The sequence below is a fragment of the Nerophis lumbriciformis genome, linkage group LG15 (assembly GCF_033978685.3).
Source record: "Nerophis lumbriciformis linkage group LG15, RoL_Nlum_v2.1, whole genome shotgun sequence".
Lineage (NCBI taxonomy): Eukaryota > Metazoa > Chordata > Actinopteri > Syngnathiformes > Syngnathidae > Nerophis > Nerophis lumbriciformis.
This window is the reverse complement of record NC_084562.2, coordinates 6,025,001-6,161,757: the sequence shown is the minus strand read 5'-3', so window position 1 is coordinate 6,161,757 and position 136,757 is coordinate 6,025,001. Positions and strand designations below refer to the sequence as shown.

General features: G+C 38.9%; 5 protein-coding genes across 6 annotated transcripts in view; 3 read left to right on the top strand and 2 right to left on the bottom strand.

The window, feature by feature from the left end:
* Nucleotides 1-15,201: 15,201 nt before the first annotated feature.
* On the bottom strand, nt 15,202-33,041 carry LOC133616220 (transmembrane protein 208-like). The gene is made up of 6 exons (XM_061975387.2): nt 32,838-33,041; nt 24,328-24,423; nt 24,149-24,208; nt 23,916-24,052; nt 16,297-16,381; nt 15,202-16,199 (listed from the first exon to the last, which is right to left on the bottom strand). The coding sequence occupies exons 1-6, from the start codon at nt 32,841-32,843 to the stop codon at nt 16,062-16,064; spliced, it is 522 nt and encodes a 173-aa protein (XP_061831371.1). The 5' UTR covers nt 32,844-33,041; the 3' UTR covers nt 15,202-16,061.
* Nucleotides 33,042-41,110: 8,069 nt separating this feature from the next.
* On the top strand, nt 41,111-51,803 carry LOC133616221 (zinc transporter ZIP1-like). The gene is made up of 4 exons (XM_061975388.1): nt 41,111-41,339; nt 43,487-43,617; nt 44,719-45,021; nt 50,220-51,803. The coding sequence occupies exons 1-4, from the start codon at nt 41,225-41,227 to the stop codon at nt 50,571-50,573; spliced, it is 903 nt and encodes a 300-aa protein (XP_061831372.1). The 5' UTR covers nt 41,111-41,224; the 3' UTR covers nt 50,574-51,803.
* An 8,333-nt stretch (nt 51,804-60,136) lies between these two features.
* On the top strand, nt 60,137-81,254 carry LOC133615987 (retinaldehyde-binding protein 1-like). The gene is made up of 8 exons (XM_061974939.1): nt 60,137-60,189; nt 60,371-60,405; nt 67,110-67,238; nt 67,302-67,506; nt 74,779-74,957; nt 80,394-80,552; nt 80,636-80,746; nt 80,806-81,254. The coding sequence occupies exons 2-8, from the start codon at nt 60,397-60,399 to the stop codon at nt 80,950-80,952; spliced, it is 939 nt and encodes a 312-aa protein (XP_061830923.1). The 5' UTR covers nt 60,137-60,189; nt 60,371-60,396; the 3' UTR covers nt 80,953-81,254.
* A 10,849-nt stretch (nt 81,255-92,103) lies between these two features.
* LOC133615983 (monoacylglycerol lipase ABHD2) lies at nt 92,104-110,187 on the bottom strand. The gene is made up of 11 exons (XM_061974931.1): nt 109,988-110,187; nt 106,512-106,595; nt 105,444-105,659; nt 103,217-103,392; nt 101,321-101,488; nt 100,984-101,167; nt 100,506-100,598; nt 99,577-99,678; nt 98,038-98,107; nt 97,867-97,951; nt 92,104-92,625 (listed from the first exon to the last, which is right to left on the bottom strand). The coding sequence occupies exons 3-11, from the start codon at nt 105,650-105,652 to the stop codon at nt 92,417-92,419; spliced, it is 1,296 nt and encodes a 431-aa protein (XP_061830915.1). The 5' UTR covers nt 105,653-105,659; nt 106,512-106,595; nt 109,988-110,187; the 3' UTR covers nt 92,104-92,416.
* Nucleotides 110,188-118,854: 8,667 nt separating this feature from the next.
* Nucleotides 118,855-136,757, top strand: part of LOC133615984 (lactadherin-like) — a 34,514-nt gene continuing 16,611 nt past the window's right edge. For both annotated transcript variants that reach the window (XM_061974933.2, XM_061974932.2), the window contains exons 1-4: nt 118,855-119,015; nt 130,321-130,446; nt 130,536-130,667; nt 136,249-136,362. In XM_061974933.2, the coding sequence (XP_061830917.1) occupies nt 118,955-119,015; nt 130,321-130,446; nt 130,536-130,667; nt 136,249-136,362 (433 nt within the window). In that variant the 5' untranslated portion in view covers nt 118,855-118,954. The remainder of the gene's footprint in view (nt 119,016-130,320; nt 130,447-130,535; nt 130,668-136,248; nt 136,363-136,757) is intronic.

The following is a 136,757-nucleotide window of genomic DNA, read 5'->3' as shown; positions in this document are numbered from 1 at the left end:
CGTTCGATAAGAAAAGAACCGATTCCATGGACTCGTATACCTTTTTGGGAACCGGTTCCCGTTATCGAGGCCACTATAGTAAAGAAAAAGAGTTGGTTCTTTATTCGAATCCCTGGGAACGAATCACGTCCCACAAGAAATGCCCTGTGGAACATCACAGGAAATGACGTAGCTCAGTCTAATGACTGAGCTACGTCATTCCCTGTGATGTCACACAAGCAGCAAAAATAATGGACCGGAAAAAACGCCTCAAGGCATGGCTATTTACCTATAGTAAACACAGAGACAGGTTGTTTTTGTGTTACTGTATATATTTGTTTTTCTGAAAAATCCCACTTAATATACTTTGGGTAACAACAGTCAATATTTTTATTTTTTATTTTTTTAGGGGGTTGACAGTCAATATTTATTTATTTATTATTTATTCATGTTTCTTATAAAATAAAAGTGAGCTTTTGTTAAACCAAATATTGTGTTTTTTTCCATATACTGGATTCGATAAGAGAATCGATAAGGAATCGGTTCGATAAGAGGATTCGATAATGGGCTCGAACTCGATAATTTCTTATCAAACATCATCCCTACTTATATGACACAATCCAAACAACCTTCCCTAATGATGTTGAAAAAATATATGCAATTAACCTAAAGGTCAACACACACGGTCACACATAACACAACCTGCTCACTGAGCATTGTGGATATCATGAAAAATGTCTAAACAGCATAAAAAAGCAAGCACAACATAACCAGACAATCTGACCAGGAATGTAGACGGGGTGGTTGGCCTATCTCTGGTAGCAGGCTGCACTTTTTGCCAGACACGGCGAGCGCGGCGGAGGTGGGCTGCAACAGAGGGCATGGGGGATTCCAGCTCCTGGAATGGGAAAGCGGAAGGAGGTTGGAATCCGTACCCTGCGTGGAAAGGTGATACGTCCGTGGCGGAACATACCAAACGTTGTGGGTGTATTAGACCCAAGGGAAGTGTGCAGACCAAGAGGCGCGGCGCTGATGGCAAATTCATCAAATTGCCGCCTTCAAATCCTGGTTGACCCACTTTCTCTAGCAGTGGCGGGCCGTGCGTTTCTCACCTAGGCCTTCAGTGATGTCCTACTTAGTCCGACTTCACCTCTCAAAATACCGTAATTTATGTCACCACATGGACATACTATACAGAAACCCACTTGCACACTACTGTCTATTGAAGCTCCTCAACGTTGTACAAAAGGGTCTATTTTTCCGTGCATTTAACATTCAATAAACCCTCTCAGCAATTAAAACATATCTTATGAGGTACTGTCAAAATCAAAAGAACTGTACAAAACAAATTAAACATGAAAAAATTAAGAAATAAAATATTTGAACTCACAATTTGTAGAACCCATTCGACGCCGTATAAGCCAGTGGTACTGCTCGTAGTCGGTAGTTGGTCGTAGTCTGTTGATTCGTGTGAAAGTCGCGGGCAAACCATTTCACCGCCGGGATAGCTTACGGTGTCGGTCGACCTCGTCTCACAAGATGTAGTTTCTCTTAAAAACCTCTAAAGGCCTTAGTGGCCACATGTGTGGACAGCACCATTTAGCTCTTATTTCCAAAATTGTGTACACTACTGAATTGGGGTCTTATGCCGCTTATGTGGACACTTATACTGCCATCTGGTGGTGTCAGAAGAGTATAACATACAATGGAATTTGGAAAAAAAAAGTGTAAAAATAAAAATGTGCATGTCATTACACATGAAGTACACATTTGTGTACTTATGGACTAAGTGCATCATATCAAAAGATGATTTTTAGTTTTTATTCTAATTAGGGTCCAATAAGCCCAAATAACAAAGAGAAATAAAAAAGCATGTAAACAAACAGCTTGGGCCTTAAGAGGTTAAAGGCCTACTGAAATGCGATTTTCTTATTTAAACGGGGATAGCAGGTCTATTCTATGTGTCATACTTGATCATTTTGCGATATTGCCATATTTTTGCTGAAAGGATTTAGTAGAGAACATCGACGATAAAGTTTGCAATTTTTGGTCGCTGATAAAAAAGCCTTGCCTGTACCGGAAGTAGCAGACAATATGCGCGTGACGTCACCGGTTGTGGAGCTCCTCACATCTTCACATTGTTTACAATCATGGTCACCAGCAGCGACAGCGATTCGGACCGAGAAAGCGACGATTTCCCCATTATTTTGAGCGAGGATGGAAGATTTGTGGATGAGGAAAGTGAGAGTGAAGGACTAGAGGGCAGTGGGAGCGATTCAGATAGGGAAGATGCTGTGAGAGGCGGGTGGGACCTGATATTCAGCTGGGAATGACTAAAACAGTAAATAAACACAAGACATATATATACTCTATTAGCCACAACACAACCAGGCTTATATTTAATATGCCACAAATGAATCCCGCATAACAAACACCTCCCCCCTCCCGTCCATATAACCCGCCAATACAACTCAAACACCTGCACAACACACTCAATCCCACAGCCCAAAGTACCGTTCACATCCCCAAAGTTCATACAGCACATATATTTTCCCAAAGTCCCCAAAGTTACGTACGTGACATACACATAGCGGCACGCACGTACGGGCAAGCGATCAAATGTTTGGAAGCCGCCGCTGCATGCGTACTCACGGTACCGCGTCTGCGTATCCAATTCAAAGTCCTCCTGGTAAGAGTCTCTGTTGTCCCAGTTCTCCACAGGCCAATGGTAAAGCTTGACTGTCATCTTCCGGGAATGTAAACAATGAAACACCGGCTGTGTTATCCGGCACAACAGTCAGGGGGTGCATTCTACGGCGGGGGTGCGTTATCCGGCACAACACCTGCCGCAATACACCGCTTCCCACCTACAGCTTTCTTCTTTGCTGTCTCCATTGTTCATTGAACAAATTGCAAAAGATTCACCAACACAGATGTCCAGAATACTGTGGAATTTTGCGATGAAAACAGACGACTTAATAGCTGGCCACCATGATGTCCCAAAATGTCCTCTACAATCCGTGACGTCACGCGCAGACGTCATCATACCGAGACGTTTTCAGCAGGATATTTCGCGCGGAATTTAAAATTGCATGTGTTGCAATGTTAAGATTTCATCATTGATATATAAACTATCAGACTGCGTGGTCGGTAGTAGTGGGTTTCAGTAGGCCTTTAAGTATCCTTCTTGAAAATGGCCTTGCAAATATATATCTGCCACCTAATCAACATGTTGCTCTCCTTCTTTGTGAGTACCGGTGAGTTTTTTGTGGCTTTCTATGGCTCGTATGGCTCCGGTGCCATTTCCTGTTTTCGCAACTTGTGATTGGATACTCACTTGCTTCCACATGTTTGAGGAAAACTCTGTCCCTCTGTTAGAAACCAGGTTGGACATATACAGTATATGCCAAGTTCTTATGGTTTGTGTACGCCTTAAAAGGGTGAGTGGCGTCCGCCAGCCAGTGCTTCCATTCCTATAAGGCCAATAAGACAGCCAAGGAGCTCCCGGTTGCCGACGTCGTAGTTCGCCTCTGCCGGAATCAGCCGACGAACGAAGAACGTGCATGGGTGCAGCATCTAGTTTCAGGTGGACCTCTAGGGAAAGCACGGCCCCAACACCGGTGTTGAAAGCATCTACCGTGACAAAAAAGGTAGAGAGGGGTCAAAGTGCGCAAAAACAGTCAAAAGGGGACTTAAGCTAACGGAAAGCATGAGTGGCCTAAGCAGAGGTTTGGCAATCTTAATGAATTCGCAGAAAATGAGCAAAACCTGAAGACAGCTTCCTTGTATGAGTAGGCCATTCTACTATAGCCTGAATTATCCTCAGAAACCTGAGGTGAGGCTACAGCAATTCTCTCCTTTCCTCTTAATATGCATCCAAGCTTACCCTCGGATCCTGCAATTCTTCACCAACTGGGTAGGAAGGCGTGTATTCGTTTTTGTTTGCCAGCATGCCACTAATATATACATTTATTATACACCTGGGGTCTGTTCTACAAACCCCGTTTCCATATGAGTTGGGAAATTGTGTTAGATGTAAATATAAACAGAATACAATGATTTGCAAATCAGTTTCAACCCATATTCAGTTGAATATGCTACAAAGACAACATATTTGATGTTCAAACTGATAAACAGTTTTTTTTTGTTGCAAATAATCATTAACTTTAGAATTTGATGCCAGCAACACGTGACAAAGAAGTTGGGAAAGGTGGCAATAAATACTGATAAAGTTGAGAAATGCTCATCAAACACTTATGTGGAACATCCCACAGGTGTGCAGGCAAATTGGGAACAGGTGGGTGCCATGGTTGGGTATTAAAGTAGATTCCATGAAATGCTCAGTCATTCACAAACACGAATGGGGCGAGGGTCACCACTTTGTCAACAAATGCGTGAGCAAATTGTTGAACAGTTTAAGAAAAACCTTTCTCAACCAGCTATTGCAAGGAATTTAGGGATTTCACCATCTACGGTCCGTAATATCATCAAAGGGTTCAGAGAATCTGGAGAAATCACTGCACGTAAGCAGCTAAGCCCGTGACCTTCAATCCCTCAGGCTGTACTGCATCAACAAGCGACATCAGTGTGTAAAGGATATCACCACATGGGCTCAGGAACACTTCAGAAACCCACTGTCAGTAACTACAGTTGGTCGCTACATCTGTAAGTGCAAGTTAAAACTCAAGGCGAAAACCGTTTATCAACAACACCCAGAAACGCCGTCGGCTTCGCTGGGCCTGAGGTCATCTAAGATGGACTGATACAAAGTGGAAAAGTCTTTTGTGGTCTGACGAGTCCACATTTCAAATTGTTTTTGGAAACTGTGGACGTTGTGTCCTCCGGACCAAAGAGGAAAAGAACCATCCGGATTGTTATAGGCGCAAAGTTGAAAAGCCAGCATCTGTGATGGTATGGGGGTGTATTAGTGGCCAATACATGGGTAACTTACACATCTGTGAAGGCGCCATTAATGCTGAAAGGTACATACAGGTTTTGGAGCAACATATGTTGCCATCCAAGCAACGTTACCATGGACGCCCCTGCTTATTTTAGCCAGACAATGCCAAGCCACGTGTTACATCAACGTGGCTTCATAGTAAAAGAGTGCGGGTACTAGACTGGCCTGCCTGTAGTCAAGACCTGTCTCCCATTGAAAATGTGTGGCACATTATGAAGCCTAAAATACCACAACGGAGACCCCCGGACTGTTGAACAACTTAAGCTGTACATCAAGCAAGAATGGGAAAGAATTCCACCTGAGAAGCTTAAAAATGTGTCTCCTCAGTTCCCAAACGTTTACTGAGTGTTGTTAAAAAGAAAGGCCATGTAACACAGTGGTGAACATGCCCTTTCCCAACTACTTTGGCACGTGTTGCAGCCATGAAATTCTAAGTTAATGATTATTTGCAAAAAAAAATTAAGTTCATGAGTTTGAACATCAAATATCTTGTCTTTGTAGTGCATTTAATTGAATATGGGTTGAAAAGGATTTGCAAATCATTGTATTCCGTTTATATTTACATCTAGCACAATTTCCCAACTCATATGGAAACGGGGTTTGTAGATGTCATCAGTGTTTGAACCTGACACATGGGAAGCTAAGGAAAAAGCTAACGAGAAAGCTAAGCATAGAACCAGGAATCAAAGAGTATACCAACGTAACTTCTTCCATAGCGCAAACAAGACAGCCAGACTGAGTGTGGTGAAAAGCAGGAATAAATGGCTCTCTGATTAGTGCCTGGGAGCAGGTGAGCATCCCGAACACTAATCAGAGGCAGGTGAAGATAATCAGCACCCATGGCAACCAAGAAAACACAAACCTCGGGGTGCTGAAACAGAACTAAGGGAGTCTTTAACTAAACAAAACATGACACGGACATATGTTATTCAAATAATTAAAGTTATTCAATGTAATAATTATCCATTATGTTATTATGTGTCTGTTGCATAAGCATGACACAATAATACATGTATACATATTTGCCCAATGTGTTGGGTTGTCCGTTTCCTCGAGCCAGTTGCTTGTTTCTCCCGCGAGACCTCGCAGGACATGCCCGTGTGCTCCGTGAGCGTCAAAACAAGGTGGAAGCGGAGCAGAGCTGATGAACTTGAAGGAGCCAACACCCACACACTTGCCAAACACACTCTCAGCTCTTGTTTACACAGTGGGGGCTAAACGGTGAAGGGAACACTCTCTGCATTGCTCGTAATTGCTTGTGATTCTCTCTCACCACTTCAAAAGACCAGGGTCAAAGGTCGAATGCCCCACCAGTACCCCTAAATGTCCCCCAAGTTCCTGTTATGTCTGGCAATGGAGAATGTGGGGGTCACTTTCTGGTAGGCAAGAACAAGCTCATATTTTGAGGGTCTTGCATGAACATGCAATGGAATTCATGTTCAACTACTTACTCTTTTTTTTTACATTTTTCTAAAAATTTTAAATTTTTATTTATCTAATTAATAATATACAGTACAGGCCAAAAGTTTGGACACACCTTCTCCCCATTCAATGCGTTTTCTTTATTTTCATGACTATTTACATTGTAGATTGTCACTGAAGGCATCCAAACTATGAATGAACGAACACATGTGGAGTTATGTACTTAACAAAAAAAGCTGAAATAACAAGAGATGTCCGATAATGGCTTTTTTGCCGATATCCGATATCAACCGATACCGATATATACATACAGTCGTGGAATTTACACATTATTATGCCTAATTTTGTTGTGATGCCCCGATGGATGCATTAAACAATATAACAATGTTTTCCAAAATAAATCAACTCAAGTTATGGAAAAAAGTGCCAACATGGCACTGCCATATTTATTATTGAAGTCACAAAGTGCATTATTTTTTTTAACATGCCTCAAAACAGCAGCTTGGAATTTGGGACATGCTCTCCCTGAGAGAGCATGAGGAGGTTGAGGCGGGTGGGGTTGGGGGGGGAGGCGGGGTTTTAGGGTGGGTAGGAGGTGGCGGGGGGTGTATATTGTAGCGTCCCGGAAGAGTTAGTGCTGCAAGGGGTTCTGGGTATTTGTTCTGTTGTGTTTATGTTGTGTTACGGTGCGGATGTTCTCCCGAAATGTGTTTTGTCATTCTTGTTTGGTGTGGGTTGACAGTGTGGCGCATATTTGTAACATTGTTAAAGTTGTTTATACGGCCACCCTCAGTGTTATGTACGGTACTTAACAAAAAAAAGGTGAAATAAATGAAAACATGTTTTATATTCTAGTTTCTTCAAAATAGCCACCCTTTGCTCTGATTACTTTTTCGCACACTCTTGGCATTCTCTCGATGAGCTTCAAGAGGCAGTCGCCTGAAATGGTTTTCACTTCACAGGTGTGCTTGAAGAGGTGGTTGAAAAGGAATTCATCAAAATTAAAAGATGGTTTGATGTAAATTGATTATTAAACTAGTACCGTATTTTTCGGATTATAAGTCATAGTCTTTTTCATAGTTTGGCCGGGGGTGCGACTTATACTCAGGAGCGACTTATGTGTGAAATGATTAACACATTACCGTAGAATATCAAATAATATTATTTATCTCATTCACGTAAGAGACTAGGCGTATATCAGCAATCGTCACACACACACGTCAACCAATAAAAATTTGGCGGGGGCAGGTCATGGCAGAAGTGCATTGTGAAAAAAAAGATGCTACTTGCTACTACTTCCGTACCTATGAAAATTGATCATTTCAACATTGGTGGTAACTTATAAAAACTGAGAAAGGCTGAACAAAAATGGCACCGAAAAGGAAATCATATACTGCAGGTTACAAGCTGGAAGTAGTGAAATATGCAACAGAAAACAGCAATCGAGCAGCAGAAAGAAAAAAATGCGACTTATACTCCAGTGCGACTTATATATGCTTTTTTCCTTCTTTATCATGCATTTTCGGTCGGTGTGATTTATACTCCGGAGCGACTTATAATCCGAAAAATACGGTAAAAGGAAAATTATGATTTGTTTTGCAGTAGTAGGAAAAGTGTGGATGACTCATATGTCGAAGGAGTTGAGATTCAAAGAACACAAGAGATCAAGTTTTTGGGTGTTATGATTGATGAACATTTGTCAAGAAAATCACATATAAATGATACAAAGGTTAAGTATCTAAAACAATTGCTATTTTACACAAAGTGAATGAATTTGTAAGTTAAAAAGCTTTGTATATTTTGTATAACACGCTGATTGTTCCATATCTAACATACTGTATTGAAGTGTGTGGTAGTGCCTGTAAAACATATTTAAAGGCCTACTGAAATGCGATTTTCTTATTTAAACGGGGATAGCAGGTCCATTCTATGTGTCATACTTGATCATTTCGCGATATTGCCATATTTTTGCTGTAAGGATTTAGTAGAGAACATCGACGATAAAGTTTGCAACTTTTGGTCGCTGATAAAAAAGCCTTACCTGTACCGGAAGTAGCAGACGATATGTGCGTGACGTCACAGGTTGTGGAGCTCCTCACATCTGCACATTGTTTACAATCATTGCCACCAGCAGCGAGAGCGATTCTGACCGAAAAAGCGACGATTTTCCCATTAATTTGAGCGAGGATGAAAGATTTGTGGATGAGGAAAGTGAGAGTGAAGGACTAGAGGGCAGTGGGAGCGATTCAGATAGGGAAGATGCTGTGAGAGGCGGGTGGGACCTGATATTCAGCTGGAACACAAGACATATATATACTCTATTAGCCACAACACAACCAGGCTTATATTTAATATGCCACAAATTAATCCTGCATAACAAACACCTCCCCCCTCCCGTCCATATAACCCGCCAATACAACTCAAACACCTGCACAACACACTCAATCCCACAGCCCAAAGTACCGTTCACCTCCCCAAAGTTCATACAGCACATATATTTCCCCAAAGTCCCAAAAGTTACGTACGTGACATGCACATAGCGGCACGCACGTACGGGCAAGCGATCAAATGTTTGGAAGCCGCAGCTGCATGCGTACTCACGGTACCGCGTCTGCGCATCAGACTCAAAGTCCTCCTGGTAAGAGTCTCTGTTGTCCCAGTTCTCCACAGGCCAATGGTAAAGCTTGACTGTCATCTTCCGGGAATGTAAACAATGAAACACCGGCTGTGTTTGTGTTGCTGCAGTCGGGCGCAATACACCGCTTCCCACCTACAGCTTTCTTCTTTGCTGTCTCCATTGTTCATTGAACAAATTGCAAAAGATTCACCAACACAGATGTCCAGAATACTGTGGAATTTTGCGATGAAAACAGACGACTTAATAGCTGGCCACCATGCTGTCCCAAAATGTCCTCTACAATCCGTGACGTCACGCGCAGGCGTCATCATACCGAGACGTTTTCAGCAGGATATTTCGCGCAAAATTTAAAATTGCCCTTTAGTAAGCTATTGGCATGTGTTGCAATGTTAAGATTACATCATTGATATATAAACTATCAGACTGCGTGGTCGGTAGTAGTGGGTTTCAGTAGGCCTTTAAATCCAATCTTCCTTTTGCAGAAAAGAGCGGTAAGAATCATAAGTAGAAATGCCTCCAAGGAACCCACAAACCCAATATTCAAACAGTTAAACTTATTAAAATGTCATGAACTGGCAGAGTTTAATATAATAAAAAATCATGTACAAAGCACATGCAACAATTATACCAAAAAACATTCAAAACAGATTTGTAAAAAGAGAAAGTACCATATTTTTCGGAGTATAAGTCGCACCGGCCGAAAATGCATAATAAAGAAGGAAAAAAACATATATAAGTCGCACTGGAGTATAAGTCGCATTTTTTGGGGAGATTTATTTGATAAAAGCCAACACCAAGAATAGACATTTGAAAGGCAATTTAAAATAAATAAAGAATAGTGAACAACAGGCTGAATAATCGACGTTATATGACGCATAAATAACCAACTGAGAACGTGCCTGGTATGTTAACGTAACATATTATGGTAAGAGTCATTCAAATAACTATAACATATAGAACATGCTATACGTTTACCAAACAATCTGTCACTCCTAATCGCTAAATCCCATGAAATCTTATACGTCTAGTCTCTTACGTGAATGAGCTAAATAATATTATTTGATATTTTACGCTGATGTGTTAATAATTTCACACATAAGTCGCTCCTGAGTATAAGTCGCACCCCCGGCCAAACTATGAAAAAAACTGCGACTTATAGTCCAAAAAATACGGTAATCATAATCTGAAAGGAACTGAGATCTTTAATAAATCGAGATTTAGAACACGGATAAAATAAATAAGTATTTCAAATCAGAGGTGTTAGTTTATGGAACAAACTTGACAGTAGAATAAAACAATCTAAATCTCTTCCTGTATTAAAAAATGTACAAATCATGATGATGAAAACATATGACGGAGTAGAATTATTTCTTCATTATTGGTTTAGATCTTGTAAAAATAAAAATATGGCTTTGTAGTCGCCAACATTGAAAGTCAATTGTTGTATTTTTGAAACTAGGGAGCAGATAATATAAGTGTTTAACTTCTTTCTGCTCCTTTTCATTCATATTTTACGTATGTTATGTTGATTGATTTTTATTTCATTCCTTGGATTTTTTTATGAATGAAATGAATGATCTAACTGAACTAAATATATTGTAAGAACAATATTGCACTGCAATACATAAAATAAATAAATACAACTTAATTTAATACATAATTCAGGCCAAAAATAATTTAAATATGCTACATTTTTGTTTTTAAAAATACAATTTGTAACACTTATTGGTTCATTATTATGTGACAACATTACTATGCTTTGACTGGAAATACTGGGCAAAAGTATCCAGTGATGACATGTTGTATCAATACATGTAAGGATCTTTGCATTTAATTCAAGGCTTAGACCAGTGGTTCTTAACCTTGTTGGAGGTACCGAACCCCACCAGTTTCATATGCGCATTCACCGAACCCTTCTTAAGTGAAAAATAAAATAATTTTTTTTTTTTTTTTTCAAATTCAAGAAAAAGTTATATGTTTTTTTTTTTTTACTGGTGCACAAAATGAACCGCGCATGAACATCACCTTGTTCAAAGAACAAAACCAACACAGTGCATGAACTCACAACAAATTACACACATTACCATGAATGGATTAACGTGGACCCCGACTTAAACAAGTTGAAAAACTTATTCGGGTGTTACCATTTAGTGGTCAATTGTACGGAATATGTACTTCACTGTGTAATCAGTGTATATAAAAGAACAATGACGTACACCAAAACAAAGCAAAAACAATGACAACACCGTAATATAATCAAACCCATGGATGTTGTGCACCGTACCAGTACCACCCCCAGTAACCCCACCCCATGTCCTCCCCATTTAGACAGCTCAGTAGGGGTACCCCAAGGATTAACCTTGGGCCCTTTGCTATTCAGTGTAAGTATTAAAGAAAATGGTTGAAGCATGATTGGGTGTGTTGTCACAAGTTCTGTCTCCATATTTTGTACATCTATTGGACTGTTGTCTTTCTGCTGGTGCTCTTATTTTGAAGGTGTTTTCCCCCACCATCTTTATTTTATATTTGATCTGTAAATGTGTTTTTAACCCACTTTGCCTTGGCTCTGGGACAATTAGCTTTGAGCATTAGCTGGTCAGTGCAATATACATACATACTGTGCAATGTTTCTATCAAATAAACTACAAATAACATAGAGGCTTGTCACCCTTCACATTGCAGACCAGAAGGCAAATGCTTGGCTAGAAGACTAAAATAAATATTCAAATAAACAATAACACTACTAATAGTAATATTTTTCTCTTTTATGCTTTAAGTTGCAAGCAAAAATTTAAAAATTACAAGCATCTCTGCCATTAGTTGGCGTAGCAAATGTCAGGGCAGTGAGACGACCAAAACATTTGGTCTTAATCGCTGGCATTAGCTTATAGCTCCAGATGGACATAACTTTGTTTTCCAACCATGGGAAGTAAGAAAGTGAGTGTGAAGGACAGTGCTGAGAATTAGAAGTGTGTGATATTTATGGAATAAAAAAATAACAACTCAAAAATATGGCCGAGCATGGAGCAGATTTGGCGAAGCAATTCACCAAAATTCTACACCATCCTGGAGCAGAATGAGTCTAACGCCAGCCAAGAATGTTAAAATAATATCTAACCAGCAGACATTTATTCATGAAAATATGGAAAAGCTGCTGATGGTGTGTTTGACCAAACACAGCTGAAAGGAAATACTCTACTTTATTATACGACTTAATAAAACGACTTTCGCCCTAATACTACATTCTATTGTATTGTTTATACCAGGGGTCACCAACCTTTTTGAAACCAAGAGCTACTTCTTGCGTACTGATTAATGCGAAGGGCTACCAGTTTGATACACACTTAAATAAATTCCCAGAAATAGCCAATTTGCTCAATTTACCTTTAACTCTGTTATTATTAATAATTAATGACATTTATCTTTGTGGAAACACTGATCATCTTAATGATTTCTCACAATAAATATATATAGAAACAGATAAATATCAATATGCAACACTTTATTTTTTATATTTTCTTTAAGTGCACATTTTTCAAATTGAACATTTTCAAATGATCACTTCTAAGACAGTCTTGTGAAATCACAATATCCCATTTTAACTAGCTAGCCACTAACATTTTTTGACAAATCATGAATTACTTTGCACCATGTTTGTACAAATAATAACTCATGTAAAATACAAAAGTCAACTCTCAAATTTTTAAATAAATCATGTCACACTTTGAACTGGACACCAAATCTGTTATGTTTCTTTGTCAGTTAGTGAAGACCAAGACCAACTTGCTAGTAAATAAATACAATAAAAAAAAATAGAGGCAGCTCACTGGTAAGTGCTGCTATTTGAGCTATTTTTAGAACAGGCCAGCGGGCTACTCATCCGGTCCTTACGGGCTACCTGGTGCCCGCGGGCACCGCGTTGGTGACCCCTGGTTTATACAGTATGTATTGTCTTAAATGCTGTTTTTATTTTGTACCGAGGATGTCGTTGTGGCTTGTGCAGCCCTTTGAGACACTTGTGATTTAGGGCTATATAAATAAAGATTGATTGATTGATTGATATTTTTACAAGGCATGTTTCATGTAAACATTGTTTTTAAATACATTTCAATGGGATATGTTGATTTGAAATACAAGTGTTTTGAGTTAAGAGTTATGTCACAGAACCAATTAAGCTGTATATTGTTCTAGGATACATAATCACATCCTCACCCTTAACCCAATATGCAGTTAATGAATACATTTGTGCATTATAGGATTCAAGTGTCAGTATCTAGAGTATTATTTGCAGTTTTTCACCATTCTTGGGGGTTGAATAACCTTTATACAGAGTATACCAGGGGCTAATAAAAATGTTGGTGTTGCACTGCACAAAATGGAAAGTGGTTGAAATAGCATGGACTATACTTGTTATTAAAGATACAAAGGGAAATACTTTTTTTTTTTTTTTTTTTTTACAAAACCACTTTGTTCATTTATGAGGGGGTGAGGTGACGTGCGAGTGAGCGACCCCAGTGCTAAATTACACCCAAACCTGCTCCCTCTCAAAGCCCACATGTGGGATTGGCCATGACAATTTGGGTTACTTTGCTTACAACCCTATAATAGAGACAGCACAGGACCTCACGGAAAAGTACGACCTCAGCTAAAATTAGCTTTTTGAATAGACTGTGTGCAATATGTTAACTAGTTTTGTTGCTTATATTTGTTTTTCTGCCCTCGGTATTACAGTTATGACTCCTCCAAACCAAGTGGAAAGATTGCAACAGGAGGTAGTAGTTGGTGGGAGTTGAGTAAGTACAGATGTAATTACATGACACGTGTAATTATACTGAGGACAGATCAGACCTACCAGCCAACTCCCAGTGGGATGGCCGGATACACTTTATTTATCTTTCAGTAATCTTTCAATGGGAAACGATATGTTACTTTTATATTCCACATACAGTATGCACAAATGCAATGCATCATTTAAATAAGTAGGCAACACTGATCCTTCCTGCTATGTCTTCTTATACTCTGGCAGACCAGGGGCTCCATGTATGATGTACAATACAAGCCAAGTTTGGACACACCTTCTCATTCAATGCATTTTCTTTATTTTCATGACTATTTACATTGTAGATTGTCACTGAAGGCATCAAAACTATGAATGAACACATGTGGAGTTATGTACTTAACAAAAAAAGGTGAAATAACTAAAGATGTCCGATAATGGCTTTTTTGCCGATATCCGATATTGTCCAACTCTTAATTGCTGCATTAACTGCATTAAACAATGTAACAAGGTTTTCCAAAATAAATCAACTCAAGTTATGGAAAAAAATGCCAACATGGTACTGCCATATTTATTATTGAAGTCACAAAGTGCATTATTTTTTTTAATATGGCTCAAAACAGCAGCTTGGAATTTGGGACATGCTCTCCCTGAGAGAGCATGAGGAGGTTGAGGCAGGCGGGGTTGGGGAAGGGGTTTTAGGGTGGGTAGGGGGTGGCGGAGGGTGTATATTGTAGCGTCCCGGAAGAGTTAGTGCTGCAAGGGGTTCTGGGTATTTGTTCTGTTGTGTTTATGTTGTGTTACGGTGCGGATGTTCTCCCGAAATGTGTTTGTCATTCTTGTTTGGTGTGGGTTCACAGTGTGGCGCATATTTGTAACAGTGTTAAAGTTGTTTATATGACAACCCTAACCCTCAGTGTGACCTGTATGGCTGTTGACCAAGTATGCCTTGCATTCACTTGTGTGTGTATTATGTGATTGGGCCGGCACGTAAAGGCAGTGCCTTTAAGGTTTATTGGCGCTCTGTACTTCTCCCTACGTCTGTGTACACAGCAGCGTTTTAAAAAGTCATAAATTTTACTTTTTGAAACCGATACCGATAATTTCCGATATCACATTTTAAAGCATTTATCAGCCGATAATATCGGACATCTCTAGAAATAACTGAAAACATGTTTTATATTCTAGTTTCTTCAAAATAGCCACCCTTTGCCGAGATAGGCTCCAGCACCCCTGCTACCCCGAACGGGACAAGCGGTAGAAAATGGATGGATGCTCTTACTTTTTCGCACACTCTTGGCATTCTCTCGATGAGATTCAAGAGGTAGTCACCTGAAATGGTTTTCACTTCACAGGTGTGCTTGAAGCTCATCGAGAGAATGCCAAGAGTGTGCAAAGCAGTAATCAGAGCAAAGGGTGGCTATTTTGGAAAAAAATAGAATATAAAACATGTTTTTAGTTATTTCACCTTTTTTTGTCAAGTACATAACTCATGTGTTCATTCATAGGTTTGATGCCTTCAGTGACAATCTACAATAGTCATGAAAATAAAGAAAACACATTGAATGAGGAGAAGGTGTGTCCAAACTTTTGGCCTGTACTGTATGTTACGTGACAAGAAAACATTTAGATGAATTAAAGTGTGCTAATCCAAGCAATGTGGAATTGATCGCAGATGTTTGATTGGCTGGCCACGTAATTCTTAGTGAAATTAGCCATGTGCCTGAAATCTGCCCTTAACGCTTAGCAGAGGTGCTTCTTTCTCGTGTTTCGAGCAACAAGAGAGGAGCTGGTGCTGGAGTCAAAGGACAAAACATTGTTAGCCGCAAAATGAACGCCTCGATAAATTAATAGACCTCCTAACACAAAAGTGCGTACACACGTTTAACACATGCGGCCCCAGGTGCTATTTGGTGTGTTAACCCATTGAAATGTGTTTGAGAGGGCAAAACAGGTAGTGTAAAATCTAAATGAATGAATATATGGGAAACACAGAAGAATAGAATAATCTATAATGACAATATGTTTAATTAAAAAAGGATGCAGCATAATATGACTTTTCAATCAGTGTGATCAATATTGGATGGATGTCTTAGTGCAGCACTTAAGTGAAATGGGACACCGTTACCTGAGGTCAAATTTGTCTTAAATCCTAATTTGATAGAATTCTGGAAGAAACAATCATGATTGTGTTAATCCGATAACAAAATGTCTTCTTTGCAATAACGTATTGCCTAGTAACTGGATGGTGTGTATAAAAATACTGCTGCGTCTGCTCTGCACCGTCAGAATCTCTTCATCTGTCGACGCTCTTGTCTTCTCTGCTTCTTCTCGTTCACCTCCTCCGGTGCCGACGGGCTCTCTGCCGAGAACCAGGGGCCCAGGAAGTTCACCCAGAGCAGGTGAAGCGCGCGAAATGGGGCCTGACGTGCAAACACAAGACAAGGTTGTTTTGTTTTTTTTGTTTTTTTAAAGAGAATACACCAAAACACTGGAGCACATTCTGTAGGGCTCTCTTACCAGCAGCCAGAGATACCAAAAATAAGAAGAGATGGAGCTGAGCACTTGGACGATGGCTGTGAGAAGAATAACATCCTTCAGGTGCCTGACGGACAGAAAATAAATTTGAGTGCGAATTAGGGCTGGGCGATATGGCCTTTTATTAATATCTCAATATTTTTAGGCCATGTCACGATACACGATATATATCTCAATATTTTGCCTTAGCCTTGAATTAACACTTATAATCACAGCAGTATGATGATTCTATGTGTCTACATTAAAACTTTCTTGTTCATACTGCATTAATATATGCTCATTTTAAACTTTCATGCAGAGAGGGAAATCACAACTCAGTCAATTGACCAAAAGTGTATTTATGAAACAGTTATTAAGCAGTGGCACAAACATTCATGTCATTTCCAAAACAGGAAGTGCAAGATTGTCAAAGACATTTTAAAACAAGCTATAAGTGCACTTTTGTGCATGATGTCACTAAGTTGACATATCAAAACAACACTAAATTAAAGTGCACTTTTTGTACAGAACGCCACTACAATATTTTAAAACAAATAAAGTGCACTTTTGTGCATGATGTCACTGTCAAAAAAAAAATAGCTGCATAATAGGAAATGAAATAGTGTATGTCCTTCGCTATGTGGTAGGTTACTGCGGACGTTATCTCCTTCTGTTGTTGACTATTTGCTTCATACGGTGTTTATCTGGAAATTGTTGCTTCGGCATTTCGTTGGTGTGGCACCGAACGGAGACGTTGACATGCGGAGTTTCAAGCACTCTTTATTCTCTAGCGGGTGACTTTTCAAATGATGCTACACATTAGCAGTGGTGCTTTTGCCGCATACTTGACATTTTACGGTTGTCTGTTTAACATCTTCCCGCTTGAAGCCAAACCACCGCCAGACATGCTGTTTTTCTTGGGAATTAATTCTTCCTTCATTTGTTACCAGATTCGCACCTTCTCTCTCTCTCTCGTATTACTACCACTCAGCTATTACCACAGCTAACGTTTCCCATGCTGCTACCTGTTGCACGCGCGACAGTATGTAAGAAGGTGCGCTTATTTTATGTCTCTGTGAGAAGGAGAGACAAGAATGAGTGAGAAAAGCCTGTAGTGTAATGCCCGCAGCTAAAAGCAACTGTGTGAGAACATATACTCAAATATCACGATATAGTCATTTTCTATATCACACAGAGGCAAACCCGCGATATATCGATATATCGCCCAGCCCTCGTGCGAATGGTTGTGATTTGCTGTAAATTAAGGACTATAAACCGCTACTTTATTTTCCTACACTTTGAACCCTGCAGCTGATTAAACAATGCGGCTTAAATATGGATTTTTCTTCATTGACGGCCATATTGCAACAAGTAAACAAAAATATTTAAAAAACGCAAGCAAAGACAGTGAAAAGGTGTGTTATTGTTTGTATTATGGTGCCGTCTTTTGAACGAGTTCGCTCACTGCAGGTGCCGCGGTGTCAACGTCTACTGCAGGGGTGTCAAAAGTATTGCCCGTGAAATAGGTTTGCAAAGTACAAAATTGAGCTGGAATTTTGGAATAAAAAAAAAAAAGCTGTTCTAAACGTGTCCACTAGATGTTGCCATAGCAATTATTTGTATCCCCTACTGTGAGAGGGTGCATGATTTCAGAGGGGGCGAAGTTATGTGCCCTATGTCAACACTTTTGGACACTACGTACTTACGCTGATTATTAGTGATAGTATACAAAATTCGGATTGTCACGTTAATGCCTTGATCACAATATGTTGTTGGTAATGAAACCTGTGACATTTCTACCCAAATAATATGTACATTTTGTGTAGTACTTATAACTGGGGACGCATTTTCTGGCACACATAAGTATGCTGAAATAATATGTATCCCCTTCTAACTTCATGTGTGATTAATGAAAGTTTTGTTGTAGATGATGTTGATGTGACTGTACAGAATAAACCACAGGATGTTAGTTCATCAGTTCAGGAAGCCTACTTGGATGAGAGGCGAAACGTCTTCTAAGACAAAAAAAAAAAAACAGTCAAGTTGGGAATGATTAAATGCCCTGAGAATTGAGGAAATTAGAAAATTGGAGAGCCGCCGCCCCATCACCGCCAGCTGCCGTGCAAAGGTGCGGCAAGCAGCCGGCGCCTCATCTTACCGCGGAGTCTCCAGACTCTCCCGTGCGTCTAGCTTATGGTTGATCAAAAGGTTTTCAGCAGCCACATTTTCTGTGAATCTAGTCAATAGTGCTATTTATCCATTCATACAATATATTACTTAATTTGTTTCCACGTCAAACAAATCATCATTTTTAATGTGTGGCGGCTTCAATTTAGCTGTGGCGCTGCACCACGATGAGATGCATAAAGGGGAAACCCTGATGTTTTTATTTTATTTTAGATAGGACCATGTTACAACAGATAGTAACCAGATATTAACAGTAAACTAGCATGTAGATTAATAATAGTTTAATAAAATAATACAATGAGAAATGACACAATATGTTACCTCATACGTAAGCAGCTACATCAGAAGCCTTTATAACTGGTTTTAAAATAGTTTTAGTGAAATGAATTACATTTATATAGCGCTTTTTCTCAAGTGACTCAAAGCGCTTTACATTGTGAAACCCAATATCTAAGTTACATTTAAACCAGTGTGGGTGGCACTGGGAGCAGGTGGGTAACGTGTCTTGCCCAAGGACACAACGGCAGTGACTAGGATGGCGGAAGCGGGGAACGAACCTGCAACCCTCAAGTTGCTGGCACGGCCGCTGTACCAACCGAGCTATACCGCCCCAATCATCATTCATTTATCATCGTTTGGGTACCAAATAATGTATCGTCCATCCATCCATCCATCCATTTTCTGCTCAGTGTTAATTTTGTTGACTGAATATTTTCCCTCTGACTAGAATAGTACGATAACGAATCAAAACAACTGCACATTGACTAAAACTAGAGATGTCCGATAATGGCTTTTTTGCCGATATTGTCCAACTCTTAATTACAGATTCCGATATCAACCGATACCGATATATACAGTCGTGGAATTAACACATTATTATGCCTAATTTTGTTGTGATGCCCCGCTGGATGCATTAAACAATGTAACAAGGTTTTCTAAAATAAATCAACTCAAGTTATGGAAAAAAATGCCAACATGGCACTGCCATATTTATTATTGAAGTCACAAAGTGCATTATTTTTTTTAACATGCCTCAAAACAGCAGCTTGGAATTTGGGACATGAGGAGGTTGAGGTAGGCGGGGTTGGGGGAGGGCAGGGGTAGGGGGGAGCAGGGAAGAGTTAGTGCTGCAAGGGGTTCTGGGTATTTGTTCTGTTGTGTTTATGTTGTGTTACGGTGCGGATGTTCTCCCGAAATGTGTTTTGTCATTCTTGTTTGGTGTGGGTTCACAGTGTGGCGCATATTTGTAACAGTGTTAAAGTTGTTAATACGGCCACCCTCAGTGTGACCTGTATGGCTGTTGACCAAGTATGCATGGCATTCACTTGTGCCTTTAGGGTTTATTGGCGCTGTGTACTTCTCCCTACGTCGTGTACATAGCGGCGTTTTAAAAAGTCATAAATTTGACTTTTTTTTTTAAAACCGATACCGATAATTTCCGATATTACATTTAAAAGCATTTATCGGGCGATAATATCGGCAGTCCGATATTATCGGACATCTCTAACTAAAACAATGAGACAATGAACCATAAGACTATTTTATTCATATATTATTCAACATTTGAAAAAAAAAAAAACTTAATTTCAGCTGAAATAATACCACACAGTAAGGTTAGTGTGAAATGTACTTACTAATATTTTACTTTTCTTCACCTTTATTTACGTAGGAAAGTCCCGTTCAGATTAAGAATCGCTTTTTCAACGGAGTCCTGCACATTAATACACCTGTGTAGGAGCCACTGGGAGCCAGGTGGAGAAGTGTCTTGCCCAAGACACAAGAGCCGTGATTAGGATGGCAGAAGCTGGAATCGAACCCGGAACCCTCAAGTTGCTGGTTCATCCGCGCTACCATTCAAACCACGCCGCCCCAATATATTCATGGAGTGCAGGTCTTGTTGTGAAATTAGTTTTTGAGAGGCTCTGCAATTACTTTAATAAACGTGGTTTCAAGACAACTTCAAATATTCTTTATACTTTATAATTTAGTCGAATACAATTTTGAGGAATTTAGTCGACTAATACTAAACGAAAATAAATCCATTTAGATGACTAAAATATGACTACTACTAAAATACATTTTGGTCAAGATTATGACTAAAACTAAATTAACCATCCTCTACCGCTTGTCCCTCTCGGGGTCGCGGGGGTTGCTGGAGCCTATCCCAGCTGCAGCTAACAATGATAGATGGAAACTAGTAAGCCTTGTGTAAATGCCATCAATGAGCATTGAGTGTGTGTCACTTCCGATACAATACCGATACTGACCTGATCAAATGTCAGCAGGAATCATAAATACTTGTATTATTTAGTAGTGTGGAATGTTAGAAAATGTTTGATCAAGAGAAATGGGGACGGCGTGGCGAAGTTGGTAGAGTGGCCGTGCCAGCAATCGGAGTGTTGCTGGTTACTGGGGTCTAATCCCCACCTTCTACCATCCTAGTCACGTCCGTTGTGTCCTTGGGCAAGACACTTCACCCCTTGCTCCTGATGGCTGCTGCTTAGCGCCTTGCATGGCAGCTCCCACCATCAGTGTGTGAATGGGTGAATGTGGTGATACTGTCAAAGCGCTTTGAGTACCTTGAAGGTAGAAAAGCGCTATACAAGTATAACTCATTTATCATTAATTATAAATGAATCAAACAGAGAACAATAATTATTAAGTGTCTGGAATGAACTTACGCTGTTTTGAAGTTGAAGTGGATTGGTAAAAGTTTTTGGCACCGCTAATGTGAGGTCGCTAATTAACTATGACAAGACCTTCCTATTGGTGAAAAAAAACTCGCCTTCAACCAATCATTTAAAACAATACAGGCCTCTGTTGCTGGCGTAGATTGAAGTAAGGTAAGCAAACACTGCCATCTAGTGGACAAACGATTCATGGCACAATGCCTTTGAAATTCCTCACCAGGCTCAGAGTTCAATGTTGTTGTTGTTGTTATTCATCATGTTTTTAAAGGGTGGTCAAAAATAATATACAATTTGTTGCGTACATAGTAGATTATAGCTGTCGGAGGCCTTGCCTGGGTTTGAAGTTATCCACTACATTTGTCTTTGCGATTTGACAAATGTGTACATAAGCGTCTAAATTTTATATTTTCTTTCTAATTTCTTGAAAGAGTTCATCCTTACATGTTTCTACACAAAACAACCATCAAAACTTTTCCTACTCAGATTTTAAGTGTTGAGGTGATTATAGGCCCAAAGAGTTAATACACTATAACAAAATGAAAAAATAAGTGTACGATCTCAAGTGAGGTTGAACTGAAAAAAGGGACGCAAAACCGAGACAAGATAAACAGTAGTTAAAGGGCACTGACAACGTTTGCACTTATTTCATAGTTCTGGACCTAAAAAGTATGTCTACAAATAAAATTACCCCTAAAATAGACCCAGTGCTGAACAAGTGTCAGCATATTTTAGAACGCCCATTTTTAGCTACAAAATGTTGGTGGTGACGTCACCTATAATTTCATATTGTGTATGTATGTATTTTGGTAGCATCTTCATCCCGAATAACGCTTTCGCATATATTTTTTTAAGGATTATCAAATATGTCAGCAAGATGCATTGTCGCAGGTTGTAGCAATTCAACTAAAGAAGGGGCCAGCCTGCATTTATTTCCATATGATTGGACTCTAGAAAGAGGTTCCGCAGCCTCCGAAGCAGAACCTACAGGTTCTGTAACAGCTTCTTCCCTCAGGCCGTAAGACTCTTGAATGCATCATAATTAAATTATCCCCTCAACTCCCCCCAAAATGGATTAACTCGCTGGAATAAAAAAGACAATATAACATACATCCATAAACGTGGACGCATGTAAAAAAAAAAAGTGCAATATATTTATCTGTACAGTAATCTATTTATTTATATATATTTATTTATTTTATATATATATTATAAATATATTTATTTATTTATATATGCACCTTATTGCTTTTTTATCCTGCACTACCATGAGCTTATGTAACGAAATTTCGTTCTTATCTGTGCTGTAAAGTTCAAATTTGAATGACAATAAAAAGGAAGTCTTAGTCTAAGTCTAAGTCTAATAAGAAAGTGTGGACCTCTCCAGTCAAATTGACTCACGCAAAGTGGGACGGACCAAGCATGAGTGTAATTTGCAGCGAAGCAGAAGGGTTTTGGTTGGAGTTTGCATGAAAAACAATATAAAGATGCAAGCGATCCTTAAAATCAGGAGCACCCTCGAGGAGATAAAGACTGAATCAGAACCTGTAAAAAAAAGAAAGAGCAGAGTCGACGATCTAAAACAAGTAAAAAAAGAGGGTGAGCTGCGAGTATTCTATTGTGCGTCCTCTTCTACTGATGTTTTCCTCATCATTCTTGAGTGGTCTTTTTTTTTGGTCTTTTTTGAAAAGAATATGGAAGAGCAGGGAAGTTCGGAAATGGTGATTATTTTATATTTCCTCATAATGTTAACCATATCAGATTTGATGTCAGCAAAACATGATGAAAATAATAGTTTTACATGCCTTTAGATACACTATGTGGGGAAATGGGCTCCAGTTCTGTAGTTGACATCACACCAAGGCGGGGTGGCATATTGAGTCTGGCGATGGAAAGGGGGCATTCTAAGTACAGTTAGTTATCTACATCACTCAAAAACTAATTGATATATTATTACTCCCAGATTCATTTTTAGGCGCAAAAACGAGATTAAGCGAACGTGGCAGTTAATAATTGTCATGAGAACTCTATGGGTCATTCAAGCCTTGTGCACCCCATGTGTTCCATTTGTGATATGATTGTTCAGTTTGGAAGTTAGCAGTCGGAATCTATTTTATATAGAAAATTGCATTGTGTTTTTGATTCCAACATTGTTAGAATAGTAAATAAAAATTAAGTATACACACTATCTCTTGAAAACTATTTTGGCCCCATTGACCCTCCCATTAAAACTGTTATTTCTTAAGACTGTAGTCCTGATACCATTGTATGCTTTTTCCATGACACCCAAATTAATCTCATTCTTTACGATTGAAAACCAAGAAAATATTGTCTCAATGCTCCCTTTACCCACCAGATGGCACCATAAAACAATGAAGATAATGTTAAGAGCTTTGATGAGCGTAAATGAGTTACACTGCCATTGAACCGCACAAATGCAATTAAATGATATTGGGCCGTTATATATAACATGGCAGATATCTATAAAATACCTGAGTGAAGTCAATAAACTCAACCAAGTCCTGTCTGCTTTATCGCTCATTCTAGCTAAGTAGGCACTGTAAGAATAATATTTTTTGTCTGCTTGTCGACTGTATCCAAATCAATGTTATGAATTATTGACCTATTCAAGGCTGTAATTACCTAACCTCAAATATTGTTATACTGTGCGTGCATACACAACATATTAAAAAGAAGCTTTGATTCATGTGAGCTGCATTCATGATTAATGGAAGTGTCATGACTTACTCTGCCATTCCTTGCTCCATGTTTAAATCTATTCCTCCGTCCAGCAGGCTTCCATCGTCAGCAAACACTGGTTTGGCCATGGCGGACATGGAGCGGTAACTCCCCACATAAACTGCTAGCACTAATGCTAATAAGAGCTGCATGTGGGAAGACAGAACACCTGAGTTATGAAATATTTGTATATTAAGTCATTATGGCTTCAAATCCAAACATTTTTATTAGGTAATACTAACCCATGTCCAAAAAGAAGATGAATTGTAGAAGATCAAAAAGTTTACAACGGCATATATGGCCTGGGAAGAGTTAAACATCCATTGTTAACAGTTTGTAAGTTAAAGTCTTCCGCTAAGCATTTTTCTTGACATTTATATATTTCATTTAAATGACAAGTGGATGAAAGGTGCATTCTTACATTAGCACCGAGGATAACTCTTGTGTAGAACTTTAGGGTCGCCTCGTTCTCCTCGAAAATCTGCTTCTTTCCTTTGGTGCCAACTTTACCTTTGGGCTGCAAGGAGAGGACAAAAAACTTGGAGTGAGGTTTGTAATTTGAAATATGTTGACTAAATAATATGTCTATGTGTAGTGGGATATTTTTAGAGAAGTCAGTGTACATATAGATTCCCTCACTGCCCCCTGAATATCATAAAACAGCAATGTGTTAACAGCCTGTCTACTAGGACTGGACGATTACGGCAACATTAATAATCACGATTATTTTTGATTGATACTGTAATCACGATTAATTACACGATTATTCATTAATTTGAAAATATGAGTATTTTTTGTACCACCAAAACTTAACTTTAAATATAGTTTGAATACATTCTGGACATAGATTAGTAACTAATAAACCCATCCATCCATCCATTTTCTACCGCGTATTCCCTTCGGGGTTGCGGGGGGCCACTACAAGTAAAATAAGAATAATAGCTATAAAAATACATTTAGATAACAATAGTAATATAGAAATACCATAACATTTAGTTTTTCCGTTGTAATTGTTTAAATTTTTTTTTTTTTTTTTTACCTTTTACAATTATTTTACCACCATAGAGTGTGCTTTTTGTGTAAAATAAAATATCATAAAATGTTGATTAAATGCAAAAAGATTCACATTTATTGGGGCAATACATCTTAGGGAAAATTTGGCCCAGTATTTTAGATCAATGCATAATCATTTTATAAATGTATCAATAAGTAACTTAAGTACATTATGCTTGTGCAAGGTACTTTTTTGAAACCTTTATTTTGTTAGCGCCGTCAGACCGCAAATCTTTTCATTCTTGTTTTTGTTTAAAAACTCAGGAATTACATCTCTGGACACATCCAATCAATTTTCTACTGCCTGTCCCTCTCGAAGTCGCAGGGGGCTGACTACCGGTAAATTAAATCAGAGCCAATGAGGGACAAGCGGTAGCAACGTGGACCCCGACTTAAACAAGTTGAAAAACTTATTCGGGTGTTACCATTTAGTGGTCAATTGTACGGAATATGTACTGTACTGTGCAATCTACTAATAAAAGTTTCAATCAATCAATCAATCAATGGATGGATGGACTTTATATTACTTTTGGGGATACTACAAATTTGCAAATCGATCCAATACCAAGTAGTTACAGGAGCAGTATCTGTCACACCAATACTGATACTTAAGATCACACTAAGATCCAAATATTACGCACTAAACTAATCTATAAAATAGTGTGAACTATTAGTGGGCGTGTTGCATGTGAGTTACTAAGACTGTGTGTGCAATTGTAAAGTGGTGCAGACCGCCTTATTTAAATGAGGATTCTGCGTGTAATATATGGGGCATCACCATGGAGATAGTCTCATTTACTGCACATTCATGTTGTCATGCTCTGCCTACCTGAGGCGTTTTGCTATGTTTTCAAACATGCAGGAGACATGTAGCACTTTTCATGGGAATTTTCAGAAGAAATCGTGCAGTGCATCTTGACACCATTTTTAAACTTTGTATTTTTTACCGCTGAAGGTGCATTTGAGAGAAGCTGCACTTACTCCGGTCAATACGCACAAATGCATACTTCAAGAAGGTTGTTTTTTTTCAAATAAGAAAGATTTTAATTATATATATTTTATTTGGAAAAAACGAACGTTATTAAAAATGAATGGTAGAGCAGCTGTGCCAGCAACTTGAGGGTTCCAGGTTCGATTCCAGCTTCTGCCATCCTAATCACAGCTGTTGTGTCTTGGGCAAGACACTAACACATTTAACACTAACCTTACTGTGTGGTATTATTTCAGCTGAAATTAAGTATTTTTTTTCAAATGTTGAATAATATATGAATAAAATGGTCTCACTGTTCATTTTCTACCGCTTGTCCCCCTCGGAGTCGCAAGGGGCTGACTAAATTAAATCAGGGCCAATAAGGGACAAGGATGGATGGAAGGGTGGATAGTAGGAAATCATGTATTCATATTTTTACAGTGCCCTCTTGTTTCGGATTATAATTGCGATAAAAAAATGTATCATTCAATGATCTTGACAATTTTAAGTATCCGTATTGGTGTGACAGATACTGCTCCTATAACTACTTGGTATTGAATCGATACCCAAATTTGTAGTATTATATAGTAATATAAAGTATCCAAACAATAAAAGATGATAGAAACATCAACAGAAAGTAACCAGATATTGACAGCAATCTATCAAGTACCGTATCTTCCAGACCATAGGTTGCACCAGATTATAAAGCGCACTGCTGATGAGCTGGTCTAGTCAGGTCTATTTTCATACAAAAGGCGCACCGGATTATAGACCGCATTAAAGGGGTCATATTATGATTTTTTTTTCTATTTTTAAAACACTTCCTTGAGGTCTACATAACATGTAATGGTGGTTCTTTGGTCAAAATGTTGCATAGATGATGTTTTACAGATCATCTTCAAGCCGCTTTCTGACAGTCTCTTCAGGATGCGCCGTTTTGTGGGCGGTCTCATTTATGTGGCTCACCTTCGGCAGCGTCTTTTCTCCGTCATCTTTATTGTAGCGGTGTAGCGTGCAATGACGGGAGTGGAAGAAGTGTCAAAAGATGGAGCTAACTGTTTTAATGACATTCAGACTTTACTTCAATCAATAACGGAGCAGCATCTCCTCGTCCGTGGCTCACTAGTGCAATAACGCCAAAAATGTGTCCGTCAAAAACCATCCGACCGGAACTCTCTAATAACTAAAGTTCCTTGGGTTATATTAATAATGTAAACTCACTACACCGGTTTGTTTTAGCGCTTTCATGGCGACTTTACTGACATAAGTAAGAAATTTACATTACTTTATATTAGAAATGGCAACAGCGGAGGATGATTGTCCCATAACAAGAAGATAGCGAAAAAGAAGAAGCTTATCGACTACGGCGTCACCACGGACTACAAAGGTGGATGCGCGCAAATTTTCAGGACATATGCAGATCCCAAATACACATCAGCAGGTACCAGAAGGTAAGAAAAGTTGCTTTTGCATAATATTGCGAAACAAAACGCCAGATAATATGTCTTACCTTATACACACACCATAATAATACTTGTATGTTGACGCACAGAACAATCCATCAAGCAGTGTGGCTTCATAGCTTACCAAAGTCGTACTAAAACTTTTTGATCGATTTTTGAGCGCCGTGTGTAATGTTCTATATTTTCAATGGAACATATACAATTTTGGTGCTATTTACTTGAGTCATATTGCAGTCTACACATATCTCTGATGTGTGACTGCATCATATTGCAGTCTACACGTATCTCTTATGTGTGACTGCCATCTACTGGTCACACTTATCAGTACACCATGTACCAAATAAAATAGCTTCGAAGTCGGTAAGCACTACCAAAATGATTCCGCACATTAGGCGCACCGGGTTATAAGGCGCACTGTCGTAATTTGAGAAAATGAAAGGATTTTAAGTGCGCCTTATGGTCAGAAAAATACGGTAGATTAATAATAATAGAACCGGAAATTAAACAATAAGTTACCGCATTCGCCAGCAGCCAAATTAGAAGCCTTTGTTAACTGTTTTTTAAATAATTACATTAGCATTTACATGCCAAATAATATATTGTGCCATCTATTGTAACACAGATTTTAGACCGTATTGGTCATCCCTGATGACAGAGTGTTACCACGTCTTGTGAAAGTATCTTCCTGCTGGCAAATGTTGAGTGAATTCATGGGGAAGAAGAAGAAGAAAACGCCATCTGCTGGATTTGCATTGTGCTTTTATAGAATTCGATCATGCCGAATGCTTATGGTATGGACGTTTGCTACAAGTCTATATTAAGGTATATACTTCAATTACGCTTTATTACTCGTCCTGTGCGTGCAAACAGTCTAATAATGTCATGTTAATAAACCTTGCTCACTAAAACAATTCTAAATTGGAGCAGTATTTTCTTTTTATGTGGCTAAGTTTACCAAAAGAAAAGGATAATACGTCTTACATTATACACACACCATAATAATACTTGCATGTTGAAGAATAGTACAATCCATCAAGCGGTGTGGCTTCATAGCTTACCAAAGTCGTACTAAAACATTTTGATCGATTTTTGAGCGCTGTGTGTAATGTTCTATTTTTTCAATGGAACATATACAATTTGGGTGTTGTTCACTTGAGTCATATTGCAGTCTACACGTATCTCTTATGTGTGACTGCATCATATTGCAGTCTACACGTACCTCTTATGTGTGACTGCCGTCTACTGGTCACACTTATTACATTTTGTATCAAATAAAATAGCTTTGAAGTCGGTAAGCACAACCAAAATTATTCCGTACATTAGGCGCACCGGCTTATAAGGCGCACTGTTGAAATTTGAGAAAATGAAAGGATTTTAAGTGCGCTTTATAGTCCGAAAAATACGGTAGATTATAAATAATTTGGAGTGCGTCTGCCTCACAATACGAAGGTGCTGAGTAGTCTGGGGTTCAATCCCAGGCTCGGGATCTTTCTGTGTGGAGTTTGCATGTTCTCCCCGTGACTGCGTGGGTTCCCTCCGGGTACTCCGGCTTCCTCCCACCTCCAAAAACATGCACCTGGGGATAGGTTGATTGGCAACACTAAATTGGCCCTAGTGTGTGGATGTGAGTGTGAATGTTGTCTGTCTATCTGTGTTGGCCCTGCGATGAGGTGGCGACTTGTCCAGGGTGTACCCCGCCTTCCGCCCGATTGTAGCTGAGATAGGCTCCAGCGCCCCCCCGCGACCCCGAAGGGAATAAGCGGTAGAAAATGGATGGATGGATGGATGGACAATATAATAGAACCGGAAATTAAACAATAAGTTACCACATTAGCCAGCAGCCAAATTAGAAGCCTTTGTTAACGGTGGTTAAATAATTACATTATCATTTACATACCAAATAATATATTGTGCTATCTATTGTAACACAGATTTTAGACCGTATTGGCCATCCTTGATGACAGAGTGTACAATTATGCTTACAAAACGTGCTGTTACTCAACATTACGTCTTGTGAAAGTATCTTCCTGCTGGCAAATGTTGAGTGAATTCATGGAGAAGAAGACGAAGAAGAAAACGCCATCTGCTGGATTTGCATTGTGGTTTTATAGAATTCAACCATGCCGAATGCTTATGGTATGGACGTTTGCTATAAGTCTATATTAAGGTATATACTTCAATTACGCTTTATTACTCGTCCTGTGCGTGAAATCAGTCTAATACTTTCATGTTAATAAACCTTGCTCACTAAAACAATTCTAAATTGGAGCAGTATATTCTTATTATGTGGCTATGTTTACCAAAAGGAAAGAATAATATGTCTTACATTATACACACACCATAATAATACGTGTATGTTGAAGCACAGTACAATCCATCAAGCAGTGCAGCTTCATAGATTACCAAAGTCGTACTAAAACATTTTCATAGATTTTTGAGCGCCGTGTGTAATGTTCTATATTTTCAATGGAACATATACAATTTTAATGTTGTTTACTTGAGTCATATTGCAGTCTACACATACCTCTTATGTGTGACTGCCATCTACTGGTCACACTTATTACACCATGTACCAAATAAAATAGCTTCGAAGTCGGTAAGCACAACCAAAATTATTCCGTGCATTAGGCGCATCGGGCTATAAGGCGCACTGTCGAGTTTTCAGAAAATTAAAGGATTCCATGTGCGCTTTATAGTCCGAAAAATACAGTGGATTAATAATAATTTGGACAATATAAAAGAACCGGAAATTAAACAATAAGTTACCGCATTCGCCCGCAGACAAATTAGAAGCCTTTGTTAACTGTTTTTTAAATAATTACATTATCATTAACATGCCAAATAATATATTGTGCCATCTATTGTAACACAGATTTTAGACCGTATTGGCCATCCCTGATGACAGAGTGTTACCACGTCTTGTGAAAGTATCTTCCTGCTGGCAAATGTTGAGTGAATTCATGGAGAAGAAGAAGAAGAAAACGCCATCTGCTGGATTTGCATTGTACTTTTATAGAATTCGATCATGCCGAATACTTATGGTATGGACGTTTGCTATAAGTCTATATTAAAGGTATATACTTCAATTACGCTTTATTACTCGTCCTGTGCGTGAAAACAGTCTAATACTGTCATGTTAATAAACCTTGCTCACTAAAATAATTCTAAATTGAAGCAGTTTATTCTTATTATGTGGCTAAGTTTACCAAAAGGAAAGAATAAAATGTCTTACCTTATACACACACCATAATAATACTTGTATGTTGAAGCACAGTACAATCCATCAAGCAGTGTAGCTTCATAGATTACCAAAGTCGTACTAAAACATTTTTGAGCGCTGTGTGTAATGTTCTATATTTTCAATGGAACATATACAATATTGGTGTTGTTTATTTAAGACATATTGCAGTCTACACGTACCTCTTATGTGTGACTGCCATTTACTGGTCACACTTATTACACCATGTACCAAATAAAATAGCTTCGAAGTCGGTAAACACAACCAAAATTATTCCGTACATTAGGCGCACCGGGTTATAAGACGCACTGTTGAAATTTGAGAAAATGAAAGGATTTTAAGTGCGCTTTATAGTCCGAAAAATACGGTAGATTAATAATAATTTGGACAATATAATAGAACCGGAAATTAAACAATAAGTTACCACATTAGCCAGCAGCCAAATTAGAAGCCTTTGTTAACTGTTGTTTAATAATTACATTATCATTTACATACCAAATAATCAGTGACGTGCAGTCGGGGGAGGCAGGTGAGGCGGGGCCTCACATGCCATCATGGAAGGAAAAAAAAATGTAAAAAGAAAAAAAATTAATTAAATTGTTATATGTATCCAGTGATTATACTATAAAATTATTTTCCATTTAACTTCACCAGTTTTAGATTATTTTTATTCAAAATCGTTGAATTTTCACATTTGCCGTTCAAATACTGAGAAGAGACTTGCGGTGAGTCACCAGCCAGTTGAGCCTCGCCATGGATTGCGCAATGACGCGGCTAACTGCTGGCCTGCTGTGCAGTGAGACCGTATTGCTATATGAATTATATTATACATTTCCATAGATTAGTTAGCTGCGGTATATAATGTACAGTGTATTTTGTCAACAACTGTATGTGTGTAACGTATTTCTTGTGCTGAGCAATCATAAATCGGCTGCAAAGACGCACTGGCTGAGGCTCGCAGTAATCCCGCCTCCTGGTGGTAGAGGGCGCTAGTGATCCCAGAGATCATTTTTGCGACTACTCGACTGCAGAATAAGTGACAACAAGCAGCAACAGTTAGCAGCGATCGTTTATTTTCTTCTCTTGCCTGAACTTTTAACATGGAGGATTACATATCTAAAATAAAACAGTTTTGTAAACTGGACTTTCAATCGAAGCAGGAGGTAATAATTAAAGGAAGATCTCCATCGAGACAGAGAGACTTTTAAAACTGAAGAAATATAAGGAAGACTTTTATGAACAAGTTATCGATGCTTTTGTTCAAAAGGAGCTGCGCATGGACTTCATTTATAAGTAAAGGTAAGACCATAACGTTTTTTTTATTAAATGTGCTTTTTTGTGTGCTACAGTTTGTATGTGTAAAGTTAAAGTAAAGTTAAAGTACCAATGATTGTCACACACACACGAGGTGTGGTGAAATGTGTCCCCTGCATTTGACCCATCCCCTTGATCACCCCCTGGGAGGTGAGGGGAGCAGTGGGCAGCAGCAGCGCCGCGCCCGGGAATCATTTTTGGTGATTTAACCCCCAATTCCATCCCTTGATGCTGAATGCCCAGCAGGGAAGAATGCTGGTATGAGCTTTTAAACATAACCCGTTAACTGCTGCCAATCAAATGGTGAATAAGATACTCTTTAGGGTTCATATGTTTGTAAATCTGACTGTGATGAAGTCAGTGCCTCACCAGCCATCAACCTCACCGCACGTCACTGCAAATAATATATTGTGCTAGCTATTGTAACACAGATTTTAGACCGTATTGGCCATCCCTGATGACAGAGTGTTACCACGTCTTGTGAAAGTATCTTCCTGCTGGCAAATGTTGAGTGAATTCATGGAGGAGAAGAAGAAGAAAAGGCCATCTGCTGGATTTGCATTGTGCTTTTATAGAATTCGATCATGCCGAATACTTATGGTATGGACGTTTGCTACAAGTCTATATTAAAGGTATATACTTCCATTACGCTTTATTACTCGTCCTGTGCGTGAAAACAGTCTATTACTGTCATGTTAATAAACCTTGCTCACTAAAACAATTCTACATTGGAGCAGTATATTCTTATTATGTGGCTAAGTTTACCAAAAGGAAAGGTATTAAAAAAAAAAAAAAGAAGAAGAGTAATACTCAAATATTAGCTGATTGACAGGTCTAAATGAGGAAAGTCTGCAGTGACGCGTCAAAGTGCAAACATGTGTGTGATATCTCACCGCCATTGGCAGTCAGAGGTCGCTTCCAAAGTGTCTTCTGTGACACTTACAAGACACCTCCGCTTCCTTTGTCTTGTTGTAGCCAAAAAAAAAAATCACAGAAAAGACGCTGCAATATCACTTCTTGTAACACATCAGCATTGAGTGAAGTCTTTGGACAAACATATCCGGCGCATGAAATATACGTCATCACTGTCATGGCCGCATGAAATATACGTCGCGTGATTATGGTCATAGCGCGCTCTGCTGGACATTTTTTTTTTAATCACTATTGTAATAAAACACCACTGCACGTTTACTATCAGCTTGCATTACTTACATGTTTAACGTAAGTAAGAAATGTGAATGATCCACTTGACACTCCTGTGGGGAAACTGTGTTTTGATCAGAAAAATAACAGAAAAATCCGCAGCTTATTCCAAAATGATTGTGTGTCTGTCTCCTATGTAAGTGCGCTCTGGAATAATGTCGTGAATGACATCTGCTGGGTCAAAACGTGGTCTCTTCCCAACAGGTATTTACTTACCAACAAAGTCAAAGAGATATATTTTCAATCAATCAATCAATCAATCAATCAATCAATCAATCAATCAATCAATCAATCAATCAATGTTTATTTATATAGCCCTAAATCACAAATGTCTCAAAGGGCTGCACAAGCCATTACGACATCCTCGGCTCAGATCCCACATCAGGGCAAGGAAAACTCAACCCAATGGGATGACAATGAGAAACTTTGGAGGGGACCGCAGATGTGGGGACCCCCCTCACCCCTGGGCGACCGGTGCAATGGATGTCAAGTGGATCTAGCATAATATTGTGAGAGTCCAGTCCATAGTGGATCTAACATAATAGTGAGAGTCCAGTCCATAGAGGATCCAACATAATAGTGAGAGACCAGTCCATAGTGGATCTAACATAATAGTGAGAGTCCAGTCCATAGTGGATCTAACATAATAGTGAGAGTCCAGTCCATAGTGGCTCTAACATAATAGTGAGAGTCCAGTCCATAGTGGAGCTAACATAATAGTGAGAGTCCAGTCCATAGTGGATCTAACATAATAGTGAGAGTCCAGTCCATAGTGGATCTAACATAATAGTGAGAGTCCAGTCTATAGTGGAGCTAACATAATAGTGAGAGTCCAGTCCATAGTGGATCTAACATAATAGTGAGAGTCCAGTCCATAGTGGAGCTAACATAATAGTGAGAGTCCAGTCCATAGTGGATCTAACATAATAGTGAGAGTCCAGTCCATAGTGGATCTAACATAATAGTGAGAGTCCAGTCTATAGTGGAGCTAACATAATAGTGAGAGTCCAGTCCATAGTGGATCTAACATAATAGTGAGAGTCCAGTCCATAGTGGATCTAACATAATAGTGAGAGTCCAGTCCATAGTGGATCTAACATAATAGTGAGAGTCCAGTCCATAGTGGATCTAACATAATAGTGAGAGTCCAGTCCATAGTGGAGCTAACATAATAGTGAGAGTCCAGTCCATAGTGGATCTAACATAATAGTGAGAGTCCAGTCCATAGTGGATCTAACATAATAGTGAGAGTCCAGTCTATAGTGGAGCTAACATAATAGTGAGAGTCCAGTCCATAGTGGATCTAACATAATAGTGAGAGCCCAGTCCATAGTGGATCTAACATAATAGTGAGAGTCCAGTCCATAGTGGATCTAACATAATAGTGAGAGTCCAGTCTATAGTGGAGCTAACATAATAGTGAGAGTCCAGTCCATAGTGGATCTAACATAATAGTGAGGGTCCAGTCCATAGTGGATCTAACATAATAGTGAGAGTCCAGTCTATAGTGGAGCTAACATAATAGTGAGAGTCCAGTCCATAGTGGATCTAACATAATAGTGAGAGTCCAGTCCATAGTGGATCTAACATAATAGTGAGAGTCCAGTCCATAGTGGAGCTAACATAATAGTGAGAGTCCAGTCCATAGTGGATCTAACATAATAGTGAGAGTCCAGTCCATAGTGGATCTAACATAATAGTGAGAGTCCAGTCCATAGTGGATGTAACATAATAGTGAGAGTCCAGTCCATAGTGGATGTAACATAATAGTGAGAGTCCAGTCCATAGTGGATCTAACATAATAGTGAGAGTCCAGTCCATAGTGGATCCAACATAATAGTGAGAGACCAGTCCATAGTGGATCTAACATAATAGTGAGAGTCCAGTCCATAGTGGATCTAACATAATAGTGAGAGTCCAGTCCATAGTGGCTCTAACATAATAGTGAGAGTCCAGTCCATAGTGGAGCTAACATAATAGTGAGAGTCCAGTCCATAGTGGATCTAACATAATAGTGAGAGTCCAGGCCATAGTGGATCTAACATAATAGTGAGAGTCCAGTCCATAGTGGAGCTAACATAATAGTGAGAGTCCAGTCCATAGTGGAGCTAACATAATAGTGAGAGTCCAGTCCATAGTGGATCTAACATAATAGTGAGAGTCCAGTCCATAGTGGATCTAACATAATAGTGAGAGTCCAGTCCATAGTAGCTCTAACATAATAGTGAGAGTCCAGTCCATAGTGGAGCTAACATAATAGTGAGAGTCCAGTCCATAGTGGATCTAACATAATAGTGAGAGTCCAGTCCATAGTGGATCTAACATAATAGTGAGAGTCCAGTCCATAGTGGATCAAACATAATAGTGAGAGTCCAGTCCATAGTGGATGTAACATAATAGTGAGAGTCCAGTCCATAGTGGATCTAACATAATAGTGAGAGTCCAGTCTATAGTGGAGCTAACATAATAGTGAGAGTCCAGTCCATAGTGGATGTAACATAATAGTGAGAGTCCAGTCCATAGTGGATCTAACATAATAGTGAGAGTCCAGTCTATAGTGGAGCTAACATAATAGTGAGAGTCCAGTCCATAGTGGATCTAACATAATAGTGAGAGTCCAGTCCATAGTGGATCTAACATAATAGTGAGAGTCCAGTCCATAGTGGAGCTAACATAATAGTGAGAGCCCAGTCCATAGTGGATCTAACATAATAGTGAGAGTCCAGTCCATAGTGGATCTAACATAATAGTGAGAGTCCAGTCTATAGTGGAGCTAACATAATAGTGAGAGTCCAGTCCATAGTGGATCTAACATAATAGTGAGAGTCCAGTCCATAGTGGATCTAACATAATAGTGAGAGTCCAGTCCATAGTGGATCTAACATAATAGTGAGAGTCCAGTCCATAGTGGATCTAACATAATAGTGAGAGTCCAGTCCATAGTGGAGCTAACATAATAGTGACAGTCCAGTCCATAGTGGATCTAACATAATAGTGAGAGTCCAGTCCATAGTGGAGCTAACATAATAGTGAGAGTCTAGTCCATAGTGGATCCAACATAATAGTGAGAGTACAGTCCATAGTGGATCTAACATAATAGTGAGAGTCCAGTCCATCTTCTCTCTGGCACTCATCGAGGGTGGACGCTCCCCTTTCCTCTCCCTTATCTCTCCTGCTTGCTTCTTTGTCTTGTCTTAACTTTTTTGTTGCCTCTTTTTGCACTGCTCTCCAAATCAACATTGGAACTATTTAACTGGCCTCAATGAAATTGACAAGATCTTGGGTTTAGGGGAACCTGCTTGTCGTGACGCAGCGGTTGTTGCTGGACACACGACGGACTCTTGGGAGAAGAAGGCGTGCCTGGCGACCCTTTTCTGTCGAAGACGTGAAGATATCTACCTATTCGGAATTATGACAACAGGACATCTGCTGATTGGAGTAAGCGTTGCTCTGGTTTGTCGACAAATTGGAAGTTGCTGGCAGTCTTCAAAGTACCCCAAAGCTGCCACAAATGATTGGAGGATGCGGGAAGAACTGTGGACACTCTTGTGATTTTGGATCACATCGGACTGCCCCGCAGGTTTGAGGACCAGTCATAGACAATTTAGAGTGAAAAGCACATTTTATTTTCACTCGTATACAAAACATTCTAACAGTTTCCCTGGCTTCGAGTCTCTCCCGAAGGACAGTGCGGCGAAGACACAACAAACTCCCTTCTTGTCTCTCATGGACACACACCTGTTGTTGTTGACTTTGGACTAGCGACTGCACGGCATCAAGGCCGCGGAACAGAGACACACTGCAGGCTTACACACAAACATGCATCCACAAATAATTAATGAATAGTATATATATATATATATATATATATATATATATATATATATATATATATATATATATATATATATATATATATATATATATATATATATATATATATATATGTTCAGTGAGCAAGTTGTGTTATGTGTGAGGGTGACCATGTATGTTGACCTTTACGTTTGTTGCATTTTTGACTAGGGAAGGTATTGTGTCATGTGCGTCAGTGGTCCCCAACCTTTTTGTAACTGCGGACCGGTCAACGCTTGAAAATGTGTCCCAAATTTGTCATGAAGAAATACAATCATGTGTGCTTACGGACTGTATCCCTGCAGACTGTATTGATCTATATTGATATATAATGTAGGAACCAGAATATTAATAACAGAAAGAAACAACCCTTTTGTGTGAATGAGTGTGAATGAGTGTAAATGGGGGAGGGAGGTTTTTTGAGTTGGTGCACTAATTGTAAGTGTATCTTGTGTTTTTTATGTTGATTTAAAAAATAAAATAAAATAATAATAATTATTATTATTATTTATTTTTTTCTTGTGCGGCTCGGTACCAATCGATCCACGGACCGGTACCGGGCCACGGCCCGGTGGTTGGGGACCACTGATATACGTAAATGCTGCTCTATTGCGACGAAACAATTTCAAGGGCCTCTGCTCTGATTTACTCACATTCTCCACAAGATGGCAGCAAATATGTAGCATTCAGAAACAAACTGGTAATTAAGTGGGTGCTATGCATTGTTTAACTAATGACATCTGGCAGGTCATAGTTTAGACATCCCTGCTCGAGATTAACTTCAGATCTATTCGTTAATTATACGTTTTTTATTATGTTTTGATTGTTTTGATTGTTTGTTTCTGTTATGCCCTTTTTTGTCAAATAACTTGTGTTTTTTATATGGCAAACGCACAAAACATGCAGCATTTTGCCAAGAAACATTCAAAAGTGCAATTTTTTATGTAAAGTAATCGGAGCCTTGAATAGGTCAATAATACACGACGACGTTGATTTCGATTCATTATTATTTCATGACTAACGACAGCTTTTACATACAAAAACAGCCTGCATGGCAGCTTTGGGGAATTAGTTAAAGTTGCAACTTTTTCTCATTACATTTCACCTGTTCGTTATTATTTTTTTGTTATTATTATCGACCCCGATTGATTGATTGATTGAAACTTTTTAGATTGCACAGTACAGTACATATTCTGTACAATTGACCACTAAATTAGGCTGACCATATTCTGAAATCCCAATAAGAGGACACATATATGTGTGCCAAGGCGGGCAGCACGCCTAGGCCAGGACTAGGCTAAAATTTGCCAATGATACTCGAACTTGCTTTATAAATAATATATTTATCTAAATAAAGCATTTTTTCTCCTCTGTTGACAACACTGTTGGCGCTAGGAATTTTCAAAATGGGGTCCCTCAAATCATAAAAATGGGGTCCCACAGTACATTTTTGGGGTCCCACTTTTTTGTAAGCGTTTTGAAAAAAAATTATAAACGTATGCATTATCCTGTTATATCTCACATTCTATATTGTGTTTTGGAAAAAGGTTGTCATAAATGTTACTTTATTCATTAAAAAAAGAAAAAGAAAAAGAAAACAAATGTGTATACATATGTAAATGTATTCAGTTATAAACATTCATTCACTTTCTTCTTTCCTTCATGGATCTAAACTTTACCGCTGCTGGTAGTTTTTTCTATGGTTTTATTTAATAAGTTGTATGTGTATTTATTTCAGTATAAAAGTGTAAAAAGTGTTTTGCTTCGGTCATGAAATGATGATAATGGTGTGCCAGGGCATACATACATTTTATATTTAACGCTTAAATCTCTGGAGTCTACATCAACTTCAGATCTATCCCTCATTTCAAAATATTTTAGTTTTTTTGTTTGTTTGTTTTCCGCCCTTTTTTGTCAAACAAAACTATGTTTTTAATGGCAAACACACAAAATATGCAAAATCTTCCACCAAAAATATTTTTCTAAGTGGAATATTTGATGTGAAGTAATCAGAACCTTGGATAGGTCAATAATTCATAATAACATTGATTTTGATTCAATATTATGTTTTTAGAAATGACAGTTTGAAAGAAAAAAAACAACTTTGTTTTATTAGTCAACATTGCAACTTTTTCTAAATTACATTTCACCTTTAAGCTTTTTTATTTCACTTTTGTTATGTTTTTGTTTATTTTAATAGTATTTTTAGAATGTGCCGTGGGTCTTTAAAGGCCTACTGAAATGCGATTTTCTTATTTAAACGGGGATAGCAGGTCCATTCTATGTGTCATACTTGATCATTTCGCGATATTGCCATATTTTTGCTGAAAGGATTTAGTAGAGAACATCGACGATAAAGTTCGCAACTTTTGGTCGCTGATAAAAAAAACCTTGCCTGTACCGGAAGTAGCAGACGAGTAGCGTGACGTCACAGGTTCTGGAGCTCCTCACATCTGCACATTGTTTACAATAATGGCCACCAGCAGCGAGAGCGATTCGGACCGAGAAAGCGAAGATTTCCCCATTAATTTGAGCGAGGATGAAAGATTCGTGGATGAGGAAAGTGAGAGTGAAGTACTAGAGGGCAGTGGGAGCGATTCAGATAGGGAAGATGCTGTGAGAGGCGGGTGGGACCTGATATTCAGCTGGGAATGACTAAAACAGCAAATAAACACAAGACATATATATACTCTATTAGCCACAACACAACCAGGCTTATATTTAATATGCCACAAATTAATCCCGCATAACAAACACCTCCCCCCTCCCGTCCATATAACCCGCCAATACAACTCAAACACCTGCACAACACACTCAATCCCACAGCCCAAAGTACCGTTTGTAATGATAGTGTTTGAATAACATAACACAGTTCACCTCCCCAAAGTTCACACAGCACATATATTTCCCCAAAGTCCCCAAAGTGACGTACGTGACATGCACATAGCGGCACGCACGTACGGGCAAGCGATCAAATGTTTGGAAGCCGCAGCTGCATGTGTACTCACGGTACCGTGTCTGCGCATCCAACTCAAAGTCCTCCTGGTAAGAGTCTCTGTTGTCCCAGTTCTCCACAGGCCAATGGTAAAGCTTGACTGTCATCTTCCGGGAATGTAAACAACGAAACACCGGCCGTGTTTGTGTTGCTGCAGTCGGCCGCAATACACCGCTTCCCACCTACAGCTTTCTGCTTTGCTGTCTCCATTGTTCATTGAACAAATTGCAAAAGATTCACCAACACAGATGTCCAGAATACTGTGGAATTTTGCGATGAAAACAGACGACTTAATAGCTGGCCACCATGCTGTCCCAAAATGTCCTCTACAATCCGTGACGTCACGCGCTGACGTCATCATACCGAGACGTTTTCAGCAGGATTTTTCGCGCAAAATTTAAAATTGCACTTTAGTAAACTAATCCGGCCGTATTGGCATGTGTTGCAATGTTAAGATTTCATCATTGATATATAAACTATCAGACTGCGCGGTCGGTAGTAGTGGGTTTCAGTAGGCCTTTAAAACATTAGCTGTGGGCCGCAAATGGCCTCCGGGGCACACTTTTGACACCCCTGCTATAGATAATAAAAAATGTAATCTGATAAATCTATCTATTTACCATGAATTGATTAACGTGGACCCCGACTTAAACAAGTTGAAAAACTTATTCGGGTGTTACCATTTAGTCTAAATGGTAACACCCGAATATGTAAATCAATTCATGGGACAAGCGGTAGAAATTGGATGGATGGATTTTAGAATGTGCCCCCGGGGGGTTAAAAGTCATTTGTCCTAACTTCGACAATCATCCCTATATGTGACACGAACTACATCATGTAATGTTGCTATAAGCGTGCTACACAGATAACTATAAAGCTATGAATACTACGATTATTGACAGCCTTGTAAATACATGTCCATCCATCTATTTTCTACCGCTTGTCCCGTTCGGGGTCGCGTTTTCTTCATAAATACGTCGCTGTCACATTTACTTGTAGTGGATGACGAGGCGGATTTGACTGCCGTAAGATGGCGGCCGAAATGACGTTCCAGAGCTGTGGGCGGAAACAACTTGCTGGTTTCCTCTTTTTTTCTTCCCGGCTACCGTAGCAACAACAAATGGTGTTGCCTGCCGGGCATCTTCATGCTGCCTTACATTCACAACGGACTTAAAAACCGGACAAGTAGGCAGCGAACCTCCCCCTTGACACTCCAGTACTGTTGCCGTTATGGAATACCTACTTCAAGTCAAAGTCGGCGCTTTATTTGGTTTGTTGCTCCTAACTCTCTTCTTCGGATTCATCCCCGCTCGAGTGAAGTGGTTCAGGCGCACAGACGGCACAGGTTGGTGGATTTGTGTGGTTCATTAAAAGTCATTGCGTCTTTAAATTATGACTACAAGTACGCCGATTAAAAGATGATATACATCTAAATTTGCAGTTTTAATTTAGTTGTCGTCCTTGTTAGGTAGGCGCAGGTAAACAAGTGCAACGTTGTGATGCTCGGACTGTGAATGGAGTCTGGTTAGCGGAATAACTCTGCTGGTGAGTCACGTGGTAAACAAACTAGTGACTGCCACTGATTTTATCACCTAGCAACAATTAACTTGTGTTGACAGTGATGACATTACACATTTCTCCTGAATTGATCAAACAGACTCCCTGCCAGTGACTTATACAAAAGTGATTAGATTGGGTTGGGTTTTTTTTCAGTTCCTTTTGTTGTGTTTTTTTTTTAAGTTTGGTCATGCTCAACAAATGAAAAATGATCTTAATTTTTTTCTTGGAAATGTTCAAGTACAGCAGTAAAAATAAGACAAAGCAATGTTGCCCGTAAGAAATATTGTAAAATCCAATTAATATGTTCCAGACACCCAAAATATTAACACAGACATTTTGAAAAGAGGATTTGTAGTTTTTCATGCAAGGACAAATGCCAAATAAATAATAAATGACGTGACATCCATTTGACCTTCAAGAAACAGAGGAATGAGGGGAGTATGGCATCAACGATTAATCGATTATTCGATTAGAAAAAAGCTTCAATTTATATGTTGTTGCCTTTTATTAGTTATTTGCTTGATATCGGCTTTATACTCAAATCTTTGGTATCGCCCACCCCTGGTAGAAATACAAATACAGAAATACATGTTATAGACAGTGTAATGTACAAGTTGACCATGCATGTGCTTGGGTCACATGACAAGCATAAAGGTTCATGTGTTTGAAACATAATGCAACATAAGACTGGAAGCATTGTTAGCTGGGTCCTGTCAGAAGTGGAAGTGAAAGTATCAGTTATCTTTCAGAATGAGGTCATATTGTGGATGTGAGGCATTTTTTTAACTGCTAAAAATTAAGATCATGGAAATAATATACTTTAATAACCTAAGACAGAGTCGCGATCAAAAGTACACTTGTAAAGAACATAATGTCATGGCTGTCTTGAGTTTCCAATACTTTCTACAACTCTTTTTATTTTTGTGATAGAGTGATTGGAGCACATACTTGTTGGTCACAAAAAACATTCATTAAGTTTGGTTCTTTGATGAATTTATTATGGGTCTACTGAAAATGTGACCAAATCTGCTGGGTCAAAAGTATACATACAGCAATGTTAATAATTACTTACATGTCCCTTGGCAAGTTTCACTGCAATAAGGCGCTTTTGGTAGCCATCCACAAGCTTCTGGTTGAATTTTTGACCACTCCTCTTGACAAAATTGGTGCAGTTCAGCTAAATTTGTTGGTTTTCTGACATGGACTTGTTTCTTCAGCATTGTCCACACGTTTAAGTCAGGATTTTGGGAAGGCCATTCTAAAACCTTAATTCTAGCCTGATTTAGCCATTCCTTTACCACTTTTGACGTGTGTTTGGGGTCATTGTCCTGTTGGAACACCCAACTGCGCCCAAGACCCAACCTCCGGGCTGATGATTTTATGTTGTCCTGAAGAATTTGGAGGTAATCCTCCTTTTTCATTGTCCCATTTAAAGTACCAGTTCCATTGGCAGCAAAACAGGCCCAGAGCATAATACTACCACTACCATGCTTGACGGTAGGTTTGGTGTTCCTGGGATTAAAGGCCTCACATTTTTTCCTCCAAACATATTGCTGGGTATTGTGGCCAAACAGCTCAATTTTTGTTTCATCCGACCACAGAACTTTCCTCCAGAAGGTCTTATCTTTGTCCATGTGATGTCAGCCTTATTGCAGTGAAACTTGCCAAGGGACATGCAACCAAATATTAACATTGCTGTATGTATACTTTTGACCCAGCAGATTTGGTCATATTTCCCATAATAAATTCATAAAAGAACCAAACTTTATGAATGTTTTTTGTGACCAACAAGTCCGTGCTCCAATCACTCTATCACAAAAAAATAAGAGTTGTAGAAATTATTGGAAACTCAAGACATCCATGACATTATGTTCTTTAGTGTATGTAAAGTTTTGGGCACGACTGTACATGTATGTCCATTTGAATTTACAGAGACTCACCGCACAGTTTTGAGTCTGGTCAGCTGTTTCGCCGGCGGAGTTTTTCTGGCAGCATGTTTACTGGATATCATTCCGGATTACCTGTCGGACATCAACAGTGTGCTGGATTCTCGCAAATTGGAGGTAAACTTGCACTTTCTTGTTCCCACCTTCCAATATTTGTGATTCCTTTATCTTGTCTAAAGACAAAGTGTTTATAATATAAATTTGGCCGCTCTTGAGGGTAATTTCATAGCATTTTATGTCATAATAAAATCTATAGGAACAAGTGGGAGAACATATATATATATATATGTGTGTGTATATATATATATATATATATATATATATATATATATATATATGTGTATATATATATATATATATATATATATATATATATATATATATGTGTGTGTGTGTATATATATATATATATATATACACACCCATATATATATGTATGTGTATATATATATATATATATATATATATATATATATATATATATATATATATATATATATGTGTGTATATATCTCAGCTGTTTGTAAATGTTGCAGTTTATAAATAAAGGTTTATAAAAAAAATAAAAAAATAAAAATAAAATAAAAAGTAGCCTCTGCGCATGCGCATAGCATAGATCCAACGAATTGATGACTAAATTAATCGCCAACTATTTTTATAATAGATTTTAATCAATTTAATCGATTAGTTGTTGCAGCCCTAATATATATATATATATATATATATATATATGTGTGTGTGTGTTTATGTATAAATATATCTATATATATTGTTAGTGTTTACCATATATTAATTTATTTCTGACTGTCCACCACAGTTAAAAATTTGGACCGCCATAGTTAAATTATCGTTATCTGTTACACCCTTGTTCATGAACACATTATAATGGGATTGTCTGTGAATGCAGCTTGTCCTTTTGTGGTCTCTGTGGGGCCTATTGGAGTCTCTAACAAGAAAGCAATTATTGCTGTTCTCAACCAACAGTAGTCCTTCTAAACCCTTACCCCCCCCTTGAACTTTTTGTTGAAAATGTATTTTTGTTATTAAAGTAAAAAAAAAACTTTTGACCCTGATTTAGTTCCATTTTGCCACCGGTCACCCCCTTTTGTTGCAAGTCTTGGGGTTTCTGTGTCATGACATGTATATATGTGCTTATCGTGGCTATCAAGTTTTTTTCCTGGCCCTTAACTAATCTCATTGTTTGTTTGTGTCACACAGACCAACTTCCCCCTTCCAGAGTTCATAATGGCCGTCGGCTTCTTCACTGTCCTCATATTGGAACGGATGGTTCTGAACTGTCGTGAGGCCAGAGCGACTGCAGACGAGAGGGCCCCCCTCATGCAGGGGGACGGGAGGGGCCACGGCCACACCGCGAGTCCGGATCTGGAGAGCAGTGGCCACCACGTCCACGTCGACTTTCAGGCACACTCGCCTTTTCGCTCCTTCATGCTCTTCCTCTCTTTGTCGCTTCACTCGATTTTCGAGGGGCTCGCTATCGGCCTGCAGAACACAGACTCAAAGGTAAGAAACGAGGCCATTAAAGCGTATCAATGTTACACAGCGTTCTTCTCACACATTCTGTTACTTCCCTTTTACGGTAAAGTCATGCACGCTATTTGCAGGGAGGGGCTTAGCACTTAACATCAAAATTTGCCATTTATAATATGATAGATAAACAACAGGTGTCACATTCTTGGGACCATTTGAAATTCAATGTGCATGCAGCCCTCATGGTGAGTTTCATATCAACTCCTTACATAATTCATTGGACTTTGGAGGCTCCAGTGGTAATAATAGTATGCCTTGCGCCAACCATTCCAGCTAAGGGTGTCAGATTACCACCAAAAGTAACAATATTTTAACTACATAACTAAAAACGACACCACTTCAGCTATTAAACTCTGCCTGTACAAAACAAGAAGTAAAAAAATGCATAATAACACAGTCAAAAGCAGTGTTGGGTTAGTTACTGAAAACCAGTAACTAGTTACAGTTACTAGTTACTTTATTTCAAAAGTAACTCAGTTACTAACTCAGTTACTTAAACCAAAAAGTAATGCGTTACTGTGAAAAGTAACTATTTAGTTACTTATATATATATATATATTTTTTTTAAGGCCCCATTTAATGCCCTTTTAGCCTTCATTTTAGTACTGTTATTGCACTGGAGAATAATACAATCTGTTGATCAACTTGACATGCATTTGCATCACTGAACTCTGCTAAGCAATGTGGTCTACATACAACACACAAAGACAAAGATATGTTTTAAAGGGCCAATTTGTTTCAGACCAGAACAAATTGACAAAACTATTTTAAATAGCTGCAACTTAACATACATAAGTAACAAACAGCAAAATAACAACATAGCTGTAAAACAAGAAAGGCACACACTACATACATAAAGCCTAACCAGGCGTTTTCTCAAGGAATTCTGAAATAAAATCATGTCTGAAGCCCAGAACACTCTACACATTTCCCCACTTAGTTTAGAGAAAAGGAAATATTAGCCTGGCCCACTAGTATCCCTCTTTAGGTTTGTGAACTTTTTAGTCTAAACATTTAGAGTGATGTGATAATCAAACACTCTGAAAGTTTAAAATGAAAGAGTATATAAGAGAATTGACAGAGTGTGTGTACCTTCAGTGTGCAGTGCCTCATTAAAATCCAGCCGCTGTTGGAGGTGGAGGTGAGTGTGTGTCTCTTTACTAGCTTCGTCAAAGCATGTTGTTTTTGTCGCTGTTTCAGCATATTTGAAACTTACATTCAGCTAAAATGTTCTTTTCTTTGTGGTCGATAAAAGAAACGTACTGAAAATATCTCCATTTTAAGAAACTCGGCTTCGGGGTTCGCCATGACGTCTTGATAGTAGACACAGACACGCCCCCTCCCACACACACACACACTCACACACACACTCACACACACACACACACGTACACACAGACAGCGCGCGGCGCGCCTCTTTTTTGTCGCCTCTTCAGCAGCGCTGCAACACTCAGATCTTCTCAGTTTCTAGCCGATACTACATAAAAAATAACGCAAAATAACGCAGTAACGCATCATGTAGTAACGGTAACGGAGTTACTGAAAAAAAAAATAACGCGTTAGATTACTAGTTACCGCCGATAGTAACGGCGTTACAGTAACGCGTTAGTCCCAACACTGGTCAAAAGTGATAATTGTAACGACAGCAAGGCATGGTTGGAAACTCTCACTTTGATAAACTCAAGGACCGACTCGTGTTCGCTTGCTCACTTAAATACCAACATGAAAACAAGAGACCTTAACACATTTCCCCATTAACAAACGACTAACTCCAATCCAAACTTATATAAACACTTTGCTGTTTGAGCAACAAAGCTATTCAGTTGTGCACAATGAACCTACACGTTGTGCTTTCTTGGCAAAGATTAGTCAATCTATACTCAGAGGAATATGACACAGACGGTGGTGTCATGTTTTTTTTAACCACTTTATTTACATAGACAGGGAGCAAAGGTGTCTACAACCGGAAGTTAACTTGTGTGACGTCACATAAACCGGAAATGAAGCCAAGTGAACACTCAATTTATATATATATATATATATATATATATATATATGGGTGTCCCACGATTCGATTCAATATTGATTCTTGGGGTCACGATTCGATTCAAAATAGATTTTTTTCGATTCAACGCGATTCTTAATTCAAAAATGATATTTTCCTGATTCAAAAGGATTCTCTATTCATTCAATACATAGGATTTCAGCAGGATCTACCCCAGTCTGCTGACATGCAAGCAGAGTAGTAGATTTTTGTAAAAAGCTTTCATAATTGTAAAGGACAATGTTTTATCAACTGATTGCAATAATGTAAATTTGTTTTAACTATTAAATGAACCAAAAATATGACTTATTTTATCTTTGTGAAAATATTGGACACAGTGTGTTGTCAAGCTTATGAGATGCGATGCAAGTGTAAGCCACTGTGACACTATTTTATTTTTATTTTCATAAATGTCTAATGATAATGTCAATGAGGGATTTTTAATCACTGCTATGTTGAAATTGTAACTAATATTGATACTGTTGTTGATAATATTCATTTTTGTTTCACTACTTTTGGTTTGTTCTGTGTCGTGTTTGTGTCTCCTCTCAATTGCTCTGTTTATTGCAGTTCTGAGTGTTGCTGGGTCGGGTTTAGTTTTGGAATTGGATTGCATTGTAATGGTATTGCTGTGTATTGTTTTGTTGGATTGATTAATTAAAAAAAAAAAAAAAAAAAAAATTGATTTAAAAAAAAAAGATAATCGATGTGAGAATTGCAATTTTTTCCCCCACACCCCTAATATATAAACTATGTACATGTTAAGAAGTCAAAACAATATTTAATGTTTCTTCTGCCATTAAAGTATATGATGTGTCAATTTATTTGTGATAAAAAAAAAAAACTGGGTTAAAAGATTTCACTTTGTATATATAAGTACATTTTGAGCACATCAAACAGTGATGATAATAACCGTGATCATTTGGGGTGCAATAACTATGATATGAAATTGTAATATCGTTACATCGCTAACATGAATGCAGAATAGCAAATATGCGAGGATTTGTTGTATCTAAAGTTGTGACAAGTGTGTGTGTGTGTGTATACTACCACCACCATGCTTGACAGTAGGATGTTGTTCCTGGGATTAAAGCCCTCACCTTTTCTCCTCCAAACGTATTGCTGGGTATTGTGGCCAAACAGCTCCATTTTTTGTTTCATCTTACATCACATGGACAAAGACAAGACCTTCTGGAGGAAAGTTCTGTGGTGTATATACACACATACAAGCTACATACACGTGATTTTTTTTTTTTTTTTTTTTTTTTAGTGGCATAGATGTTTGAAACCTGTAGAAACCCTGAATATGCACACTCAAGTCATGAGATACTTAGCTGCAGGTCTCAGAAGTTTTCAGAAGAGAGAAATCCTGTGGTCATGAGACTTAAATGTGTGTCATGTGATCACAAGAGCAGTTGTGTGCAGCCCCAACATACAAACCCGGTTTCCATATGAGTTGGGAAATTGTGTTGGATGTAAATATAAACGGAATACAATGATTTGCAAATCCTTTTCAACCCATATTCAATTGAATGCACTACAAAGACAAGATATTTGATGTTCAAACTTATAGTTTTTTTTTGTTTTTTTTTTGCAAATAATAATTAACTTAGAATTTCATGGCTGCAACACGTGCCAAAGTAGTTGGGAAAGGGCATGTTCACCACTGTGTTACATGGCCTTTCCTTTCAACAACACTCAGTAAACGTTTGGGAACTGAGGAAACACATTTTTTAAGGTTCTCAAGTGGAATTCTTTCCCATTCTTGCTTGATGTACAGCTTAAGTTGTTCAACAGTTTGGGGGTCTCCGTTGTGGTATTTTAGGCTTCATATTGCGCCACACATTTTCAATGGGAGACAGGTCTGGACTACAGGCAGGCCAGTCTAGTACCCGCACTCTTTTACTATGAAGCCACGTTGATGTAACACGTGGCTTGGTATTGTCTTGCTGAAATAAGCAGGGACGTGCATGGTAACGTTGCTTGGATGGCAACATATGTTGCTCCAAAATCTGTATGTACCTTTCAGCATTAATGGCGCCTTCACAGATGTGTAAGTTACCCATGTCTTGGGCACTAATACACTCCCATACCATCACAGATGCTGGCTTTTCAACTTTGCGCCTATAACAATCCGGATGGTTCTTTTCCTCTTTGGTCCGGAGGACACGACGTCCATAGTTTCCAAAAACAATTTGAAATGTGGACTCGTCAGACCACAGAACACTTTTCCACTTTGTATAAGTCCATCTTAGATGAGCTCAGGCCCAGCGAAGCCGACGGCGTTTCTGGGTGTTGTTGATAAACGGTTTTCGCCTTGCATAGGAGAGTTTTAACTTGCACTTACAGATGTAGCGACCAACTGTAGTTACTGACAGTGGGTTTCTGAAGTGTTCCTGAGCCCATGTGGTGATATCCTTTACACACTGATGTCGCTTGTTGATGCAGTACAGCCTGAGGGATCGAAGGTCACGGGCTCAGCTGCTTACGTGCAGTGATTTCTCCAGATTCTCTGAACCCTTTGATGATATTACGGACCGTAGATGGTGAAATCCCTAAATTCCTTGCAATAGCTGGTTGAGAAAGGTTTTTCTTAAACTGTTCAACAATTTGCTCACCCATTTGTTGACAAAGTGGTGACCCTCGCCCCATCCTTGTTTGTGAATGACTGAGCATTTCATGGAATCTACTTTTTTACCCAATCATGGCACCCACCTGTTCCCAATTTGCCTGTTCACCTGTGGGATGTTCCAAATAAGTGTTTGATGAGCATTCCTCAACTTTATCAGTATTTATTGCCACCTTTCCCAACTTCTTTGTCACGTGTTGCTGGCTTTAAATTCTAAAGTTAATGATTATTTCATGATTATTTCAGTTTGAACATCAAATATGTTGTCTTTGTAGCATATTCAACTGAATATGGGTTGAAAATGATTTGCAAATCATTGTATTCCGTTTATATTTACATCTAACACAATTTCCCAACTTATATGGAAACGGGGTTTGTACATGGTGTAGCCTCCAGCTACATTTATTGTAAAGTAATGACTAGTCTACTACACAAACATCGTGGATGTTGATGTCATGACCATTAACACTTCATGCTGTCACCTTTACATGCTTTCAGGTGTTGGAAATCTGCATTGCTATCATGGTCCACAAGAGCGTCATCGTGTTCAGCCTGTCAGTCAAGCTGGTCCAGAGCGCCATCCGTCCGCTGTGGTTGGCCGCCTACATCGGCGTGTTTGCCGTCATGTCGCCTTTGGGCATCGCCATCGGCATCAGCGTGATGGAGGCCCAACTGGAGGCCGGGGCACTGATCCAGTGCGTTCTGGAGGGCCTCGCAGCGGGCACGTTCATCTACATCACCTTTCTGGAGATCCTCCCGCACGAGCTCAACTCCCCCGGGAAGCAGCTGCTCAAGGTGCTGTTCATCCTGCTGGGCTTCAGCATCATGGGCGCCCTCACATTTTTAGGCTGAGTCATCATATTTCTACCCCTGGACCCTTTATAAGGGAACACACTTAAGAATGCCTGCTGTTTTAAACATTTTGCTGTAATTTTTAATATATTCGCAAAAACACATGATTTGAAAATATATCTTATTTTAGGAAGATTTTAAAAAGAAGACCTGTCACGTCTTTGACCTTTGACCTGACTAAAACACTGGAGTTAAGCATACATTATATATCATCCAATCAGCATTAAAGACCCCGTGATTGTACTTTTTTTTTTTTTTACCACCCAGACTTTTTATGATGTAGTCTCAAAAGTATGATACGATATACAGGTAAAAATATCATGCAAGGTTTGTTTATACCAGCAATTACATTTATAAGGTGAAACTAATATATGACACAGGCTCATAACATGCAATTCGATATATTTCAAGCCTTTTTTGATAGAAATTTTTATTATTATCACTTACAGCTGATAAAAACCTTGACTTGAACATTTCAGAAAATTTAGGTTTTTAAAAACTGTAAACCATGATCATCAAAATGATTGAAAATGAAGGCTTGATGTATTTCACTTTGTAATGAGTTTATACCACATATTAGTTTCAAATTCTTGAAGCTGAATTGCTGACATGAATGGACTTCTACACAATATTAAAATTTTAGTAGTTTCACCTGTGTATACATATCCATATATACGTATATATGGATTTATATATATTATATATATATATATATATAGTAAAGGCCAAAAGTTTGGACACACCTTCTCATTCAATGCGTTTTCTTTATTTCCATGACTATTTACATTGTAGATTGTCACTGGAGGCATCAATACGATGAATGAACACATGTGGAGTTATGTACTTAACAAAAAAAGGTGAAATAACTGAAAACATTTTATATTCTAGTTTCTTCAAAATAGCCACCCTTTGTTCTGATTACTGCTTCGCACACTTTTGGCATTCTCTCGATGAGCTTCAAGAGGTAGTCACCTGATATGGTTTTCACTTCACAGGTTTCATAGTTTTGATGCCTTCAGTGACAATCTACAATGTAAAAAGTCATGAAAATAAAGAAAACTAATTGAAATGAGAGGGTGTCCAAAATTTTGCCCTGTAATGTATGTGTAGATATATTGTATATATATATATGTATTATATATACAATGTATTTATTATGAGGAATGAAATGAAGAGAAAATATGGGTTTTATTGTGTTTTGTACTGTTTGCACTTTTCCAATAAAGCATCGGTGAGTGAGGAAGGCTGTGACGTCATAAATGTTATAATTCAATATTTAGTCACTTAAAAGCCTACTGAAATGCGATTTTATTATTTAAACGGGGATAGCAGGTCCATTTTATGTGTCATACTTGAACATTTCGCGATATTGCCATATTTTTGCTGAAAGGATTTAGTAGAGAACATCGACGATAAAGTTCGCAACTTTTGGTCGCTGATAAAAAAGCCTTGCCTGTACCGGAAGTAGCAGACGATATGCACGTGATGTCACAGGTTGTGGAGCTCCTCACATCTGCACATTGTTTACAATCATGGCCACCAGCAGCGAGAGCGATTCGGACCGAGAAAGCGACGATTTCCCCATTAATTTGAGCGAGGATGAAAGATTTGTGGATGAGGAAAGTGAGAGTGAAGGACTAGAGGGCAGTGGGATTATTGCACAGGTGTGCCCCCCCCCCGGCCATATAACCCGCCAATACAACTCAAACACCTGCACAACACACTCAATCCCACAGCCCAAAGTACCGTTCACCTCCCCAAAGTTCATACAGCACATATATTTCCCCAAAGTCCCCAAAGTTACGTACGTGACATGCACATAGCGGCACGCACGTACGGGCAAGCGATCAAATCAAATGTTTGGAAGCGGCAGCTGCATCCGTACTCACGGTACCGCGTCTGCGCATCCAACTCAAAGTCCTCCTGGTAAGAGTCTCTGTTGTCCCAGTTCTCCACAGGCCAATGGTAAAGCTTGACTGTCATCTTCCGGGAATGTAAACAATGAAACACCGGCTGTGTTTGTGTTGCTGCAGTCGGCCGCAATACACCGCTTCCCACCTACAGCTTTCTTCTTTGCTGTCTCCATTGTTCATTGAACAAATTGCAAAAGATTCACCAACACAGATGTACAGAATACTGTGGAATTTTGCGATGAAAACAGACGACTTTATAGCTGGCCACCATGCTGTCCCAAAATGTCCTCTACAATCCGTGACGTCACACGCTGACGTCATCATACCGAGACGTTTTCAATTTTCAGAAATTTAAAATTGCACTTTAGTAAGCTAACCCGGCCGTATTGGCATGTGTTGCAATGTTAAGATTTCATCATTGATATATAAACTATCAGACTGCGTGGTCGGTAGTCGTGGGTTTCAGTAGGCCTTTAATATTCTCAGTTGGATGGATCCAATTGTATATCAGCAATTAACGTGCATCATAAGTATATGTTTTGAGGGCAAATATTCCTCCCACATACCCAAAAATGCAGATTAGCTACTCTAAACCAGTGGTTCTCAAATGGGGGTACGCGTACCCCTGGGGGTACTTGAAGGTATGCCAAGGGGTACGTGAGATTTTTTTTTTCAAAAATCCTTTATAAATATAAATAAAAACCTATCTTTTTTTCCAAATAGCTCAAGAAAGACCACTACAAATGAGCAATATGTTGCACTGTTATACAATTTAATAAATCAGAAACTGATGACATAGTGCTGTATTTTACTTCCTTATCTCTTTTTTTCAACCAAAAATGCTTTGCTCTGATTAGGGGGTACTTGAATTAAAAAAAAATTCACAGGGGGTACATCACTGAAAAAAGGTTGAGAACCACTGCTCTAAACCTGTCCATATTTGTCCTTAATGAAGACAAAGTAGCACCTCAATGTCTTCACCATGTGGAGTATTACACCTTAATGTAAGTTATAGGACGTATATTTCTACATAAATCAGGAGTGTCCAGAAAAATAGTGATGTGGTAACAGGCTAAAGCCAATTCAATGCTGAGATGTTAAATAGATGTATTATATTTGATAAATGTTGTCCATTAAAGATGCTCAAACAAATCCAATGTAGGTCAGTATACTGTGTTATAAGCTGCACAAGCTGTGTATAATAAGTGACGTAGCAAATGAGTGTAATTTCTAATACTATATTTGTCGCAGCTCAGTTGAAATTTAAGTACAAAAATGATGATCAAATACCGTATTTTTCGGACTATAAGTCGCAGTTTTTTTCATAGTTTGGCCGGGCTCCAGTGCGATTTATATATGTTTTTTTCCTTCTTTATTATGCATTTTCGGCAGGTGCGACTTATACTCCGGTGCGACTTATACTCCGAAAAATACGGTAATCTTTTGTTGAGCATCCATGGGTTTAATGACCAATGTGACAGCTAACCAGCAAGCATACAGAAGGAATGTTACATATTATATAGACTTACACATTTGTAGGTTGACGCAAATTAAACAATAACTTGTTAATCTGTTTACCTTGTTTCCCTTTCAAGGACCCCGAACGGAGACGGACCCATACCTTTTAAAAAACCCAAAACCAGTGAAGTTGGTACGTTGTGTAATTCGTAAATAAAAACAGAATACAATGATTTGCAAATCCTTTTCAACCTATATTCAATTGAATACACAGCAAAGACAAGATATTTTTAATGTTTGAACTGAGAAAGTTATTTTTTTTTTTGCTAATGATCATGAACTTGGAATTTCATGGCAGTAACACATTGCAAAAAAGTTGGCACGGGGGCATTTTTACCACTGTGTTAAATGACTTTTCCTTTTAACAACACTCTGTAAACGTCCGGGAACTGAGGAGACCAATTTTTGAAGCTTTTCAGGTGGAATTCTTTCCCATTCTTGCTTGATGTACAGCTTAAGTTGTTCAACAGTCCAGGGGTCTCCGTTGTGGTATTTTAGGCTTCATAATGCACAACACATTTTACATGGGAGACAGGTCTGGACTACAGGCAGGCCAGTCTAGTACCTGCACTCTTTTACTATGAAGCCACGCTTTTGTAACACGTGGCTTGGCATTGTCTTGCTGAAATAAGCAGGGGCGTCCATGATAACGTTGCTTGGATGGCAACATATGTTGCTCCAAAACCTGTATGTACCTTTCAGCATTAATGGTGCCTTCACAGATGTGTAAGTTACCAATGCCTTGGGCACTAATACACCCCCATACCATCACAGATGCTGGCTTTTCAATTTGACTTCTGTAACAATCCGGATAGTTATTTTTGTCTTTGTTCTGGAGGATACAACGTCCACAGTTTCCTAAAACCATTTGAAGTGTGGACTCGTCAGACCACAGAACACTTTTATACTTTGCATCAGTCCATCTTAGAAGCCGGCGGCGTTTCTGGGTGTTGTTGATAAATGGCTTTCGCTTTGCATAGTAGAGTTTTAACTTGCACTTACAGATGTGGCGACAAACTGTAGTTACTGACAGTGGTTTTCTGAAGTGTTCCTGAGCCCATGTGGTGATATCCTTTACACTGATGTCGCTTTTTGATGCAGTACCGCCTGAGGGATCCAAGGTCACGGGCATTCCATGTTACATGCAGTGATTTTTCCAGATTCTCTGAACCTATTGATGATATAACAGACCTTAGATGGTGAAATCCCTAAATTCCTTGCAATAGCTCGTTGAGAAATGTTGTTCTTAAACTGTTGGACAATTTTCTCACGCATTTGTTCACAAAGTGGTGACCCTCGCCCCATTCTTGTTTGTGAATTACTGAGCATTTCATGGAAGCTGCTTTTATACCCAATCATGGCCCCCACCTGTTCCCAATGAGCCTGTTCACCTGTGGGATGTTCCAAATAAGTGTTTAATGAGCATCCCTCAACGTTCTCAGTCTTTTTTGCCACTTGTGCCAGCTTTTTTGAAACATGTTGCAGGCGTCAAATTCCAAACGAGCTAATATTTGCAAAAAATAACAAAGTTTTCCAGTTCGAATGTTAAGTATCTTGTCTTTGCAGTTTATTGAATTGAATATAGGTTGCAAAGGATTTGCAAATCATTGTATTTTGTTTTTAATTTACGATTCACCCAACATGTCGACTTCACTGGTTTTGGGGTTTGCAAATCCTGCATTACATTGTGATTGTGTTCTAAATTAAACTGCTCTTAAAAAGGTACCTTGTTATTGTGCACTACTAAGATATTTGAATAGGAACAGTCGAGTGCTGATAAAAGTCAGCTGGCAACTGGTGCGATAATTAATATAGGCAACTAGAGTGCTAATAGCTAGTGCACAATTAGTGCGCAAATCTGTAGCTGGCAACTACTACAAAAATCGCTGGAAACTAGAGCACTGATTGCAAGCCAACAACTACTGTGCTAATCGCTAGCTTGCAACTAGAGCACTAATCTTTACTTGGCCCCTAGAGCACTAATTGTCAGCTGTAAACTGTCAGGAAGTATTGGGGACGAACTCCAAGATGCAGAGATGGCAGGCTTGGTGCAGGAAAACATGATTTTAATGTCCAAAAAATGCAAGGAAAACACGAACCAGAAACCAGGAAACAGGCAAGCTTGAGACAGCAAACAGGAACCAGAAAACAGGAAGAAATGGAGACAGCAAACAGTCGAAAGCGTTCAGCATACAGGAACAGCTCACAGTCCACAGCATACAGCTAGTAATACTCCAGCACTGACTGGAGGGAGAGGCAGGTATAAATAGGAGACTGATTGGCAATTGCCACCAGGTGTGCCAGACAGCCAATCATGTATAGGTGACGGAAACAAGCGCTCAGGGAGACATGCAGGAAATAACACAAAAACAGAGAAAAAAACTAAACATAACCAAACTGTCAGTGAGAATCCTGACATAAACTAGTGCACAAATCACTATTAAGAACTAATGTACGAAGCCGGCAGCGTTTCTGGGTGTTGTTGATAAATGGCTTTCGCTTTGCATAGTAGAGTTTTAACTTGCACTTACAGATGTAGCGACGAATTGTAGTTACTGACAGTGGTTTTCTGAAGTGTTCCTGAGCCCATGTGGTGATATCCTTTACACACTGATGTCGCTTTTTGATGCAGTACAGCCTGAGGGATCGAAGGTCACGGGCATTGCCGCTTACGTGCAGTGATTTCTCCAGATTCTCTGAACCTTTTGATGATATTACGGACCGTAGATGGTGAAATTCTTAAATTCCTTGCAATAGCTTGTTGAGAAATGTTGTTCTTAAACTGTTCGACAATTTGCTCAAGCATTTGTTCACAAAGTGCTGACCCTCGCCCCGTCCTTGTTTGTGAATGACTGAGCATTTCATGGAAGCTGCTTTTATACCCAATCATGGCACCCACCTGTTCCCAATGAGCTTCACCTGTGGGATGTTCCAAATAAGTGTTTGATGAGCATTCCTCAACTTTCTCAGTCTTTTTTGCCACTTGTGCCAGCTATTTTGAAAAATGTTGCAGGCATCAAATTCCAAATGAGCTAATACAAACCCCGTTTCCATATGAGTTGGGAAATTGTGTTAGATGTAAATATAAACGGAATACAATGATTTGCAAATCCTTTTCACCACTTTGTCAACAAATGCGTAAGCAAATTGTTGAACAGTTTAAGAAAAACCTTTCTCAACCAGCTATTGCAAGGAATTTAGGAATTTCACCATCTATGGTCCGTAATATCATCAAAGGGTTCAGAGAATCTGGAGAAATCACTGCACGTAAGCAGCTAAACCTGTGACCTTCGATCCCTCAGGCTGTACTGCATCAACAGGCGACATCAGTGTGTAAAGGATATCACCACATGGGCTCAGGAACACTTCAGAAACCCACTGTCAGTAACTACAGTTGGTCGCTACATCTGTAAGTGCAAGTTAAAACTCTCCTATGCAAGGCGAAAACCGTTTATCAACAACACCCAAAAACGCCGTCGGCTTCGCTGGGCCCGAGATCATCTAAGATGGACTGATACAAAGTGGAAAAGTGTTCTGTGGTCTGACGAGTCCACATTTCAAATTGTTTTTGGAAAAGTGTGGACGCCGTGTCCTCCGGACCAAAGAGGAAAAGAATCATCCGGATTGTTATAGGCGCAAAGTTGAAAAGCCAGCATCTGTGATGGTATGGGGGTGTATTAGTGCCCAAGACATGGGCAACTTACACATCTGTGAAGGCGCCATTAATGCTGAAAGGTACATACAGGTTTTGGAGCAACATATGTTGCCATCCAAGCGACGTTACCATGGACGCCCCTGCTTATTTCAGCTAGACAATGCCAAGCCACGTGTTACATCAACGTGGCTTCATTGTAAAAGAGTGCGGGTACTAGACTGGCCTGCCTGTAGTCCAGACCTGTCTCCCATTGAAAATGTGTGGCGCATTATGAAGCCTAAAATAGCACAGCGGACACCCCCGGACTGTTGAACAACTTAAGCTGTACATCAAGCAAGAATGGGAAAGAATTCCACTTAAAAAATGTGTCTCCTCAGTTCCCAAACGTTTACTGAGTGTTGTTAAAAGGAAAGGCCATGTAACACAGTGGTGAACATGCCCTTTCCCAACTACTTTGGCACGTGTTGCAGCCATGAAATTCTAAGTTAATTATTATTTGCAAAAAATAAATAAAGTTTATGAGTTTGAACATCAAATATCTTGTCTTTGTAGTGCATTCAATTGAATATGGGTTGAAAATGATTTGCAAATCATTGTATTCCGTTTATATTTACATCTAACCAGAGGTGGGTAGAGTAGCCAGAAATTGTACTCAAGTAAGAGTACTGTTACTTTAGAGATTTATTACTCAAGGAGTAGTCACCCAAATATTTACTTGAGTAAAAGTAAAAAGTATGTTGTAAAAAAACTACTCAAGTACTGAGTAACTGATGAGTAACATACACACACACATCATATATATATATATATATATATATATATATATACACACACACACACATATATACATATATATATATATACACACACACACATAGATATATACAGTATATAATTTATATATATTTTTTTTGCCGTTTTTGTTTACATGTTAAAGGTGTTTTAATGAATATACATGCATGTTTAACACATGTAGATTCCTTTCTTTCATGAAGACAAGAATATAAGTTGGTGTATTACCTGATTCTGATGACTTGCATTGATTGTAATCAGACAGTAGTGATGACAAACGTCCAGGTTTTCAAATGGAGGAGAAAAAAAGTTCCTCCTTTCTGTCTAATACCACATGAAAGTGGTTGGTTTTTGGCATCTTATATGTCCAGCTTCCATATTCGTTTTTATACACTTTACAAGAAATACATTGGCGGCAAACTCCGTAGCTTGCTAGCTTGTTTGCGCAGACTTTCGGAGACTCTTATTTTGAAAGCGCAGGCGCGATGGAGCGGCACTTTTATTGTGAAGACAGGAACTGTGCAGTCAGTCTTTAGGCTTTTGACGGGGTGTACGGTTGAAATAAAAAATTGTCTTTTTTCCTTCACACTTTTGATTGATTGATTGGAACTTGTATTAGTAGATTGCACAGTACAGTACATATTCCGTACAATTGACCACTAAATGGTAACACCCCAATAAGTTTTTCAACTTGTTTAAGTCAGGTCATGTGACCCCTGGCTCTGTTTGATTGGTCCAACGTCACCAGTGACTGCATCTGATTGGTGGAACGGAGTGAACGTCACCAGTGACTGTATTTGTTGAAACGCAGGCACTATGAAGGTCTGTCTGACAGACCAAAACAAACAAAGCGTGCATTAACAGATCGATAAAAATTAGTAGCGAGTAGCGAGCTGAATGTAGATAAAAGTAGCGGAGTAAAAGTAGTGTTTCTTCTCTATAAATATACTCAAGTAAAAGTAAAAGTATGTTGCATTAAAACTACTCTTAGAAGTACAATTTATCCCAAAAGTTACTCAAGTAGATGTAACGGAGTAAATGTAGCGCGTTACTACCCACCTCTGCATCTAACACAATTTCCCAACTCATATGGAAACGGGGTTTGCAATTGCAATAAAATAACAAAGTTTACCAGTTCAAACGTTAAGTATCTTGTCAATTGAATATAAGGTGAAAAGGATTTGCAAATCAAATACAAAGGTCCTGAGTAGTCCTGAGTTCAAGCCTGGGCTGGGGATCTTTCTGTGTGGAGTTTGGATGTTCTCCCCGTGACTGCGTGGGTTCCCTCCGGGTACTCCGGCTTCCTTCCACCTCCAAAGACATGCACTTGGGGATAGGTTGATTGGCAACACTAAAAAAATTGGCCCTAGTGTGTGAATGTGAGTGTGAATGTTGTCTGTCTATCTGTGTTGGCCCTGCGATGAGGTGGCGACTTGTCCAGGGTGTACCCCACCTTCCGCCCGAATGCAGCTGAGATAGGCTCCAGCACCCCCCCGCGACCCCAAAAGGGACAAGCGGTAGAAAATGGATGGATGGGTGTATTCTGTTTTTATTTATCATTTACACAACGTGCCAACTTCACTGGTTTTGCATTATGTAAATGAGCCATGTTCGTTATCCACTGTGTCATGAAGTGATGACTCCTCCCCCCTTCTGGTCCTCTGTCCTTCTATGTGAACTCTTCTTCCTCCTCCTCCTGCACCACTCCCAGCCTCCGCTCCACACTGCTCTGCTCAAGGTAAGCCTGAATGATGCTCCATACTTTTATAATTCACTCATTCACAAAATCAAGATAAATCCAACCATACAAACATTTGTTTACACTTAATATGTAGAGTGCTTGAAGAGTCTAATTCAATGAACTGGATGAATTAGCATCAAACTGTGTGACATTTGACACGGTGACGTTGTCTCCACAGTGACGCTGCTGCGAGACGCTGCAAACATGGCTGCTGTAAGTTCCATCAGATTTATGTTTGACTGATTTAAGGTGTTTTTAAAGTCGTGGCTTTAGCAGCTCCTCTAATCACATGAAGCAGATTAACCCACTGGGGTCTGCTTAGGAATGTACACACATCACTGCAGTCATGTAAGAGGTATAGACTAAGAAGGTGCTTTGGTTTAGTATGTTAACCAGAGATGACCAACCACCATGCAATTTCACTTGATTGGTCGGAAAAATTGTATGTATTATGTACAAAAAAAGTATCTTTTGTACATATTTGTCAATCAATGCCAAATGGTTCCCAACAAAAAAAAATAAAAAATCACCTAGGGTAGAAAAAAACAATGTGCCATAATAATTATTGGAGTCAGAAAATGTGTTTAATAACTTTGTATGCAATGTCCTTTGTATTGGTCTCTAGTAAGGGTTCCCAAAAAGATGGATTCACATCCGAATTGCAAGTTTTATTCTTCCTGATTCTGAATCGATTCAAATTTTAAAAAATCGATTAATGATAATAATAATAATTATCATTATTGTATTTATCTTTTTTATATAAGAATACTTCTTTTTGAATATGTTTTTCTAACCTGTAACAATTGTTTTGAGGGAAAAAAAAAAAGTTTCATTGAAATCATTATACCAACTAATACAATGCGAGAATCGGTTTGAATCAAGAATCAATTCTGAATTTAATTGGATTGAAGATTCACACCCCTAGTATCTAGTAGGGTTCCCCAAAAATTACACACCTCAATTAAGATTATTTCTTAACCTGATTCTAAATCCATTCATCATTTTTAAAAATCTATTAAAAAATTGTAACCTGTACACTTTTTTGAAAAGTTTTTTATTTTTATTTTTATTTTTTTTATTCGTATTTATTTATTTATTAATTTTCATTTTTTATAATTTTTTTTTTTAATAGTGTATTGTGAGAATCGGTTTAAAATGAGAACCGTGATGGATGGATAATTGATTTTGAATCGAATTGACACCCTAAGAATCGGAATCGAATCGTGAGTTGTAAGATTCCTACTTCTAGTATCTAGTTTAGGGGTGCCCAAACTTTTTGACTCGGGGGCCGCATTGGGTTAAAAAAATTTGGCCGGGGGCCGGGCTTTATATATATATATATACTGTATATATATATATATATATATATATATATATATATATATATATATATATATATATATATATATATATATATATATATATATATACTGTATATATATATATACTGTATATATATATATATATATATATATATTTATATATGTATATATACATTGTCTTTATAATCCGTTTTGTCATTTAGCATCAATTAACATTGATGTTCATCAACATTTAACATTGTCACGTTATCGATGGGAACATTAATTTTTAGACAGTATGATTGGCCTGAGCGGCTAAGAGACACCAAAGGGAAATAAGCGGTAGAAAATTGATTAGAAAGGAAAGATTTAAAAAAATGTAAATTAAAATTCAAAATAAAAACAATTTTTTTTTTTACTTGGGACTTCCCGTGGGCCGGATTTTGGATGCTGGGGGTTCGGATCCGGCCCGCGGGCCGTACTTTGGGGACCCCTGATCTGGATAAAATTATAACATCCAATCATACCTGTCAATATATGTACAGCATGTAGACGTTTTGTGTGTGTCCATAACTCAATTATAACATTGTATTTATTTTTGTTATATTTTCATAACAAACCTTTTACTTATCTGTTATTTACTGATTTTTTTAAATGTTTTTGTGAAGATCACAGCAATGATAAATATCTCTGCTTGGTTGTACAGAATATTCAAAAATAAATACATTAACTTTAGAAGTGAAAAAAACATCGCTTGTAATTCAACTTTTTTTGGTTGTTGCATTTTGTAATAATATTGTAAAACACTTTGTCGTTCATATTGCAAAACAAAAATGTTCTTGGTTACACAAATATTACTAGGGATGGGTGGGTACCTTTCACATTTGAATCGATTTTCGGTACTTTTGTGCATGTTCGAATGTGTTGATGAATGTACATTTTTAAAAATAAATGTTTGTATTTAACATTTAACACTGAGCTGCACTGTCCAGTGTGCTTGTTTTCTTAGACTGTACTGTATTATATAGTGTACTTTGCATGCAGTTGCAGTTCCAAGACGTTAGATGGCAGTAGTATATAGGCTACAGTGTGTTGTCATAGGCAAGAAGTAGTCTTTGCCAGTAAGTTGAATGCACTATTCTTCTCTTTTGTGATTAAACTGTAGATATTGCACTTATTACACACCAGCTGTTTGATTTGAAAGTGCATCGGTACCCGGTAGTACCAACGGACTCCGGTACCTGAAAAAGTACTGAATTCGGTACCCATCCTTCCATATGGCATCAAATATCTTTAGGATTTATTTGGAAAAGTCAATCATGTCCACTACAGTGTGTTTTTGTCATTGTATCCTAAAAATGACAGTATGTTGACTAAAACTACTTCAATCTTTAATACTACACATGTGCTTCAAAAAGACTCAAATGTCTACTTTTAAAAACCTTAATAACGTTCTTCTCTTGTGCCCATAAAAACATTTTGGCGTGTTGGATTTGTTGAACCAACCCCCTTAAAAAAATCACATGTCACTGAAAGGTGATACTAGGAGCTAGCAGCTACACAACAACTAAGCACACAATAGCACACAAGCTAGACATACATAATAAGTGTCCTTAATTGAACAGCAATGCAGTCTAAAACATCACATTTGTCAATATAAGCAAGTATCAGATTGCATATTACTTATACATACAAAGTATTCAAAGCTGAAGCCTATTAGAAAATATCCAGTAACAAACGTGTTCGCATAATTCAACTTGATTGCCAAAAAACCCCCCAAAAAACCAAAACATTCCAATTCAACTTAAATACAGCATAAGTCTGTCATAAGGTTAATATTACATATGTTGGGGTTTTTTCACGTTGTTAGAGTAATTTCACTTGATCAAACCTTTCTAACGTTCCACATGACAAAATAATGCAGTTAAGTATGATTCGGGCTAAAATCGTATCGGTCTTATACCGGAAGTGAAACAGATGTACCCGTAATTGAAACAAACATAAAAAATTTAAAAACATTTTTAAATTTTCAGAAAATCCTTTTTCTTTTTTTTTCTTTCTTTTTTCTCTTTTTTTTTTTACAAAATTTACAAAATATAAACGTGGTACAGTAGACTATAAGCTACCAGGAGCTAGCAGCTACACAACAGCAAACTAGGCAATGTGTCCTTGATTGAACAATATTGCAGTCTATGCATGACATTTGTTAATACAAACAAGTATAAAATAAATATGGTTGCATATTACTTACACATACAAAATCTCCAAGGGAGTATCCAGAAACAAACGTGTCCGCATCAGTCATGTTACTGCATAAGGAGCTTAACTTGATTAATTATTGTGTCACCATAAAAAAAAAATCAATATAGATCAATACAGTCTGCAGGGATGCAGTCCGTAAGCACACATGATTGTATTTTTTTATGACAAAAAAATAAATAAATAAGAGAAAAAAATAAAATTACCATACTCCATTTCAATTTAAAATACAGCATATGTCCGTCATAGGGTTAATAATACATAAGTTATTATCTTTCATACCTACCATTGTTCTCTGTTTGAGTAATTTCACTCGATTTAAAATTCAATATTACAAAAAAATAAAAATATGTATGATTTGTACTGACATCGTATCGGAACAATGCCGGTATCGGCCAATACTTGAGGCTCAAATATCGGTCTTGCACCAGAAGTGAAAAAAGTTGTACCCCTAATTTAGTGATTCTCAAACAGTGGTACGTGTACTATCCATCTAGTGGTACGCCAAATAATCACTTGATTAAAGTACAGTCTTTTATTTCCCCATATTCAAACACAGTGTTACTGTTCAAACTATGAATAATGGCCAAAAAATATTAATCATACTTGTTAAATAAAACCTCCGCCTTGTTTTTAATGAATACTTAGGCCTACTACCCTACTGTATTTTAATGTTGGTCCTTATGGTGGTGCTTAGAGGGCCAAGTGTTTTCTGATGTGGTACTTGGTGAAAAAAGCTTAAAAACTTCTGCCCAAATTGTAAAAAACATAACCTTTTTAAACTTTTCTTTTTACAAAATGTACAAAAGTTAAACATGGTGGGTTACGAGGAGCTAGCAGCTACACAACAACGAAGCACACAATAGTTGCATAGTATTTACACATATAAAGTCTCCAAGGCAGAAGCGTATTAGAGAGTATTTAGTAACAAACGTGTCCGCATTATTCAATTTACTGTGCCATGTGCTTAATTGAATGAATTATTGTGGCCATGAGGTGTTGTCAAAAAAAAATAACACTCCTCTTCAAAAGCATAAATCTGTCATAAGGTTCATGTTTTTCATAGCTATCATCGTTCTCGTCGGAGTAATTTCACTTGATCAAAACTTTTCTAATATTCCACATTACATGATAATAAATGTGTGTAAGATTCGGGCTGATATCGTATCGGCTCAATATCTGTATCAGCCAACACTCAAGGCTCCAATATTGGTCTCATACCGGAAGTGAAAAAGTTGTATCCCTAATTGTAACAAACATAACAGTTTAAACGATATTTTAATTTCAAGAACATCCTTTTTTTTTTTTTTAATATTCAAATATAGCCTAGTAGGAGCTAGTACCTACACAACAACTAAGCACACAATAGCACACAAGCATAATAAGTGCTCTTAATTGAACAGTATTGCAGTCTAAAACAACACATTTGTCAATATAAACAAGAATGAAAAGAACTATTGTTGCATATTTCTTACGTATACAAAGTCTCCAAGGCAGGAGCCTATTAGAAATTATCCAGTAAAAAACATGTCCGCATCATTCAATTTACTGTGCCCTGCGGTTAATTCAATGAATTGTTCTGACCACGAGGTTTTGCCAAAAAACGAATTAACACTCTGTAGGGTTAATGTTTTTCATACTTACCATTGTTCTCGGAGTAATTTCACTTGATCAAAATGTTTACATTTTCCATATATATATATATATATATATATATATATATATATATATATATATATATGTATATATATATATATATATATATATATATATATATATATATATATATATATATATATATATATATATATATATATATATATATATATATGTATATACATATATATGGTAACACTTTAGTATGGGGAACACATATTCACCATTAGTTAGTTGCTTATTACCATGCAAATTAGTAACATACTGGCTCTTAATTAGTCATTATTAAACACTTATTAATGCCTTATTCTGCATGGCCTTATTATACAACCAGTAAGCCATTAATTAAGAGTGTTCCCTCAATTAGTAACCCTAACCATAACCCTAACCCTTACATGTTCCTCTAGTGTCCAAATAACTCTAAATTAAGTCTTTGTTACTTTAATAAGCAACTAATAAATGGTGAAAATGTTCCCCATACTAAAGTGTTACCATATATATATATATATATATATATATATATATATATATATATATGTCTTAATAAGGTTATCCAAAAAATAGTGCTCGATACCGTAGTAGAGCGCAATATATGTATGTGTGGGAAAAAAATCACAAGACTATTTCATCTCTACAGGCCTGTTTCATGAGGGGGGGTACCCTCAATCGTCAGGACGATTGAGGGTACCCCCCCTCATGAAACAGGCCTGTAGAGATGAAATAGTCTTGTGATTTTTTTCCCACACATAAATATATATATATATATATATATATATATATATATATATATATATATATATATATATATATATATATATATATATATATGTATATATATATATATATATATATATATATATATATACACACATATATATATATGTATGGGAAATGTAAACATTTTGATTAAGTGAAATTACTCCGAGAACAATGGTAAGTATGAAATACATTAACCCTACTGAATGTTAATTAGTTTTTTGTATGTATGTGCATGTATATGTATATATGTATGTGTATGTATATATTTATGTATGTATATATGTGTATGTATGTGTATGTGTATATATATATATATATATATATATATATATATATATATATATATATATACACACACATACACACACATATACATTTTTACATACATACATATATACATACACATACATATATACATACACATATATGTATATATACACATACACAAATGTATATATGGTTATGTATGTATATACCTGTATATACACACACATACATATATACACACATATATATACACACATATGTATATATGTGTCTATATGTGTATATAGACACATATATACACACAAATATATATATATATATATATATATATATATATATATATATATATATATGTGTCTATTTGTATATAGACACATACACATACATATACACACACAAATATATACACGTTTATACACACACACATATATATATATATATATGAGATAGGCTCCAGCACCCCCCGGGACCCCGAAAGGGACATGCGGTAGAAATTGGATGGATGGATATACACACATATACAATATACACATATAAACACAAAATAACAAAAGTATGTGCTATGATTCGAGCTGCTATCGTATCACTTTAATATCGGTATAAGTCAAGACTCAAGGCGCCGATTTTGGTATAAAAAAAGGTTGGGCATAACATAAATGTTCCTCCGTCACCCAGACCGGATCTTTCCGCATGGTGTCAGAAGAGGAGCAGGCCATGCGGTCCAAGCTGGAGCATCTGACAGTGAAGGATCACGGGCCCGTGTTTGGACCATGCCACAAAATGCCAGGCCACACTGCTCAAAAGGTCATTTGTGCCACTACTGAAGTAATCGAGAAGAAATCACACCTAAACGTGTTTTCGTGTCAGGCCAAAGACGAGCTGAGCGAGACCGAGGACAGGAGGGCGTCGTCCGTCAAAGACCTGCGGGCCATGATGAAGGACAGGGCCGCCGAGGGGAACGACCTGGCCAAACTGGTCCTGGAGCGTCTCGGGGACAAGCCGGACTCTCTGATGCTGCGTTTCCTCAGGGCCCGCAAGTTTGACGTCGTCAGAACCCACGAGCTCATGAAGGGTAAAAGCATCTTCCTATCATCCTCCGCATTATTTTAGCATTGTGTGGATTCCGCAGGGGCCTCTTTTGTGCTCTCGTTTAGCACAAATTCTGTCCGTGGGTGAGACAGGGAGCCATGTGTTTGTTAATTGGGGTCTTTGATAGGACCCTCACAAAGACGTCCTTTGTTACAACTAGGACAGCGTGTTTATTTTACACGTGAACTCACTCTGGTTCTGCTGGGAACTTCACAGTGGACTGTACTGCTTATCTAATTACTGCATCGCTTGAAAACTAAGTTAGTACATCACTTGTTTGCAGCGCAATTCAACATGTCCGAAAAGGAGTAGGAAAAAGCTGAATTTATTTTTAATCTGGCCCCTTCTTCATGTTTCAGCAATAACTGATAGTATGTTCACTTAATTGTACAAATATAGCCTACTAGGAGTTGGCAGCTACACAACAACTAAGCACACAATAGCACACAAGCATAATAAGTGCTCTTAACTGAACAATATTACAGTCTAAAACAACACATTTGTTGTCAACATGAACAAGAATGAAAAAAAATATTGTTGCATATTACTTACGCATACATAGTCCACAAGGCAGAAGCCTATCAGAAAGTATCCAGTAATAAACGTGTCCGCATCATTCAATTTACTGTGCCATGCGCTTAATTCAAGGAATTATTGTGGCCACTAGGTTCTCGTACTGGAAGCGAAAAAGTTGTACTCCTATTTGTAACAAACAAAACATTTTAAACTATTTTTTAGTTTCAAGAAAAGCCTTTTTTTTTTCTTACAAAAATGTACAAATATAGCCTACTAGGAGCTGGCAGCTACACAACAACTAAGCACACAATAGCACACACGTATAATAAGTGCTCTTAACTGAACAATATTGCAGTCTAAAACAACACATTTGTTGTCAATATGAACAAGAATGAAAAAATTATTGTTGCATATTACTTACGCAATCCATCAGAAAGTATTCAGCAACAAACGTGTCCGCATCATTCAATTTACTGTGCCATGCGCTTAATTCAAGGAATTATTGTGGCCACTAGGTTTTGCGAAAAAACAAATTAGCACTTAAAAGGTTTAATGTTTGTCATACTTACCATTGATCAAAACTTTTATAATATTTTATATTACATAATAATAAACGTGTGTAAGATTCGGGCTGATATCGTATCGGCTCAATATCAGTATCAGCCAACACTCAAGGTTTCAATATTGGTCTCGTACCGGAAGGGAAAAAGTTGTACCCCTATTTGTAACAAACATAACACTTTAAACAATTTTTTTATTTCAAGAAAAGCCTTTTTTTTTTCTTACAAAAATGTACAAATATAGCCTACTAGGAGCTGGCAGCTACACAACAACTAAGCACACAAGCATAATAAGTGCTCTTAACTGAACAATATTGCAGTCTAAAACAACACATTTGTTGTCAATATGAACAAGAATGAAAACAAATATTGTTCCATATTACCTAAGCATTCATAGTCCACAAGGCAGAAGCCTATCAGAAAGTATCCAGCAACAAACGTGTCCGCATCATTCAATTTACTGTGCCATGCGCTTAATTCAAGGAATTATTTTGGCCACTAGGTTTTGCAAAAAAACAAATTAGCACTTACCGTAATAGGTTTAATGTTTTTCATACTTACCATTGATCAAACCTTTTCTAATATTTTACATTACATAATAATACACGTGTGTAAGAATCGGGCTGATATCGTATCGGCTCAATATCTGTATCAGCCAACACTCAAGGTTTCAATATTGGTCTCGTACCGGAAGCGAAAAAGTTGTACCCTTATTTGTAACAAACATAACATTTTAAACAATTTTTTTTTATTTCAAAAAAAGCCTTTTTTTTTTTCTTACAAAAATTTACAAATATAGCCTACTAGGAGCTGGCAGCTACACAACAACTAAGCACACAATAGCACACACGTATAAGTGCTCTTAATTGAACAATATTGCAGTCTCAAACAACATTATTGTTGTATATTACTTACGCATACAAAGTCCACAAGGCAGAAGCCTATCAGAAAGTATCCAGTAACAAACGTGTCCGCATCATTCAATTTACTGTGCCATGCGCTTAATTCAAGGAATTATTGTGGCCACTAGGTTTTGCGAAAAAACAAATGAACACTTAATGGGTTTAATGTTTTTCATACTTACCATTGATCAAAACTTTTCTAATATTCTACATTACATAATAATAAATGTGTGTAAGATTCGGGCTGATATCGTATCGGCTCAATATCTGTATCAGCCAACACTCAAGGTTTCAATATTGGTCTCGTACCGGAAGCGAAAAAGTTGTACCCCTATTTGTAACAAACATAACATTTTAAACAATTTTTTTTTATTTCAAAAAAAGCCTTTTTTTTTTCTTACAAACATTTACAAATATAGCCTACTAGGAGCTGGCAGCTACACAACAACTAAGCACACAATAGCGCACACGTATAATAAGTGCTCTTAACTGAACAATATTGCAGTCTAAAACAACATTATTGTTGCATATTACTTACGCATACAAAGTCCACAAGGAAGCCTATCAGAAAGTATCCAGTAACAAACGTGTCCGCATCATTCAATTTACTGTGCCATGTGCTTAATTCAAGGAATCATTGTGGCCACTAGGTTTTGCCAAAAAACTAATTAACACTTAATAGGTTTAATATTTTTCATATTTACCATTGAACAAACCTTTTCTAATATTCTACATTACATAATAATAAACGTGTGTAAGCTTCGGGCTGATATCGTATCGGCTCAATATCTGTATCAGCCAACACTTGTGTAGCTGGCAGCTACGGTATATATTTTCAAGTATTTCTTATATATATATATATATATATATATATATATATGTATATATATATATATATAAATAATCCGTTCATGAATGAGTATATCCGTTCGGCCACCGTGTTCAATGGAGAAGTCTGATCTACAAAATGTGCAGGCAGCATACCCCTTTCCCTTCCAGCTGTCCTGGATGAACTGAAATTATTTTTTCCAATCATTTTGGAACTTGCAAGCGTACTTCTTCTTCTTACTCGTCGTCGCCATGTCTCGTCTTCGTTCTTCTGCTTTGTCTCTGTAATGTTTTTGGACATTACTACTTGCCGTAGTTTTGAAGCAATGCATGATGGGAATCCGGATGTTGTGTGTCAGTGTATTAACGTGCCGGCTGGAATAAACACACGCTGAGAAATAGCTCCGTGCCTGCCTACTTTATGGGTTATAAATAAACCTATGGATAACGGAGACATATATAATAGTCTCCCTTTCAGGTGAGAGAGGACGCTAAAGGCAGTGCCTTTAAGGCACGCCCCCAATATTGTTGACCGGGTGGAAATCGGGAGAAATTCGGAAGAATGGTTGCCCCTGGAGATTTTCGGGAGGGTTGGCAAGTATGATTCTAGCACTACAGACAAATGGAAGGACACTGCAGCAACTGCAGTGGGCGAACACGTTCAAAAGATGGCGCCATAGCACAAACAATAAAAAAAAAAACATTATCAGTTTTGTTTTGTTTTGTTATTATGGCCGTCGGTGAAGAAAAATCCATAAATTAGCCGCTCCATCTTATAGGTCGCAGGGTTCAAAGTGCAGGAAAAAAGCAGCGGCTTATAGTCCGAAATTTCGTAAACTGTGCTATGCATGCTCCACCTAGTGTTACGCCAAATAAGCACTTAATTAAATATTCAAACACAGTGTTACTGTTCGAACTGTGTGTAATGTTACAGCGGCCCAAAATATTAAATATGCTTGTTAAATAAAACCTCCGGCTTGTTTTTAATGACTACTTAGGCCTACTATGCTACTGTATTCTAATGTTGATCATTATGGTTGTACTTAGAGAGCCAAAATGTTTTCTGAGGTGGTACTTGGTGGAAAAAAGTTTGAGAACCACTGCTTTAGTGAATGCAATGCGCTTTTGACACATACTTTTTATGCGGGGTTAATTGAGGGTTGTGAACACTCAAACACACACACACACACACACACGCACACACACACACACACACACACACACACACACACACACACACACACACACACACACACACACACACACACACACACACACACACACACACACACACACTCACTCACACACACAAACACACGCACACACACACACACACACACACACACACACACACACACACACACACACACACACACACACACACACACACACGCACACACACACGCATTAACACACTCTGGTTAATTGGGGCATGAAAAGCGCATACAGCAGGACTGTACATGTTCGGGAACAGCAACATTCTTGTTAAGGGGCATACCCTTAAAGGGGAAATGCACTTTTTTGGAAGTTTGCCCATCATTCACACTCCCTATGTGAGACAAAAACCCATGCCTGTTACGGTTGACTAAGGGAGATGACGGCTCAGACACCAGGGGGCAGTAATGTTCAATAATTTATTATATATATATATATATATATATATATATATATATATATATATATATATATATATATATATATATAATAAAGCTAAACAATACTAATAAACTAATCTAAAGAAATGGAGTGTGACAAAATCCAAGAGCGTGTATGGTGTAAGATTATGTGTGTAGATTAGCTGTTGAGTGTTACCGTAAATGTTGAACGAGAGACGAGGAAGTCCATGGGAGAGAGAAGTCTACAGGTCCGAGTCCAAAGCTGGGGAAGTCAAGGATTGAGGGAGGCAGTCAGAGTCCAGAGGGAGATCCAGGGAAAAGTGAGACGCACAGCTCACTTTCAAGACGACGGAGGTTACTGCGGGGACGACACGAGAAAACACACACTGAAAACACGGAGGGGAAAACAGAGAGAGAGCAAGGTTGCATCAAGCATCAGATGATCGCTTACTGTACGCCAACAGAAGATTATATTGCGGCCCGGGACGGCAGGTTGAGCAGGCTTAAGAAGGCAGCTCTCTCATCAGAGGCAGGTGCGCTGATTGCCGGTGAATGATTGCAGCTGGCGGCTGCTGCAGGGCGGAGACGCGCCCGGCGCGTCCCTGGATGTGCGCGGCCGTGGGCGTGTCCCGAGGTGCGACAAGCAGAGCGCAAGGATGAGGGCGCATTAAAGTAAAAAGTACCAATGATTGTTACACACACACTAGGTGTGGTGAAATTTGTCCTCTGGATTTGACCCATCCCCTTGTTCACCCCCTGGGAGGTGAGGGGAGCAGTGAGCAGCAGCGGTGGCCGCGCCCGGGAATCATTTTTGGTGATTTAACCCCCAATTCCAACCCTTGATGTTGAGTGCCAAGCAGGGAGGTAATGGGTCCCATTTTTCTAGTCTTTGGTATGACTCGGCCGGGGTTTGAACTCACAACCTACCGATCTCAGGGCGGACACTCTAACCACTAGGCCACTGAGTAGGTATGGAATGCACCCTGGCCGTGACAATGCCGTTCGCATTTTGTGCATTATAAATAAGGAAAAAATGCTAGTAAGAGGCGGCCAACAATGCAGGTAATGGGAATACCATCTATTCCGCCAATAAAGCGCTCTAAAAAACATCCAAAACCCCCCAACACAATTTTATACAGTATACATGTTATAGGTATAGTGTATATGTAATGTAGTAACGGGCACATTACTAATAACATGCAATATTTACAGAAGTTTATCAGTTTAAGCATTACTGTAACTTCTTTCCTGGACACGTTGATTTTACCATCGCTCCTTCTGTCAACCTATAGAGCACTTTTCTGTGTTTCACACCACTAATGGCAGACTTTGTAAGCCTTGGCGCGTTATTGCTAAATGTTACAAATAGGAACATAAAACAGTGACTTGCATTTCCCGGTCACAGTGGCATGCTGACTGATGGGATGGGTGTATCTTTCAGCACTTTGCCAGAGTAATCCTCACCCCTCATAAAAAAAAAGCTCCCTAGCAATGTTGCGATGGTCTTTTGCTGTGTTCCATTTATTGAGAATTATACTGTATCAATGTGGTAGTGTATGGATTATTTAAAGTTGGAAAAATTGGTGCCACAACCTGCCATACAAATGAGATGCGTACATTTTAACCAAGCATTAACTTTTTCCTAACTGAAACGCAATACAGACTAGGGTTGTACGGTATACCGGTATTGGTATAGCATCGCAATACTAATGAATCATATTCGGTACTATACCGCCTCTAAAAAATGTAAACAAACGCCAATAGTGGATCTACACCTGACATCCACTGTAATAATACCAAGTACAGGAGCGTATCTAGTCAATACTTAGCATCACAAAATCTTTTTTTCGTTTAAAAAAAATGTATATTATGTTTATTATCTCAGGAAATATGTCCCTGGACACATGAGGACTTTGAATATGACCAATGTATGATCCTGTAACGACTTGGTATCGAATTGATACCTAAATTTGTGGTATCATCCAAAACTAATGCCAAGTATCCAAACAACAGAAGAATAAGTGATTATTACATTTTAACAGAAGTGTAGATAGACCACGTTGAAAGAGGAAATAAGCACATATTAACAGTAAATGAACAAGTAGATTAATAATTAATTTTCTACAGCTTGTCCTTAATAATTTTGACAAAATATTAGAATGGAAAATGACACAATATGTTACTGCATACGTCAGCAGACTAAATTAGGAGCCTTTGTTTGTTTACTTACTACTAAAAGACAAGTTGTCTTGTATGTTCACTATTTTATTTAAGGACAAACTTGCAATAAGAAACATATGTTTAATGTACCCTAAGATGTTTTGTTAAAATAAAGCCAATAATGCCATTTTTTGTTCAGAAAAGTATCGAAAAGTACCGAAAAGTATCGAAATACAATTTGGTAACGGGACAACACTAATACAGACATAGCTCAAGCTCCTTCTTTATTTTATGGCAGGTCGCAACCTACATTATTAGCAGCTCTAGCTAGCTAGTAGTAATGTGAGCAAGGCGATGTGTCACAACGCCGGAAAAGTAGTTCCTCGGAGTTAGCTCTTACAATAGCAATGTCAACATTGCTTGGTTGACATGCAGGTCATGGCAACTACTGTATATAGAGCATTGTTGCCGTTTTTAGAATGTTTTCAGAGCTCAGTGTTAGCCGTCTCTTACTGGCAGTTTTTCACTATTGAGAACACACACGAAGACGTGTGTTCTTGTCTCACAAGAGTATGGCTGAGGGGCAAAATAAAATTAAAAAAAGTGCAGTTCCCCTTTAACCGAGATAGTGCACACACAATAAGAAGATGCAATGTTGACGTTTGTGTTTCAGGCTACGTACGCTTCAGGAAGGAGTACCCGGAGCTTTTTGAGAACCTAACCCCTGAGGCGGTTCGCAGCACCATCGAGGCGGGCTACCCCGTGGTCCTGCCAAGCAGGGACAAGTACGGCCGTGTGGTTCTGCTCTTCAATATCGAGAACTGGGACCTGGAGGAGATCACCTTTGATGAGGTAATACCACCGCCATCACGACGTAAAACCATAAAAAAATATACAAAAATGCAAATAAACATTGTGACCATGTTTGAAGCAATGCTAAATGACCAGTTAGCTACAGTATATACACCAGTGTTTTTCAATCTTTCGTGAGCCGAGGCACATTTTTTTCATTGAAAAAAAATTTAAATTAAAAAATGAAACTCAGCAACTGATATTGACAATAAAAAGTTGTTCTCGCAATTGTTGGATATGAATTCAAACCATAACCAACCCTGCATCACTATAGCTCTTGTCTCAAAGTAGGTGTACTGTCACGACCTGTCACATCACGCCATGAGTTATTTTGAGTTTTTTGCTGTTTTACTTCTTGTCTTGCGCTCCTATTTTGTTGTTGATTGTCATGTCCTGTACGGATGTACTTTGTGGACGCTGTCTGCTGCTCCACACGCTGCAAGTCTTTGCTGTCGTCCAACATTCTGTTTTTGTTTACTTTGCAGCCAGTTAAGTTTTAGTTTCGTTTTACAAACCCCGTTTCCATATGAGTTGGGAAATTGTGTTAGATGTAAATATAAACGAAACACAATGATTTGCAAATCCTTTTCAACCCATATTCAATTGAATGCACTACAAAGACAAGATATTTGATGTTCAAACTCATAAACTTTTTTTTTTTTTTTTGCAAATAATAATTAACTTAGAATTTCATGGCTGCAACACGTGCCAAAGTAGTTGGAAAAGGGCATGTTCACCACTGTGTTACATGGCCTTTCCTTTTAACAACACTCAGTAAACGTTTGGGAACTGAGGAGACACATTTTTTAAGCTTCTCAGGTGGAATTCTTTCCCATTCTTGCTTGATGTACAGCTTAAGTTGTTCAACAGTCCGGGGGTCTCCGTTGTGGTATTTTAGGCTTCATAATGCGCCACACATTTTCAATGGGAGACAGGTCTGGACTACAGGCAGGCCAGTCTAGTACCCGCACTCTTTTACTATGAAGCCACGTTAATATAACACGTGGCTTGGCATTGTCTTGCTGAAATAAGCAGGGGCGTCTGTGGTAACGTTGCTTGGATGGCAACATATGTTGCTCCAAAACCTGTATGTACCTTTCAGCATTAATGGCGCCTTCACAGATGTGTAAGTTACCAATGTCTTGGGCACTAATACACTCCCATACCATCACAGATGCTGGCTTTTCAACTTTGCGCCTATAACAATCCGGGTGGTTCTTTTCCTCTTTGGTCCGGAGGACACGACGTCCACAGTTTCCAAAAAAATTTTGAAATGTGGACTCGTCAGACCACAGAACAGTTTTCCACTTTGTATCAGTCCATCTTAGATGAGCTCAGGCCCAGCGAAGCCGACGACGTTTCTGGGTGTTGTTGATAAACGGTTTTCGCCTTGCATAGGAAAGTTTTAACTTGCACTTACAGATGTAGCGACCAACTGTAGTTACTGACAGTGGGTTTCTGAAGTGTTCCTGAGCCCATGTGGTGATATCCTTTACACACTGATGTCACTTGTTGATGCAGTACAGCCTGAGGGATCGAAGGTCACGGGCTTAGCTGCTTACGTGCAGTGATTTCTCCAGATTCTCTGAACCCTTTGAGGATATTACGGACCGTAGATGGTGAAATCCCTAAATTCCTTGCAATAGCTGGTTGAGAAAGGTTTTTCTTAAACTGTTCAACAATTTGCTCACGCATTTGTTGACAAAGTGGTGACCCTCGCCCCATCCTTGTTTGTGAATGACTGAGCATTTCATGAAATCTACTTTTATACCCAATCATGGCACCCACCTGTTCCCAATTTGCCTGTTCACCTGTGGGATGTTCCAAATAAGTGTTTGATGAGCATTCCTCAACTTTATCAGTATTTATTGCCACCTTTCCCAACTTCTTTGTCACGTGTTGCTGGCATCAAATTCTAAAGTGAATGATTATTTGCAAAATAAAAATGTTTATCAGTTTGAACAACAAATTTGTTGTCTTTGTAGCATATTCAACTGAATTTGGGTTGAAAATGATTTGCAAATCATTGTATTCCGTTTATATTTACATCTAGCACAATTTCCCAACTCATATGGAAACGGGGTTTGTATATAGCCATCCCTAAGCTTCAATGCCTTTTGTTTATTTTTGGTTTAAGCATTAGATACCTTTTTACCCGCACACTGCCTCCCGACATCCATGCTCCCAACATCTACAAAGCAATTATCTACCTGCTGCCACCTATTGATATGAAAGAGTATTACACGTTTACTCTGCCGAGCTCTAGCCAGCACAGACACTCAACAACGGCACATTTGAGGATTATAATTACTGATTTGCATAAAAACGTTTTAACCCAATTACGTGAAATTACATAATCTCCCACGGCACACCAGACTGTATCTCACGGCACACTAGTGTGCTGCGACACAGTGGTTGAAAAACACTGATATAGACAATACTGATAAACTGTGATTTAAACATAGGCTCAAGGAGAAAATGAAAAATGTTGACGTTATGGCGCCTGCTATAGCAAGCTCGGTCAGACGAATGTGGTTGGATGAAGAGACAACCTGCTCCTGTCGTTTAAGTGGCATCTGCCTTCAATCCTCACTCTGCAGGCCCTGGGCAGATCAAAATGACATGGCAACACATAGAAGCCTGATTTTCATTGGACAAAAGAAATCCAACAAACATAGACATACATGCTACAAAATAAAGCTAATGGACTGTTGGTAATAAATCAATACAATTTTATGGATCGCATACTAGAATTTAAATTATAAATGTAAGGCAATCCTTCTTTTGATAGTGTTTGGGCCTGAAGAGAAGGCCTTGCTGGCCCTGACCCCTGGTGTCACCACTACTGTATTGATACTGTATGTACTTAAAAGGCCATTACGAAAACAAAATTAGCCTGAGATATTATGCACCAGTGCAAACTACAACCACAATAATAAATATATTATACATATGTATAAATATAAATATATATATATATATATATATATATATATATATATATATGTCTTAATAAGGTTATCCAAAAAATAGTGCTCGATACCGTAGTAGAGCGCAATATATGTATGTGTGGGAAAAAAATCACAAGACTACTTCATCTCTACAGGCCTGTTTCATGAGGGGGGGTACCCTCAATCATCAGGAGATTTTAATGGGAGCATTCACATACCATGGGGGGAACCCCCTCACGAAACAGGCCTGTAGAGATGAAGTAGTCATGTGATTTTTTTCCCACACATACATATATATATATGTATATTTTATATATATATATATATATATATATATCCACACACACACACACACACACACACACGCGCACACACACACACACACACACACACACACACACACAGGCATAAGCCTTTAGCATTTTTTAAATGGCCCCCCCATACTTGACTTTTCAGTATGCGGCCCTTGGTCTTGACTTCCCACTGCGTTGTGAGTTTTTCCTTGCCCTTTTGTGGGCTCTGAACCGAGGATGTCGTTGTGGCTTGTGCAGCCCTTTGAGACACTTGTGATTTAGGGCTATATATTAAATAAACATTGATTGATTGATTGATTGGTGGAAAAAATGTAGACACCCCTATCCTAAAATATTAGAAGCTCACAAAAAATATACTTAAAATATAAACAATATGTGGTTAGTTAATTATAAAATAAAATAATGCTAACAAATTAATTATTTTGAAAATGACAACCATAATAAACAGAATATGTAACTGAGCGTCACTTTTTTTCATACAGGCAGAATTTTTGACACACCATTTTATTTGTATCAGTGAAATTTTAATTCTATTCTTACATGGGGGAAATACAGACAGTAAAAATGTTAGAAAAAGGAGCAAAAAGTTGGTATGTAATGAGAAAAAGCTGAAATGTTCTAACTTATAATTATTAATAATATTCTTAGTTACCAATAATAGAAAGCTGATACAATATCTGTTTTAGCATGTTTTTATATAGAAATATCAATACGGCTCCCGCATACTTTGACTTTTCTGTATTCAAGATTCAAGATTGTTTATTGTCATATGCACAGTTAAACAGACAGTTTGCCGTACAATGAAAATCTTACTTTGCTAGTCCACCCTTCAACAAGTCACACAGTACTTAGCTAAAAATAAAAAATAAAAAATAAAATGTATATACAAGGCACAGTAAGTAACATAACATTATTGCACATTCTGATTTACAGTCGAACAGTATAAATATGGTGGTGACATTTGGTCACAGCAGCAGTTAAAGTGTCTTTAGTGAAAAGTGTCTACAGTGATGGTTCACAGTTCGGGGGTGGTCATGGTAGCTGTCTTTTGTTCAAAAAGATAAAAGGCTAGCATTCACAAGTTAGCATTCACAAGCCTGATGGCCTGTGGGTAGAAACTGTTTGTCAGTCTCGTAGTCCTGGATTTCAGGCTCCTGTATCGTCTGCCTGATGGTAGGAGGCTGAAGAGACTGTGCTGAGGGTGTGTACTGTCCTTTATGATGTTGTGTGCTCTCCTGGTGGCCCTGGTAGAGTACATGTCCTGTAGTGAGGGGAAGGCTGCTCCTGATATGTACTGAGCAGTTTTAACCACTCGCTGGAGTGCCTTCCTGTCCTTAGCAGTGCAGTTGCCATGCCAGACCGTGATTGAGCTGGTAAGGACACTCAACCGTACTTCTATAGAAGTTACTGAGAATTTTGGGTGGCTTGCCAAATTTTCTCAGCCTTCTTAGGAAGTACAGTCGCTGCTGGGCTTTCTTTATTGTTTGTTGGGTGTTGTGATCCCAGGTGAGGTCCTTGCTGATGTGGGTCCCGAGGAATTTAAAGGTTTTCACCCTGTCCACCTTTGTGCCCCCTATGTACAGAGGTGTGTACTGTGCACTCCTTCTCCGTGGGTCAATAATCATCTCCTTGGTCTTGTCTGTGTTCAAGGAGAGATTATTATCCTGACACCAGGCCACCAGTTCCGCTACCTCCCTTCTGTATGCTGCCTCAGCTCCCCCCGGTGATCAGTCCGACGACCGTAGTATCATCTGCAAACTTGATGATACTAGTGTTGTTCTGGGAGGCCACACAGTCGTGTGTGAAGAGGGTGTACAATAGGGGGCTCAGCACGCAGCCTTGGGGGGTCCCTGTGCTTAGAACCTTTGTGCCTGATGTCTGGTTGCCGATTCTGACTGACCGGGGCCGGTTTGTGAGAAAGTTCAGGACCCAGTCACAGAGAGCCGGTGTCAGACAGGCGGCCCTTGGTGGGAAAAGTTTGGACAGCCCTGATCTAAAGTATTGATATTCTAATTTGAGGATCGATATTAGAGCATAAAAATCCGGTATTACCAATATTTCAGTATCGATCCGCACATCACTAGTGAGACCCTGACACGGTAGTGTTTTCTAGCTGCAGCATCTGCCCCCCCTTCCCCCAAAATGTCTGATTATCCCCAACGATGTGTCAGATCCTGAGAGCCTACTGTGTGATCCTGGAGAAGCTGCTTGAGAATGAGGAGACTCAGATCAACGGCTTTGTCCTGATCGAGAACTTCAAGGGCTTCACCATGCAGCACGCCTCAGGGATTAAACCGGCTGAGCTCAAGAAGATGGTGGACATGCTTCAGGTCGGAACATAACACAGAAAAGTAACTATTACTTTTTTCAATTATTTTTAAAAAATTTGATTCAAGAACATTTTTGCCTGCAGGATTCCTTCCCGGCCCGTTTCAAGGCGGTCCACGTGACTCACCAGCCTTGGTACTTCACCACCACCTACAATGTGGTCAAGCCTTTCATGAAGAGCAAGCTGCTTGAACGGGTATGAAGGGAACTAGTCCACCCAGTCCTAACGGTGCTAACGGGTACCTTGGTCCTCAGGTGTTTGTTCACGGGGAGGAGCTGGACAACTACTTGAAAGAGTTTGATGCCGACATCCTGCCCGCCGATTTTGATGGGAACGCTTCCGTGGCTGATTGCCGAGCCATCGCCACCAGGCTCTTTGGCTCTGAGGACACGGCTCTCTGAACCAGGACCTGGTTTGAAGCTATAGCGCCACCTTTAATGTGCGCCCCCCCAAAAAAGAAGTGTCTAGATTTAGGATGGTTCACAGATATGGATACTTAGATAATACAGAACGACTTGTTTGTGTACAGTTGAACGTTTAGGCAGAAGGAGTTGGATTTGCCGTAGAAATGACATTTAAAGCTTGTGCCTGCGGTTCTGACCCATGATTGCTGATATTTGGAATGGTTCCATTTTAGGATTTTAATGACGAGTAACATGAGGAGAGTTGTGACGTGACTATGAATAAACTTGCAATGTATCGAACAAAATGAGATTGTCTTTGTGTTACTGTACATTCTTTGGTCATAAGTTGTCGCGGGCAAGGCGTGAATGTAAGTACATATTTATTTAAACACTAACAAACTACAAAAAAAGGAAGCAAACAAAAGGCGCGCACAATGGCGGAGAACAAACTTGGCTAATGAAACAAAACTTGCACAAAGGCAGAAACTATGAACAATAAACAAAAACACTTACTGTGGCATGGCATGAAGCATGAACTATAACAAACAGAAATCTCACGGGTAGCAGAGGTAGTATGGATGGATAGGATAGATAATGTCGCCAGGCCGACTGCCTGGCAACAACAAGCTTAAATACTGGTGACATGATTAGTGACAACAGGTGCGTGACTCAAAATGTGAAAACGTGAGACAGGTGCGTGACATAAGGATGTGAACCAGGTGAAACTAATGGTTACTATGGTGACAAAGCAAGGGAGTGAAGACAAGAACTAAAAAGTGTCCAAAAACCAAGCAAAACATAACTAAACAAAACATGATCACAGACATGACAGTAATTGGGAGCGTCTCGATCTGATATCAGCCAAAAAAAACAAGTATCGCTTCATATCAGCTTGCATCTAATCTCTAACATCTAAATGCCCTCCAATAAACACACAGGTTTGGTCTTTTTTTGTATTTTAGTTAAATCATCTACAAACCCCAAAACCAGTGAAGTTGGCACATTGTGAAATGGTAAATAAATACAGAATACAATGATTTGCACATCCTTTTCAACCTATATTCAATTGAATAGACTGTAAAGACAAGATATTTAACGTCCGAACTGGAAAACTTTGTCGTTTTTTTTGCAAATATTAGCTCATTTGGAATTTGATGCCTGCAACATGTTTCAAAAAAGCTGGCACAAGCGGCAAAAAAGACTGAGAAAGTTGAGGAATGCTCATCGAACACTTTTTTGGAACATCCCACAGGTGAACAGGCTCATTGGGAACAGGTGGGTGCCATGATTGGGTATAAAAGCAGCTTCCATTCACAAACAAGGATGGGGTGAGGGTCACTACTTAGTGAACAAATGCATGAGCAAATTGGTGAACAATTTAAGAACAACACTTCTCAACGAGCTATTGCAAGGGATTTACGGATTTTACCATCTACAGTCTGTAATATCATCAAAAGATTCAGAGAATCTGGAGAAATCACTGCACATGAGCGATGATATTACAGACCTTCGATCCCTCAGGCGGTACTGCATCAAAAAGCCACATCAGCGTGTAAAGGATATCACCACATGGGCTCAGGAACACTTCAGAAAACCTCTGTCAATAACTACAGTTGGTCGCTACATCTGTAAGTGCAAGTTAAAATTCTACTATGCAGAGCAAAAGCCATTTATCAACAACACCCAGAAATGCTGTCAGCTTATAGGAATCTAAGATGGACTGATGCAAAGTGGAAAAGTGTTCTGTGGTCTGACGAGTCCACATTTCAAATTGTTTTTGGAAACTGTGGCCGTTGTGTTCTCCGGACCAAAGAGGAAAAGAACCATCCGGATTGTTCTAGGCGCAAAGTTCAGAAGCCAGCATCTGTGATGGTATGGAGGTGTATTAGTGTCCAAGGCATGGGTAACTTACACTTCTGTGAAGGCGCCATTAATGCTGAAAGGTATATACAGGTTTTGGAGCAACATATGTTGCCATCCAAGCAACGTCTTTTTTATGGACGCCCCTGCTTAACATCAAATATGTTGTCTTTGTAGCATATTCAACTGAATATGGGGTGAGAAGGATTTGCAAATCATTGTATTCCGTTTATATTTACATTCAACACAATTTCCCAACTCATATGGAAACGGGGTTTGTACTATACTACTATCTATCAGAGCCAAGATAAGGCGGGTCATCAATACTAGTAAGCAAAATCATAACAGTCACGCACATCCTCACATGATGACGAGGGAGTCAGAGACAGAGGAACGCTTCAAGCTCACCACTCAAAAAAAAAAAAACATACCGGTACTTGAAAATGGCAGAGGAATTCTCTCCCGCGGATTTTATTTTTCCTTTAGTGATGAAGATGACGCGCAGGAAACCCACAACAATGCATGTCCTTAGCCATATTTAGACAACAATGCCCAAAACCTTACTTTTTAGTTGTTTACCCTGTTAACCAAAACTGCTCTCTTCATCGAAGACGTCCGGCACAAATTTAGGAACACACATTAAGGTGAGTTGGGTTCATGAAAAGTTTTACTGCACATAACTATTAATAACTCTTTTTATAGATAGGTGTTTTTTACTTTACTGTAGGTAGAGAAAATGAATAACACTATAGAGGTGGGCCAAAGAAAAGGCAAACTAAATAAACAAATACAGTGGGGTGCAGGGACCCCTAGAGGTAGTTGTAGGGCAGGGGTGTTAAACTCGTTTTCATTAAGGGCCACATCGCAGTTATGGTTGCCCTCAGAGGGCCGCTTTCAACAATGAGTAATATATGAAAATACATGTTTATCTATAATACATTAACAATATTTTTTACATAAGCTGCAAATTTTTTTTTTTTAATTTTACTTTAAAAACTGGTAGCTCAGTCACCAGAACTTTACAGTAGAAGCAGTGGGTTTTTTACAGCATATAAATAATTTGAATAAATGGAATGAAATGGAAAAACAATACCACTGTTTTTAGCGGTACAATTCAAGCAACAGAGCTGCCAGTTTGTTTGTTTTAACCGTAAAATCTTGTTGTTTTGATGTTTTTTTTTGTTTGTTTTTTAATGTTTTAGTTTCTTCCGCCCTGAGATCGGTAGGTAGTGAGTTCAAACCCCGTCCGAGTCATACCAAAGACTATAAAAAAGTGACCCATTACCTCCCTGTTTGGCACTCAGCATCAAGGGTTGGAATTGGGGGTTGAATCACCAAAAATGATTCCCGGGCGCGGCCACCGCTGCTGCTCACTGCTCCCCTCGTCTCCCAGGGGGTGGAACAAGGGGATGGGTCAAATGCAGAGGGTAATTTCACCACACCTAGTGTGTGTGTGTGTGTGTGTGACAATCATTGTTACTTTAACTTTTTACTGTATAAGGAAAAAAACAGTACCAAAGTTGATTTTATAGTAAAAAAAAAATCTCAGTCGGCGGAATTTAACCGTAAAATCTATTGTCTACAATTTGATTGATAATTTGCTTTGAAATCATAAGTCAAGCAGATATTTAAGTATAGTATTTATCTTTATTTTAACAAAACATCTTTTTGGAACACATGATAATATAATATTTTGATTTTGATCATTTAGAATTTTAAAAAGTATTCAATTGCATGCAGTACATGATTTTTAATGTCAAAAGGGAGAGAAGAAATATATTTAATAAGCAAAGATTAAAGGACTACTGAAATGTGATTTTCTTATTTAAACGGGGATAGCAGGTCCATTCTATGTGTTATACTTGATCATTTCGCAATATTGCCATATTTTTGCTGAAAGGATTTAGTAGAGAACATCGACGATAAAGTTCGCAACTTTTGGTCGCTGATAAAAAAAGCCTTGCCTGTACCGGAAGTAGCAGACGATATGCGCGTGACGTCACAGGTTGTGAAGCTCCTCACATCTGCACATTGTTTACAATCATGGCCACCAGCAGCGAGAGCGATTCGGACCGAGAAAGCGACGATTTCCCCATTAATTTGAGCGAGGATGAAAGATTTGTAGATGAGGAAAGTGAGAGTGAAGGACTAGAGGGCAGTGGGAGCGATTCAGATAGGGAAGATGCTGTGAGAGGCGGGTGGGACCTGATATTCAGCTGGGAATGACTAAAACAGTAAATAAACACAAGACATATATATACTCTATTAGCCACAACACAACCAGGCTTATATTTAATATGCCACAAATTAATCCCGCATAACAAACACCTCCCCCCTCCCGTCCATATAACCCGCCAATACAACTCAAACACCTGCACAACACACTCAATCCCACAGCCCAAAGTACCGTTCACCTCCCCAAAGTTCATACAGCACATATATTTCCCCAAAGTCCCCAAAGTTACGTACGTGACATGCACATAGCAGCACGCACGTACGGGCAAGCGATCAAATGTTTGGAAGCCGCAGCTGCATGCGTACTCACGGTACCGCGTCTGCGCATCCAACTCAAAGTCCTCCTGGTAAGAGTCTCTGTTGTCCCAGTTCTCCACAGGCCAATGGTAAAGCTTGACTGTCATCTTCCGGGAATGTAAACAATGAAACACCGGCCGTGTTTGTGTTGCTGCAGTCGGCCGCAATACACCGCTTCCCACCTACAGCTTTCTTCTTTGCTGTCTCCATTGTTCATTGAACAAATTGCAAAAGATTCACCAACACAGATGTACAGAATACTGTGGAATTTTGCGATGAAAACAGACGACTTAATAGCTGGCCACCATGCTGTCCCAAAATGTCCTCTACAATCCGTGACGTCACGCGCAGGCGTCATCATACCGAGACGTTTTCAGCAGGATATTTCGCGCAAAATTTAAAATTGCACTTTAGTAAGCTAATCCGGCCGTATTGGCATGTGTTGCAATGTTAAGATTTCATCATTGATATATAAACTATCAGACTGCGTGGTCGGTAGTAGTGGGTTTCAGTAGGCCTTTAAGCATTTTATCAACGCATATTATTTCCAGGCTTTCGCAGGCCACATAAAATAACGTGGCGGGACAGATTTGGCCCCCGGGCCTTGAGTTCGACATACGTGTTGTAGGGTGTCTCCAGCTAAATGACAGATAGTTAATAGTAGTTTGTACACTCTCAGTAACATTAACATTGATATAATACATGTGGGTCCATTGATATAAATGTCGTAAAATGTAGCTTTGATGTAGCAAGCCACTTTTGCCGTGTAGCTTGTAGTGTAGCTATAGCTACAATTCTCCGGGATAGCTTAGCTACATTTAATCGAGAGTAACTTGTAGCTTAGCTTACTACATTTACCAAGTAGCTTGCCCATCACTGAAAAACTGCAATATCAGACGTAACCTGTCTTCTCATGCTGAGGTAAAAACAAAAGAAAAAAAAAACAAGAATTGTTTTTCCTTTGGACAAAATTTATTTTTAGAATATAATAACCATAGTTCCTTATATAATAACTTTTGGAAACAAACAAAAAAAATACCCAGCGTTCAGAACGAGAACTTAGTATGTGCACCTTTTTTTGTCGTCTTTGCATCTCTTCGTGGTCCAAAAATAAATAAATATATTTTTCAGTGGATTATTGTTACAGAGAGATTACAGAACATGACTCATCCCAATTTTGGAGGTATTTCTAGAGTGATAAGACATTGAATTGTGCAGTACAAAAACATAATTCTGACAGCACTGGGTACAGAGAAATACACTTTCTTTTATCAACACAATACACAACATTTCAGATCCCCTAGCACAAAGTCAAGTAATGAGACATTTACATGACAATCATACTCATACACTTCTGATCATTGCTTATTACCTTCCCCCATTTCTGGGCTCTTAAATATTATTTAAAAATACTAAGTCAATCTATTTTGGTTGTTGACTCAGAAGTGATGATATGGCAGATTGTGCGCACAAACACATTTTCAAAAATTACAAAAAAAATAATAAAACAATTAGCAAAGAGGCAAAACAATCACAGATGTTTCTGTGCATGAAGTGCAAAGGAAAAAGATCATTGGAAAAAAAAAGTTTTTGGGATGAATTGGAATCTTCTTATGGAGTCACTGAGAGTTGGGGGTTTTTTGCCACTAGGTGGCAGCAGTCATTACATGATGACTAGAAACACAACTACTGTAGATTCAGGATGTAATCGGTTGTTATAATGAAATTAAGCATAATGCTCGAATGAAAGAAAAATAAATACAAACAACTATGGAAAAACACTGCTAGCATGTACTGTAAAGATTAAAAAAAATGCCATATTTCTACTAAGTCAGGATTAGAAGGAAAAACAGACAGAAAACCAAGAGAAATGGAATCCTTTTTTGTTGTAAGGACTTTTCATTATCACTAGAAGACAAATGTTTTCTCTTGAGAACAGAACCAAACTTTCCTTCAAATATCAGTACGGTTGTACACTGACGTTTATACCATAACATACTTGATATCATCTCAGACAGTTGACAAGTCAAAATTCTATCTTGACTTTAACAGAAGAAAATAACTATAATCAAACCGGCGATGGAATAAAGTAAATTAAAAATGTTAAAAAAAACCCCATCTATTTAATGTTGCTGTGCTCCTCTCGACATGTCACTATAAGCAGGTCGTACACGACACATGTTAATATGCACATTAGTTTCCTTGCTTGCATTACATCATCTCAAAGCATCCATCTCATCACAGTGTTCACGAGAAAATAAACTATAACTATATTGATACCTTTTATCACTTGTATCCAAAAGTTGACACTCACAGTCACAAAGGCAAAAAAAAAAAAAAAATAAAGAAAAAAATAAAATCCCTTCCTTTACATCAATCACTGGCTAACAACATAACATGACAACCAGCAGTATTGTTCAAACAATGCACGCACACACAAAAACATTTGGTTAAGCGTTAAGTAACCTGTCCCTCAAACTCACATACCTCACAGCTGAGATCATTAAATATGAAATAAAAATATGTGCTTTCCAATGCTGGGCTGCATTTTAGAACTTTGATGAAAAGACTGCGTCCTCTCATTTGAAAAGGTGTCATCAGTTCTACATTTTGAGGGTGTGGAGTCTCCCTACTTATGTCCCTGATGGGTGTGTCACAATAGGGTTGTTGTTTTTCCATACTGGCAAAATAACTCATTAGTGGCCACTCTTCTTGTGGAAGGAGACAATCTTTGGGGGGGGGGGGAGTCAAGACACGGTGGTAAGCAAACAACAGGTTTGTTAAGAGAGGACCTTTCTAGTTCGACAGAGATCTGACCTCTTTTAAACCAGCAGTATTCCCTATCCAGAGGTGGGACACGTTTGTCCACAAAAGGAAATTCCCTTCTTTTAGAGGCGCACATATATGACTGACTCTGGGCGTGAAAAAACTGCCCTCCTATGTTATGCCATGTGCTTGTATCAGGGCTATGTATGGTCCCATTTTGGTCTTTAATTTTACACATGTATTATTAGTATTATTATAAGCCTACTAAAGACACCCCAAGCCTCACATACACTCAGTATGTGCATATAATCTGAATAATGAATTATCGACTTAATTTGGTTAAAACACATGTCCCCAAGATTTTGCATGGAAAAAAACTTTAATAAAATGTTGTCTGATTCATGAAGGATTATCATAAGAGGCTAATAATTATTTATTAACTATTTCTATTTATTCCATTCAATTCAATTCATAATTTTCGAGAACAATTTTTTTTTTAAATTCATACATACGTACAATTTTTTTTTTTGAAGAATAATTTTCTGGATCAAAAACAACAACTATTACTGATATTATTATTATAATGAATACTTTTGCTTTTAATTTATTGCTGGCTTTCCTTTTTTTTAAATTTGTTTTATTGTATTTAATAAGTATATAGTACTTGCATATATATGCACTGCTTTGGAACTTTTTGAAAATAAATGTTTTTGTTTTATTATAATTTATATATACTACGAGAATCGTGTTGAATTGGGAATTGATTCCAAATCAAATAGTCCCCTGAAGAATCGGAATTGAATCATGAAGTGGCCAAAGATTCCCACCTCTTATAATTATTAGTGCATCTACTGGGGGTTAAGCCTACCCTGTTTTCAAAAACTGCTGACACACTTTAATCAAGGTCCCTTGAACGCACCACAGTTATGTGCTACTTCAATGCAATAATGACACCTAAACATAACTCAGTCCGATGCTGCCACACATATATTCTTACCTTTATTTTATCACCTCACTCTGGTTCCCAAATGTGTTGTGTACATTGTGTGAATGCATAAAAGTGTGAGATTTGATGGTATTATGACGTCTGTGTTTCACGCTAGGTTTGCGTCTACCAGAAGGAATGAACCATTTCGTATTTTCCCAAGTGGGTGTAGGGGTTGTGTTATACATTACTAATTTAATTCAAACTAATTTATTATTTTACTGCAACAGCAAATTTTATTTTATTTGAATTTTTATGACATTTTTATAACTGACAGAATTAAATGACACATTTTTTTTTTTTTATCTTTACAAATAATCGGTGTGTAACCGCTTACAGGCTGGAAAGCGAGGGTACGCCCAGTGGAAGTAGGCTGCAGATGGTTCGTGGCCACCTCAACATCCAGGCTCCTCAGGGAAATGGGAGTGCAAAGGAAGGCCCACCGGCAGGCAGTGAAAGACCTCTCAAAAGCCGCTGAAAAGGGGAGTCAGTGGCTGTGGGTCAAGCGAAGGGACTCCACCTGGGCTTTCAAGTGAGTGATGGCATCTAGGGAGTGATCCTGGGACGCTGGGACTCACTGCTGAACCCTCTGGAGGTGTCGTGGGCCTATCAGCGAAACACTGAGGAAGGGGGGCGCCCACTTGATAACCCAGAGGATGCCTTCACTCACTTGACCATCCCACAAAGTCGCATAGGTGTCTCAAGTATGCATTAGGGGATTGTAACATCTAGTCCTACACAACAGATCTTTATGCCACGGGCCGGCCCTGGTTTGTATAAGGGTTACTTTATCGGTCTTGCAAATGTTGACAACTTGCACTCCTTAATTGTGCCATCACCTAATTGTCTCATTAATCGGGAAGAGTGGCCACTTATTTTGCTTTCTTTTACGCAGATCAGTTGTTTACAACCTATACTAAACACCATCAACAACCCTGTTGTGACACACCCATTAGAGACATAAATAGGGGGACTCAACAGCTTTTGAATTATAGGTGAATCTTCTTTGATGCAAACTTTGTGGATTTTGATGGCAATAATATTATTATTGAGGTGGCTGAGCGCTGGCCTCTGAGCACTGGCAGTAGGATTATGTCGCAACTGATGCTGCAGCTGGTCACAGGCAACCAGAAGAGAAAGAGGGTGGCATGAAACCGACAAGAGACAACACGGGGATACATTAGAAGTACCTTAACATACATCCAATGTTGTCCTCTCACTTGCAGGGAAAGGAAAAACATGAAGATCAGCTGATTAAGTGGGGGTGGGGGTGGGCAGTCAGGAGGGTGTAAAGTGCGCTGCAACAGAGTGATAGAATGTGACTGTGGGAATGTGCATGGATGGAATACGCGCCCTCGCAACTTTGCTTTCTTCTTCAACCGTACAGTCATGCCAGGCTGAATCTACACATAGTGTAGGGATGTAACGATACGGAAACTTCATACCACGGTTATTGTGACCAAAATTATCAGGGTTATTACTATCCCAGCATTGTTGGATTAGTTTAAAAAGTACTTTTACACATACTGAAATCTTTAGATTTTTTTTCCACATAACTAAAATAAATAGACGCACTGTTTGAAAGCCCACTATTTTGCATGTCTTGAGTTTCGGGCGGGCGTTGTGGTGTCCTACTCTGTTCAGCGGTCCTTGAACACACCTCTGTCATATTCCTCTCAAGCATATATCGATCACTCTGTTCTAAAAAAAAAAAAAAAGCACAGCTTGTAGGCTCAAATTGCACAATTGAATAGCGTAGTCGCTCAGACAGCAATGTGTTTATGTATGTTTAGATCGGGGTATGTCGTTTCTTAATGGGGAAAGGCGTTAATGTCTCTTGTTTTTGTTAGCATTTAAGCTAGCGAGCTGTCGCCAGTCAGTCCGTGAGTTTATCATAGTGCGATTATCAACCACGGTTCTTCAATCATTTTAATTTAAAACAGCAATACTAACTGTCAAGAGCTTTATTGTCATTAATGCAGTTTATCGTTACATCCCTAGGACAGCAGCACCCGTTGGAAGACGGCATCCCTCGGATTGGCTTGACATAAGCGGTTGTCGACGTAACCAAAACTGGCCATTGATTGTTCGCACATTTATTTGTGACTTTCACCGGAGACGTAAAGAGGGTGGGCGGTAAAGAATTTTGTTTTTGACATTATTTTACTTTGTGTGCATTTTGAAAAAAAAAAAAAAAAAAGGCGGATGAAAGAACAGAGAAGAAGTCTACCGCGAAAAAAGGAAGGCGCTTTGGTCCGATGCCAAAGCTTTGCGTGTATGTGGCAGTTTCTTTCCGGTTGCGGTGTCTAACCTGATTTTGGCTAAATCACGCAAGCGCTAATGACAAAGTTAATAATATTACACCATAAACCAGGGGTCCTTTTGCTTTCCGCAGGTCTATATTTTGTAGCCCTCTACTTCATAGTTCAATGTAATTGCAGCCCGTGCACTCTGGGTGGCTACTAGTTAAATACATTATGGCAATTTTGAATCCCAGTAGACACAAACTACGATAACGGTGCAATAAAAAGAGCAACTTGCGTTAAGCAAGCTTAACAAATTTAGTCAGGTGGTTAAAACGTGATTCTGGAGTGACAACTTCGTGCGGCCCAGCCTCACCCAGACTCTACCTCCAGCGGCCCCAAAGTAAATTGAGTTTGACAGCCCTGCTAAAAACGGACCGATTGTTCATAGAAAATACCACTTATGGGTTTTGAATGTCATGTCGACAACAGCCCTTTTTTAGAATAGGAACTCTGTGGACCAGGACGTGATGAGTTGACTTAGACGGGTTGTCGACATGAACTGGGTCAACAGTATTTAGTTTGTACAGTACAATTTCTATATTCTACGGCAGATCAGAGAACTTGGAGCAGGCGTACCAAACATGGCTCTGTCCCCATTCTTTTAACTCAGACATGGCCACCATATTTGGAAATAACCGACATGGTTTGGTTCAGACTGCACTCAAGACCTAATATTGTGGTGATGATCAATGAGCAGTAAAGGGAACAATGTGTTTATTACTCACTTTGTGTTTATGTGCTCACTTTTGTGGTCAAGCGAGAAGATCATCTCCACCTGTTGTCATATTGCCTTCATTCGTCAAGAAACTGTCTGAACTCTACTCTGTGGTCTTCCTAACAGAGAAGAGACAAAGGCTGTGCTGAAGGCATGGAGACAAGGTCTGCAGCAGTGAGCAGCACCAAAGAAGAAGGCAGAGGAGAGGTGGCGAGCACTTCCAGATGTCTCCTCAGTGCTGGGTGTCTTGTGTGTTTTGGGGTGACGGAGCGAGAGAGTGAGCGACAAAGAACGGTTTCAGGCTTTTTCCTGTGTGCAGGAACTCTCACTCAGGGGGTCACTTTGGCATGGCGGTTTCTGCTTCTCCCACTGGCATATGGCATTGGCGTACCCCACGATAACTTTGTCCATCCAGGTGAGGGGCTTGGGGAAGAGCACGGCACCCTTGAAGAAGCCCAGGTGTCCGCCGTGCAGCGTCAAGGCAAAGATCACGTTTGGCTTTTTCTCTACAAAAGGGATGCAGCAGAGTGGAATTAGGGTTTCTGGACAGTGAACATGCGGACACAAAACAACACCTGACACCACTCCAAAGACTGCAGGATTCAGAGAGTGTTCTTATACAGATAACAGCAAGATTAAATGGCTTGTTTTACATTTTTCTACAAGGCAACAAGACTGATGACTAGGGTTATGCCAGGGGTCGGCAACCTTTACCACTCAGAGACATTTTGACCCGTTTCACAAATTAAAGAAAACAATGGGAGCCACAAAACTCTTTTGAAATTTTAAAATGAAATAACACTGCATACAGGTGATTGGCAACATTAAATGGTCCCTAGTGTGTGAATGTGAGTGTGAATGTTGTCTGTCTATCTGTGTTGGCCCTGCGATGAGGTGGCGACTTGTCCAGGGTGTACCCCGCCTTCTGCCCGATTGTAGCTGAGATAGGCTCCAGCGCCCCCCGCGACCCCAAAAAGGGAATAAGCGGTAGAAAATGGATGGGATGGATGGACAAAGTTTTTTTTTGCTTTGTGCTATGTATAAACCTGGGGTCTCAGACACGCGGCCCGCACCTTAATATGAAAATGTAATGTTAGTGCGGCCCGCAAGTTTTATATGAATGGCGCTTGACAGCGTCATACTTGTCAACCCTCCCGATTTTTCCGGGAGACTCCCGAATTTCAAGGCAACTATTATCTCGAATGTGTGCTGATTTTCACCCAAACAACAATAATAAGGGCGTGCCGTGATGGCACTGCCTTTAGTGCCCTCAGCGTGCCAGCCCAGGTACATGTTATTGAAGGCTTCTGCAGACACACATGGGTGACTGCAAGGCATACTTGGTCAACAGCCATACAGGTCACACTGAGGGTGGCAGTATAAACAACTTTAACACTCTTACTAATATGCGCCACACTGTGAACCCACACCAAACAAGAATGACAAACAAATTTCGGGAGAACATCCACACCATAACACAACATAAACACAACAGAACAAATACCCAGAATCCCATACATCCCTAACTCTTCCGGGCTACATTATACACCCCGGCTACCACCAAACCCCGCCCCCCGACACAATAACCCCCCCTCCGTGTGTCGATTGAGGTGGGCGCATACAACATGTGACTGGTTCGGCACGCAGATAGTATGGTGAAGAAGCGGACGCGACGACAGGTTGTAGAGGACGCTAATAAAGGCAGTGCCATCACGGCACGCCCTCAATATTGTTGGCCGGGTGAAAATCTGAGAATATTTTCCCCGGGAGATTTCCGGGAGAGGCACTGAAATCCGGAAGTCTCCCGGAAAAATCGTGAGGGTCGGCAAGTATGCAGCTGAGCCGCATCAGAGTGGTCAAAGCATGCGGCTCCGGAGCCGCGAGTTGCCGACCCCTGGGCTATGCAAGATAGACATATAGACACACACACATACAGTATATATACACACACACATGTATATACTGTACATATACATATATATATATATATATATATATATATACACACACACACACACACACACACACACACACACACATATATATATATATATATATATACACATATATATATATATATGAGGTAGATAGCCTCGACTTGGTCATTTGAAAACTAGCTCGCCTGCTGAAATAGTGTGGGCACCCCTGCCGTAGGAGGATACAAAAAATCATAGCAAACAGCTAAGCTTGCACTCATGGATGTAGTAAACAAGGCTGGGCTTATCGATACAAATATTGAAAGTAACGATACAAAGTATTGTTAGATACTATAGTGATTACACTGATATTTTTTTTATTATGACACAATCTTTCAGCAACTCACGGTTACTTGATTTCGATTCTTGGCGTTACAAATCGATTCTGGATTCAACACAATTCTCGATTCAAGATGATTCTTGCAATATTTTATCTGGTATACAAATGATGATAAAACTTTTGCAAAACTGGTCACAGGTTACAAAAGCTCCTCTTGGCTGCTGATGTATGACACATGAAATGGCCTAAAAAAACTATTATTAAAAATGTATAAAAATAAATAATCGGTAGGAATGTTTGTCGATTCATCAACACTTGAGCCATAGGTTACTAATAATGTATGAAGACGAGGTCTTCCTACGGTGTTTTTGCACATCAAAGTCAACACTTGGGTGGGACTTTGTGTACTGCACAAATGCCTGACGGAGCAATTCATTGAAACAGGTTACAGCCAAAGATGTTCATTTCAATTATGCCTGTTTGTTTAGAAGGACCTGTTTCAGAGACTCACACACCCAGCCACTCTGTGTTGTTTCTTTGGTTGTTGCTATACAGTCCAAACATAGACACGTGTAGACTGGTGAAGGATTGTGTTAAAAGAATATGACAATTCAAGGATGAAATATGAACATGACAAACACAACAATTTTAAGTCTCTGTTCAACTTTCAGCTTTTCCGTGCCAGGGGTCATCGCAGTGAGTCAATTGCAATACTTTTTTTTGCCAAGGCAAGTACATAGTGTGTTGTATGTTTTGTTTTGTAAATACTTGTTTAAAATATTTTAATGTGTGTTTTAGTACTTTTTAAGGACATTCAAAAATAATGTGATAATAACCATGATACTTTGGTCACAATAGCCGTGATAAGAAATGTTCATATCGTTACATTGAGTTGATAAAAACGATGAAGTGCAAAAGTAGGACATCTCTCTCATGCAGATAAATCATTCATCTTGATCTGACGGGCACATGAACTCTTCTTACAGGCTTCTGCAGCTGTGACCATGCAGGGCAGAGTGGCTATAAAGGATTGGCCTGGATCTCTTTATTCTGTCTCTTATCTGGGTTAACAGTCTCGTGATTAAGACCCCACAGGGCTTTTAACAGTGTGCGTGGCAACTGCCGTATGAGTGTTCCACCTTCTCGCTGGGCATGGAATGAATGCTGGGAACACGGAAAATCTTCATATTTGACAATGAAATAGTGAAGAAGTTGTACATCATGTGTTGAGGTTAAGGATTAAATATATTGAGGGCCTGATCTACTAAAAGGTTTGTGTGTAATAAAGCACATGCAAACTTGATGCCACATGAAAAGCTGATCTACTAAACTTGTGCGCAGATGATTGCATCTCCTAACTGAGCAAAATAAAAAGCTTAATCTCATGAATATGCAAAATATATGCTGACCATCAGAACGTCCACAATACTGGGAGGAGAAAATGCAAATATTCGAAATATCAAGAATAGAACTGTTCTGCGGGAGCTGTTTTCCATCTTTATTTAGCACGTCTAAAAAGTACAGTACGTGCAAACTGAAGGTGCGCTAAAAAGTGGGTTCCGGAATGTTTCCTAAATGTCTAGAAAAAAGTGGTACTTGTTTCAAAACATGTAACAAAACACCATACAGGCGCATGATAACATGAATGAGCAGTGAATGAGTGTTTGCCGTGAATGGTGAAAGCTGCATAGTAAAGACACAACGGACGTGACTAGGATGGTAGTAGGTGGGGATTGAACCCCAGTAACCAGCAACCCTCTGATTGCTGGCACGGCCACTCTACCAACTTCGCCACGCCGTCCCCATACACATGCAAACACACAGCGTCTCACACACGAGGGAGTTATTTATGTCCAAATACTCTAAGTTTTGATAAACTGTAAGGCGGTATGATTCAATGTGCAGGCAGTCCAACAAAGTGAGAAAATGTTTATGATGGACATACAGTATAACTGGTTTATGGTGTGTGTGGGTAAGTGTCCACTACTTTGATTTACAGTATTTCTATGAAGTGTGTTAATTCTAAAATGCTTACATTTTTACTACTATGCCTGGTCTCAACATAGTTGAAGCTGTAAAGCACTTTGCATCAGACTACTAGACTAGACTGATTATTCATACAGTACTTGGCATTACCTGTCTCACACCCTATTCTGTGAACGGTGTGAAGCCATCTGATATTCATCCTACGCTGTGGACACTCCTATAAACCAATTATCAACAATACTGACAATCACCTGCACCCTCCTAATCCCAATCAGTTCATGCTTGAGTCATGCATGAGTCAAAGTGAGGAAGGCAGTGTCAGTGTCTGAAATATCTCTGACATAAGTACTCTGACCCCTGACTAACTTATTACAGTTCCTAGTATTGTTGTAGTCAACTTGAGTAGTCTGATTTTTGATTAGATAGGCAGCATCTGTAAACTCCCAACACAATATTCAACAGGACTTCTTAGATCTACGCTTCAGTCAAAAAACATTCTGATCAAAGTTAACTCTTTTTTTTATGAGGTTCTGCTATCACCATGCCTTTATCTTACCTTTTGTCAATTACCCCCAAACATATTTCTTCAAGGAAATAATTTTTACAAAAGATCAATGTAAAAAATAAGGGCTGTCAAAAATAACTCATGTAAATAACTACAAAAATATCGTATTAATCATGTATATACGCAGATTACCGGTAATCACACAATTTATTTTTACTGTACATCCTCCTTTACTTTAACTGTGGATGGTTACCTGAAAGGCAGCACAGGTTGTTATAATTTATTGAGTGGGAAGACTGACTTGAGTGCTCGTTGTCAAATGTTCCTCCAAAATACACCCTGACTGGACTTTAGATAAAATGTTAAGAGTTTTGAGCAAATAAATGTCAAGTAGAACATTTAAAAATTTTTCCTCTATGACATTCTGACAATAAAATTACATTTGTGTCCAAATATTGGGGTATTTTTTAAGTTAATTTAAATTATGCAAGCGAGTAATAACCTGTGACTAATCTTGATTAAACCAGATTAAAAAGAGTGATTAATCTGATCAAAACTTTAATCATTTGACAGCACTAGTGAAAATACAACATATAGTGGCTCTATTCTTGTTTTGTGGAACACGTTACTGCAAGACAGTACTGTTCAGTCAGTCAGTTTAGTGACATTTGAGACCGGAACACTGTCCCTTTCCTACCACCTGCAAGATTTCCAAACTCAAAGGATTATGATAATTATGATAATTACACAAATAAAGAAAACATGTGTTTGGGTTTGTCCTTGGAGGCCAAGCGTTGGTATTGTTTTTTTTTTTATAGAAAAGACAGGGTAGCTGATGGATACATGACAGAATAATCATTTGTTAATCAAATGTGTAATGTGAAGCTTCTATTTCTAAGTAAACATGGTTTAAGCCAATAATATCATAATTTTACAGTTGCTAAAGCATACTTATTAAAAGGATGTCATCTTGTTTGCCTAGACAAATATGGTTACCTACCTGCTAGTGTGCGGGGGATCTTGAGCAGAGAGTCATGAACCAGAGGGTCATCTGCAGAGTTTACAAGCAGCAGCGGTACGTTTACCTACAAAATAACACTTACAGATTACTCATCACACACAGAGTAGAAACATAATAAGAAGTTGTAAGAAATAAATTAACTGTTCTTACGTTGTGAATATAATGGACACAGCTCTCCTTCTCATAATACTCTTTGAGGGAGCTGTGACCATGGAATTTTCTGTTGAAAGACAAAAAGAAGGGATTCATTCAACTATAACCTTTAAAATAACATCTCATGATGTAAAAAAGATAGAACAAATGTATTATTTTTTTATGTAATACTGTGTGTATTCTTTTAAAAACTTTTCAACGTGTTAAATTCTGCACACAAAAGGCTGGCAGAACCACTGTGTTGCATGTGCTATTCTGCACGCTACCACATAAGAGTGCATCCGGAAAGTATTCATAGCGCTTCACTTGTTCTACATTTTGTTATGTCACAGCCTTATTCCAAAATTTATTAAATACAAATCTTTCCTCAAAATTCTACACACTTTATGACAATGTGAACGTTTTTGTTTTATTTAACAAATGTATAAAAAAAAACAAAAAAAAACCCAACAATCACGAATACAAGTATTCACAACCTATGCTCAATACTTTGTTGATGCACCTTTTGGCAGCAAGTGCAGCCAATTGCAGCCTCAAGTCTTTTTGAATACGATGCCACAAGCTTGGCACACCTATCTTTGGGCAGTTTTGCCCATTTCTCTTTGGAGCACTTCTCAAGCGCCATCAGATTGGATGGAAAGCATTGGTTTTCATCCAGGATATCTCTGTACATTGCTGCATTCATCTTAGTCTAGTCAGGGAGGTGACCAAAAACCTGATGGTCACTCTCTCAGAGCTACAGCATTCCTCTGTGGAGAGGAGGACCTTCCAGAAGGACAACCATCTCTGCAGCAATCCACCAATCAGGACTGTATGGTATAGTAGCCAGACGGAAACCATTTATAAAAGACTCTCAGACCATAAGAAACTAAATTCTCTGGTCTGATAAAACAAAGGTTGAACTCTTTGGCGTAAATGCCAGGCGTTATGTTCAGAAAAAAACAGGCATCGCTTCCCACCAGGCTAATACAATTCCTACAGTGAAGCATGGTGGTGGCAAGCATAGATCTTGAGAGGTGCCGCAAAGAGGAATGGGCGAAACTGCCCAAAGATAGGTGTGCCAAGCTTGTGGCATCGTGTTCAAAAAGACTTGAGGCTGTAATTGCTGTCAAAGGTGGCATAATGGACATAATTTTGAGGACAAAAATTAATGTATTCCATTTTGGAATAAGGCTATAACATAGCAAAATGTGGAAAAAGTGAAGCGCTGTGAATACTTTCCAGATGCACTGTATTCAATGAAATCTCACAAACACTTAAAAACTTAATACATTTATAACTGGGAGACATTCCATCTACAGAAGCATATTTGCACATTTGCAAAGCCCAGCAGCAAGCCATGCTACACAAACAGGGCATTTGAAATGTAGAAGGGTCAAGCGTGTTACTGTAGAAAAATGAATTGATAGAATGATGAAAAACACCCTGAATAAGTAATTTTTTTCTAAACATATCAAATAAATGAATCCCTTTTTGGCTATGTGAAAATTCTACCAAATGTGTGAGAAAACATCAAAACTGGCTACATTTACATACCTCATGATGTTGTCGTCAATCTGCATGAGGGATGTTGCTGTGTATAGCCGACTAAGATCTGCATCCATTATTTTCGCAGAGTTTCCCCCAAATAGACTGTGCCTAAACATGCGGAGAGGATACAAGCATGCAAAGCAATTACCTGACTTGTTAAACAATGAAAATGTTTGACAATAGGGATCTTTTATAACATTGTTATAAATACGTGGTCTTGGAAGACATTGGTATCGTTTTTTTTCTTCTTTAAATTGTATCGGCGCTATGCTCCAATGTAAAACAAGCTTGCTGCTAGTATGTCTGTAGTAGGGATTTAACGATATGAAAATGTCTTATCACAGGTATAGTAAGCAAAATGATCACGGTATTGATGGATGTGCTCACTGAATTATTTTGACCAAGTTTCATTTAGAATATAAGTTAAAATATAAAAAGACACAATCTACTTTTTTGGTAGAAGAAACATTACATATTGTTCTGGCTTTTAAAGAGCCATATTTTCCTTTGAGCATTTAAATATATTTATCTTCCTTCTTTGTAATTTGTAAAGGTTTTTTGTGTTTTTTAAGTTTGTGGATTCACTCAGCCTAAATTAAGCATTTTAAGCATATAAATGGCTAAATTAACAAAAAAATATCAATACTACAAGAGAATTTGCCAGTAGATGAGACCACACCATTCCATTATGTAAATAGATGTAAAGAGAAGCTGAAATGACGCATGAAAGGTCATTTGTTTCTAAACACATTTGTTTTGCATATCCATGTTTTTGCTCACTTCTTCTCTTCTCCCCAGCATCTATAAAAATGACACGCAGATAGAATGCAATGCTGTGGGAAACACTGTAATAACTACTTAAATCCTTATTGAGGTATACGTGCCATTGTCACATAGCAAGACATTAAAATGTTGGCCAAAAATAATACAGTTACCTGTGCGAGAGGATTATTTTCTTCATGTTATCAGCCATGAGAAAGTTATAGAAGCGCCGGCACTGATCCCACTGCAGGAATGTTTCCTGAGCACTGAGAGACAAACAGACAGGAAGTGAGCTTAGAACCGCCGTTCGGCCTTCTGAACAACACATGGAATGTCATGTGTAATCTGTTAGCAACACAAAAGTTAACTCACTGGCTAAGATGTCGCTACCTGAAACTAAGTATTAAATTTAAAAACAATTTTAAAAGAAAAGAAAAAGATATAGATTTCCATAAATAATTTGAGAGGTAAATTAGGTTTAGACTATGATAGGAAATAATTTCTGCTGCCTGCATCCAAAGTTTATTGTAATCAGGAGTATACGGAGTATGCTTTAACCTACACTAATGAAATATTCAAAAGTTACACCTTATGAAAGGAATGCAGTTGTATTTAGTAAATAAATTAGATTAGGCAAAGAAACCGACCCACCTGAAAGCACTGTAACCTTGACAGACGCTGACACAGCACAGGACTCTCTCTTGGTTTGACATGTTCTCGCCCAGGAACTTACAAACAATGTTTCCCCCCAGACTGAAACCCACCACTATGAGCTGGGTCTGAGGATAAGCCCGCTTGATGTAGCCGACCATGGCGGCAAACTCCCATGTGCACCCTGTGACGATACATGCAAAGTTGCACATCAAAACAAGGCAACAGTTTCTTTCGAATGGAGATTAGAAATAAGCATGTTTAACACATGATTTACACATGATTCCATGATAACAAGTTAAGAATAATCGAGGCTGGATTCTAAAGATGTACTCACCATAAGTAAACATGCGTGGCGAGGTAAGCTCAATGTTGGGTAGAGCTCCGAGGTGGTTAAGGACAGCACAACGATAGCCGTCCTTCTGGGCGTAATCCACAAAGGTTCGGATATAATGCTTCTCACTGTGGTTACCGATACCAGGGCATATCACCATGGTGATGTCATCTGGTGAAACAGGCACAAATGCTGTATTTGCCAATCTTACTTAATACCAGATCAAAACAAGCCAATGTATGACACTGTAGTACAGAGTATTTTTGGGAGGAAGAAAGGATACTTTAACTCCGTTACAATGAATTTCATTCCAATCTCTACATTAATTTAAATTTTCATTATATTTATATATAACATACTTATTACTGTTAGCAAAGACAATGTATTGTTAGCTTGTCCTAGACCATTCTTTAAGCGGTGGACACTGTCACACGGCTCACAACTCTCAATGAACCTGGCAGTATACCCATCGTAAACATTGACATGACGCCAGAGGAGGCGGCATAACTCGTTAATGATTACTTACAAACTACGAAAAATAGCATTTATACTATCCATTGTCATTTGTATCAGTAGAAATGTTCATATTTCAGCCTACGAGAATTCCACTGCCAAACAGGTTGCGCTAAGTTGTAGATGTTTTTTTATTTTAACTGCGCATATGCTAACATTAGCCCTGTTTTAACGTCATAAGTGACTAAAATGTGCATCGTTTTTAATACATGCCGTGGTATTGTTTCTCTGTCTTACACACACAGTTGTAGAGTTAGTACCATCAAAAATAGCTACTAAATAAATCAAACGTTACTCACAGGTTATTAAGTACTTGAGTAGTCTTTTCACGGAATACTTACTCTTACTAAGGTAATTATTTGGATGATTCTTTTTACATTTATATGAGTCATATTATTAACGGTAGTTTTACTTAAGTAAAATGTACTATTTTACCCACCTCTGTTGGTGACTCAGTCTCTGTACTTTTTATTTATGGTGTATGATTGCAAAATAAGCCATAAGGATAGGATAGGATAGGATAGGACTTTATTGTCATTGCAACAAGTACAACGAAACTATGTTTTCAGCACAAACCCGTTCAAGATTAGACAAACAAACAGTGTACAGGGTTACAGAACAGGAACGCTGATGGGTCGCCACGGGGCGCCCCGTAAAATGTGGGAAAAAGGTAAAACGCTGGGGAAGAAGATGAGTAAAAAAATACAATCTAGACTGGGCTCCTAAGGGGGCCTAGTCTGGAGTGGGAAAAAACCTCCATGCCATGCACACATAAACATGTTAAGTGTAGACAAGAAAAACAAAGAGAGCAAGCAGGGAGAAGAAGGGAGCGGAAAAAAATGTGACCGCCCTTACCAGAGGCAAGACAGAAATTAAAAGCTGTGAGTGCCAGCACTTTGGTAAATAAGGTTAGAAACACTATTGAATTCCAGAAATAAGTCGTAACAAAGTAGATTCTTTTCTCCACTCCCCTCCTCCCTCTCCTTTCATTATCATATTTGCCATCAAGAGTATTCAATAAACGTAAGTGAATAAATGTTCATTTATCTATTTCATTCGTCATTTAGACTTAAACTTAGACAAACTTTAATAATCCACAAGGGAAATTGTTCCACACAATAGCTCAGTTAGAAAGGATGGAAAGTGTAAGGATGGAAAGGACAATTTATATGTATTTTGTGGTTTTGTGCATGTAAAACGATAATTATGTTTTATAAAATGTGTTTTTGTTAATATTTGTTTAACGGTTTTAATTCAAATGTACAATAGTTGTATATGTGACTTTGCGTATTAAAAGAAAAAGAGTAAATGTGAAAACCACAGTAATAAGCTGACATAAAAAGCAGACACACCTAAAGTCAAGGTATACGGCAAGTTTCCACTCACCTCCTGTTCGATGGTCCCCCACTGGCTCAAAGAGGTCAAAGGTCGCGGTTGCCCCATCCTGCATAGGTAAGTACTTCCTGATCCCACTGGGATGAGGTGCGCTCACTCGACCCAATTTTCCATACAAGGCTGTTTGGAGGTGACCGCTCTTGCCCCATAGCAAGGGAGGAATGTACCTGTGTAACACACATCTCATTAACGTAAAAATACATAAAGATGCAATCAAGCTTCTTTTACAGTTGTTCTGGAGAATGAGGCTGATTACAAAACCGTACAAGGAGAATAATGGCATAGTTGACACATTTGGGATCATCAAAATGATTGAATGATTACATTTTTGATCACAATTATAATCAGACAAACATACAGCATGGTGGTGTAACAATATTAACTAAATATTTACATTACTCTGTCACCTTGCCTCCAGCGGACTGTGGAGGCATGTGAGCCGCTAGCTTGCTAGTGAGGAAGCTACATTGCTTTGACTTGTCTCAGCCAAATTTGCGGGACACAGCTAGAATGTCTCATCAACATGGATTATCACGATGCCAAAAGTAATAAATGCTCTATCATTAGCAAAATGTATATCATTGCTTATCATTTATATTGTGCAACCTTAAGATAGTACCCTTTTTTATTGCATCTTTTGAAAGATTACACAATGAGCCATTGAGCTAACATCAGTATCTAACAGTGTTGTTACAGCTTGTTTTGCTGAGTTACGTATCAGGCGTAGGCGCGTTTACATTCCAGCAACACCGCTGACAGACTCAAGACTTACAACATAGTTATTCCAATGTCTGTTTAGCCTGAAGCGGACAGGTGCCTGTGTGTACAAAAAGTTCAATGACAACAGCAGTTACACAAGAACATTGATCTTGTCAATTTGTTTTATCGGCTCTTATTCCAGTGCCAAGATTTATTGCGCCTTGAAAATACATTGTTACGTAAGAGCACAGTTTGGAGAAGAGTTCAGTTGAGTAACTTGTCACCGCAGGTTTAATCTTATTGGATCATCTCATTGCTGTGGTAAAGTTAGACATCATTAGTGGCAGGGAACGGGTTGAATGGGATAAACTGTGTATAAAAATGTATGCTCCTTGTTTTTGGGTGTTTTGCTTTTCATGCATCAAATCCACTTGTTAAGAGACTGTAATGCAGATTTTAATTCAGATGAGACCGATATTGATCGGTCTGTTCAGGAATTTCTGATGTTGCGATCGCGCCAATCCATGCAAATCCAATTAATCCTTCTAATTATGTCAAAAGCAACGTGCAGCAATATATCAACTCTTTATTCCTCATATGACAAACATGGTGTCCTACCAATTAATTTAGACCTACTTCCTGTTCCAGTCCACAGCATAATGTAGTATATAAACATTTAGCCACCCTAATTAGAGATGCTACCTCAGTAGAAGCATTTAAGTCCCATCTTAAAACTTATTTGTATACTCTAGCCTTTAAATAGACCCCCTTTTTTAGACCAGTTGATATGCCGTTTCTTTTCCTTTCTCCCCTGCTCCCACCTCTCCCTTGTGGAGGGGGAGACACACAGGTCCGGTGGCCATGGATGAAGTGCTGGCTGTCCAGAGTCGGGACCCGGGGTGGACCGCTCGCCTGTGCATGGGTTGGGAACATCTCTGCGCTGCTGACCCGTCTCCGCTCGGGATGGTTTCCTGCTGGCCCCACTATGGACTGAACTCTTACTATTATGTTGGATCCACTATGGACTGGACTCTCACAATATTATGTCACACCCACTCGACATCCATTGCATTCGGTGTCCCCTAGAGGGGGCGGGGGTTACCCACATATGCGGTCCTCTCCAAGGTTTCTCATAGTCATTCACATCGACGTCCCACTGGGGTGAGTTTTTCCTTGCCCTTATGTGGGCTCTGTACTGAGGATGTCGTTGTGGCTTGTGCAGCCCTTTGAGACACTTGTGATTTAGGGCTATATAAATAAACATTGATTGATTGATTGATCGAATTCCACTTAATGCAACGAATTATAATGGTCTTGCCCTTTTTTATGTATTTGTGGTGTAAGAGCATCAATTAATTAGTCCCGTAAAGCCACCTATCTCTGATAGACATGTGGCCCACCAAGGACCATTGATGACAGATTGGCTTGTCACTCGCCCTTAGCCCCAGAAGGCAGGGCAACGTCTACATTTCCACGGTAACGCCATGAATGACGGAATCAACAGGAGTGTGCAACTCACTCTTTGGTCAGCTGAGAGCAGGACTTCAACAGGAAGTGGTTGAGGGGCGTGTCCTGGTAGGTGAGGTCAGGGGGCGCGGTGGGGCTCTTGAGGTTTAGGCAACGTACAATGACGTAGAGCACCGTCGCCACGGCTGCCAACTTCATGCCATCAAACATTGCTGGCAGCTCCGGAGAGATGGTGTGTACATCTGAGTCGTGGGTGCTCATGATTGCTCTAGAAGTAAAAAAATTGTACACAGTAATTAAAAACAACGATTGTGGACTTCTTTTAAAGTCATGTTCTGGCTCAGCACTTTGCTGGAGATGCAGCCATTTCATTATTATTATTATTATTATTATTATTATTATATATTTTATTAACTGTTTTTAAAAATGTGATCATTAATTGCACTATGACACAATGCACCATGAAATTACTGACAAAATAGGAAATGTACAAAGCACAGACAACCACAGCATCTTTTGTTTACCAGAAAAGGAAGGGAAGTAGGGGATTTCACAACAAAAAGCATTGGGCAAAAGTCTAAGGTCACTTCTGGGTTTCATGACCTTTACATAACAGTAAATTGAAGAGTATACACAGTCACAGTCAATATCATTTTGATTAATATTATTATAGAGCAGCTTCATACAACTTGACATTTTATTCAGAGTCTATTTGTTACCTTAATTGAGTGTACTGAACTTCAACACTAAATACATGCTGCTTGGTGTTTTATAATTTTCAGTTATTTTATGATGTAAATTTCCTTTAAATTGCAATCAAATAAAAACGAGTATAAATGACTGCAAACAGACTTTAACTTTTTTTTTTTTTTTACTAAATTTGCTAAAAACAAACTTTAATAAAGATTTTCTTTAGGGATTGTATCACTACCATATTTTTCGGACTATAAGTCGCAGTTTTTTTCATAGTTTGGCCGGGCTCCAGTGCGAATTATATGTTTTTTTCCTTCTTTATTATGCATTTTCGGCAGGTGCGACTTATACTCCGGTGCGACTTATACTCCGAAAAATACGGTAAATAGTTACAAATAATACAAATATGGTACTACTATGTACTTACTTGTATTAAAGGTGGTTGTAATTAACAATTTTCCTCCAAAAGTGGGACAATGAGATCAGTGAAGTCACAGTGATGTGGTCAGACCTAAAAAGAAAAGCAATGAGACATTTTAAAAAGCTTACTTACACTTATGGCAGATGTAGAGGGCTCCACAACAATGTTTTATTACTCACATAACGGTGGAGAATTTCCTATTTCACTTTAAATATCAGAGCGAAACAAAGTACAAATTATGACACCCGAGAACAGGGGTGTCTAAACCCTTTAACAACATGGACCGCATAGTAAAAAAGGCAAAGATTTCTCTGTCCTTTTAGATATTTTTCCATTTTGTAAATATTCTGAAACCAACCCATGTTAGGAGTGTGGGGATAGCCTCCTAAATGCTACATGTGGAACTCAATACAATTTGCTTTGTCCAAACTGCAGTGAACACACCAACATGTACCAGGTGATAGCGTTAAAAGTCATGTTTGATCATCTCACGGCTGCTATCCAGGCTATTCACCGTCTCTGTATTAGCTTTACAACCCGACCTATTTCGGCTTTGCGATCGCACTGGAAATGGGAAAAATCTCACCAAATCCTTATTTTCTTGAAGTGATCATGACCACGATTGTGGCAGTTAATGATGCCGCACGTTCACGCAATGTTTTGAATTTGTTAAAGAAAAATAACAAAACTTAAGCGCAGAGTCTTGCATTCAACCATGTAAAAAAGTGATTCAGAGTCCGGCAAGACCCACAATGCAATGTGTTTCCATGTCACACTTTAAAGCGCTACTTTAGTGTTTTTAGGAATTTGTTGCAAAATTTAACCTGGGGGTCGGTGTGGTGTCATTCCTGGGATTTGACCCCCGAGCCGCAAATTAAATAACAATTTTTTTATAATAATATGCCAGAAGTCAGGCCCTGTATTAGGCCGTAATTTGCCCATGTGATTTTCCATTTTTGCAATCCAGTCTGTTCTTGGAGGCTGAACATGGCGGTCGTACTCCAAGGCGGCAACCACGGACTGCTCGTTAGGTGGCTCCTTCATGGCTTTACAGTAGTTACAAAACAAGCATACACAACGAATGGTAGGTCAGTCTGGTTAATGTCCATGGGGCGGCGCAGTGAATCAAAGCGTGCCTTCAGTTGTCCAAACGCACACTCGATGACCATGCGGGCCATAAAGCAATATTTGTAGTCACACACTGCCTGTATCACATCCACGGGAGGAATGGATGAAGTTTTTCGGTAAGTAGAATCACAGCTGACCCGCACATTCAAAAGTTCTCTCGCCGTCTGAGATGTGTTGTATCCGAAATAGCTGCAATCGCGCATTTCCTTCACTTAAGGTATTGATTTGTGATTTCCTGTAGCGCCAAGAAGGAGAAACACGAGCATGTCTGGATGATCCGCCTCCATCTTTGTTATGAAGCTGGCTGTGGCGCGTTCTTTCTGATGTCACCTCCTGTGGGGGCACGGTCTTTCTGGCGTCACTTCCTCTCTGAACTCTGTTTGTAAACAATCAATGAGTCTATACAAAGCTTAGTGCCGAAAATTCAAGAAATACTGTGTAAAAATTGGTCCGAGGAGGGGGACCTTAAACGCTGGTTTAGTGTGGCTGAAACGGGGCTTAGGCTAAATGATTATTCGTTTAAGGGGTTATCTGGCTTAGTGTAGACATAGCCTTAGTATACACGGCTTTACAGTAATCAAAGTAAAACAACTTGCACTGAGCCTAGTCTATAAAATCCGCTACACCTCCCTGATACCGAAGTACATGTCAAACTACTTCCATAACGTAAATGACCGCCATAACCACAACACCAGGGGGAGTTCCACAAACCACGTTAAACCCAGATTCCGATCTAACAAAGGTCTTAACTCATTCTCCTTCTATGCCACATCAATATGGAATGCACTCCCAACAGGTGTAGTGAAGTGTGAAGTGAATTATATTTATATAGCGCGTTCCTTTAGTGACTCAAAGCGCTTTACATAGTGAAACCCAATATCTAAGTTCCATTTAAACCAGTGTGGGTGGCACTGGGAGCAGGTGGGTAAAGTGTCTTGCCCAAGGACACAACGGCAGTGACTAGGATGGCGGAAGCAGGAATCGAACCTGGAACTCTCAAGTTGCTGGCACGGCCACTCTACTAACCGAGCTATACCGCCCCACGTAAAAGAAAGTGCATCTCTATCCTCCTTCAAAACCACACTAAAACAACACCTCCAGGTTACTTCAACCCTTGACTAACACCCTCCCACCTCCACATCCCACCTCACCGGATTGTAAATAACCAAATGTAAAAAATCAAATGTATTTCTAATGTATATACTTGTTCTTATGCTATCTGAACTCACTCTGTTCTCTGCTCGCTGTACATATCCTACCAAGTCAGACCTACACTGTTTCAATGCCCATTTCTCTGATGCTGCAATTGTTGATGACTGAAGTGCTGTTATCAACCAGACCCTCCTTATCCCACCCCCCAGATTGTAAATAATGTAAATAATTCAATGTATATACTCTTATGATTAACTTGTGTGATGACTGTATTATGATGATAGTATATATTTGTACCATTAATTTATTTACGTGGACCCCAACTTAAACAAGTTGAAAAACGTATTCGGGTGTTACCATTTAGTGATCAATCGTACGGAATATGTATTGAACTGTGCAATCTACTAATAAAAGTTTCAATCAATCAATCAAAACAGAGAACCAGCTGCAGGCTGCAAATGGCACCGGAGGCCACACTTTGGACACCCCTGTCCTGGAGTGAGAAATACCTTCATTTGGGTGACAATGGAAACAGATATTCCAAAGAAGTCACTTACAAATACATAGCAAAGCCAGTATATGGAAGCTAGTTTTTCCACATGTAAACATAGCCTACTTGTATAGAGCCTCAGTGTGGCGTCTGAATCCTCAGTCTCATTTTCGCATGCTATTAGGTCATCCATTGCAGCAAATAAACAAAGAGACTGATAAATAATGTCCTCAGAAAGAAGGTGACTTTTTTTTTTTTAAACTATCATTAATCAGTAATAACAATGTCGTCTGCTAAAATACACACTGCCCCTGCTCGGCTAACGTTCTTTGTCGACTACAGCGGCAAGAGGCGTCCACTGCCACAAGGGCACACACTGTACAGCACCGTTACAACATGTTACACAATACCAAAAAAAAAAAGAACATTTATATATAATTTTTTATTTTATTTTAATCGATGTCATGGTCACGATGGCGGTCAAACAACATACTAGCAAATCCCTCCGTTTGCATCTCTGCTGGTCCAGATAATGAAGAGCATTTTGGGCCACGCAGGTCGAATATTGTTATAATTTCAAGTGAATGTAATAATAACAATAATACTAATTAATATTGGTGTTTTAAGCCATGTATATGTTTTAGTTTAGTAACACTCGGTTACAGCGGGTCATGCTACCATAGACAGCATCTTTAGCATAGTTCGTACTTACCCCAGCCGATAAATATGATAGCGTGCCACTAATTGCCGGTGAACGTCCAGGCCTTATTTATACCCGTGATAAACCATTGGTTTGTTACGTTTGTGCTGTTCAGCCATTTCTGTCTGCTTTGTACGACGCCCTCGTTCGGCATGGAAGCTTAAGCACAGCACGCAGCAGCAGATATGTAGCCGCCACACTGACAGCTCGACTCCACTTCCTAGATGAGTCTGAAAATTTGCATACGACGCTGCTATTGGTTGAAATGTTGATGACGTCAAACCCCTGACTCGCTTCGTGCATCTTTTACTGCTGCATTATCTTTGCAACCTCATTATATACTATTGGCTAAATTTTATATTCATAAATGTAAGTTTCTCAACACACGACCTGTTTATTTTGGTGCCTTTAAAAAATAAGTAGAACTTTACTTTAAAACGCTTTAACCTCTAACAACCAAAAATGCTGTGAAAAAACTATGATGCTGTGCTCCAAATTTGGATTATTTACGGAACTTGTGTGAGTCTATGGCTTTACACTTTGTTATATATATATATATATATATATATATATATATATATATATATATATATATATATATATATGTTGCATTCTATTTTTGTTGCTTTATTGAGTCTACAACCCCCTGGCGCTGTTTTGTACTGTGTTTGTACTGTTTTGTACAAACACACACATATATATATATATATATATATATATGTATATATATATATATACATATATATATATATGCAGTGCCGGCCCAAGCCTCCATGGGGCCCTAAGCAAAATTTGATTTTGGGGCCCTCTATTTCTGCCAATAATATTGATTGTTGATCATTCACACACCTACTATAAACTCATTGCGGCTCTGGCAGTGTTGTTTACATTATCCTATTGTCAGCCTGGCATGTCTTTACAAATGACATGTCATTTATAAAGATATGGGGATGGCCCAGTTAAGAACATAAATAATACCAATGAATGAACGAATGATGTCCAGAGTGCCACATATGGTTCCTAATCTTAAAATGTAGAAAACATTCAGCTACAAGAGTGGCCTGGGGTTGAACAGTCCAAGTGATAAAGCTTTGTATTTACAGTAAAAGTGTCATCTTGTCTCATCAGTCTTGTACATATTAGTCTTTAATTACTAGTTTATATTTTTAGTTAATTGTTCATATTTAATGTTTACTTTGTACAAAGAGAGCGCAGTCTACTGAAGTTAAATTCATCAATAGTTTTCCCCTTTGAAAGACCCAAGGCAAATTCCTTCCATTTCACCATGTTGCTACAATGATCTTCACTGTTTTCATGCTGTTTCAGCAGTGCACCTATGTTGACCCAATCCCGCTGTCCCTCGGCTGCCAGTTTTAAGGACTTTTTGGAAAATAATTTGCAGCAAAAGCAATAGACTGCATCTTTACTTCTTGAATAAGTCAGCCAGCTGCGCTTGACTTTTTCCCCATTGACTAGCTGTCTGTAGGTATAATGATAATGAAAACTTCGGCCATCATGCCGTTTGGGGAATGAAAAGTTCTCCTTAATAGACAGTGATCCTCTGATCACCTGCTCAGTCCTGTCTGAATCTGAGAGGAAAGAAGGCCACTGAGCTGGGTCAACTGGCGGAGCTGATGATGGTCCATGGTGTGAAGGGGACGTTGTGGTGGAAGTTGCTGAGGAAGTGACCAAAGAAAGACAATGACTAAAAAAGAAGGACCTATAAGGTTATTAAATTGCACTGTTGGACATAATTATTAATCTCAGAATGTTCTGCAGTACAATGAGCAATTATAAAGGGTGTTTTGCAGTTAACTTACTAGATAAATCAGCTGTGGTTTCAGACATGGAGGGGACAGTGGGCACAGAGGATGGAGGTGTGTGAGAGAGCACTGTAGAGGATGGAGATGGACCTAAGATGAAATACATACATACATACATATAGGCACACATATTAATGAGATACTTTGACTATATTAATTTCCCTTCAGGTGTAATGTTTATACTAAGAAATTAAATGTATACTGTATGGTGACAGTCTTTTCCTCACCTGATTCATCACTCACAGTTGAGCCTGAGGATGTGGACTGGCTCTGGGCTGATTCTGTGCCTCCAAAGTATTTTAACAATGCTCCTGGGGAAGTTTCACATAACTTATGAGTTGATGTAAAAAATAATGTTTATTTTACTCACATAAATTACCGTGCTCTGCTGCAAACAATTTGTGCAAACAACATATCTCACTAGTAACCTGATGCAAACATATTGCTAGCACCGCGCTAGCTAGCTAACGTCACCTAGCTAAAGCTAATTACAGCTACAAATCTCTTTGATAAACTTTTTATTACCAAGTCATGCAAACATAACTTTATCATGGCATTTTTTTCTCCTCTTCCACTTTCTTCTTCTTCCTTTTTTCTGCACCTGAAGGATATGTCCTTTTTTGTGACATTGTTTTGCCTCTATCTGCGCTTTTGATGCCCAGTGCGCACTGGCATTGCACGGCAGGCGGCAAACGTCACAGGTGCAGCAGAGGCAGCTTTACATTTAAAGAGAGGCAGGAAGAATCACTAGGCCTAGATCAGCAGCAGCACTCTGTTGACCTAAAATTGTGTTTTTGTACAATAATATATCTTTGATCATTTAGAAATCATCAGTCAGACTCATACATGCAAAAAATAAAAAATAATAATTTTTTGTTAATTGCTTTTGGGGGCCCCCTGGTGGCCGCGGGGCCCTAAGCAAGCGCTTAGTACGCTTATGCCTTGGGCCGGCTCTGTATATATGTATATATATGTATGTATGTGTGGGAAAAAATCACAAGACTACTTCATCTCTACAGGCCTGTTTCATGAGGGGGTTCCCTCAATCATCAGGAGATGATTGAGGGAACCCCCACATGAAACAGGCCTGTGGAGATGAAGTAGTCTTGTGATTTTTTTCCCACACATACATATATTGCGCTCTACTACGGTATCGCGCACTATTTTTTGGATAACCTTATTAAGACATATGTATATATATATATATATATATATATATATATATATATATATATATATATATATATATATATATATATATATATATACTCTTACTAGACTCTTACTATTATGTTGGATCCACTATGGACTGGACTCTCACAATATTATGTCAGACCCACTCGACATCCATTGCTTTCGGTCTCCCCTAGAGGGGGGGGGTTACCCACATATGCGGTCCTCTCCAAGGTTTCTCATAGTCATTCACATCGACGTCCCACTGGGGTGAGTTTTTCCTTGCCCGTATGTGGGCTTTGTACCGAGGATGTCGTTGTGGCTTGTGCAGCCCTTTGAGACACTTGTGATTTAGGGCTATATAAATAAAGATTGATTGATTGATTGATATATATATATATATATGTTTATATATATGTATGTATATATGTATATGTATATATATATATCTCCTCTCTGAGCTGCCACCTTACCGTGGTAGAGGAGTTTGCGTGTCCCAATGATCCTAGGAGCTATGTTGTCCGGGGGTTTCTATGCCCCCTGGTAGGGTCTCCCAAGGCAAACTGGTCCTAGGTGAGGGATCAGACAAAGAGCAGCTCGAAGACCTCGATGAAGAACACAAACAAAGGACCCAGATTTCCCTCGCCCGGACACGGGTCACCGGGGCCCCCCTCTGGAGCCAGGCCCGGGGGTGGGGCACGATGGCGAGCGCCTGGTGGCCGGGCCTGTCCCCATGGTGCCCGGCCGGGCACAGCCCGAAGAGGCAACGTGGGTCCCCCCTCCAATGGGCTCACCACCCATAGCAGGGGCCATAGAGGTCGGGTGCAGTGTGAGCTGGGCGGCAGCCGAGGGCAGGGCACTTGGCGGTCCGATCCTCGGCTACAAAAGCTGGCTCTTGGGACGTGGAACGTCACTTCGCTGGGGGGGAAGGAGCCTGAGCTAGTGCGTGAGGTGGAGAAGTTCCGGCTAGATATAGTCGGACTCACTTCGACGCACAGCAAGGGCTCTGGAACCACTTCTCTTGAGAGGGGCTGGACTCTCTTCCACTCTGGCGTTGCCGGCAGTGAGAGGCGACGGGCTGGGGTTGCAATTCTTGTTGCCCCTCGGCTCAAAGCCTGCACGTTGGAGTTCAACCCGGTGGACGAGAGGGTAGCTTCCCTCCGTCTTCGGGTGGGTGGACGGGTCCTGACTGTTGTTTGCGTTTACGCGCCAAACGGCAGCTCAGAGTACCCACCCTTTTTGGATTCACTCGAGGGAGTACTGGAGAGTGCTCCCCCGGGTGATTCCCTCGTTCTACTGGGGGACTTCAACGCTCATGTTGGCAGCGACAGTGACACCTGGAGAGGTGTGATTGGGAAGAATGGCCGCCCGGATCTGAACCCGAGTGGTGTTCTGTTATTGGACTTTTGTGCTCGTCACAGATTGTCGATAACAAACACCATGTTCAAACATAAGGGTGTCCATATGTGCACTTGGCACCAGGACACCCTAGGCCGCAGTTCCATGATCGACTTTGTAGTTGTGTCATCGGATTTGCGGTCTCGTGTTTTGGACACTCGGGTGAAGAGAGGGGCGGAGCTTTCTACCGATCACCACCTGGTGGTGAGTTGGCTGCGATGGTGGGGGAGGATGCCGGACAGACCTGGCAGGCCCAAACGCATTGTGAGGGTTTGCTGGGAACGCCTGGCAGAGTCTCTTGTCAGAGAGAGTTTCAATTCCCACCTCCGGAAGAACTTTGAACATGTCACGAGGGAGGTGCTGGACATTGAGTCCGAGTGGACGATGTTCCGTACCTCTGTTGTCGGGGCGGCCGATTGGAGCTGTGGCCGCAAGGTAGTTGGTGCCTGTCGTGGCGGTAATCCTAGAACCCGTTGGTGGACGCCGGCGGTGAGGGATGCCGTCAGGCTGAAGAAGGAGTCCTATCGAGTTCTTTTGGCTCATGGGACTCCCGAGGCAGCAGACAGGTACCGACAGGCCAAGCGGTGTGCGGCTTCAGCGGTCGCGGAGGCAAAAACTTGGACATGGGAGGAGTTCGGGGAGGCCATGGAAAAAGACTTACGGACGGCTTCGAAGCAATTCTGGACCACCATGCGCTGCCTCAGGAAGGGGAAGCAGTGCAGTGTCAACACCGTGTATGGTGGGGATGGTGCTCTGCTGACCTCGACTGCGGATGTTGTGGATCGGTGGAGGGAATACTTCGAAGACCTCCTCAATCCTAGCAGCACGTCTTCCTATGAGGAAGCAGGGCCTGGGGAGTCTGTGGTGGGCTCTCCTATTTCTGGGGCTGAGGTTGCCGAGGTAGTTAAAAAGCTCCTCGGTGGCAAGGCCCCGGGGGTGGATGAGATGCGCCCGGAGTTCCTTAAGGCTCTGGATGTTGTGGGGATGTCTTGGTTGACAAGACTCTGCAACATCGCGTGGACATCGGGGGCGGTACCTCTGGATTGGCAGACCGGGGTGGTGGTTCCTCTCTTTAAGAAGGGGAACCGGAGGGTGTGTTCCAACTATCGTGGGATCACACTCCTCAGCCTTCCCGGTAAGGTCTATTCAGGTGTACTGGAGAGGAGGCCACGCCGGATAGTCGAACCTCGGATTCAGGAGGAACAGTGTGGTTTTCGTCCTGGTCGTGGAACTGTGGACCAGCTCTATACTCTCGGCAGGGTCCTTGAGGGTGCATGGGAGTTTGCCCAACCAGTCTACATGTGCTTTGTGGACTTGGAGAAGGCATTCGACCGTGTACCCCGGGAAGTCCTGTGGGGAGTACTCAGAGAGTATGGGGTAACGGACTGTCTTATTGTGGCAGTTCGCTCCCTGTATAATCAGTGTCAGAGCTTGGTCCGCAATGCCGGCAGTAAGTCGGACACGTTTCCAGTGAGGGTTGGACTCCGCCAAGGCTGCCCTTTGTCACCGATTCTGTTCATAACCTTTATGGACAGAATTTCTAGGTGCAGTCAGGGCGTTGAGGGGATCTGGTTTGGTGGCTGCAAGATTAGGTCTCTGCTATTTGCAGATGATGTGGTCCTGATGGCTTCCTCCGGCCAAGATCTTCAGCTCTCACTGGATCGGTTCGCAGCCGAGTGTGAAGCGACTGGGATGAGAATCAGCACCTCCAAGTCCGAGTCCATGGTTCTCTCCCGGATAAGGGTGGAGTGCCATCTCCGGGTTGGGGAGGAGATCTTGCCCCAAGTGGAGGAGTTCAAGTACCTCGGAGTCTTGTTCACGAGTGGGGGAAGAGTGGATCGTGAGATCGACAGGCGGATCGGTGCGGCATCTTCAGTAATGCGGACGCTGTATCGATCCGTTGTGGTGAAGAAGGAGCTGAGCCGGAAGGCAAAGCTCTCAATTTACCGGTCGATCTACGTTCCCATCCTCACCTATGGTCATGAGCTTTGGGTTATGACCGAAAGGACAAGATCACGGGTACAGGCGGCCGAAATGAGTTTCCTCCGCCGGGTGGCGGGGCTCTCCCTTAGAGATAGGGTGAGAAGCTCTGTCATCCGGGAGGAGCTCAAAGTAAAGCCGCTGCTCCTCCACATCGAGAGGAGCCAGATGAGGTGGTTCGGGCATCTGGTCAGGATGCCACCCGAACGCCTCCCTAGGAAGGTGTTTCGGGCACGTCCGACCGGTAGGAGGCCACAGGGAAGACACAGGACACGCTGGGAAGACTATCTCTCCCGGCTGGCCTGGAGAGATAACGCCTCGGGATCCCCCGGGAGGAGCTGGACGAAGTGGCTGGGGAGAGGAAAGTCTGGGCTTCCCTGCTTAAGCTGCTGCCCCCGCGACCCGACCTCGGATAAGCGGAAGAAGATGGATGGGATGGATGGATATATATATATATATAAATGATAATAAATGATAAATGGGTTGTACTTGTATAGCGCTTTTCTACCTTCAAGGTACTCAAAGCGCTTTGACACTACTTCCACATTTACCCATTCACACACACATTCACACACTGATGGAGGGAGCTGCCATGCAAGGCGCTAACCAGCACCCATCAGGAGCAAGGGTGAAGTGTCTTGCTCAGGACACAACGGACATGACGAGGTTGGTACTAGGTGGGGATTGAACCAGGGACCCTCGGGTTGCGCACGGCCACTCTGCGCCACGCCGTCCCTATATATATATATATATATATATATATATATATATATATATATATGTGTATATATATATATATATATATATATATATATATATATGTATATATATATATATATATATATATATATATATATATATATATATATATATATATATATATATATATATATATATATATATATATATATATATATATATATATATGTATATATATATGTATACATACAATATCAACACTAAATTGGCCCTAGTGTGTGAATGTGAGTGTGAATGTTGTCTGTCTATCTGTGTTGGCCCTGTGATGAGAGATGGCGACTTGTCCTAGTACTTTTTTCATGTTCAAATGTCCAGGATGAGGTTATTGCAAATAGTGTCCTCTTGAGGGCGACATAGATTAAGAAAGTGGTGCTTACTCAAACTTGTTTAAACAGTTGCACACATGTCATTTTTGTTTTGATTATGTCAGAAATAATATTAATATCCATCCATCCATTTTCTACCGCTTGTCCCTTTTGGGGTCGCGGGGGGTGTGCTGGAGCCTATCTCAGCTGCATTCGGGCGGAAGGCAGGGTACACCCTGGACAAGTCGCCATCTCATCGCAGGGCCAACACAGATAGACAGACAACATTCACACTCACATTCACACACTTAGTGTTGCCAATCAACCTATCCCCAGGTGCATGTCTTTGGAGGTGGGAGGTAGCCGGAGTACCCGGAGGGAACCCACACAGTCATGGGGAGAACGTGCAAACTCCACACAGAAAGATCCCGAGCCCGGGACTGAACCCAGGACTACTCAGGACTTTCCTATTGTGAGGTACTTGCACTAACCCCTTAATATCCAAATAATAAATACACTTTTCATGCACAGACAAGTTGCAACACATTTACACCAGTAAGAGAAAATTGAAACAAACAAAATATGCATGCACGCACATGCAGCACTATTGCCAATAACAAAATATGGCATTGCACTGAGGATTGACGAAACATTTTTTTTAGATTAAATAAAAATTAACATAATCAATAAAATAACATAAAACATAATTTAAAATAAAATATAAATACAAAATTAATAAATAACTAAAAACATAAAATCATACCAAATACTTTAAAAATGGGATCCATTACTTCCCTGCTTGGCACTCAACATCAAGGGTTAGAATTGGGGGTTAAATCACCAAAATGATTGTCGGGCGTGGCCACCGCTGCTGCTCACTGCTCCCTTCACCTCCCAGGGGGTGATCAAGGGTGATGGGTCAAATGCATAGAGTAATTTCACCACACCTAGTGTGTGTGTGATAATCATTGGTACTTTAACTTTAACTGTAGTAATTATAGCAATATAAATTACAGAACCCAAGAAGAATTTAAAAAGCCTGATGAAAAAGGCGGCCTTTAAGCTTTTTAATATAGACTTTTGTCAATATCATATTTATTTCGACGTTTTGTTTCAAAAGCCTCAGTCATTTTGTATATGTATAGTCAGGGGACAAGCGGTAGAAAATGGATGGATGGATGGATAGTCATATAGTCATAAACAGACATAGCAAAGGATAATCACCCCAAAATTAGTGTCCTCCATATAGTCACATTATGTATAGTCTTATTTAATTCCTGAACGATTAATTGTATGTGGTAAAAACGCACTACTAAAAAAAAGAGTAAAACAATAAACACATAAATTCAATCCCCACTTTATGACCAGAGGTCTAAGCCCTTTGGATGACGTCACTTCCGCATTGGGCTTTACCATTCGTTTTCCTTTCGGTTCCGGTAGAATTCCCATTTTTCCAGAGAGCACTTGAACGCAGCAGTAGCAGAAGTTCTGCTATTCGCTTCACTCTGAACAAACTTGACTGAACGAAGAGGAAAACAAACATGACAGGAAAAGCTCTGTTGACTGCTTTCACCTTTCTGATTTGCCTATTTTCTGTCACAGGTAAGATTCTTTAACTCACCTTACATGGGACGTTTTGTACTTTAATTCTAACTTCATTCAAATCGTTGGAGTAATTTAGAAAACGTTTACACGGGTAATCTGAACTAGTACAAACTATCTTATTTTTGTGGGAAGTAATAGAAGCAGATCATTGATCATTTATATAAAGTCAAAATATTTTTTTGATTAGACAGGTAAGAAGCTTTAATGTTTTTTTTTTTTAAATAGTTAAATGCACATTGAGAAACATCTTAAGTTTACACAATTCACAGAATTGTGTAAATTTATGATCTATCCATCCATTTCCTACCGCTTGTCCCTTTCGGAGTAGCAGGGGGTGCTGGAGCCTATGTTGAATTAAATTCAAATTAAATTAAATTGAGTTTTAACTAGGGGTGTCAAATTATTATTTTGTTTGAAATCAGATTTATCACATTTTGGAATTTGAATTAATCATTATTAATTACAGAGAATTACTCGCGTGCATAAGTAAAATTTGCAGAGAAAAAGACCCCAATATTTGTAAACAAATGCACATTTTTGTCAGAATGTCATACAGGAACGTTTTTAAACATTTTACTTGATTTTACATGGCATTTATTTGCATTTATTTCCCCACAGTTTTATCTAAAGTTTTTTCCAGTCTGTATTTTGCCAGCCAGCCCACAAGTCTAAGTCTCCCCACTCATTTTTGCACTGACACATGCATTGATCTGATCACTGACCGTATACATATAGCAATTAAGGTAAGACAGGTCCTATGGTCAAATAAATTGCATGATTAATCTAATTGTGTTCATGATTAATGTGATAATTTCATGTGATTAATCGCATAAGTTAACTTGTTAATAACTCTGACAGCCCTAGTTTTAACATATTTCTGTTACGAAAGTTGTTTAGTTCCTGTATTTAGGTGTCAACATTTTTCAATTAGTAGAGAAAAAATAAATAGGATAGATATCAATAGATCGATCGTTTCGAACAGTGGTTCACAAACGTTTTTCCAAGTACCACCCCAGAAAACCCCTGGCTCTCCAAGTTCCACCATAATGACCAACATTAAAATACAGTAGCGTAGTAGGCCTAAGTATTCATTAAAAACAAGGCAGAGCTTTTATTCAACATGTATATTTATTATTGTTGGCCACTGTAACATTACACACAATGCACAAACATCATCAACAATGATACTCCATATGCAGTATATATTTACCGACTTCTTTGGCGTACCACAAATGGTACCTCGTACCACAGTTTGAGAATCACTGGTTTAGACAGTCAAGTAAGAAAAGAAAGAAGGTTATGAATACAATTGTATTTGGAACATGCATACAGTTACAATATGGTACATTACATATTTCCAGTTGTTTACTGACAACAAGTCCGAAAAGATGTAGGCAGAAGCAGAGCGAAGAATGGTTACATGAATAAAAAGGTATCAGTACAATAAGAATAGTTTTAATGACCAATTCATAGAAATAAGTTAAAGGGGAACATTATCACAATTTCAGAATGGTTAAAACCATTAAAAATCAGTTCCCAGTGGCTTATTATATTTTTCGAAGTTTTTTAAAAATTTTTACCCATCACGCAATATCCCTAAAAAAACAACTTCAAAGCCCCTGATTTTAACCATCGTGACAAACACCCTTCCATTTTCACATGGTGAAGCCAACACAAACAAACATGGCGGAAAGAACAGCAAGCTATAGCGACATTAGCTCGGATTCAGACTCGGATTTCAGCGGCTTAAGCGATTCAACAGATTACGAATGTATTGAAACGGATGGTTGTAGTGTGGAGGCAGGTAGCGAAAACGAAATTGAAGAAGAAACTGAAGCTATTGAGCCATATCGGTTTGAACCGTATGCAAGCGAAACCGACGAAAACGACACGACAGCCAGCGACGACGAATTCGGCGATCGCCTTCTAACCAACGATTGGTATGTGTTTGTTTGGCATTAAAAGGAACTAACAACTATGAACTAGGTTTACAGCATATGAAATACATTTGACAACAACATGCACTTTGAGAGTGCAGACAGCCCAATTTTCATCAATTAATATATTCTGTAGACATACCCTCATCCGCTCTCTTTTCCTGAAAGCTGATCTGTCCAGTTTTGGAGTTGATGTCAGCAGGCCAGGGAAGCTAGGGTCGATATTCTTCTCTTGATCATCTTCGGTGGCATAAGGGACGGTGTGAGCCAAGACATCCAGGGGGTTTGGCTCGCTCGTCTGCAAGAACAAACTGCCGCCATTGCTTGCCGTGCTACCGAGGTCCTTTGTCCCTGAATTGCTCACACACTCCGGCAGATTCAATGGGGGTCTGGCGGCAGATTTCTTTGACTTTATCGTTGGAAATGCATCTGCTTTGAGTGTCACAGGATATCCACACATTCTTGCCATCTCTGTCGTTGCATAGCTTTCGTCGGTAAAGTGTGCGGAACAAACGTCCAATTTCTTGCCACTTTCGCATCTTTGGGCCACTGGTGCAACTTGAATCCGTCCCTGTTCGTGTTGTTACACCCTCCGACAACACACCGACGAGGCATGATGTCTCCAAGGTACGGAAAACAGTCGAAAAAACGGAAAATAACAGAGCTGATTTGACTCGGTGTTTGAGAAAATGGCGGATTGCTTCCCGATGTGACGTCCGAGAGCGAATATTAGAAAGGCGTTTAATTCGCCAAAATTCACCCATTTAGAGTTCGGAAATCGGTAAAAAAAAAATATGGTCTTTTTTCTGCAACATCAAGGTATATATTGACGCTTACATAGGTCTGGTGATAATGTTCCCCTTTAAAAAAGTATTGGAGTTGGAATTTGACATAAATGTGCTACATTTCTTTAAATATGTAAGGGTTTCCTGTTTACATGTAACGTTCTGCCTGTGCGTCTCTTAGTTCCGGTGCATCATTTATCGCTCTTGTGATTGATTTTTAGAATGATCTGTTGCTTGTCAGACCCATGCTGTCGTTTACCCTATATTGCCACGGGTATGTTTCCGGATAAACAAGTACGAGATATTCATAAGACATTTCGAAAGTACATCTGCAGTCATGTTGTTGTACAATATTTACCCCGGTTGTCCCGGAGGACATGTTTGTGGTAACAGTATGAGGTGCTACAGATGGAGAGAAAAACAGCGCCATACGTGGCGCTGTCTGGAGCCAACAAGAACAGCTGTGTGCTCACCTAACTCAAGATCGACCTGGAAATGTCCTGCCAACTTCACGCACCTGCACACACACACACACATGCACATCATGGTCGCGTGACCTGACAGAAAATAGCACCAAACATGTCTGGGCTGTTGAGAATCTCATTGGCAGCTGTGTTTGCATCCAGCACCTTCTGTTGCACTCATTCACACATCCTGATGTGTTGTTGTTTACGGGAAACACTGTCATGTTGTGTAACTGCTCTTTCCTGAAAGAGCTCCCTGCTTCTCTCCCACCTGGTTAATCCTGCAATCTCTTAATCCCGACCACACACGGACGGACACGCTGCTGCTTCATGTTTGTGTCCGTTTTTATTGTACAGAACTGCATGTTTGCATATTTGCAGCAGGTCATTTCTAATGACTTGGCAAGTACACAGTGAAATTATTGTTAAGATTAGGGTTGTCCGATAGTGATATTGATATTGGGTATCGATTGAATATCAGCAACAACAAAAAAAGTATAATTTTTCATGTAAAATCGCTGATACAATCAATCCTGCAGCACATGTATGTGTGCAAAGCTGAACAGTTCACATCTTCATGTTCTCCAGTAAGCACACAGTGATGGTATTTTCTTGTATTTTACTAAAGCCAGTACAAAAGGTAAACTGACAGTGGTTTTCTGAAGTGTTCCTGAGCCCATGTGGTGATATCCTTTTTGATGCAGGGATTGAAGGTCCGTAATGTCATCGCTTACGTGCAGTGATTTCTCCAGATTCTCTGAACCTTTTGATGATATTACGGATCATAGATGGTGAAATCCCTAAATTGGTTGAGAAATGTTGTTCTTAAACAATTTGCTCACGCATTTGTTGACAAAGTAGTGACCCTCGCCCCATCCTTGTTTGTAAATGACTGAGCATTTCATGGAAGCTGTTTTTATGCCCAATCATGGCACCCACCTGTTCCCAATTAGCCTGTTCACCTGTGGGATTTTCCAAATAAGCGTTTGATGAGCATTCCTCAATGTTCTCAGTCTTTTTTGCCACTTGTGCCAGCTTTTTTAAAACATGTTGCAGGCATCAAATTCCAAATGAGCTAACATTTGCAAAAAATAACAACGTTTTCCAGTTCGAACGTTAGGTATCTTGTCTTTGCAGTCTATTCAATGGAATATAGGTTGAAAAGGTATGATGGATGGATGGAGGATTTGTGCTGATATCATATCAGATCCTTATCAGTACCCATCCACCCGTATAGCATCAACTACCTTTATGATTGTATGTGAAAAAGTAGTAAATCCATCATGTCCAACCATCGTGTTGTTTCCAGTATGCAACATACTGTCATTCTTAAAAATGACAGTATGTTAGCAAAACTAGTTCAATCTTTTGAATCTACACATCTGCTTCAAAAGGACTCAATGTCTACTATTTCAAACCCAAATAATCTACTTTTCTTGTGCCCATAAAAACATTTTGAGAAGACAGCTCATCGGTTTCATTGGAACGACCCTCTTGCCCCCCCCCCCAAAATCCAATTTCACTGAAAAGGTAAACATGGTAGGCTATAGGCTACTAGGAGCTAGCAGCTACACGACAGCTAGACACATGTAATACGTGTCCTTAATGCTAATATAATCAAGTACCAAATAATTATAATTGCATATTACTTACGCATGCAAAGTCTCCAGGGCAAAAACGTATTGAAAAGTATTTGGTACCAAACGCATCATTTAGCTTACTTGAAATGTTGTGGCCAATGAGTGTTGCCAAAAAAAGAAAATACCACTCCATTTTAACCTAATGACAGACGCTTAATAATAATTAGGATAATGTTTTTATACCTACTATTGTTCTCTGGTTGAGTCATTTCACTTGATCAAGGCTTTTGTAGCATTCTGCGCTATAGAACTAAATAATAAAAAAATATGTATATCCATCGGGCTTCACGGTGGCAGAGGGGTTAGTGCATCTGCCTCACAATACGAAGGTCCTAAGTAGTCTTGGGTTCAATCCCGGGCTCGGGATCTTTCTGTGTGGAGTTTGCATGTTCTCCCCGTGACTGCGTGGGTTCCCTCCGGGTACTCCGGCTTCCTCCCACTTCCAAAGACATGCACCTGGGGATAAGTTGATTGGCAACACTAAATTGGCCCTAGTGTGTGAATGTTGTCTGTCTATCTGTGTTGGCCCTGTGATGAGGTGGCGACTTGTCCAGGGTGTACCCCGCCTTCCGCCCGATTGTAGCTGAGATAGGCTCCAGCGCCCCCCGCAACCCCAAAGGGAATAAGCGGTAGAAAATGGATGGATGGATGGATGTATATCCATCCATTCATTTTGTATAATTTTGTCCAGGGTGTACCCCGCCTTCCGCCCGACTGTAGCTGAGATAGGCTCCAGCGCCCCCCGCGACCCCAAAGGGAATAAGCGGTAGAAAATGGATGGATGGATGTATCAAATCAATATCGGTACATTACTCACGGCTCCAAAATCGGTACTGGAAGTGAAAAGGTTGTATCAGGACACCTTTTGTTAAAACCACTTATATTGTTTATTGCTCAGTAGCCTTGTGGTTAGATTGTCCGCCCTGAGACTGGAAGGTCGTGAGTTCAAACCCCGGCCGAGTCATACCAAAGACTATAAAAATGGGACCCATTGCATCTCTGCTTGGCAATCAGCATCAAGGGTTGGAATTGGGGGTTAAATCACCAAATGATTCCCGAGCGCAGCCACCGCTGCCCCTCACCTCCCAGGGGGTGAACATGGGGATGGGTCAAATGCAGAGGATAATTTCACCACACCTAGTGTGTGTGTGAGACTATCGTTGGGACTTTAACTTTAACTTTAATTTTTGTCATGAATCCTGATTTCACTTTGTTCTGCGAGCCACCCAAATAATCCTTGCAAAAGGTTTGAGAGATAAATTATGTTATTCAACAAGGCTTGGACAGACTCCACTACGTGACGATACAATAAATATGTTCGTTATTATGATTTTTTTTCTACATTTGAAACACTTTGTGTGGTCTACATTAGTGTTTATTAACCATAGGGCTGGGGCCTACTGTTGGGCCGCCCAATAATTTCGCTGCAGTGGCAAGCAGTTTTGATACACTTTTGAACCAAACAGAAGAAGTCTGGAGCTAAAGTCATAGGAGTTTCTTAAGTGCAAAAATTATGTCTAAATTGGTGAAGCTGTATTTTCATTCTCACTTTAATCTTATTAACCATTTATTTATTACAATCATGTTATTATTTCTTTTTAATTGAGTTATAATGTAGTTATTTTAGCACTGTGTAATTATATGTAAATAAAATAAAATAAAAAAAAAATACATATATAAAATGTAAAAATATATTTATTCAGTTTTTGAGTTCTTGCAGTATATTTGATCAGTATTTATTTTTATCAGTTTGAACTAAGGCTTGCTTTTATATCATTTTACAAGGCTTTCCATTTTTAACTGTAAGTAAATTAGGTATAATTATTGAATATGATTAAGGAGTAAGATTACTAATTACTGTAAACGATTTTCCTCTCTGTGGTGGAAAAGTTAGGCCCCGAGGTCCAAAAGGTTAAGAACCACTGAGAGTGAATTGCATGACCTGAATGGCCCCAGAAGAGTAAACAAACACACAGATTATGACTGAAGAGTGACTCATAAATCTGTTTCTTGCCACTCCCATTGGATTTCTTGGATTCATTTTCGCAATCCAATCCAAGACTGTTGTTTTGACAGTGGCAAGCATTTCACAGCAAGGTTTCATAAGATATTTGAAATGCAATTCACTATACAACATGAATAAACCTGTCATTAACTTTTTGTACAGTTATTGAGTGTTTCCCAGGTGTAATAAGCATCCACACATGTAAGATGCTACACCAAAAAAATCTATATTATTCATTAATTAATTTATTATTATTCCTATGCAAAAGTTTAGTGCGCTCCACAGCCCACCATTTTTGTTCAAACGGAACCCTCAAAGTATCAAAACGTTTGGCTCGACCAGGAATCGTGAGACCCCCCCCCCCAAAAAAAATATCCCGGATTACCTAATGTTCCCAGTTTTCCAAGGGACATTTTGCCTATTGAAAATGAATGGGCTAATTTTCAAACATGCACATTTCTCCTGATTTGAACCATTCCACCATCCACACACTCCACTCACTTTGGACAAGCAAATGACCATTTTCCATGTTCAAAAAAATTCCCGGTTTTCCAAACTCAGCTCCTATTTTCACTTCTTCCTTAAAAGTTTTCACAGTCCACATTTTTCAACCGTTCTTTACCATTCCACCTTCAAAACATTCCTCTTAGTCGGCACAACAAAACGCTCCTATTATTCTTTGAACAAAAAAACTGTTATTACATCAACATTTTTCAACCGTTTTTTAAAAATTCCAACACCAAACCATTCATATCATCTAGGACAATTGTGCTGGCAAATTACCGGTTTTCCCAAAATTTCCAGGACAATCCCATTCAAAAGAATGGACGTATTCATAGTTCTGCAATGCCCTATATTCTCAAAATGTTGTGCCATTTTTAAACCTGATTCCGACCTTTCAACCATCCCCCCACACTATTCTTCCAATATATCGAACGCTAAACATGTTTTCCATATCGCAAAATTCCTGGAATTTCCCGGAATTTTCTCCCCATTGACAATGAAAGGGCATTATACAATCTCATTCGATTTGAATTGTTCCAACATCCACACACTCCGCTCGCCTTGGACATTCAAGCCAGCATGTTTCCCGGTTCAGAATATTCCCTGATTACCCGGAATTACCAGGAACGCCCATTGAAAATGAATGGGCAATGTACAAAAATCTCCACATTTCTCAACCGATTCGAACTGTTACAACATCCACACACTCCACTCACTCTGGGAATTCAAGCAGTTTAGTTCCACATAGGGCTTACGCACATAGGGCATCTATCCATCCATTTTCTACCGCTTTTCCCTTTTGGGGTCCCAGGGGGTGCTGGAGCCTATCTCAGCTGCATTCAGGCGGAAGGCAGGGTACACCCTGGACAAGTTGCCACCTCATCGCAGGGCCAACACAGATAGACAGACAACATTCCCACTCACATTCACACACTAGGGCCAATTTAGTGTTGCCAATCAACCTATCCCCAGGTGCATGTCTTTGGAAGTGGGAGGAAGCCGGAGTACCAAAGGGAACCCACGCAGTCACGGGGAGAACATGCAAACTTCACACAGAAAGATCGATTGAACTCAGGACCTTTGTATTGTGAGGCACATGCACTGATGTCCGCACATAGGGCATTCACACGCAATTCCTACTGGAATTGCAAATTTAAGTATTGAATGTGTTTTAAGCACAATTGTTAAATTGTTTGAGCTGGTTTTGGTAACATACAGTCATTTTTCCAATGGCCTCTACAGTAGACATAAGGACTACATTTTTTCCATGTAAAACGCTGAAGATGGTAGACACAACAAATACATCAAGATGCCCAAATGCATGCATATTTATTTATTTTTTTAATGTATTTATTTACAGACAGATATAGTTTTGTAATTCATTATTGTTTCTTTTGTTAATATCAGCAAAAAGGTCATCTGTAGAAGCACACAGCTTATGGACAGAGACCCACAGTTAAATTATACATCCTCATATAATATACAAAATACAATGCAATACAATACATTTCAAAATCTACCAACCAAATACCTACGATATTTACAGTTTCATTAATAAATAAAAAAGGAATCTTTAAATCCACCAAATTAGTCTCAAAATCCTATTATTCAATTTTGATTAAAAGGTTGCATCTTGAAGATCTGCGATAATCTCATCATACACATATGTCAAGAACAAAATTATGCGACTAATGTGAATTCCTAAACCATAAGGGGCATGAAGCCAAGAAAAATAGATACAGTTTCAAACTGTCAAAGTTAACACATTAGTGCATGTGATTGATGGCATTAACCATGTTTAAACGTGGACTGATCACACAATTGATTTTGCCCACACATGCTCTATTTGTGGATGATTAACTGAAAAGTGGCACGAGTTGCCATATGGTCAGTGATCAAGTCAATGCATAGGTCAAAAAAATAAATGGCGCACATTCAAGTATAACCTTTGAAAAATGTGTATGGAGATCGTGTATGACATTTTGACAAAGAAATTTGCATTTGTGTAAAAATATTGGCGTCTTTTTAAAAACATTTAAATTATGCAAGCAGGCAATTAACTGTGATTAATCAAAAAGTGTGATAATTCTGATGTTAAAACTAATAGTTTGACAGCACTAAATAGAAAATAATAAATACCGTTGTCCACTGCAAAAAATATTACATAAAAATAAACCTTTTTTTTTTGTTGTTGATAAATTCGACCCCAATAGTATTGTTTTCACCCAGGACAATTATTGAACACACTTTATTGCAGTGGCCATGCAAAACTATGTCCGTGCATTTAAAGTTCACGCGGTCCAAAATTTATACTGTACATTTGTTTTAGTTACACTCATTACACCAGTGTTTCTTAACCTTAGGGAAGGGATGTCCAAACTTTTTTACTGGGGGGCTGCATTTGGCTTAAAAAATTTGGTTGGGGCCCAAAAGCGGACTATATATATATATATATATATATATATATATATATATATATATATATATGTATGTATGTATGTATGTATGTATGTATGTATGTATGTATGTATGTATGTATGTATGTATGTATGTATGTATGTATGTATGTATGTATGTATGTATGTATGTATGTATGTATGTATGTATGTATATATATATATATATATATATATATATATATATATATATATATATATATATATATATATATATACACACACACACAATTGGTTATTAGAAGTATGTGAAAGTTCAACTCCTACCTTGTTTACTTCCGTGACAAGGTTTTTTAATTAATCAGAAATATCAAGCAGCTAAAATGCGGCAAACATGGATAAATGTGGAGAGCATACTTGCCAACCCTCCCGAATTTTCCGGGAGACTCCCGAAATTCAGCGCCTCTCCCGAAAACCTCCCGGGACAAATATTCTCCCGAAAATCTCCCGATTTTCAGCTGGAGCTAGAAGCCACGCCCCCTCCAGCTCCATGCGGACCTGAGTGAGGACAGCCTTTTTTCATGACGGGAGGACAACAGGGTGACAAGAACTAAATCATCCAGACTAGAGATAAATTGTATTATTATGTTTATCTTACCTAAAAATAAATATATTTATTAATTAAAAAAAAAAAGTAAATACATGTTTACTATATTTTGCTAAAAACATCATTTATTTGTATTTGTATTTTGTCCTGACTCCTTATTACATCCAGCCATAGAATTATACATTATATATTTTATATAATTGATTGAAATAATTGATTTTAAATTATCATAATAATTCATTTAAAATGAGCATATTTAATTATTAAAATAATTGCTTGTTTATCAACAACTTTAGCATTTTATTCATTACATTTTGAAACTCTCAGAAGCCAAGTTATGTTATATTCCTTAATATTTATTTATGCAAGTTTGAAGTATCAATTATCTAAACACAGTTTTGTTTGCATATTTTCAGGATGTAGATATCTATATATCTATATATAAATATATATATATATATGTATGAAATACTTGACTTGGTGAATTCTAGCTGTCAATATACCCCTCCCCTCTTAACCACACCCCCAACTACGCCCCGCCCCACCCCGACCACGCCTCCACCCCCCACCTCCTGAAATCGGAGGTCTCAAGGTTGGCAAGTATGGTGGAGAGAGTGGTCGCCTTTATTTAGAAAAGTATCGAAAAGTACCGAAAGGCATCGAAATACATTTTGGTACCAGTACCGGTACCAAAATATTGGTATCAAGACAACACTACAGTGCACATAAATGGACATTTAAAATATGTATGTGCCAGATTATAGCCAAAGGTTAATTTTTCATGCTTATTTTTTTGCTGTTTTTTATCTGCCACACATAGAAAGCCTGTGCGTGAAAATAATGCATACATTAAACTAGTCCCTGGTGGAAAAAAGGTTGGGGGACCCTGTACTATATGACAGAATATGTAACAAAATTGTCCATATTGACATAATTGTTTGACATTTCTCAAATTTCCCCCTAGGTGACTACTGCGAGGTGAATCATTGTTATAATGGGGCGACGTGCGTGACAGGTGTAGGAGAAGAGCCCTTCATCTGCATCTGTGCGGACGGTTTTGCTGGAGACACATGCAACCTGACAGAAACAGGCAAGGCCGCTAAAAAAAAATGTCCTGAATGTAAAAAGTCGTAAATTGAATTGCAAGCTTACTGTCATTATTCGCCTTGCTTCTCTTAGGGCCTTGCAGTCCCAACCCTTGTAAGAACGATGCTTCGTGCCAGGTGATCGCTCCCACCAGAAGAGGTGATGTCTTCAACGAGTATATCTGCAACTGCCAGCCCGGCTTTGAGGGAGCTCATTGCCAGATAAGTAAGCTGATTCCACCATGTTTGTCCAATAATCTTGCTTTTTAGGTGAGCTCAAAATATACATATGACATACAGTATTGAGGTTTTTATTTATAGTCAATTCATATTTTGTGTCTATCTAAACAATAACTTTTCAAAATGCACTTTATTTGACTTCTGCAGGGGTGAGGCTAATAGTGCTAATCAATCGGCCATTTTTTGGGAAAAAGTGCGTGACAGCCATTGCTTAATAATGCCTTAATATGCCGATCTCCTCTGGCTGATAGTGTATTTATTTTTAGTCCCCCGGCTGACAAGCGGTTAACAGCTAATTTTGTGTCTCCATACACAGTGTAGAGACCCTCCCTTAAGTTAATAATAATCACCTCCATTACAGAATATAAACAGCATTTCTTTGTAGCCTAAATATAATTATCATGTATTATTATCACTGGAGGATGAGGCTAAACATGTTACACACCGAGAGAAAGCCAGGAGCAGGCATGCTAATGGCTAAGCTTGCTTGAAAAAAAAACTGAAGAAATACTGTAAGTGCATAGTAAAGCAGAAAATAAGTAGCCATAAACAGGAAATTAGCAAGTAGATTAATAAGAGTTAGACAGGGGATAGCAGTCAGCATTGTCACAGTCAGTAACATGACTGATACTAGAGTTATTAGGCTATTATTGTATTGTAAAAAAAAAATTATGCTTTTGTTCATAAATTTAAGGAATAATTCTCTAGACACAGAAGACTTTGAGGGAAACACCACAAGATTTAAAACAGAAGTAAATAATGGTTTTTGCTTTTGTTTAGCTATTGTGTACTCTTAGCTTTGTTTTGCTCAAACAATTGTACTCTATGTAATAAAAGGGAATAAGGAACTAGTGTGAATATTGTGTTGATATTGTTGAACTGTCAATAACACTCACTATAAATGAATAGAAAACTTTACAGTTAATACATGTTATCGGTATCTGTATTGGTATCGACCGGTATCGGAATCGGCAGCATAAAACCCTGATCGTGACATCCTTACTAATAGCAAATGGTGGTTTTCTCCCATAGTGTACATGACTGAGATTTCACCATGAGGGACGTGTAGTCAGCTCCTGCAGTGGTTTTATGAAAGAGCCTCATTCAGGGTCCTCTGTGGTCATTCAGTTTGGTTTATTAGCAAAAAAAAAAAAAAGCTATCCAAGTCTCTTAGCATGCACACCTACACAGGTTCTTACAGACTTAAGCTTGACCAAAAGAGATGCAGTACTACTCCTCAGAGCAATGACCAAGTTACTGTAGCTTGGTATCATTGCAAAAAATATTTGTGGAAAATTAATGAAATACGGAAATAAGAGAAATCAAATAAATATTTAAAATTCTTATAATAAAAAGTGTATATTTGTATTTTTTATATTTATTTTATTTTTTCATATTTATGTATATATATTATTAAAAAATACATATTTTCTGATTAATGTGAATGGTTTAAGATAGATGGACAGCAGCCACATTTATAGACAGTACGATCAAAAATAAAATAAAGAAAATAAAATAGAAGCTAAATTATTAACACCCTATGTATTATTTATTATTATAGTGTCAACACTGTGTAATCAGAGTATACATGTAAATGTGCAAGGTTTGAAATGTGCAATTGTGAAGATACTCTTTAATATTATGTTTCAACAGGTTTGTCTATATGAGGTATCCAAACGTTTCCACTGAGCCGCGATATTTGTATATATTTTTTAAAAAGCCTAAGAAAAAAGTTTTTATTGTAAGTGTAGCCTTTTATTTTTACATTGTGCATTTTTGCTATATATTTTCCTTCTTTTTTTTGGTTTCATTTTGTTTTAATTAGTTTTAATTTCAATATTTAATTAGAATAATTAATTATAGACGTCATTAATTAATTAAAAGCTATTTTTTTAATTGCTTGACGGCATTAATATTTTATTGTACATTATATATGTGTATGATACATCCATCCATTTTCCATTTTCTACCGCTTGTCCCTTTTGGGGTCGCGGGGGGTGCTGGAGCCTACCTCAGCTGCATTCGGGCGGAAGGCGGGGTACACCCTGGACAAGTCGCCACCTCATCACAGGGCCAACACAGATAGACAGACAACATTCACACTCACATTCACACACTAGGGCCAATTTAGTGTTGCCAATCAACCTATCCCCAGGTGCATGTCTTTGGAGGTGGGAGGAAGCCGGAGTACCCGGAGGGAACCCACGCAGTCACGGGGAGAACATGCAAACTTCACACAGAACCTTCGTATTGTGAGGCACAAGCACTAACCCCTATTTCGCCGTGCTGCTCTGTATGATACATCATAAATATAAATATATAATATATTATATATGTGTGATATATCATTTATCAAAATATATGATATATATGTATAATATATACACTGTATGTATGTATAGGGATAAATATTCAAAAATTTTATATATATAAAGCATAAATATACATATTGGCCCTGGGATGAAGGGCGACTTATCCAGGGTGTACGCAGCCTTCCGCACGAATGCAGCTGAGATAGGCTCCAGCATCCTCCGCGACCCCAAAAAGGGACAAGCGGTAGAAAATGGATGGATGAATGATAAATATGATATATAAATATACATATATTTATATATACTGTATATATACAGTATATATTTATACATACATATGATATATAACTATATATATATACACTGTATATGTATATTGCATATATATATATATATATATAGTATATATGTGTATGTATGTATAAATATATATTGTGTATATATATATATATATATATATATATATGTATATATATATATATATATATACTGTTTGATGTATATATACTGTATATGTATGTATATATATATATATTGTGTATATATATATATATATATATGTATATATATATATGTATATATATATATATATATATATATATATATATATATATATATATATATATATACATACAATATATGTACATATATGATATATCTGTATATATATACTGTATATATATACTGCATATATATATATATATATATATATATATATACATATATGATGTATATATGTGTAAATACTGTGTATATTACATATACGGTAGGTTGTGAGTTCAAACCCCGGCCGAGTCATACCAAAGACTAAAAATAGGACCCATTACCTCCCTGCTTGGCACTCAGCATCAAGGGTTGGAATTGGGGGTTAAACCACCAAAAATGATTCCCGGGCGTGGCACCGCTGCTGCCCACTGCTCCCCTCACCTCCCAGGGGGTGATCAAGGGGATGGGTCAAATTTCACCACACCTCGTGTGTGTGACAATCATTGGTACTTTATACCATAAATAAATATACATACATACACACATATATATATAGGCTATATAGATATACATAATAATTTACTGTACAAAATAGACCTACATTGCAACAAATTCCACATTGTAGGTCAGTATTTAGCATATGTGTGTGTGTGTGTTTGTGTGTGCGTGTGTTTGTGTGTGCGTGTATTCAACAGTGTGATTGCTGCTCTCCTGTACCATTCAGTCCTGCACCTCGATGTGATGAGTCTGTGACTAAGAGTAGAAGAAAAAAACCCACATAGCTTGATGCTATTACTAAAGAGGCCCACAGTAGACATGCTGACCACCAATTGTAGTGTTTGTGGAATACTCCCTGCACCAGTTCTAATTCTGTGGCACACGTCATGCAGGACTGATGCTGTGGTCAAAGCATGAGGCTGAACCCATTTGTTTATTCAGACTACAGTCGTACTGAAAGCAGTATTAGTGCACAACATCTAATTTTTTGTATAATCTGCTGTAAATCCTTGATTTTAGAGCCCTTTTCCTGGTAGGATCAAGTGTTTCTCAGTTGTTGGTCAGAGCCATACGCAAGATTTGTTTCTAAGTTTTGAGCAATCCTCTTAGTGTAACAAGAATTGCACGGATCCATGTGGCATTACGTCAACCTCTCGTCTGCTTTAGCCGTCTTTTTAGGCCAAGTGGGTATTGTTACTTCATGATGTTTGAAAGCTGAGTGCCACCGAATATAATCACCATGTCCACAAAGTGCACACGGCGCCTCCTCTGGTTATTCCTTTTATTATTGTCATTTAATTTATTGTAATTGAGGATAGATAGAAAAACATTGTACTTTTTTCTTTCTTTTTTTTCCCTTTTATAGGGTTGGATTAGAATTACTAAAAACATTACCAATTTAAAAAAAAAATACATTCTAAACAATTTAGCATCCAAGCCAGTAGTACATACAGTATACTGCACATTTAGCAAACAAACAAGAGAATAAAATGAATAGTTTATTTTTATGAGTTTACCCTTACTAAAACTCTTGAAGTGTGTGAATTTTATTTTATTATTTTGGGCTAGTGTTGTCCCGATACCAATATTTTGGTACCGGTACCATTACCAAAAATGATTTCGATACTTTTCGGTACTTTTCAGTACTTTTCTAAATAAAGGGGACCACAAAAAATTGCATAATTGGCTTTATTTAACAACAAATCTTACGGTACATTAAACATATGTTTCTTATTGCAAGTTTGTCCTTAAATAAAATGTTGAACATACAAGGGGAGTTGGGGGGTGGCGGACTGGTACTTTTCAGAGGCGGTATAGTACTGAATATGATTTATTAATATCGCGGTACCATACTAATACCGATATACATCAGGGATGTCATACTTTGCCGTCATCAATACATTGTTGCGTCTGCCTGTGTGTGTTTTTTTCTTTAGCTGTGACATTCAAACTTGTAATGTTCAGTCCAAAAGCGTGAAAAGCGCTGCCTCAATACGACAAAATGAAATGGCTCTCGGTGCCTAAACCTTGACAATCTTTGGTCACTCAAGGCGTGTCCCAGCAGGCACAAGACATTGATACATCGTTGATTATACATACATGTCCTTTAAAACTGACTTTGAAACAACGTTGCAAAATAGTTATATTTATAAATTGAGACAACGTTGGTGTCTAACTTTGGATCCATGTTGTTGGTTGGTTAGTATTGAGAAAAGGGTCTGAATACCTTTGTACATGTCATTTTTTTTTATTTTTTATTTTGAATAAATTAGCAAAAATGACTACATTTCTATTCATTTATTTTTTTGTCAAGATAGGGTGCTGAGAAATAAAGGGAACTTTTTGGATTTTAGCAAATGGCTGCAATGATATTAAGAGTGATACATTTAAAGGGGTCTGATTACTTTTCGTACGCACTGTAACTTTAATATATTTGATTAAATGTCAGTAAAAATCCAATCCACTTTATTTATATAGCACATTTAAAAAAACAATAAAAGTTTCACAAAGTGCTGCACAAGAGTTAAAACATACATACAAAGACAGTCAATAATATAAAACATTTAACTATAAAAATAATACATGCGTTAAAGAAAAGAAAATAGACTAAAATCACACAAGGAGCATGTTTGCAAAGTATTGGCCAATGGGTGTTTGGTGTGCCACCCAGTGGTGATTTGAGGCCATTACATCGTCCTAATGATGTTTTCTGACAAAAAGAGGAAAACAATGGTCAATTTAATAATGTTGTCTTTTCTTCCTTTTTTTCAGATGTCAACGACTGTGCAAACCGACCGTGTAAGAATGGGGGAATGTGCCGAGATCTTGAGGGAGATTACTCGTGTCAGTGCCCGTCGCCCTATGTTGGGAAGCAGTGCCAACTTCGTACGTGCAGCTCACACATTTAATGCATTTATTTTTATGTTATTACACTTCTCTGGACAGATTCACCAGTCAACACAGTTTTGATTAATTTCCACTATTTAGAGTGGCAAATGTAATTACATTTATTTTCAAAATGTAGGCCAAGTAAAAGAAGTGATTGTTTTATTTAGTAATTATTTAGAATGTATTGCAAGTCAAACAGCATTGCACATAAAATTTGCAATGAGCAGCAAATCACTTAGTGCAGAGCTGGGCAAATATTTTGAGGGAAAAAAAATTGTCTGGGGGGGGGCCAATGCGTATGTGTGTATAAATTATATATACACATTTAGCTGTAAAAATCTGCTGTACAGCATGTGTGTTTGGGTCCCTTTTTTTCAGGAACACTAATTACC

Bases quoted from the DNA above. Each gene is read 5' to 3' on its own strand.
- LOC133616221 (XM_061975388.1), top strand. From the start codon at position 41,225: ATGGAATACCTACTTCAAGTCAAAGTCGGCGCTTTATTTGGTTTGTTG. The intron at 41,340-43,486 runs GTTGGTGGATTT...TTGAATTTACAG, and splicing joins CAGGCGCACAGACGGCACAG to AGACTCACCGCACAGTTTTG. The intron at 45,022-50,219 runs GTAAGAAACGAG...ACATGCTTTCAG, and splicing joins TGCAGAACACAGACTCAAAG to GTGTTGGAAATCTGCATTGC.
- LOC133615987 (XM_061974939.1), top strand. The intron at 67,239-67,301 runs GTCATTTGTGCC...TTTTCGTGTCAG, and splicing joins CAGGCCACACTGCTCAAAAG to GCCAAAGACGAGCTGAGCGA. The intron at 80,553-80,635 runs GTCGGAACATAA...TTTTGCCTGCAG, and splicing joins AGATGGTGGACATGCTTCAG to GATTCCTTCCCGGCCCGTTT.
- LOC133615983 (XM_061974931.1), bottom strand. From the start codon at position 105,652: ATGAGCACCCACGACTCAGATGTACACACCATCTCTCCGGAGCTGCCA. The intron at 103,393-105,443 runs GTGAGTTGCACA...TGTGTTACACAG, and splicing joins TGCTCTCAGCTGACCAAAGA to GTACATTCCTCCCTTGCTAT. The intron at 99,679-100,505 runs GTAACTGTATTA...CCGCATGTTTAG, and splicing joins AAAATAATCCTCTCGCACAG to GCACAGTCTATTTGGGGGAA.
- LOC133616220 (XM_061975387.2), bottom strand. The intron at 24,209-24,327 runs GTAAGAATGCAC...AACTCTTCCCAG, and splicing joins GAGTTATCCTCGGTGCTAAT to GCCATATATGCCGTTGTAAA. The intron at 16,382-23,915 runs GTAAGTCATGAC...TCTGTCCGTCAG, and splicing joins ATGGAGCAAGGAATGGCAGA to GCACCTGAAGGATGTTATTC.